The 144,179-nt window shown below is 35.3% G+C and overlaps 6 protein-coding genes and 1 long non-coding RNA gene across 10 annotated transcripts; 4 read left to right on the top strand and 3 right to left on the bottom strand.

The window, feature by feature from the left end:
* Positions 1–25,583: 25,583 nt before the first annotated feature.
* On the top strand, positions 25,584–29,087 carry LOC123559229 (uncharacterized). Its single transcript, XM_045351034.2, has 2 exons — positions 25,584–26,020; positions 28,622–29,087. Exons 1-2 carry the CDS (start codon positions 25,585–25,587, stop codon positions 29,029–29,031), a joined length of 846 nt encoding a protein of 281 aa, XP_045206969.2. The 5' UTR covers position 25,584; the 3' UTR covers positions 29,032–29,087.
* A 2,772-nt stretch (positions 29,088–31,859) lies between these two features.
* LOC123559228 (uncharacterized) lies at positions 31,860–55,555 on the bottom strand. 2 transcript variants are annotated; one of them, XM_053544290.1, is made up of 7 exons: positions 55,489–55,555; positions 55,136–55,188; positions 41,582–42,244; positions 41,149–41,304; positions 40,465–40,767; positions 36,815–36,884; positions 31,860–36,346 (listed from the first exon to the last, which is right to left on the bottom strand). In XM_053544290.1, the coding sequence occupies exons 3-7, from the start codon at positions 42,023–42,025 to the stop codon at positions 33,162–33,164; spliced, it is 4,158 nt and encodes a 1,385-aa protein (XP_053400265.1). In that variant the 5' UTR covers positions 42,026–42,244; positions 55,136–55,188; positions 55,489–55,555; the 3' UTR covers positions 31,860–33,161. The 2 variants fall into 2 exon arrangements, with proteins under 2 accessions (XP_053400265.1, XP_045206968.2); XM_045351033.2 differs by lacking the exons at positions 55,136–55,188; positions 55,489–55,555 and adding an exon at positions 54,693–55,006.
* Positions 44,780–47,909, top strand: LOC123557999 (inter-alpha-trypsin inhibitor heavy chain H4-like). Its single transcript, XM_045349854.2, has one exon. The coding sequence runs from the start codon at positions 44,951–44,953 to the stop codon at positions 46,949–46,951; it is 2,001 nt and encodes a 666-aa protein (XP_045205789.2). The 5' UTR covers positions 44,780–44,950; the 3' UTR covers positions 46,952–47,909.
* Positions 55,556–58,609: 3,054 nt separating the features above from the next.
* Positions 58,610–67,574, top strand: LOC123557925 (pirin-like). Of its 3 annotated transcripts, none has more exons than XM_045349720.2 (8): positions 58,610–58,740; positions 59,363–59,657; positions 60,008–60,088; positions 61,303–61,509; positions 62,036–62,165; positions 62,683–62,765; positions 63,013–63,079; positions 66,968–67,574. In XM_045349720.2, exons 1-8 carry the CDS (start codon positions 58,733–58,735, stop codon positions 67,087–67,089), a joined length of 993 nt encoding a protein of 330 aa, XP_045205655.2. In that variant the 5' UTR covers positions 58,610–58,732; the 3' UTR covers positions 67,090–67,574. The 3 variants fall into 3 exon arrangements, with proteins under 3 accessions (XP_045205655.2, XP_053400263.1, XP_053400264.1); XM_053544288.1 differs by having other exon boundaries at positions 58,613–58,740; positions 66,163–67,574; XM_053544289.1 differs by lacking the exon at positions 58,610–58,740 and adding an exon at positions 58,748–58,938.
* A 3,683-nt stretch (positions 67,575–71,257) lies between these two features.
* Positions 71,258–128,230, top strand: LOC123557924 (uncharacterized). The gene is made up of 7 exons (XM_045349719.2): positions 71,258–71,565; positions 119,179–119,731; positions 119,890–120,048; positions 120,226–120,496; positions 120,809–120,886; positions 121,685–124,288; positions 125,402–128,230. The coding sequence occupies exons 2-7, from the start codon at positions 119,183–119,185 to the stop codon at positions 125,533–125,535; spliced, it is 3,795 nt and encodes a 1,264-aa protein (XP_045205654.2). The 5' UTR covers positions 71,258–71,565; positions 119,179–119,182; the 3' UTR covers positions 125,536–128,230.
* Positions 85,088–91,157, bottom strand: LOC128557408 (calponin homology domain-containing protein DDB_G0272472-like). The gene is made up of 3 exons (XM_053544768.1): positions 91,017–91,157; positions 86,378–90,221; positions 85,088–85,093 (listed from the first exon to the last, which is right to left on the bottom strand). The coding sequence occupies exons 2-3, from the start codon at positions 88,787–88,789 to the stop codon at positions 85,088–85,090; spliced, it is 2,418 nt and encodes an 805-aa protein (XP_053400743.1). The 5' UTR covers positions 88,790–90,221; positions 91,017–91,157.
* LOC128557213 (uncharacterized) lies at positions 113,110–116,203 on the bottom strand. Its single transcript, XR_008371130.1, has 2 exons — positions 116,061–116,203; positions 113,110–115,569 (listed from the first exon to the last, which is right to left on the bottom strand). It is a non-coding gene; the product is annotated as an uncharacterized LOC128557213 (long non-coding RNA).
* Positions 128,231–144,179: the final 15,949 nt, after the last annotated feature.

The following is a 144,179-nucleotide window of genomic DNA, read 5'->3' as shown; positions in this document are numbered from 1 at the left end:
CTCTTATATGTAGAAGTCAGTGTGTAGTTGATAATTTTAATATGTGCATCAGCTTTCTAACATAAATAGAAATATATAATATTAAAATATAATATTATATGCCACCAGGCTCCTGTTTCTATGGTAACACAGTTTCTCTCCTTTTTTTAAGCAACAGACAATAATGAATTTAAAATGGCTTCAGTGTCTATAAATGAAATACTGGAGCTGACTTATGGGCAGAATACCAGTGTACCCTGTTACAAGTAACCATGGCAACTGAAATGTTTAAATTAAACTTTCCTGTTTTATGTAGCTTCATAACATTTTATTATTAAAGTAAGAAATTATATATTTATTTAAACAAATATCAAAGCTATAAATACAGCAGTACTCCTTGTCTGACTTACATAATTATGGAAAAATCATGACTTAGTAACTTGCAATTATTTGGAAAATGGGTAATAAGCCAAATGTGTAATCCACAGTAAATAAAGTCTTTACTTACTTATTTCCTTACTAGTTATTCTCAAGTACAAATCTGAAGTACAGTTACAAAGCTAGAACTGTGTTCCTAAATAATAAACAGACCAGTTTCATAGCCTCTGAATGTTGAAAATTAGATATACAGGTGACATTGTTCGTTTCCATGGTAACATTAATTCAGTTTACAGTATGGCAATTTCCTACTGAAATATGGACAACTTGGCATAGCTATTAATATGTAAGTAACAAATTATTGATGGAAAAGGAAAAATAGGTATTACTAATCAAATTTGTGAATGCATCTTGAAACCACCTACCTTCTAAAAAGTATCAGAAATCAACAACCATTTTCAACATTCCATATCACATTTCAACGTAAGTACCTTAAAAAGCAGCAAAATACTGATCATTATTCCAATGGGAGATTCACTGGAATCAACACTCCCAGTGTCTGTCCTCAAGGCTGGAATCTCCAGTCGGGTGGCTCCTTTAGGGGAATCAGTATCCCACTGTTTGAACACAGTGGTCCAGTGGTAACACATTCTGACTAAAAACAAGAGCTGTCTCCGTAGGATGACACATGCCCCCGATGGCACTTTGAATGAATAGTTATGGCCGATGTTAGAGTTTAGGACCTTTGACCTACGGAGCTGGGTCTTGCGCTCGACACATCATCTTACTGTGTCACACATTCATGCATAGTTATTTTAAAATCCATGCATGAATGACAAAGATATGGACCGGACATGCCCATCAATGCACTATCATGAAAAATGATCTTTAACGTCTAAGTGTGACCTTGACCTTTGAGCTACGGACCTGGGTCTTGCGTGTGACACGTCATCTTACTGTGGTACACATTCATGTCAAGTTATTTGAAAATCCATCCATCGATGACAAAGATATGGACCGGACACGCCCATCAATGCACTATCCTTTAACATCTAAGTGTGACCTTGACCTTTGAGCTACGAACCTGGGTCTTGCGCACGACATGTCGTCTTACTCTGGTACACATTTATGCCAAGTTATTTGAAAATCCATCCATCGATGACAAAGATATGGACCGGACACGCCCATCAATGCACTATCCTTTAACGTCTAAGTGTGACCTTGACCTTTGAGCTACGGACCTGGGTCTTGCGCACTGCACGTCGTCTTACTGTGGTACACATTCATGCCAAGTTATTTGAAAATCCATCCATCGATGACAAAGATATGGACCGGACACGAAAATTGCAGACAGACCGACAGACTGACAGACCGACAGATGGTTCAAAAACTATATGCCTCCCTTCGAGGGCATAAAAACAGGGGTCACAAGTTCGAGCCCTGGGCTCTCCATCTAAAAATTATTAATATTGGGATGAGTCATGTGTAGGCGTGCTTTACACTTGGCATACTAAAAAACCAGGGAAGCTTGTGGAATTGGAGCGTCTTGTGTATCTTGCACTATCCTCCCACTAACACTACTAACAGTCATCTGGAGGAGTTACCCATATTGGTTACTGGTGGCAACTACAACTAAGCTCACAAACAAAAACAAACAATGTCGGGAATTGTTTACTCTCGGACTTTACACTCAGTATTCAAGCTTGTTATTCTCAGAATTTTAAGATTGTCAAATGATAACTTTTTTGTATTCCTATAAATACCTTGAACATTTTGTCTTAGTATGGCACATTGGCAGTTATTCACTTTCTATCATTTAGTAAAGTGGAACTAGATGTAAGCATATTCTGAAAGTAAATAGTACAAATTTTGTATATAATAAGATGTGAATGGTACAATGCAGCAATAAAAAGTCAAGCACAAGGGCCATGAAGGTACTCAGTCATTCACCTGACCTAACACATTTAAGATCTATCAAGTGGTACATGAGAAAGGTTTTTTCTCTCTCCATTTTAAGTTCTGACAGCCCCAAATAGAGGCTAAGCAAAACCAACTGAACATACTTGAGAGATGTCCATACACAGACGCTACAGAACAAGTTTCTGGAAGATCGGTCCAGTGGTTAATGCAATGAAGTTGTTTAAATGTTTGTTTTTCTTTTCTTACCTCTGGCTGCACATAAAAAGGACAAAATAGAACCAATGGAACAAATTTGAGAGAGGTCTAAAGACAAGAGCTGTCGGAGGACAGCAAAGCTCGACTATTCAACAGCCTTGTCAATTGAATGAATACAAAAGTCGAAAAATGGAAGAAAGGGTTATGGAACCTTCACAGTGCTTATCAGCTCATAAAGTGAACAAGTGCATGAAGTTTCAATCCTTTCCCATAAGTGGATACTGAAATACCAGCTTACATACAAAAACTTAACCAAAAACTGCTAAGTCGAAAAAGGGGCATTATTTTGAAAAAAATTCAAAGTAGAGTTATGGGACCTACACAGTGCATGTCAGATCATGACAGTGAACAAGTGTGTAAAGTTTCAATCCATACCCATTAGTGGGTACTGAGATACCAGCTTACATACAAAACCTTAACCAAGAATTTCTAAGTTGAAAAAGGGGCATAATTTTGGCAAAAAGCAAAATAGAGTTATGGAACCTGTGCAATGTAGATCAGTTTATCACAGTGAACAAGTGTGTGAAGTTTCAATCCATTCCCACAAGTGGTTACTGAGATACCAGCTAACATACAAAACCTTAACCAAGAATTTCTAAGTCGAAAAAGGGGCATAATTTTGTAAAAAAGCAAAATAGAGTTATGGAACCTGTGCAATTAGGTCAGTTTATCATAGTGAATAAGTGTGTGAAGTTTCAATCCATTCCCACAAGTGGTTACTGAGATACCAGCTTACATACAAAACCTTAACCAAGAATTTCTAAGTCGAAAAAGGGGCATAATTTTGTAAAAAAGCAAAATAGAGTTATGGTACCTGTGTAATGTAGGTCAGTTTATCACAGTGAATAAGTGTGTGAAGTTTCAATCCATTCCCACAAGTGGTTACTGAGATACCAGCTTACATACAAAACCTTAACCAAATCGGGACGCGGACGCCGACGCATGGGCGAGTCCAATAGCTCTACTATTCTTTGAATAGTCGAGCTAAAAATGCTACAGACCAATCTAATGAAGATTCATCAAGTAGTTCATGGGAAGGAAGTTGTTTAAAATGCTTTTGTCCCACTTTCATGTCTTGTGGCCCCTAAAAGAGGCCAAGCAGAACCATTTGCAAGAATTGAGAGCAATCCATACAAGGTACTAGGATGCTACAGACCAAGTTTGGTGATGATCCATTAACTTCTTCATGAATTATCAAGTTTCTTTCTTTTATTAGTTCTAATGACTCCTATTAGGAACCATGCTAAACCATTTGAACAAACAAGAATGCCACAGACCAAGTTTGCTGAAAATCCATCAATGGTTCATGAGGAGAAGTTATTTAAAACTTTTTTCTACCATTAAATCTGGCAACTCTTAAAATATTTCAAACAGAATTACTTGCAAACTTAAGAATGGTCAATCCCAGGATGCTGTAATTTTGATAAGAAGAAATGTTCTAAAGTCAGCACTTAAGAGCTACTTATAGGAGATGCAGAAGATGCATGCCCAAGTGTCTAGTTCATAAAAATGAATGAAAAACACTCTATAAGCAAATGAATGTATGCCATATATGTAAGTTCAAGAGAAACTGTTAAAATACCTTAACATCACCTACTTGAAAAGTCTGGGCTATTCAACAAGAAGATGCAAAGCAACGTCAAAACAAGCTGAAGAGTTCTCACAGCTATTTCTTTACAGACATGACTGAAATGTATAAAATGTCATGCATTATTAAATGTGTGTTACACATATACACTCCTGTAAAATTCTCTTTTAAACTTCTTCATCTGCTCATTATTCATATCATTTTATCTGTAATAATTATATAATAACGATTTTCAAGTTTCATTTTATGAAGTTGAGGAATTTTCAAGCCACAATATCAATGGTAAAGACCCCAAAGAACCATAAGCATTTTCTTAGAACTGTTTCATAATGGAAATCATCAACTTCTTAAGTTTTAATTCATCTTGTCACAAACCAAGAAACACAGTCTGGTAAAACCAACAGCAGCTATATCACAGATATACTCTTGGAAAAAATGAATTTTAACCACTCTAAAAAATAAGCAAGTCAGTACCTGACCATACCAACCTGAACCATCTGAACTCTCCCCAATGGAGATTCAAAAGCACCATAAAGGAGGCTGAAGAGTTCCCTTGACAGTCTTCATCAAATTTCAACTGAAGCATGACTGAAATGAATAAAACAGCATGCCAGATGAACTGGATAATACATATATCAAGGAATTTGACAGCTTGCATAGAGACTTTTATCACTGTCAATAGAGGAACTTTCAAAACAATGGCAACTTGATATCCCACTTCATTCATTATTATACAAAACATTTCTATGACAATAATTATCAGTTGCAGAGTAAAGATGATTTAAAGTCTTAAATGGGAATAACATTTGACCCCTTTAATTGAAAAAGGGAGATACATTTCATAGAAATGGCACTAATTATCGTCATTGCTTTAGATGGAGTTTTGAATAATTTAGTTTGTAACTTGGGCGTCATTGATTAATGTATTTTTTTGCTTTTCACATGTCTAAATAATTTGTGAACATATTTTCATATTACTGTTTATATTTATTAATTATATTTTGCATTATTCTTCCAGACTGATTTTCAAATATTTTTAGTAAGATTGTAAATAATTTTTAATAATGAATACTTACCGTATATTCAGTTCTAGTAAAAAATTACCTATGTGTATTTTTTGCTTACTTCAAGTATGATGGCAGGAATTCAAAAATATAAAATAAATAGAAATACAAATATTACCTTTAAAATGAAATCATAAATCATGACAATGTTGTCTTTTTGTGGGGAGGCGGGGTTTGTTTTTATAGATAAAACTGGATAAATATCATATTCCCCCGATAGTTTCTTTTTGTTCCTAATAGAATACTATTTGATTCATGGAACTTTACTCTATGAAAACAATGCAGATTATAAAAACAAAACTGAAACTTGACACTTTTGTTTACCTTTAAAATGTCATGACATCTTTGTCCAAAGACGTAAATTTTCCAGGTATTGTTAAAATACCATGCAGACTGTAAGAAAATAGTGCTATAAACGTAGTGATTGTATGATTATATTTTTACTATTATTTTTCATATGGGATTCAATAAATTGCTGCAGGTGTGGATCTCACGTAATTGTTTATACATTTCCATTTACAAAAAATCTCAACAAAACGCAGTAATTTTGATAATTTATACCTGAAAAGAAGCACACAAAAAAAAATCGTGTTTTTAAACATTTTTTTTTTTTGCTATTTTTTGGCCAAAACTGCCATACTAGGGGTTATTTGAGAATATTTTTGGGGACATCTAAAGGCTTTATAATTTTGACTATAGGCACAAGTAATTTAATAACCTGTAAACATGTTTTTTTCTCCTTTTTTCAAATTTAAATGGAACCAATTTAGGATAGAGTTACATATACCCCTTTAAATGAACGCTTAAGCGTAAACCATCATCCGTGAATTCCGCAAAAATCTAAATCTTTATAATCATCAACTCAAACAACTTTACATTATTCAAGTTTGTCTAATACCCACTGCTACCAGACTAATAAGGAAGGCTATCTTCAAAATGCTGAAATAAAAATTAATTGATGGGTATCGTCATGACATGGCTAATTAATGTTTCATGTAGATTCTAGCAAATCGCATTACCTTAAATTGCGAAATCCTTATTTGTTCTTTTTGATCATGTTGAAACTCATTTATCATTGGGAACAGTTACTTGGCTACAAGTATCCTCAATTTGAAGTAAATTTGCATTTTGCATGAGCAAACATATCTATCTGCGACAAGAAATTAGACATTAAAACAGCGAATAGGTGATACCGCCATAGATAAATAATTTGATGGTCGACTGCAGAAAACATGGAATCAATGTAAGATGGGATCAAATGGCTGTGCATCCACTAATTACTTGGTTCAGTCTGTACTGATGTTTTGTGTCATGCGAAAATAACAGCATATCTACTTAGTAAATCACTCCTCACAAGGGTTTTACACAAGGGCAATGTAACCAGACAGAACAGGTTATGGATAAATGGCTGTACTGGTCTAAGGTCACAATGACATTGACCTTTGACCTTGAAATATAAGTCATTGACATTCATGTTTTTAGCTTGGTTTAAAGTCACATCAACATAATTAATATAGATCATATGGTGACTTTCAAACTTTGATGGTGGAGGAAGACCCAAGATGCCCTTCTTGGTATTATTATAGCTACTGGGGGCCATCTTAGCAGAACCCCCTACCTTCCATAATAAGCCTGCTCGATGGCTTCCTCACAAGAATTAACAACTCCAAGAAAGGTTTTGAGTCTAAAGCAATGAGGGGCAAGCAATTCAAAGTTAGACAAAGAGCTGCGTTCAATAAACGCTTGATGCCCCCGGTGGCATCCTTGTCAATAGATTTTGCAACCCAAGTCCAAAACGAGGTCAAGGTCAAACTGAGGTCAGGTTATGTTTGAAGATGAGGAATGGTCACAGTTTACATCTGTATTAGTATCAATGTATTCTTGAAGGGGTATTGATGCTAGACGAAACGGTCCCTTTTGGTTAACTAAGAGATGGCCCTATAAAGCAACCTAGGTCTAAAATGAGGTCAAAGTCAAACTGAGGTCAGGTGATGTGTGAAGATGAGGAATGGTCACAGGTTACATCTGCATTAGTATCAAGTCATTCTAGTAAAGGGTACTGATGCTAGACGAAACTGTCCCATTTGGTTAACCAAGAGATGGCCCTATAAAGCAACCTAAGTCCAAAATGAGGTCAAGGTCAAACTGAGGTCAGGTGATGTGTGAAGATGAGGAATGGTCACAGGTTACATCTGCATTAGAATCAAGTCATACTAGTAAAGGGTATTGATGCTAGACGAAACTGTCCCATTTGGTTAACCAAGAGATGGCCCTATAAAGCAACCTAAGTCCAAAATGAGGTCAAGGTCAAACTGAGGTCAGGTGATGTGTGAAGATGAGGAATGGTCACAGGTTATATCTGCATTAGTATCAAGTCATTCTAGTAAAGGGTATTGATGCTAGACGAAACTGTCCCATTTGGTTAACCAAGAGATGGCCCTATAAAGCAACCTAAGTCCAAAATGAGGTCAAGGTCAAACTGAGGTCAGGTGATGTGTGAAGATGAGGAATGGTCACAGGTTACATCTGCATTAGAATCAAGTCATTCTAGTAAGGGGAATTGATGCTAGACGAAACAGTCCCATTTGGTTATCCTCGTACAGACGGACAGGACAATCACTATATGCCTCCCGCATCAGTAGATGCCAGGGTCATAAAAATATTAATCATCTAGCTACTGAGGCCTCTTACTGACATTCAGATCTTCATGATTTTGACTTTTAACCTACTTTAACTACTAAATGATATTCAATTTTTCCATTAAAAGATACAGAGATGGTTCCTAAAAGTTCAAACTTATCTGAAATAGCTTGATACCTCAATTTTATAAAGACTTAGTTTTCATACTTCATTTTTCATGCTGTCTGAAACATTGAATCATTTGGTCCTACTTGGAAATTTTTAATAAAGGCAGGGGAAGATAACTCTTCTAGTGCTATTTAGTTAGTGCTATTTAGTTATCTGGACAAGTGTACATTGATCAAAATATAGTCCACAATCATTCAAACAAAAAAGATAACGTTTTTACTTTATTAATTCAAAGAGAGAAGTGGTATTTATTTCTGCTAATGGTTTACAGGTATTGTATGACATTAGGAAAGAAACATCATTCAAAAGAAAGATACATACAACTGAATGAATTTTGCAACATCAAATCCCTCAAAATTTTTATTCATTTTACAAGAATAGTCAAGGGCTCCAAATGACAAAAAAAGTCAGAGTGATAGAAAAAAAAGTACTAGTAGTTAACCAAAACCATACCAAAAACTGCGCGGAAAGAAATTTTTCCACTTTTTTTGTTTACAAATGTATCCAATCTGCATATCAACTGTTACAGAAACTTCTGTTAAGAAATGCAAACATTTTCTAGTACAAATAAAATGTAAATGTTAGTTAACTAAAAAAAAAGAAAAAATTCTAATATTTGTAAACTGAAGTAATTTGACAGTCATACATTAATGACCCCTATTATCATTTTTGTATTCATGCATATATCTCAGCACTGAGTCAATGCCAAGACCGATATTTTTTTTTGTTTTTAAAAGAAATATTAAGAGTGATCAGTATTTATTTTCTTAGATATGATATTTTGATTCAAAATTTGAGAAAAAGTTGTTTTCAAAATTGTAGATACTGACAGAAAAATCATCAAAAATAAAAAATCAGTGCCGAGACATATTTACTTGGAATAATAAGGATTAAACTATTTTTTTTATAAACTCTGTCTTTAATGCACACACTTAACATAAAGCCCTTTGAGGCTTTATTCAATGTGTACCTTATTCTGCCGAGTTTACACATGCATGAACATCAGAAAAAATAATTAAATCCTGTAATAACATCACCTTTCATTAACAAATTGGCAAAAACATCAAAGTTAGTGCTGTTGTTAGAAATTCCCATGTTTACAGCATGGTGCCACATAAAGATATACCGGATATGCAGATACATAAAAGGGGGGAAAAAACCAACTAGTCAGTTTCTTCCCCCTTCACTGTGTATTACTTACACATGCAGATACATAAAAGGGGGAAAAGAACCAACTAGTCAGTTCCTTCCCCCATCACTGTATATAATATTCAGACATGCAGATACATACATACAAGGGCGGAAAAAACCAACTAGTCAGTTTCTTCCCCCTTCACCTTGTATTATTCAGTCATTCAGATACATACATACAAGGGAGGGAAAAACCAACAAGTCAATTTCTCCCCCCTTCGCCGTGTATTATTAAGACATGCAAATATACACATACCGGGGGGGGGGGGGGGGGGGGGGGGGAACTATCTAGTCAGTTTTTCCCCCTTCACCGTGTATTATTAAGACATGCAAATATAAACATACCAGGAGGCAAACCCAACTAGTCAGTTTCTTTCCCCTTCACTGTGTATTACTCAGACATGCAGATGCATAAAAGGGGGTAAAGAACCAACTAGTCAGTTTCTTTCCCATCACTGTATATTATTCAGACATGCAGATACATACATACAAGGGGGGAAAAAACCAACTAGTCAGTTTCTTCCCCATTCACCGTGTATTATTCAGACATGCAGATATGCACATACCAGGGGGGAAAGAACCAACTAGTCAATTTCTTCCCTCTTCAAGACATGCAGATATACACATACCAGGGGGGGGGGGGGGGGGGAAAACCAACTAGTCAGTTTCTTCCCCCTTCACCATGTGTTATTAACACATGCAGATATACACATACCAGGGGGAGTGGTGGGGGGGGGGGAAGCCAACTAGTCAGTTTCTTCCCCCTTCACCATGTATTAATAACACATGCAGATATACACATACCAGGGTGGGGGGGAGCCAACTAGTCAGTTTCTTCCCCCTTCACCATGTATATTATTCAGACATGCATATACATACATACAAGGGGGGAAAAACCAACTAGTAAATTTCTTCCCCCTTCACCGTGTATTATTAAGACATGCAAATATACACATAGCAGGGGGCAAAAATCCAACTAGTCAGTTTCTTCCCCTTTCACTGTGTATTATTCAGACATGCAGATATACACATACCGTGGGGGAAAACCCAACTAGTCAGTTTCTTTCCCATTCACTGTGTATAACTCAGACATGCAGATGTATAAAAGGGGTGAAAAAACCAACTAGTAAATTTCTTCCCCCTTCACCGTGTATTATTAAGACATGCAAATATACACATACCAGGGGGGAAAAACCAACTAGTCAGTTTCTTCCCCCTTCACCGTGTATTATTCAGTCATTCAGATACATATACCGGTATACAAGGGAGGGAAAAACCAACAAGTCAATTTCTTCCCCCTTCACCGTGTATTATTAAGACATGCAATTATACACATACCAGGGGGCAAAAATCCAACTAGTCAGTTTCTTCCCCTTTCACCGTGTATTATTCAGACATGCAGATATACCACATACCGGGGGTGGGGGTAGGGGGAACAAACTAGTCAATTTCTTTCCCCCTTCACCTTGTATTATTCAGACATCCAGATATACATATACCAGGGGGGAAAACCCAACTAGTCAGTTTCTTTCCCCTTCACTGTGTATTACTCAGACATGCAGATGCATAAAAGGGGGGAAAGAACCAACTAGTCAGTTTCTTTTCCATCATTGTATATTATTCAGACATGCAGATACATACATACAAGGGGGGAAAAACCAACTAGTCAATTTCTTCCCCCTTCACCGTGTATTATTCAGACATGCAGAGATACATATACCAGGGAGGAAAACCCAACTGGTCAGTTTCTTTCCCCTTCACTGTGTATTACTCAAACATGCAGATGCATAAAAGGAGGGGAAACCAACTAGTCAGTTTCTTTCCCCATCACTGTATATTATTCAGACATGCAGATACATACATACAAGGGGGGAAAAACCAACTAGTCAGTTTCTTCCCCATTCACCGTGTATTATTCAGACATGCAGATATACATATACCAGGGGGGAAAGAACCAACTAGTCAGTTTCTTCCCTCTTCACCGTGTATTATTAAGACATGCAGATATACACATATCAGGGGGGAGAAAACCAACTAGTCAGTTTCTTCCCCCTTCACCATGTGTTATTAACACATGCAGATATACACATACCAGGGGGGAAAAACGAACTGGTCAATGTCTTCCCCCTTTGCCATGTATCATTCAGACATGCAATGTAGATATACACATACTGGGGGTAAATAACCAACTAGTCAGTTTTTTCCTCCTTCACTGTGTATTACTCAGACATGCAGATATACACATTAAAGGGGGGAAAAACCAACTAGTCAGTTTCTTCCCCCTTCACCGTGTGTTATTAACACATGCAGATATACACATACCAGGGGGGAAAAACGAACTGGTCAATTTTTTCCCCTTTCACCGTGTATTATTCAGACATGCAGATATACACATACCAGGGGGGAAAGAACCAACTAGTCAGTGTCTTCCCCCTTCACCATGTATTATTCAGACATGCAGATATACACATTAAAGGGGGGAAAGAACCAACTAGTCAGTTTCTTCTCCCTTCAATGTGTATGAAACCAACCAGGGGGGGGGAAAAAAACAACCGGTTGTTTTTTTCTCCCTTGTTAGTGCACAAAAACTGGGGAAGAGAAAAGCAACCAAGGGGGAGAAAAAATCAACCGATTGTTTTTTCTCCCTCGTTTATGCACAAAAACTAGGGTAAAAAAAAAACAACCAGTGGGGAGAATAAAAACAACCAGTTGGTTTTTTCTCCCTTGTTAGTGCACAAAAACTTAGTTATTGGGGGGGGGGGGGGGGGAAAGCAAACCAAGGGGGAGAAAAAATCAACTGGTTGTTTTTTTCTCCCTTGTTTATGCACAAAAACTTGGGTAAAAAAAAGCAACCAGGGGGGAGAATAAAAGCAACCAGTTGGTTTTTTCTGCTTTGTTAATGCACACAAACTTAGTTATTAGGGGGAAAAAAGCAACCAGGGTGAAGAATAAAACAACTGGTTGTTTTTTCTCCCTTGTTAATGCACAAAAACTAGGGGGGAAAAAACAACCAGGAGGGGAGAAAATATCAACTGGTTGTTTTTTTTCTCCCTTGCTTATGCACAAAAACTTAGTTATTAGGAGGGAAAAAAGCAACCAGGGGGGAGAAAAAACAAACAACTGGTTGTTTTTTTCTCCCTTGTTAATGCACAAAAACTAGGGGGGGAAAGACAACCAGGAGGGGAGAAAAAATCAACCGGTTGTTGTTTTTCTCCCTTGTTCATGCACAAAAACTTAGTTATTAGGGGGGAAAAAAGCAACCAGGGGAAGAAAAACAGAAAACAACTGGTTGTTTCTCTCTCTCTTGTTTATGCACAGAAACTAAGGGGGGAAAACCAAATAGGGGGGAAAAACCAACCAGCTGATTTTTTCCCCGGGGAATCAACCGTTGGGGAAAAAACTGACGAGGGAAAAATCTGACCGTTACACCAGTAAGTGAAGTGAGCTTCAGTTTCGCACTTGATTTGTCGATGTTGTCGTTGTAAGTACCATTTCTACAAGACACTGCTGTTTTGATGTATGAAAGAGAGATAATGCTATTTTACCAAAAGCTTAGACGAGGCTTGATTTGCCTCCCTTAGTTTGTTGTTTGATTTGGGTTTCACACCACTGATTTAAAGTGTTTTTTATTTTTTATTTATACTTATTCACTTTTTAAATTAATTATGAAACAATTTCTGCAACTTCTGTTAATCATACCTGACACTTCATTCCTTGCAGTATCCATTACTTCAAGGTATAAGTAGGTTTTTTATAAGCAAAATTCTATGGAAAAATCTCCTAAAGTCAAAATCAATTATTAAACCCTACTAAAAACTGCAATGACTGGGTTTGAATTTAACTGGACTTTTCTACTTGCATTTTTTTACAAGTTTACCCTTTTTCGAATTTAACTGGACTTTTCTACTTGCATTTTTTTACAAGTTCTTCCCTTTTTTCAAACAAAGTGCATACACGGTCCTCAAGGTATGATTTGAAAAGAAATGAAAGAAAAATTGAAAAACGAATTTTTAACTAAATTTGCAAGCATTATCAATTTAATGTGTATGTATTTTAAGTTTATGTTACTTTGTAGTACTGATGTATGATAATGAAACTTCCAGAAAAAGCTATCACACTGCTCTTAAAACGTTGGGCCTCATGAGGGCTTTTCAATATGTCTGGAAAAGGGCCTTAAATCTTTCTTTATGAAATTTGAACATTTGGTAGTTTTCAACTGAGAGCAAACATTTCCTTCTATACATTATATAACAGTTTCTTCTATTTGTTAGTGATACGTGAAGAAATCTGAGAACATCTCTTGGTATTTATTGAAAACCCCTTGTATAAATGATCATGTCCAGGAGTTGGAAATGCAAGTAATCTACAGGAAAACCAATTTATGAGTTTAAAGGTGGCCAATCACATTTGAACAACATTTCATTGTACTTCTGAGTTTTCATATATTCTGTTAGAGATTTATTTAAGGAACAAAGCCATTACACAGAGTAAGATCCCTATTGGAAATACATATTTTATTATTTTATGAACTCTCGTAATTACCTCCCTTCAATATAAAATATTAAAAAATGGAATTTTTCTTTTTATTTCAAAATAATTTCTAGTATTACATTTGCATTTGTTACTGCTCAGGTTATTTCAACTACTTGAAACAAAAGGCAAGCATTAAAAACAGCTTATAGCTTCAGAATTCATCTATTTCCAATCTATCTTGGTTGCACAACCAAGACAGACAAAGGGAGGTAATAATAGTTTAAAAAACTTAAATTTCTTATCTATTTTGGCAAAATATGTACTTGTCAGTACAAATCTTTGATAATACAGTAGATCTAGTGTTTGAATTCATATTATTCCTTGGGAAAAATATGTTCATTTAATTTATACTTATTCTAAAATAATGTTATCTTGGTTGGGCAACCAGGATAAGAAAATATGATGTGTATTAAGAAATAGGTGTCCACAAATAAGTGACGCTGATCAGTAAGTTTTGAACATTAGTTTCGATGACCTTAAGAAGTCTAACATGTATTTCACTAGTAATATTGATGAATTATACAAAATTAATAAATAGTATTGTTATAAACTATAGCATGTCTCCCTTTACTTTTAAAGTTTATTCCTGTTTTGTGGATTTTATGGGCTAAAACATGCTGACTGTCATGACCATCGAGGCATCCATATTTGTTGAGGCTCATGAGAAATGACGCCTTTTGATTGGCTTGCTTTCTTAACCAAAACTTCACTTTTTTTGTGAATGCAGTCGAGACCTGAAACTTTAAAGGACAATCAGAACAAATTAAGATTAATCTTTTTCGGTGACCGTTTTACTATTTCTTTGTAAAATGTCATTTTTTTATTCACTTTACATATTTTTAATGGCAGTCATTCATTATCAAAACAGTGAGGACACAAAAATATAGAATCTATAACCCTTTCTCACAGCTCTAACTTTGGTACTTTCAGGGAAAACCTATTAGAAACATGACCTTCTTTATTTACAACAAGGTTTAACAAAGACCAGAAAAAGCATAATTAACCTTTTCAAATGATACAAGGTGTATAACCTACAGCAGAGTGAAATATCTAGTTTATTATCACATGACTGTCTTGTGACTTTGAAAAATAGCTGAGGGAAGAGACACTAAACCAAGATCTGAATTCTTGAAGAGTTGCTTCTGTAAGAATTAGGTTTTTAAAGAATTGGAGATTTTTGCATTATCAAAAAGACATAAAAATACACCAAACTGAGAAAAAATAATATAATCTTACTGTAAATCTGATTGCCCAGTCGAAATTGATGGTTTATTACCATGGTAATTCATGGTTTATCATGGTAGTTCACGGTTGTGGGGCAATGGTTTACCATGGTTGACCATGGCTGTGGTACATGTAATTGGCACCACAGTCATAAAACATGGTATCAGGCCACAGTCAAAAACCACGGTCAACCATGGTTGTGGACCACAGACATCCATGGTCGACCAAAGTCCATAAAAAAGGTCGACCTTGGTGATTAATGACTATAAAAAACTGTATAAATATGAATTTGAAAGGGTCCTTAAAAATACATGACAATTGCAGTCTGTATCTATTTTTGCAAGTCATTCATTTATTTGACATAAAATTGCTAAGATGACAACAAATTATAGTAAGACTAAGAAACTTTACCTTTGAATCTGTCTATAAATGCAGGAAAACTATTCTATAACTAGGAAAACCTTTGTAGCCAAAATGCAGTCAGGCGTCTTTGGTGCATTGTAAAACTTGATAAGTGTGAAAATTACTAACATGACCATGGTAGTCCATGGTCAACAATGGTTGAAAAAAGCATAGCTGTCAAGGTTCCACAAAGGCCACGAGTGTGATCGAGGTTCGAAGGGTAGGTTGTCCCTCGTGGGGGTTTGGAGGGCGATGATTCCTAAAAGCCGGAAACTCCCTCACATGGAAAATGTAGATTTTTAACACAAAATAGATCTGGTTTTGAATAGTCTCCCTCCATACATGTTGACTTTTTGTGATGTTTATTCATGCGGTAGAAATAACACGTTGCACCTGTGAATGTAAAAGTTGTATTATACGGTATGAAAACACGGTGTCAACGTCGCCTCGCATGTTTGATTCAATAATTTTCTACAAAAAAACAATTGATTGCTTTATTTCTTTAAAATGCGTGTGACCATGAATAGTAGGCGGGTGAGCGTGATCTAGGGCCGAAATGCGTGTGACACACGCGCAATGCGTGTGTCTTGACAGGTATGAAAAAGTTGACCATGGTAGACCATGGTCAAACTGGTGATTATCTTTTTCTGACCATGGTCAACCATGGCCAATATTATCTCACCATGGTTGACCGTGGTCCTGACCATGTTTTCACCATGGTATTTGATGGTTGACCATGGTCAACCACACCATAAAAAACCGTGGTGACCATGGTCATCATTTTGTCTGGGTAATGCAAAGTATTTGAGCAAAGTTTAATACTGTCTGCTTTGCAAACTAGTGTAATATGTCATCATAAAAGGTCACTTATAAGTTATAACTACTTGACAGCAAAATAAAAATGGGCGTCAAAACTTAATAGCATCTAAACAGATATCGAACGATAGATCTATTAGATGACAAAAATCTGATATACCATCTTTAAAATTGGTATCCTATCTTTTGTCCTTAAATAGTGACTGTTTTACAGCAGCTTTTATTACAAGACAGGCTGAAATAACTTTCTGCTATTGTTCCTTAGAGTCTATCAACACTTAAGGAGGTAGGTTACCTTCATATTTGTACGTGCACATGTCCAACCGGAAGCTAACGTGACGATTTACGACGACGTTTACGACAAACTAAATGTGTTTGTATATTCATTCTTCTGAAAACAAATCATGAACTTGACTTCGATCTGATGCTTTATGGTTTAATAATGCAGAAATAATGAATAAATTGCAGCAGAAACGCTTCAAAACAATGTTGCCTTAAAATGACGTCATTGATGTCATGACGTTACGTGTCAGTTACCGCGCAAAATTAGTAGCTTTTATCTTGAAAGTACGTAATTCTGTACATTTTCTTTATTTTAACTATTTTCAGATAACCATTATTTGCTGAAATATTTTTTATGAGTCTTTTGCTCTGAATAATAATCAATATTTTGCTTCTTTTATGTAGTTATATTGAAACGTTATGCGGAATGTAAGAAAATGGATGATGGCAACCAATGTTATTTGGAATATAGATGGGTGAAAGGTTACTTGTTACGGCCATTTTCAAATAAAAAGTCTAGCAGTTTGATTTGTAATACTTATTTTTCAGGTTCCATTGATAATTTGTTACTTACATACTAAAACTAAGATCTAAAATTGTTCAAATTTCTGTAGAAAATTGTGGTGTCTTAAACTGAATTGATGTTACCATGGAAACGAAGTCCTTGACCTATGTATCTAAATGTAAAATTCAAAAGCGTTGACACTGGTCTATTTAAGAAACATAACTTCGGCTTTTTATTTTTATTTCAACAATATCCATGAGAATAATAGCAGCACGCTTAACGAATTTTCCATGAAAAATGGCAGACGAGGGGTACTGCTGTACGTATTCTAAGCTGTGAAATTTGTTTCAATCAATGCAAATAATATGAAAATGTAACCTACGTTAGAAGTAATATGTTTTAATGCTACATATAAACTAGAAAGATAATCTTATTCAATATTTTTTTAAAAGAAATTACGACAAACAGCAAGATATAAGCTATTTTAAACATCTCTGTTGCCATGGTTACTTTAAAATTTAAGAAAAATTATGGTACCATGTAAAGTGCCTGGTATTTTGCTAATAACATTACCCAAATATTTCATGTTGGTCATTAACAGAATGGCACTGAAGCCGTCGAAAACTCCTATTTTTATACACAGCTGTTTAAAAATGAGAGAAAATGCGTAACCATGGAAACACGAGCCCCGCGACATATACATTTTAATCTTATATTAGAAAGATAACGTGCATACCAGTAAAATTATTAATTATGCAGACATCTACGGATATCAGTGAAACTAAAATACACTGAAAAGTGTTAAATATCCGTAGAGCAGGTTCGGGGTTATTCGGCCGTTTAATGGATTCAATACCATATGGGGAACATTCTAGTTTCGATTTCGTATTCTAGTGAGTCTAAATATAGATCAGACTGTCCCGCACATTTTCAGGGGTTAATTGCGGTAAAACATTGTAAGAATTGATAACCAGTCAATGCAAGAACTGTCTAGTATCGTCAGCCCATGTCGGCCGTTTTTGATGCTGGTCGGCGACACAGTCGGGTTTCAACGGCCGTGACAAAGTTTTTTTTTAAAAAGACAATGCTGTTTTGATAGAAAATGTAATAATTGTTTATGAATAAAATCAAGCACTCAAAATTCATTTGTAACATATCTACGACATAAATTCGCAGGAACATGTCACATGCTGTAAATCCTTTAAAAATCAGTGCCGAATCAATTTCAGAATTTAAGAATGTAGACAAAGTAACAGAAGTAGCATGGTCAGTATCCTTTATCATTTAAGATAGTGACCATGCTCTATGTGAAACTTCTGTTACTTTGTCTACATTCCTAACATCTGAAAAACCTAATCAACAACAGACACACACAAATGATGTTACGTGTTCGTCATTCAATTTCAACACAATTTCACACAAATGCAACACATGCCCAGTAAACTCTGGAACACCGGATTGTTGGGTTAAACGTACGTCACACTGACACAATGGAGACTTGCCTGCTTTTGATAGTGGAAAAAGGCCCCCGGGCAACTGGGTGAAGGGCAAGTGGTTCTGTGTCAGCGACCTCAACCACTCAGCCACAGAGGCCCACGGCCGGCCCTTTGCACACTGGTTACTACCTAAATGCCGACTCGTATATAAAAGACAGAAAAATAATGAAATATTTTATTTTTAGAATTAGAGTTGTCCCAAAGATTAATGCGATTGCCCACAAACGTATTATTAGGATAAATCTAGGCAACTCATTTGTGTACATTTACAGATCAAAACACACAAAGTAGAAGTTATAATAATATTATGTTCTTTTCATATCTGGACAAATATGTAGATCTATATTAGTCATCAGAAAAAAAAATGCAGCAGTTTGGGGTTCGCAACGAGATCGCCAAAATAACAAACAACACTGCTCTTGAAACAACACTGCTCTTGAAAAGCATGTGAATCCAGTCTGAAAATTTCTAGCTTTTTTTCAATCTGACTAAAGTACTTGATCTTCTAAACGAAGATCTGAGAACGACCCATTCACATTCGTCTTCTGTATATTTTGGATTTCCAAGATTGCTATTTTTATTTTCGCAAATCTATTTTTGTTTGAACCAATCAGACAACTTGTTCGAATGTCAAAGAGTAAGAAAAAATTGCAGATAATCCAGGGCTCGAACCCGTGACCTCTCGCTTACAGAGCAAGTGCGCTACCGCCTGAGCTAACCGGCTATCTGACATCTTTCGACATAAAAATTGTTGATATCAAATACCAAGGCTTTTTAAAGCTTGCAGAATGTTGTAAGTTAACTTTTGATTGGCTAGCGGAAGGGTTGTCAGAACGAGGCCATCAATAGTTCGTTGTCAGATCCTATGCGTAGCGTAATAGGAGATGTACTTTAGTCAGATTGAGCTTTTTTTCTACCTGTAAACTGACAAATTGATAATCGACGAATGAATTATAAACTCGATGGATGCTAATTAACACTAATTAAAGCAAATTAAGTGGGATCTTTATATTAATGCACGATTTCTTCTTATTAAACAATTATTTATACATGTATATCAGTATATAACATTTTATTACAGATATCATAATAATATTTGAAGTACTTTTTTCTCTTAAATGATTTTTTGTTCAAGTGTCCGAGTTGACAAGAATTGTAAAAATTTCGTTGGCCGAGGAAATAAAAATAGATTTGAAACATCTTCAACCTCCATCAAGCATTTACGAAAATAAATTATACGATATTGATTGATAATATTGTAAACTCAATTCGGCGAAACTACATTTTGTTTGACCTTGAAATTTTAATAAATTATACATGTCAAATGTTAAATATAAGTAAGTTACTGCTGCTAAAATTAAATCTGTCGCTAAAATACTGAAAACGTACTGAATATCATTGATTTTCAAATTTTAAAAAATGGCGGAATGAAAACTTCCGTATTTACGCAAATTGACTCAACAACGGCATAAATAAAGAGTGTTTCTGCCCAGTGGCCGGTTACTGCCGACGGCCGGCCAGACCCGAACCCGCTCTATTTTCCTTCTTCTTTCAATATGAAATACCTTTGGAGGGTCATGTTCTTCAAACCTGGATAAAAATTGAACTTGAAAGGACAGAGACAAACGAAATTGAGATTGTAGCAGTTAAAACTTCATATTACACGAAATACAAAAACATGCTGCGATTCAACTAATTTGAATTTACCCTTGTAACAAGGTAACCTACCTCCTTAAAACTTTGCATTGGCGTCTGTTGATAAATGGCGTGTTTTTAATAAGGGGACATAACTGTGTAATCTTGCTATCGGCATAATTTGTAGGTAAGTATCTCTTTCTTTAATAAATGCTCATGTTTAAGACAATACTTTGTCTGGTAGCACTTGTGCAAATGATATTATTAAGAAAGTTAATTCAAGACTTAAGTTCTTATACAGGCAAAATAATGGCCCAGTTGTTCAAAACTTTCGTTAAATTTAACGAAGGTTTTGAACAACTGGGCCAATGTCTTAGACTTTAACATGAGAAAGACTCTGTGTAATTAATGCTCTTATACAATGCTTGTTTGACTATGCCTGTTCTGCATGGTATAATGGTTTGTGTGAAACCCTTAAAATTTAAGCGTCAGGTTACGCAGAATAAAGACGTCAGATTTATACTGAATGTGCCTGCTAGGACTTCGCTCACAAATTTAGATTTTCAGAAGCTTGGTATTCTAAGAATTGAAGATCGGGTCAAACAATTGAGCCTTAATCATGTGCATAAGATATACTTTTGTAAATGTCCGAAATATTTAAGTGAACATTTCACTAAGAAATCAGACATGCATACATACAGTACAAGGAAAAACAGTTTTAATTTTTATGTGCCATACGTAAATTCGGTTACAGCCGATACTTTTTATTATAACAGTATTTTAGTATGGAATTCACTTCCTGAGAGAGTGCAATCTATTAGAGGACAGCACAGGTTTAAAAGGGAAGTAAAAAGATACTTGCTTAGTAAATACTGATATAAACATGGTTAAAACAATATGAAATGTTTATGGTTTTAAGTAAAACTTGTGTTTTAAGTTGGTACTTTAACCATTTCAGTCTAATATAACTGGATTTTCTACCGAAATTATGGTGCAGTTTCCTGTTTAATTTGTTAGTCCCCTACTGGTTGAAAACCAGTTTCGGGGACTATAGGAATGCACTTTTCCGTCATTCCGTCCGTCCGTCTGTCCGTCCGTCCGTCCGTCCGTCCGCAATTTCGTGTCCGGTCCATAACTCTGTCATCCATGAAGGGATTTTAATATTACTTGGCACAAATGTTCCCCATGATGAGACGACGTGTCATGCGCAAAACCCGGACCCCTAGCTCAAAGGTCAAGGTCACAATTGGAGGTCAAAGGTCAACAGGGCTTTTTTCCTGTCCGGTCCACAACTCTCCCATCCTTGAAGGGATTTTAGTATTACTTGGCACAAATGTTCCCCATGATGAGATGATGTGTCATGCGCAAATCCCGGACCCCTAGCTCAAAGGTCAAGGTCACAATTGGAGGTCAAAGGTCAACAGGGCTTTTTTCCTGTCCGGTCCATAACTCTCCCATCCATGAAGAGATTTTAATATTACTTGGCACAAATGTTTCCCATGAGGAGACGACGTGTCATGCGCAAAACCTGGACCCCTAGCTTAAAGGTCAAGGTCACAATTGGAGGTCAAAGGTCAACAAGGCTTTTTTCCTGTCCGGTCCATAACTCTCCCATCTATGAAGGGATTTTAATATTACTTGGCAGAAATGTACCTCATAATAAGACGATGTGTCATGCACAACTTTCAGACCCCTAGCTCAAAGGTCAAGGTCACACTAAACAGTCAAATGTTAACATAGCATGAACAGGGTCTGTTTCGTGTCCGGTCCATAACTCTGACATTCATTAAGGGATTTTAATATCACTTAGCACAAGTGTTCCCCATGATGAGACGACGTGTCATGCGCAAATCCCGGACCCCTAGCTCAAAGGTCAAGGTCACAATTGGGGGTCAAAGGTCAACAGAGTTTTTTTCCTGACCCGTCCATAACTGTGCCATCCATGAAGGGATTTTAATATTACTTGGCACAAATGTTTCCCATGATGAGACGACGTGTCATGCGCAACACCCAGTACCCTAGCTTAAAGGTCAAGGTCACACTTTGAGATCAAAGGTCAAGAGGATTTTTTTTCCTGTCCGGTCTATAACTTTGTCATGCAAAGCAGGATTTAGATATCAGTTGGCACAAATATTCCCCTGGATGAGACAACATGTCATGCGCAAGAACCAGGTCCCTAGGTCTAAGGTCAAGGTCATATTTAGAGGTCAAAGGTCAAATTCAAGAATGACTTTGTACGGAACATTTCTTCTTCATGCATGGAGGGATTTTGATGTAACTTGGAACAAATGTTCACCACCATGAGGCACCCTTGTTTTTAGAATTACGTCCCTTTGTTGTTACTATAAATAGATTTTATTGTAACTTTTTTATTACTGGCGGTAGAGAAAAATCGAGACCACTTTTCTGTGGTACAGCATGCATGTTACATCCAATTTTTAGGTGTATTTTGACCTATCTCTACCTGGTAAAGGGTTTCTTGTGGACTTATATTATATAGATTTTTTTTTTTTTTTTTTAAAGGTTAATTTCCCTTTGTTGTTACTATAAATAACTTACATGATAACATTTTTATAATCAGCCAAAAAAATTCAATATGAAAACAACTGTGGGTTTTTATATATGCACATTTTAATCCAAGTGTGTTGTTATAGCATATTGTATATGTAGTACAATATTGTTTATACATCATTGACAGATATCAGTTCATTATGTTATACTGCAGTAGAGAAAATTAGGTGCCTTCCAGTAGGGGACTTTGTATTGCATGGCAATACTTCATTCACTTGTTTTATTAGCCTTGAATTTCAATTATGCTGCCGTCTTGACCTTGTCCTTCACCTATTTGTTCTCTGTTGTCTGTTTGTATGTGTAAATGTATATGTTTGATAGACCCAGACATGGACCCCATTGGAAATGTCTTTTTTGACTTTCATGGGCTTTCCAAGCAAAATGTCTAGTTACTACTTACAGTCTACAGAATTAGTTTAAATTTAAAAATAAGAAATTAACTAAAATTAGACTGGTATGGTAAAAGGTACATATTATAGTCTTAACTTCTTGGTGATACTTATTTATTTTAGACTAGGGGTATTGCGATATTTCTGTGATATGTGCTATGTATGTTGTTTTTTTATCTGTATATGTAATGTTGTATGATGGATTTTTTTGCTAAAATAAATCTATCTAAAATAAATATATCTAAATCTATTGTACTCCAATCATTCCTCTACTCCAAATATCCGGGTTTGTTCGGTGAAATTGTCAGATGGCTTTAAAACGCACCGTTTTGTCTTGTAGAAATTCCAGTTTTGTCCACCAAACTTTTATTTGTATTCCAATTATTCAGGAGAGTAATGTACGTATATTTCAACCTTGTTGACTCTGCTTTTGTATGAAATGACTTAAATTGCACCATTTTGTCTTGTATATTTTCAGTATATTACTTTAGGGAAGGACCCACGACCCCCGCCTCTTCTTGTACTTCATTTATTTAGGCGAGTAGTGTGTACATTTCAACCTGATATATATTTAGGGGGACAAAATTACCAAAAACGAGTTGACCAAAATGGGGACGAGTTGACCAAATTTTATCATGAGGGGGACGAAATGACCAATTTTAGGGGCCGAAATGACCAAATCGGGGACGAGTTGATTAGTGGACGTGTTGACTTGATACCAAGACCCGTACGTGAACCAAACTACTGTCTGTAACAATTATTCGAGGGAGTTTCGTGTATATTTCAACCTGATTTGTTCTGACATTTTTCTGAAGTAACTTAAAATGCATCCGATTTTGTCTTGTAGATTTTCAAAACATAATGTCTCGGGAAGGACCATTAATAAAGCCATAGCCCTACCTGTGCTACAATGACCATTCGTTAATACAGTTTATTTGATTGGATATTTATATCCTATTTATTGAAAACCGCGAAATTTAGCGTCACTTAGTTCTTGTTTCTTTGTTGTGTCACGTCGTACTTCAAAATTAAAGTAGAAGTGAAGGAACTAATAAAAATATGGATATTTTAGTAGTGGAAATTTTAGACAAAAAAACTATCATAGTGTTATACTAACAGTTTCATAAAGACAATAGGCCCTTTTGGAGGTCTATAAGAACAAGTTAAAACAGTGTCTAATGTGACTTTTCAGCGTAATATTATGCTGTGTTGAAAAATAACTATTTTCATATTGTGTTACAAACAGTGTAGAATACTTCAGTAAATAAACTGTCTCTTAGAGAGATTACTAGAAGGCCAATAGCAACTGGACTAAGAAAGTAAAAAAAAAAAATCATAAAATGATGAACGAGCAGGGATTGGAGCAGGTATTGATTCAGACAGAAGGTTCGGGTGAAAAAGACAGCGGTAAAGGAGTCGAAAACATACGTCGTTAACTTCGAATGCATGGTAAATATGTGAAAACAAATCCTATTGCGACCCTCTAATTGTGCACGCATCGAATGGTACACATGGATTCATTTTAAATTCGTTTAAATATTTAATTCAAGCGCACCTACTTTAGCCCTATAAATGCGGCAAGCCTCGTTAACCTCGTTACCGCCCACTGCGCAGGTGCCATCGGGACAGATATTTCTATTCGATTCGTAAACACATGATTGATATTATTAATATACTGTTTTAGATTAAGGGCATATTAGAATCAAAATAATGTATAGCAAAATCGTATTTTACCTAAATTAATACACTTAAAATCGGTTGTACGTCGCAAGAATAATCCACTTGGGCTACGCCTTCGTGAAATTATTCCGCGGACGTATAACCTCTTTACGTGTGTTAATAACGTTTTTCTACACATTATTTCTTAAATATACACTTTTATTTTATGCTAACTGATGAAATACTGTGTTCTATCAGTGCGATATAATCCATATCATTCACTGCATATCACTCACTGTCTGCTTATACACTGTGTATAAATTTTAAATTATTTGCTTAAAACATTGTTACAAGACGAAAATTGTAGTCGCACTTGGTCCTTTATAGTATATTTCTCGATTCAAATTATTTTACTTAATGAGAATTTCATAACGTTATGCAGCAAAATATAAAATAAAATGGAACTTTATGTCGTGTGCGTCTTTCTAATGTCACAGCACGTCTGACGTCATGTCCGTTTACGCGCGTCTGTTTCCCGCGCTGAGATTGAAATTTGTTGCAAAATGCACATCTCGACGTAATTAAGCATAAAATAAAAAGAAAATTTGTTTGTTTATCGTGAATATGGAATATGTCTCACCTCGAGAAAATTTTCACATTTTAACTCGCGCTACGCGCTCATGAAAATATTTGATATTTTCTCACTTCTCAGTGAGATAGATTCTATATTCCATATTCACTGAAAACAAACAAATATCCTCAATCAACTTGTGTCATAAAATTTTATTAATAGACCTATGTCATTAATGTGAACTATTTCGATTCAACGCAAGATAAGAAACCTAAAGTTTATCTAGATAAAATCACGAAATTACTTCATACAGCAAACATGGACTGGATAAGAATGGTGTTTGCTCTTGGTTTTGTATTTCTTGTTATTCCGACGAATGCGGAATTTACCTCAAATGAATTAAAAATGTTTGAAGATCTTGCAACATATGTTAAATCGCTGGAGCTGAAGCTGACTCAAGTTGAAAAGAAACTGGAAAATGTAGAAATTGAACTAGAAGGACAAAAAGAAATAAATCGAAAACAAACAAATGAACTGAATGCTCAAAGGATCATTATAGATTCGTTACGGGCAAACAATAACAAACTCAAACAGGATGTTGATAAAATAGGACAGCAAAATGAAATTACAGACCATGTCTTGAAGCAGATCGTGCAATCTAGGGACGACATTGAGGTGAACGAAAACATGACTAAGAGTAGAGCTGGCCGGAATGTTGAACGAGACGTTAGTGATCAGAATACAATACGAGTTGGTAAGTATGTTATGACTGTGGATACCGGTAATGCCAGTAGTTAATCGGCAACACTATTTTAACAAAATTATAAATAAAACTAATTATAGGTTACATTCTACCAATTCAATTCCTTATTTATTTCATATTAATAACAAAATATTCAGACCTCATTTTCAGCACTTTAGAGCATTTCAATGATATGAAAACCATATATGGTCATTTAGTATAACATTTCTTCTTATCAAAAATAGAAAAATATTGACATGTTATGTTGAATATAAGAAAAATAATCTGTTCTGAGAAACATCATCGTCTAAAAATGCCCCCATGAAAACAGCCGTTTAGCAGTTACGCGTAGGTAGACATTTTTCGCAAAGAATAAAACTTATTCCAAGAAATTTACAATGAAAATGGTCTAGATCTATTCTCAATACTATAAGCAATAAACATAAGCCAAAAATTTAACTGTCACCTCCTCATATCACTCATTATACCAGATTTCATCCATAGCATGGAACTACATTTTGGACTACTTCACATGTAACACTGAGTAGTCACTTCCAGTTTGGTGTAATCCGTCCTAATAGGAATAACCCCTGGAAGTATAAAACGCAACGGAGGAAATAATAGCGGATTCGGTCTAATTGAGTCTGTTCATTATATACTCGCCTTCAAATCACTTGCCCCTCATCGATTTGGGTTCGAGCCTCACTCGGGGCGTTGAATTCTTCATGTGAGGAAGCCATCCAGCTGGCTTACGGAAGGTCGGTGGTTTTACCCAGGTGCCCGCTCGTGATGAAATAATGCACGGAGGGGCACCCGGGGTCTTCCTCCACCATTAAAAAGCTGGAAAGTCGCCATATGACCTATCATGTGTCGGTGCGACGTTAAATCCAAAAAAAAAGTTATAAGAAAGTACACGCTCTGAAAATTCAGTTATTTTTGTCCGAGCAATCGAGTTTGAAATTTAACTGGTATAAACTGGTTTTACGGTTAACATTGGATGATATTAAGGCTTAATATACGGAATATAACGGTCGCTTGGCTTGCTCGTGGTGCACGTGCAAAATGGGACTTTTTACGAATAACTGTAGCATAAGAGTTCATTACACAGTTTTTTGTATGTTATCAATTAGTGTAAGGATACAGATTTTGTTTATTACAACACTGAAATGGCACGTTTGAATGACATTCAACGTAACCAAGCCGTTGGCATGATCGAGGGTGGTATGTCATATAGGCAGGTGGCACGTCGAATGAATTGCAAACATCGTACAATCAAAAAACTTGTCGAACAGCACAATGCAACCGGGTCTGTAAGTGACAGAGAACGTTCTGGACGTCCGAGAATCACGGCACGTCAACAGGACCGGCATATTATGCTTTCGCAATTGCGTAACAGGTTTTGCACTGCAGTGCAGTTTGCTCGAGAGACTGTAAGTGTTTATGGGCAACTTTTTTGTGAGTCAACTATACGTCGCCGCCATGAAACTTGGTTACGTAGCTATGATGCATATCGAGGTAATATGTTAACACCAGAACGTCGGAGAAATCGGGTCATTTGGTGTCGTCATCTTCTGCAATGGACGCAGCGTCAATGGCAATGTGTCTTTTTCAGGTTTCAGCTTGAATATGCCGGATAAACGTTTTAAAGTATTGCGTCGACGCGGTGAGGGTTACGCCGACTGTTGTGTTCGCCAGGCACCACGGTGGAAAGGAGGGAGTGTTATGGTATGTGGCGAGATCTCATGGAACTATAGGACACCACTCATCGTTGTCGACGGAAGTCTTACGGCACGGCGTTACGTCGGTGATGTGCTGCAACCTTAAGTACTGCCATTTCTTGCTAATCACACCGACGTCACTTTATTCCAGCAAGACACAAGACCACAATACCAGACTGACCTCAGACAGCTAACAACGTTAATGTGTTACAATGGCTTGCGTAGTCCAATTGAGCACTTGTGGGACCAGCTTGGTCGCAGCGTCTACAATAGCGGTAATCCCAACAAAAACCACCAGCAGCTGATTCATGTGCTCGTAAATGAATGGAATGCCATCTCACAGTATCGAATACAACGTCTGATACGCAGTATGCGCCGAAGATGCCAAGAATGTATTGATGTTAGTGGTGGACACACTTGCTATATCTGTGACTTTTTGTTTTCACCTTGTGCACATTTCAACACAGAGAGAACTTTAGTATCGAGTCAGATTACTTTTTTTGGTCTAGAATATTTGATCTATTACTAAAATGAAATTTATCTGTTACTTGTCCTTTATTTTATACCAGCATTACTAAGTGGGTACTTTCTTATGATGGCTAGTATATATGTGATGAAATGCGCATATCCATTCACGTATTCTAGTACCGGTTTAAGCGAAAAATTGAATGGACTACGTGATCCAAAAGACCAGAAAACAACAGCACTCAGTACTTGGTGTCTTTTTTAGCAGCCGCTTAGACTGTCTTAGATTGGATCCAGGAATCGAACTTGAAACCCTAATTCCAACGAAATATATCACCCCGTCCTCATGTTCAGGGAATGAAATATCAATGTCTAAAATCTATGATAACACTATAGATCTAATTGAGTAACCATGTTCTTTATATTTCAGTTCGTCAGGAACGGGAAAATATAGCATTCTCTGCTTACCTAAATCGAGACTTGTCAAATCTAGGGCCTGGACACACAATACAATACGGAGCTGCTGTTCTAAACGAGGGAAACGCATTCAACGTCAACACTGGCATCTTCACCGTACCTTTAAGCGGCGTCTACTTATTTTCTTTCGCTTGCGAGGACTTCCACAACCACCGAATATTTGCCGATATTCTTGTGGATGGTACACGCAAATCATTAGTTCTAGAAAGTCCCGCCGGAGATAGCCATGCAATGGGAACGAACGTGGTTATCCTACGACTGACCAAAGGTCAAGCTGTCTGGGTCGCCATTGATGCTAGTGGTCACGATGACTTCCTTCAAAACACTGCAACCACATTTTCCGGCGTGTTTTTGTACTACTAGTTTGTTGTACTGAAATGGATGTCTAACATATATCATAAAAAGAATAGAAACACTTATTTGTACTTTTTATAGAATATTTGTATCCAACTCGTGACGTTATTCTGATACTCTGATATGGATATACCAGGGAAGTAACTATAGTTACAGATTAAGACTTCTTTATTTGTAGATAACTGGTCAGGCAATCTGTGCTAAACAGAGTGTTTTTGAGTGAATATGGAAAAGTTTCTGCGTGAAGGTGGAAGTATGCAATTCTACACAAGAGGACTGAGTGTACAGAAACATCTTTTTTTTAAAATGAAAATATTTTTTAAAAGTCCCAGACGGATTCGAAATATGGGCCCACGTATCTTGTACATTTTATCTGTTTTACTTGCATTCCTACCGTCTTTCAACCAATTTAAGCGATTACATTTATATTATATACGTCATTATGTGTATTGAAATTACTAATCGACAAACAGCAATAGTCTATATTTTGAAATGCAGTCACGATTCAATACACAATGACCAAGGCGACAGCAAGGACTTCTCATTCAAGTAAGGCTGTTAAAGACGCGCAACAGAATAGTAGCACACTTTCTATTACCACAGGAGACGTCATCAGGTAATCAAGGTTTTCCTAACATCCGCCTTGTTGGTGATTGAGTTAATTTACTAACTGTTTTGCACCTGTCCACTGCCACCATTTCATATATTTTTAAGTAACACACGTGAGATAGCTTTGTAAGAGTTGGGATTATCTTTCCGTTTTTTATGTTTCGTTAGTATTGAGTTTATGCTTCAAAAGGATCGTCTTATATCAGAACGGCAGTCTTAAATATGAAAGATTATGTTCTTAAAACTTAAAGCGACATGATGTGTGGTTTCCCTATACTTAGGCTAAGTGTTGTTATATTTCTGATCCTTTTGAATTATTGGGTCGTATGTTACTTTGTGCGCAACATCTTACAATTTCCGCATGTATCTGTACAGTGGAACATACCTGCTTTGTGAATTTCACTACTGCTAGATTCTGATCATTTCTGACCGATAGGCTGTAGACAATCATTACTATGGCAACTTAAAGCCAACTGGGACTTCGCCGCTCTGATATATGTCTTCGTCAGACCATTCCTGGTATTTCTCTTGTCCTTTTTACTACTAGGCCGGTGACGTTGTACATGCATATATGGTTCTTTAGGTTTTATTTTTATTAGGGATGGGAACGAATATTCGAATATTCGAATATTCGGAAATCGGTCGAATATTCGAATATGAAAATCAAATTCGAATATTCGTAAATTATTGTATATTTATTTTTAAAAATAAGTATCAGTGATTTTGGGCAATATGAGCATGCTTATTCTACAGAATAAAACCATGTCATGTATGTTTATCGCATATCAAAAGATGTCCAATTAACAAGAAAATAGCAATGCATAATTGGCAGGGGCCACCCTTACGGATTAACAGTTTGCAACAGGCGTCAATGTGTCAGATGCATGTCAAAAGGTCCAATTAACAAGAAAATTGCAATGCATAGGTCATCGCTACGGATTAACAGTTTGTATTAGGCGTAAATGTGATATCTTTTTATCTTTTTTTCATTTTTATTGGCGCCTGTTTTATGTAACAAGTTGTAGAATTTTTTTTTTCGAAAACAATACCAAACTTGTAGATATTGTCGATCTTTTACAATATTTGGTACGACGTTTCAGACCATCCGCGGAATAGGTTTTCATCCGCAATCGGCCGTATTCGAATTAAATTTTGAAGTACTTTATAATAAAATCAAGAAATAGCATATGATTGATGCATACGTTCATGTAGAAGGAGGTTTAAGTCTGCCTTACTTGCTTTTTACACGACGATTTTTACACGCCGATTGAAAATTTTCAAAAAGGCGGCGGTAATACAACAGCGCGTCACGTGTTTAAATGGGACGACCTGCTATTTTTAGATAAAATTGCGACGGTCTAAATTGTAATCGTTTTGATTTTTGTATCATTTTGAAGTTAAAACACTGAGTTAGTTAAATGATGTTCATGATTATACTGACAGAATAGTGAAATAAAACGCTAGGATCGGTGGGTTTTGCTAGGTAGGATCGGGTTAACGGAAACAAACATTTTTTGGTCTTAATACGTACGATGATCCACGCTTTAAACAAATGAATAAGTTGGGTATATGCCAATCATTTAATAAGAATTTAAAGCTTCCATTAAAACAAACCGAATATTCGAATATATTCGAATATGGCAAACCGAATATTCGAATATTGATTTCAGTATTCGTTCCCATCCCTAATTTTTATATATTTTCAGATGTCAAGCATTTTTGTGTTTTACATACCTTACCATTGCATTTGTAATGGATTCACCTGGCCGAGATCAGTTGTGCTTACACTATCCTGTAACTTTGGAACACTGAATGAATTAAAAGTGAGTTTGCGCACTATGAACGGGTTTTATTTCCCCACTGTTGTTTTGCCAGTGACAGTTCCAAGGCGGTGTCTTGTGTTTCTTTTTCTGTTTGTTTTGTCATTGATGTCTTATTTGCTATACTTTGTATTTTTGTGTAAGTTTCAATTGTTTACAAGTCCATGCATACATTGTTGTTTGGTTTTGTTTCTGGAAGGCTGTGTTCTTTGATCGTGGCTTTTCACATTGCACATTGCCCTTGTTCTAAATACCTGCACTCGCGAGAGTCTTTAAGTGTTAACATTAATATTAATTCTTTTGCTTTCACTCACTTCCTCATTTGAATTTGTTTTTACCTTTTACAGACGCAAAACCCACAATGGGTGATGCGGTATATTTGGACGAACTACATAGAAACAGTACATCTTTGCTTAAATTCCATATTTACTAGTAATAAGACGAGAAATCAAGATAACGTTCAAATGTAATGTTTCACAAAACTACGCATGGTAGCAAAAAATGACATTTGTGTAATGCGTTACAAATACATATAAGTTATGAAGATAACATTCTAGTTAAATGCATTGAGCTCCAGATCTTGCAACGGTAAAATAGGAGAACATCTTTAGATATAAGGGAAATAATGTTATATTTCTTAAGAAAGCTTTGAAACTTAATTACTGACAGACTATATGTTATTAAAACACATGAAACTTATTTTTTTACTAATTTTTACATTCGCAATTGAAAAGATACTCGAGGTAAACTACTGTTTACATTTAACAATTGTGGTGTATTGGTAAAAACGCAAGACAATTAATTGCAGTGCCGGCCCGAGTTCGGTTCCCGACTCGGGCATTTGTTTTCTTGATTTGGCATTTTTAAGATAGTTCAGAAACAAAAATTCATTTTCTAGTGTTAATAAAATAATCAAACTTTAATTTAGAAGAAAGATCATTTTGAGCCAAAATATGGAGGTCAGTGCCATTAAATTGATGTGTTTCAAACGTGATTAATATAACATTCCAACTGGCATTTGCTACAGGTATCAAGATAAAATTCTAACGTCAAGTGTTACAAATACTCTTTACATATAAGATATCAAGATAGCATCTTGACCTATATGCTATAAATGAACAAAAGCTATAAAAATCCAAAACTCTGTCCAAGTGGTCTACTTTAGGTTTCTACATGTGTATTCCCTTTCCTCGTATTCTCAGGGTTTCTCATATTCTTGTTTTTCCCCTTAAAGTTGTCAAATTATATAATGCTTGTTGTTGACATGTATAGGACAAAAAAGACACAACGAAAATTTCAAGTGATTTGAACGCAAATTGATGAGAATATTTGCACTTTACTGATCTTTTTTTTTTTAAATTTTAGTGGGGTGAGCAATATTGCCATAACGTATTCACAATGCTACTAATTGTCACATTTCTTGCTGCATTTGTTTGTGCTGAAAAGTCAAATCTAAACAGGAATACGAGAATCTCTTGGTCCATTCTTGAAGTTGGGCATGCTATTAAATGCTATACCAAAATAATTCTGTAATATCTCATGGCTCCATCTGAAAGACAAGTGCATTTTCTACAAAATTACAACAAAATACTGCTTACGAAGTGTCAATATGTTACTGGGAATAAAACAAACACTTAGCTCCCCATCTCCTGAGAATACGAGTAAACAGCAAATTCATTTTGTATAATACATTTCCTGCTTTAGACTACTTCAAATAGTGGAAGTGCTGGTCTCCACTAATTTCTTTTCAAATTCGAACGTATCGTCATTGTCATGCAACACGCAGAATCCATTTTCTTTCACATACTGCCTTGCTTCGTCTGTGACTTCCTTACCAGAAGCATCCGCAAATGACAACGGCGATTGAAATTGTCTCACTCTTAAATTGTATGTGTCTATATGAACACTTTTGTCTTTCCCTAATTCTGACAAACCATCTATAAATCTGTTCCAAGCTTCTTGGCTTATTGTCAGTCTCTTGATTTCTATGTCAGACAGAGCCATTGAACGAAGCTTTGTGATGAAAGAGAGCCAGGACACCTGGTTCATTTCAACCTTTTCGAACCTAATTTCTTTTAGGAAAGCTAAATATGGAAATAAGATATCATCTCTTCCAAAACGAACCATTCCTAGATGAAATACTGTTATTTCAGACAAATTTATGGAGAACATAATATTCCGAACTATTGTCTGATCAAGACAATCAAGCTTGCACACTTGAAGTTTCTTACTACAGATAGCATTAGCTAGAAAATCACAAGATGTGAAAGTAATTTTTTTTAAATGTTTGTGTTGAACAAAATTGCATTCATGGTCATCTTGACATACCATTGAAGCGCACTTGATTTGTGCCAGAGTGATCTGTTCAAGGCCTAAATTACGTTCAAGAAGTCTTGCCAGCCTGATCATATCTTCGTGTGGAAGACTTTCACAAAGGCGTAGATCAAGTGATGTTAACAAAGTGGCTTTCGACATTATGAGAGTACTGACAATAGGCGAATCACTGCAGGGAAACATTTGTTTCTGTTGTATCGCTACGCATTTCAATGTTTGAGAACAATTACCAATCATTTTACGAATTGCCATTACATCGCCATCTGATAAACTGCATTTAACAATGCATACTTTATCAGGTTGGCATTTATGGGCATTTTTGGCCAAAAAATTTAAATAATGTTTTTCACTCTCGCCAAAATCAACATTAGGAGTTTGTGTTTCTTCATTTCCGCCGATGTCGTTGCCATTTCCATGATCGAGAGATTCGATATTCATGCTCGTTTCTCCACTGCTATCTGTTTCTGAGAGTCCATCATCATAGCTATATATTTGCCTGCTCTCGTTATTTGCATCAGAACTGTACCGTTCCCTCCGTCCTATAAAACCACTGTCGCGTTCGCCTTCTCCATTATCCAAGTCGTAATTTCCATCGACACTAATACTACTCTCAGTGCTGTTGTCTGGGCTTTCATCCTTTCCTTCGTTTTCGATACAAGACATATCATCAGTGCTTTCATTATCATCTACTAGCCAGTCACTTTGACTTCCACTACCAGAGCTTTCACTGCTGATTTCATACGGTTCGTTGTCACTTTCTCGTGTGTGATGGGATAAATCACTGTCACTATTGTCAGCATCGTCTATTGGATATTCACTTAGACTTTTGCACTCAAAAAACTCTTCATTGAGTTTATCACACTCTAATACATATATTGACCTGACTTTTCTCGGATTTATGTTTTCATAAAGAGCCACATCAGTGGAACTGTCAATGACTAGATCGCCTAATGAAATTGAATTACACGGTTCATTTGAAAAGCTTTCGGAGGTACAGCTGAAAATGATGTCTTGTATCTTGTACATCATTTCATAATCATAATTTTCAGTTGTTTTCCTATACTTTTGAACTTGTTTGTCTGCATTAACAATTCTGAAAACAAACTCAGAAATAGATGTAGTAAGTGTTGAGTCCAAAGTGCAAATCATTTCTAATAAATTGGCGTGTTTACATACATCATCAATAGTCTTACAATATTTTAAATGTTCATCAATTACCTTGAAATTATCAACAGAATAATCTGTTGGTGATGTTGTTTGACATTGTGTAGTTATATATAACGCTGCCAAATATTCCTGTAGAATTGTATGAACAAATGAGTATGCTTGTTCAGTTGGAAATACGTTAATATCTCGATCTAGCGTAAACAGCCCTAGCTCTAGGAAGATATTTTCGATTTGTTCATCAATGCCTAATGACCGCAAATCATTTTGAGTCGTCGTAACTGAATACGTTTCATTCGAAAATAACATACTGTAAAACACCTTCGCTGCTTTCAGTATGAGGAATTTAGATTCCTTACACAGCTTTAGATTCTGTACACTTTTGATTGCATCAAAGCGTACATCACTGCAAAAGTCCTCGTTGTCTCGAACTACTTTCAGAATGTTTTCTTTTCTGTCTGACTGAGCGCTCCAAGCAAACATAGAACCCAACAAACTACAAGATATATCGCAGCGGGAAGAGGCTATGTGCTTGCTGACTACCCAAACACGTATAAGCTGGAGAAGCATAAAAGGAATAGTAGCAAGGTCAAATACAGACGACTTTTTTATATCCGCAGTGAAGGCCTCGGCGTCACATGATTCATCAACATATTTCGTGGCCTTATTAACGAAGCTTTCTACAGAATATTTTCGGATGCCACGAAGTTCTATTAATTGAACCATCTCAGATTCATCAAGGTTTAAAGCACGTGGCTTCCATGGTCTCGATGTTGTTATAATTGTGTAATCTTTAGTCAGACTTTTAAGTGGTATCCCTTGAGGCTGAAACTGCGAAGATGAAGGCTGTAAACTAGGCGTCCATTCATCCAGGCCGTCCATCAGGATCAAACAAGTGCCAGATTCATTTTCTAGTATTTCTAAAGCCGTCTGTCCAAACTGGTTTTCTATCATTTTATGAATGTTGTTCCCCTCAACAGCTTTGTTATAACGAAGCGACAAGAAGAAAAGAAAATCAAATTCCTTCATTTTTTCTGCAAACATTTTTAATTCTTCAATATGTCCCTCTTCAGCATGTGATTCAATTTGTCCGTCTTCAGCGTGTGTCAAACACCACTCATAAACTACATATTTGGTTAACATAGTTTTCCCATATCCTGCTTCCCCAAGGATGTATATATTCTGTACCGGTTCTCCGTCCTTGTAAAAGATTTCTGTCAGAGACGTAACATCTATTCCGTCTTTCATTTGTCGATTTCTTGCTCCTTCATTTGCTACAACCATCCATGGTAAAACGTAGACATCCCCTATGCATACACTTCGTCCATATCTCAAAGGTAGTACAGAGTTTTTTATGACCATTCTTTTATAGATATCAATGAGTTTTCTTTTCAAATCTGAAAATATATGTTGACCATAAACTAACACAAAACAGAGGTGTGCATTATCCTAAACCAGAAAAATGATAAATTATGAATGGTACACTGCATTTTAAACTTCTTTACATTCTTATGAAAAATCATTTAACTGTTTGTAGTTAGAATACACTTTGTATCTATCAACTGCTGCATCTAAAAGTCTCGTGCACATGGGGCCTCCAATGGCCAAGTGGTTACGGTCGCTGACTTCAAATCGCTTGCCCCTCACCGATGTGAGTTTGAGCCCCACACGGGGCATTTGTTGAAATTTTCATGTGAGGAAGCCATCCAGGTAGATGGTTCTACCCAGATGCCCGCCCTTGATGAAATAATTCACGGAGGGGCACCTTGGGTCTTCCTCCACCATCAAAGCTTGGAAGTTTACATGATATGACCTATAATTGTGTGGGTGCGATATTAAACAAAAACAAACGAACATATAATTACCGTGTTTTCGTCTTACATACTCCAGCTGTGCTTTGTGGTGTGCCTGACTGCTCTGAATATCTTCTAAAGTATGAAATACAATTAACTGAAATACAACTGATAATGAAGAAATCATTTTCCAGTTCTCTTCCGAGATCCGAGTCAGCACAATTTCAATATTAAAGCAGCTGACCCGTTATGACACTCGGTCAAAAGTTATGCAATACGTCTTCTTGTAAACCAATATGGCATTCTTAAGGTAGTTCTGCACGTTTGGATCGAAATGTTTTCTACAATGTAGAATTTGATTAAACTCTGATTTTTCAAAACTTCAGAATATACCTAGAAAATTAAGCAAGTAAAAAAGATAGGGTCGTGTGCTTGATATTTTGCTAGACTGATCTGAAAGAATTGAACCTCACGCAATTTTTCATAATGGAAGTCTATGGGAAAAACACAACTTTTTCGCGAATAGAATTTTTTCTACAATGTAGAATTTAATGAAACATCCCACAGTTGTAAATAAACATATGGCCTATAATGTGGTGAAATAAAATGTATAGGTCCGTGTGCTTAATTTTGAGATATTTGACCATGATTAAAGTGAACCACACTTTTCACACTAATTTTAAGACATTATTTTGAAATTTTAACGTGTCAGATGTTTTAATATCATATTCTGACTTTAGAAAGACAGTAACACTGCCATTGTAATAAATTTACTCATAGGTTACTATTAATTCATAAAATGATTTTCATTTCCGTATGCCGAATCCAGGCTTTGTTCCACGTTTTCCGGATAAGTGACGTTACGCCATCACTTCCGGTTTATCAAACGTGCAGAACTACCTTAAGTCTACGTGTAGGTCAACGCCGGAAAACCCCCCCGAAGAATGCCGAAATAGCATACGGAGATTACGTGAACTGCGATTGGTATTACGGGTAAACGAAGTAATTATAGTATTTCTGTTGAAGTTAATTGACCAAAATTTCAAAATGACACAGGGGAAAATGTGGCAATATCTTATATGTATACAGGTAAATCAATTATTTTGAGTGTACATGCATAACTTACATTGTGACTTTACTTATTGAAGGCGAAAACAAAAATCTTTGATGTACACATGCTAACGTTCTCATCCTTTTAGTATACTTAGGAATTTGCATGTCATACTTTGAGACATGTGTTACAACCGACCATCACCTTAGTATAAATACATGATATATGCTTGATGTCGGAGAACGAATGGACCATGCCACAGATTGCACGAAATTCGTTATTTTAAACTGGATGTCGCAATTGGCAATATTATTTCCTAAACATATACTGTATTGATTTATAAGCCAGCAAAAACATTTCAAAAACACAATTCTTCTTCAAAAGCAAGTGTATGAAGGTTATGAAGATCCAAGCCGAAATGTAACAAAGACAGGTTGATATATAACTAATGAAATGGTTAAACCAATTCAAGACTTAATATTAACATGATCCACAATCTTAATAACAGTGTTTGATATTTCTTTGAATATTATAAAAAAAAATTCATTTAAAACCGCTCTTCTTAACTTTTAAAGTGAGCCATGTCCAACAAAACGAATATGTGATTTAAAGCATATTTAACTGTATAAAATTTATATTTGATATGATTAAGGTTGGAAATGATATACAAGTATAAAGCAGTAATATAATCCAGTTACTGAAGAATTTTGAGTTTTTACATTTATATGTGGGAATAGGTCATTTTATAATAGAATCTAGTGAACAAAATATTAATAAAATTGGAGATGTGGACTACAACATTAATCCAAATATACTGTCACTTTTAATTATGCGTGATATCTAAACAAAGCTTCTACAGCCTTTTTGTAATAGACCAAGAGTACGACTAAGGTATTCGACATTGGAACTTTGACCTTCGTTTTCCTAAACTGGCTAAAATGCAGATAGAGGATTATTACAGTAAAACCACGACCTGTCAAAAGATGCATTTTAGTTCCATACTAGCAGACAAACGTGATTGAGTTCCAATGAACGTTTCCATACAAGGAGTGATTTGAAGTATAGTGACTTAACACACATCAGGGACACGCCTGTATCTCCCAGAGGATGTTTAAGCCATTATTAGTTACATTTTGAATTACGACTACACTAGTGTGAAACAATACAAATTGACTGGACTTGCTTCAACTGGCTCTAGAAAAGAAGCCGTTTGAAACCAAATAATTATTTCATATTAAATTAAGGGACAGGTCTGTTTTCTCCCTGTGTTCGACTCTCCAGTTCTAGTATTGTTAATGAGTTCTGAGATAGAAATCTTTAAAATCAAAATGTTTTTACACCATGCGGGGGTCCATCCATTGCATCCAAGGATGTTAGAAACTACATTTTTATTATAATTTTAATCTATACTACTAGCGGATGATTCAAGTCAAGTTAGGCTGAAATCCATTCTTAAGTTCTGTTGCAAAATCGTTTTCACCATTATGGACTGATCCCGTTTTGTTGCCGGAATGGGGTTGGGGGTGGGGGGGGGGGGGGAACGGGAGGAGTTGTGGGTGGGGGTGGGGGTTGGGGGGGGGAGGGAGGGTAAGGACCTATGAATCCCTACGGCATAAAGACCCTCCCAGGAAAAATCTGTTCAGGAGATGAAGTCATATTTAATATTTAGCAATAACATTTTCACACCCCCTTGCCCTAAAAATAAGGGCAATCATTTTTAAAGGAGAGGAAATTACCAAAAGAAAATATTATAGTGCGGCTGTATGTACATTCATTATAATTTGTTGTAGAATGTGTGAAAAGAAATATATCGTATTCATTCCATGAAGTCTTAATTCTATTATTACTTAGGTAGTTATTATTTCTTTGGCCCCATAGTAAACAACGTACTGTAGATACAATACAAGTGTCTGGGTGGATGCCAGATGATCACATGAGCTTACTTTTGTCCATGGGGCAGAGGAATGCTAAAATTATTTTATTTTTGGCGACGGGTTTACCCATTACCACAGTAAAACGTATACTTCTTAAAATCATATGATGGGCACACAACGTTCCTGTGCTGCAGAAAATAGCTCCACTCATGAATATCGCAGATGAATTATCAATGATAAAGCAGTTTAGCCCGTCTGCATTTAAGCTGGCCATTAAGGCAATGTAAGTTCTATCAATGATAAGAAGTCCAGCCCACCATTACCATTCCCATTACGTGAGTTCCTAATTCGTGTGAGGTAGCATAAAGTTCAATTTACATTTGAGGAACAAATTTGTACTTACTTCCCATTCATAAGTAGACTTCCGTAATATTTGGCATTTGATTTTCTTACAAATAGATTGTTACAAATAGATCGGCAATATTAATAGCGTAAATTATTGAGTGCGATATTTATAAAGGTGATGTGCTAAACGTTAATATTTCAGTTTTGCTTTGATATCTAGTTGTTGGTTTTTGTTCAAATAAAATATGTCCTCTGATATGTTTTAATAAGTTGTATTTTGTACAAAAAAAAGTAACCTAGTTATTTTAACAGACAAAATGTAAACTCTGGTTTTCTGTACTTCACCCCAGCTGTCATTGTCATATTAAACATAATCTGCCGAAAATACGCCCACCAGCTGAAATGAAAGTTGTAGTCTTATAAAGATTATGCAATAAATAGCAAAGAAGTATCTTTTTTGATGAAGCCGTTTCCTTGTCTTTCGATTCCAGACTAGAAATTCTGTCCGACAATGAACTCATAGATTTGTCCAAATTTTCTTTATCTTCCATTCTCTTTTTCTTCAACATTTTTAGATCTTCATTTGTCTTTCTCTTCACTCTTCCTAAGTCCATGTTTTTTCTTTGAAATTTATCTTCAAGGTCGTTCACTCTTTGGTGGAGATATTTCATTCTGTCTTCTTCGATTATATATGCAGCTGCTTTCAAAACTTCTTCCTCTGTCTCTTGTGTTATAATCAGTTTATTTTTCTTCAGCTGAAAATAGTACAAATTGCCAATAAAGAAATAAATCAGCAAAATAATTGGCAAAGCTCCATGAAGCACTGCGACAGGAGACCCTCAACCCTACTCCCTCTATCTCTAATATGATCTTAAATATTTATTCGCACAGCCATTATCCTTGTCATTGTCTACAACTTTAAATGCTCAGATATGCAAATCTTATCTAACTTCATGAAAAAGTACCTATATTGTTCAGTAGTAAATTGAATTTCAGGGTCAACATAATTAACGTCACACCGTCACAATGATCATATGGCGACCTTGCATAAGCCTATTCAATAAACAGTGTTGACTAACTTTATCATCTTGGTCTGGTAAACATAGACCATCTAAGACATACATCTATATACCTACCTCCTTCAATTTCTGTGCTGCAGTTATACATTTTTGTCTCATAAGAAGTTCTTTGGGGTCTTCTAAAACAGCAATCATCATATCAATATACTCGTCTGCTTTCGTATCATCCAGTTCCATAGACGAATGGAACAGTTCATTCCTTATCACACGCGCCTGAAATCAACAATAACACACATTCATTTCTGGTATAATTTCTTCCTAATTTGGACAAAGCTCGGAACTTGTACAATTTGTGTTCATTTACAGATGCAAATCTTAGAAACATCGCTTAGCTGTTATTCAAAACAATATTTAAACTGTTAAAAGCGAATCCAGCAATCGAATAAAATTATATTTATATTATGAAGACAATAAAATGATTCATTGTGAAATATAAAATGAAGATAGAAGAATTCACATTATGCTTTTTATTCCAAAATAAGCAACGTACCTGTGAGAAGACGTCCGAACCAGTGATACAGCTTTGAATGTGACTGTGGAATTCTATGTTATTTATAATAACATGAAGTAGACCAGAACAGTCAATTTCCGATGCTTTGGTTTTCGAAACATATCCCGGTGCGTTGATGAAACACTTTCCAAATTCCCAGTGGTTTGTACACCAGAACATACTGTTTACATTATCCCAATATGGCTTTGGCGGACTGGAGGCGTGAGAACGGATGATTTTATCATAGAAATCGCCACAAATGTTGTTGGGACATGCCATTTTGCCATTTGGATATTGACAATTACATTTTGCGTGTCCAAGCGGACATTGTTTATTTCTGTCGCGGACGTGGTTTGGTTTAAGTTTTTTTAAATTACACTGGTTGCAATTGCTGACTGGTACGGAACGGAAAATTTGAGCGAGGATGTTTTGGTGATGTCGCATTAGAATTTCATCAACGAAAGGTTCTAAGCCTTCTTTAAGCCAGAGCTAGCTCTGACCCAGTTCTTGTATTTTGGGTCTTTAAAGAGAGACTTGTGAGCCATCGCCATGTTAAAACATAAGCAAGATGTTTGAGGACATCTTCAAGTCAAGGTCTTCGTCTTCATCTTCAATTCAAAGAAAGATCAGGATACACCTCTGTGTTCACTGGTAGCTCGAATTCTGCAAGTAAATAAGTATATTTGAAAGTTTAGTGTTTTGACTATCCTATTACAAGTTTATCTTGTATGTTTATATTTGAAACTAACAAATACAAACGACTACAGTCTTTGCAAACAGTAACATTCGATTATTCAAAAGTCTTGTGACAGAAAAAGTTAATTTCATAAATACAATGACATAATTATTACAAACGGTGCTACACTGTTTGTAACATGTAAATAAAAGGCATATTATTTTCCCTTTTTTATATGTAAGTAAAAGGCATATAACTTTTCCCTCTTTTATGCGAAATGGGATACCAGCTTACATATAAAAATCAATGCCAAGTCGTGGAACAAGATTAACTTTGTGGAAAAGTGAAACAGAGTAACGGAACTTGGCATATCACCATGATTAACAAATGTTTGAATTTTCAGTCAATTATCACTAGTGGTTACTGAGATACCAACTTCTATATATAAATGTTACCAATGTTAGGGGCAAACAAACAAATACTCAAAAATCACATTTTTGGTGTTACGCTGGAAATTCATTCACCTAATCTGATCGACTTGTGACATAATAATGAACGGGAATTGATAAATGTGTTTCACGCACTTTTTATAAGGTAACCCAGAATTATGTGAATGAATGAGCAGCTGATAAGCTCAAGTCTAGAAAATAAACGATATATTCTGTTCTGTTATATATATTTTGTAACTGCGATAATATTACACCTAGTTGTTCTGTTATGTCTGAATGAAAATATTGAGAGAAAAAGTATGGTTAAGAACAATTTATTCCTTCGGCTAAAACAATCAAAACATTTTAAAAGAAACGCGATTTTTTTTATATTTAAAGAGGAATATATTTTTTTCTATAGCAAATACTAGTACAAACATTTCAGTGAAGAACGTATTTTTAAATATATCTAAAGCGGAAGAGCTTCAGCTGCTCATCTTTATAAATACAATTCATATGAATATAAAGGTCAACTTATACATTACAACAGAGAGTGTGAATAAAGCGTGTTGAATTATGCTGTTAAGTAAATCATTTTTTCATAACATATATAATATATATGTTTGCACTTGAAACAAAACTGGCGGACAATAACTAGTGTTATTAAAGTAATACTGAATTTTAAAGGCCGACTTTGGTTGTCCAGGGAAACTTTTGGATGATTGGCACATATCTTTAACACCTTGTGGGTTCAGGCCATAAAGTTAACAAATTTTCTTGGTATGAATAACAGGGATTGATAACATTGGTAGAAAATTCGGTGGTTATCTCAGCACATTTATGCACTCTGGATTCGGTAAGGAAAGAATCAAAATAAAGGGGCCATATATCAATACTGTACATTACAAAATGTTTAATGTCTGACACAATTCCTACAAACATACATCAAATACATTCAATTCAATTTCTTCAGATATTTAGATATATGATTGCATATTAAACATTGTAATACAATTCTCAAATAAAAATATAAATATTGATCTTATTTAACAAAAAGTCAGTATTACTAAATCATGGTCTTCATTTTGCAGATGTATGCAAGTGACAAACTCCAATAAGAAACTCAGTGAATAACATTTTAGTAAAATGCTAACTTAAAATCATAATCATCATCGTTAAATATTTTACGTTTATAAATGTACTGATTTAGTATGTTTCATTTAGTTTTAGTACTGACTTTTTCGATTGGCTTATTCATCTACTAAATTAACATTTAAGGATTCATTAACTTCTGTAACTGCACCGATACCATGAATGTATTGTATATCCTTTTTGTGCCCCCACCACCATTTTTTTGTGTGTGTGTGTGTGGGGGGGGGGGGGGGGGGGGAAGGGGGGAGGCAGGTCAGGGGCGTTAAGAGTTGTCCTTATCCATCCATCCGAAACCCTCTGAATACAATCCGCTGGTTTAGAAAAGTATTTATAAACGACTTCAGACAGTTATAGTTTATTTAGGAGGATGAAATTAACTACGTTACCAGAAAAAAATATTGTGTACTGTAAACGTGAAGGAATGCCTGAATGTATGTTGGTCAGAGATTGTTATTACAATCCGGCTTTGGATTGATTGAAAAAAAGTGTAGGGAAACCCGTAAGATTCAATGAGACGTAAGCTGATTGGATAAAAATGTTATGTTTACAATCATAAAATTTGTGCCAAAATCAAGCAATATAACGTTGTCTATGAAATTTGGAATATTTTACTAGTGCCTGGCTGAATGGTTGATTTTACAATTCTGTATTTAGAATAGTAGGTGTCAGCGGGCTTTTTGCCTCTAAATGCCATGAAGAAAGGGGGTAGGTTTTTCTGATGAAAAATTATAAGAAAACGGATTGGTTACGCCTATATAAAATTGCTATTTTTATGTGTCTGAAGTGCTGTCTTACTGAAAGAATCACATTTTCATGGTCATTTCTCAATTTTGGGGCATGTGACAGGGCCATTTCTTATAATGGAAGTCTATGGAAAAAGTAATAGGAGTGTTTGACCTCAAATGTTATCATTCACAGCCCTGATTGATATATATGAGAACAGTTTTCTACTGCACACCGTTTTAGATACCTAGATACGAGTTAAGTAGGGTGAATCAATACTCGATAAAAGACGCCATTTGATTAAAACAATGGATTATTAAACTGTTTGTAAACAAATGTGAATTTAAACAGGCAACATGATAATCTGTCGGTAATAACAAAACAAACAAGATGAAATGCGTTTTGTTTACAAGTTGTGTACTAGTTTTCTATATACACACTGTGCAGAATACGATACTCAGTAGAAGCTTACATGACGTAGATGTGCGAGAGCTTGAAATCACGTCGGATGTCGCCCTTAGATACGCGAAAGTCTTAGTAAAGAGTGTAATGATCAATCGGAAGTCAGCTGACCAGGAAGTGACGTTTCAAGTTAAGCTCCCGAAAGAAGCGTATATTACAAGTTTTGTTATAGCCACAGACAATAGGACAATCGAAGCGGTTATTAAAGAAAAAAAGAAAGCACAAGAAGCCTACGATAAAGCTAAGGAAGACAATGTAACCGCGGGTCTTGTTAGCCATCAAGGCGTCAGAGATGATTTAGATTTGGACATCTTTGAAATCGAGGTAAACGTAGCTGGGGACACTGAAGTAGAATTCCGTCTAGAATATGAAGAATTTTTGCAACGTCGTGCTGAGAAATATTCTCAAAAGTTATTTATAGACTTAGAGCAGGTGATACCTAGTCTGGAAGTAAAATGCAGTTTTAAAGAGAAACAGAAGTTTAAATATTTCTCGTACAAGACACCGTACCTTAAACAACGCGTAATTTATGAAGAGGGCGTTGTGTCAAAAGATGGTTACTATGTAAATACCATAGACTGGAAGCCAAGTACTACGGAACAAGAAGTAGCAAGTGTTGGACTAGAAGCGCCATTTGTAGTAGAGTATGAGTTAGAACTGGAAGACAACGGGGGTATGGTTTTCATGAATAACGATGGTAACTTTGTTCACCTGTTTTCAGTCCCCTGTGACGAGAGTAACGTCATGAGGAAACAAATTGTGTTTGTAATAGATATAAGCGGTTCAATGTCTGGAAATCCAATACATCAAGTTCGAGAAGCCATGACCATTATACTTTCCCAGCTTCGGTCAACGGATTATTTCAATATTATCATATTTGATGACATTTCTGCCAAGTGGGAAACGAGTTTTCAGCAAGCTAATCCAGATAATACAAACGCGGCAAAATTGTTTATTCAAAAGTACGTTAAAGCAAGTGGCTCTACAAACATAAACGATGCGCTTCTGAGTGCTATTGACTTATTTAGTCGTTCTAATTCTGTTGAACGCTACGGACAAATAATCGTTTTTCTAACTGATGGGGAACCAACACACGGTATAACGGATACGTCGGCAATACGACAGAATGTCCGAGATAGGAATTATGTACGTGAAGAGTGCTGCAAATCCACAATAAACACCATTGCATTTGGGCGGAATGCTGATATAAACTTTCTACAACTGATTGCATATGAAAACGCTGGTACTTTGACAATTATCAAAGAGATCGAAAGCAATGTAGCAGACGGTGAACTGATTTCGATGTACAATGAAATTGCGAATCCGTACTACAAAAACCTAGTATTCTCATTCGAAGTGGACGGTGCAGTTTTACCGGAAACCAATATCACGCAAGCGCATTTTCGGCAATATGATTGCAAAGGTGAACTTGTTATAAGCGGCCAGACACGTCCGGGAGAGAAAGTATTGCCTACAGTAAAAGTAGTGGGCGCACGTGATGATTTTACCTTTAACAATGTCCCTACAATTCTAATATTAGACGACGAATCTGAGATGCTGACACGGCTTGCTGTCTATCAAAGGGTGAAATATTTCTTAAAAGAAGCCGAAATAGCGCTCGATGCAAATGAAAGGGAGAAAGCGAACAAGGTAGCGTTAGAATTGTCACTGCAGTATGGATTTGTCACACCGTTAACTTCACTTATTGTTACCGACTATGCACCAACACAAACTGCTGGAAATGTTGACTATGGATTTGAAAGCCAGAGTTACGACTTGCAATACGATAAAAGACTTCCTTCGGGACATGGGAAAGCAGATGGGGCTCATGCATCTGTACGTGCAAATAACAGTGACAAACTGTGTCTGCCATTCAACGTTTTAGTCACTTTATTAGTTATTTCAAAATGTTTTGTCACGATTCTGTGAGCTGAATATAATGTGGTAAGAGAGTAAATGAATTCTGGCTACTGGTAAGCGAACAGTTACAGTATAAAATGCTACATGCATCTAGCAGGACGACATAATTCGACATGCTTTAACAACTGTTAACATTTACGTTCTTTAACTTCCTTAATTATTATTATCAATTGTGTAATTGTTTTTTAACTTTTGATATTTGTGTACATGTACATATTTTGTTATTCCCTGCTGTATAGTTGATGTAAACACGTCATGAACGAACATATTTTCTGGTTCCCTATTCAGCGCATATTCCAATGTTTTCAACGAGAATAAATCTAGAATTATTGCTCAGCATAATACTATTCCGCAACTAATGACACCGTACTCTCATTAGGCATACGAAGATGGAGAAAATTAACCCTTATCCTGCTAAATTTATTTAATGAACTTGTCCATTTTTCAATCTGCCTAGCACCAATCAAAAAGGGGTGTTAACCAAAAAGAATGAATAGCGAACAGTGCAGATCTTGATCAGACTGTACGGACGTGCAGTCTGATCATGATCTACACTGATCGCAAAGGCAGAACCCATCGTGTTCAGCATAATAAGGGTTAAAACAAATATATTGAGGAAACATATTTTAATGTATTTATGAATATCTATGGTTTCTTTCTAAAATGATGAAATAAAATATTTAATTTACAAAAGACGACAGTTAATACTAGTAGATCATTAATAATTAACAGTACATTAATTAGACTGCTCATATTATTCATACGAAGAATCATTTTTAAGCCATTTATGAATTATGCTTTTGTCAGGATTTAAAACGGAGAAAGAAATATGTATTTATACATGTGTACTTGTTTTAGCTTTAAGGTTTAAAAGATAACCTTTTTTCCGAGATACGAAATCATTTTATCTTGTAACCTTTGTCATTTTGCGTGTTGTTAGTTACATAATAAAATAAATTGAATTGAATTGAATTGTTATTTACATAGTTAACGCTGAAGTAAATACAATTGAATTTATGACGCACAAAAATAAGCGATGATTTTGTTGTATTTTACGTTTTGTTTTGTTTTGTTTTCATGGACTTAATAATATTAGGAACTGGTGCAGGTGTCTGGCGCCGCCATCTCCCAATTTTACGATAGATATCAGTGTTGTTTGTTTTCCGACAATTTATTTTTTTTATTTTGTTGGGTTTAACGTCGCAACGACACAAATATAGGTCATTTGGCGGCTTTCCAGCTTTGATGGCGGAGGAAGACTCCAGGTGACCCTCCGTGCATTATTTCATCACGAGCGGGCACCTGGATAGAACCGACTTTCCGTAAGCCAGCTGGATGGTTTCCTCACATGATGTTTTCCGACAATACCCTAAAAGGTTTCCAAGAAAATTCGAAACAAGTGTGAAAGAATTCCAGACAATTGTAACAACACTGAAACAACAGATTTTAGAAGTTTTAAACAGAACTTTGAAACCTAAAACAAGAAATAATGGAGTTAGAAAAGTTCAAAGAAGAGAATTGCACAGTTTGCACAGTTTGAAAAAGAGTAATCACAATTGCGAAAATCGAAACAAATAGAACGGCAAAACTTGAAACAAGAGTTACCAGACTTGCGAAGCTTAAAACAAGTTATAACAATTGCAAATCTCTGGACAAGAGTTATCAGAATTGCAAAACTTGGAAAAGGAGTTGAAAGAAATGGAACAAAACTTTATTGATTTAAACTAAAGGCAAATATATAAGAACGATAGGTTATGGTGCCCAAAATCAAGATACATTTCGTCGACATTTTAAAACCAATAAGAGCGAGCAAGTGAAGAAGCTGTCGCTAAAAATAATGAGTTCACCAAGAAGACATGGTAAAAGAAAAGTATGCTCAGGCCGGTCAGTAACTATTAACGTGGATACAGTCGCGTTTTCAATTTACCTTGGCCACGAAATGTCAAACGTTCAGCCTAACACTGCAATAATTTTCAATCAAGTCTTCATAAATGACGGAAATGGCTATAAGAAATCTGGTATATATACAGCTCATGTTCCAGGCGTGTACATGTTCACATATAATATGGAATCTAAAGTAGACTACATTGATATGAAGCTTGTTTACGATGGAGTAAATGCGGTAGATACAATTTCAAACACAGACATATCTGGTAGTAACACGGTTATACTGCGGCTAGACCCGGGCAAATTCGTTTGGGTGGAATCACATTTTACCGACAATGCAGAAATGATATCAACAGCTTGTTTTCCATTTAGTCACATTTTCCGGATTCTTGCTTTATTGGTGAACATGTTCACAGGTTTTAAGACATTTAGAAGAAAGATATTATATGAGAAAAACTTTTACACAAAGAAAGTTTTAACATCTGAAAGACAAACTGACAGAAAAGAGCGCGCCATAATTGACTTAAGTTACTGTTAAGTTAAGTTACTGATCTTGAATATATGTATGACACACGAAATCATGAATGGTAACAATTTTGTTAAGTATAAAAACACAAAACAGGTCAAGTGTCCCCGTTTGGACGATAGACGGGACCTTACAAGGATACTACTGGCCAAATTTGATGAAGATCCGCCTTTTGGCGGTTCATGGAAAAAAGTCATACAAAGATATTTCTAATTTTAGCACTAGTCTTGGTCCCTCTTCAAGAAATTTAAGAGAGGATTTTATAAGAATGCTTCATACCCAGATTCTTCTGAGTAATTTCTATTTTAGCTCCAATGGTCGGAAAAAGGAGACAAGTGCCGCCATTTGTATAGAATTATGAGAGGACTTTACAAGGATGTTACAGATTTAGGTTATTTGAAATCCGTAAAGCAGTTCATGAGAAAAAAGTAATTAAAAGGTAACTCTATTTCCCTCAAGTGTCCCCGTTTGAACAAATTGAGAAAATGACCTTATAATGACGCTACAAACCAAGTTAAGATCCATTACGCGATTCATAAGAAGTTGTTTCAATGCATTTTTATTTCAACTCTGTCTAGCGTCCCCTAAATATACCATGTGCAACCATTTGAACAAACTTGGAAGAGGACCTTATAAATGATGCTTAAGATCAAGTTTGATAAAGATCCATCCAGCAGTTCATGAGAAGTTCTTAAATTGTATTTCTATTTCTCTAAAAGGGGCCAAGTGCCTCCATTTCAACAAAACTGAGTGGACCTTACCAGGATGCAATGAACGATGTCGACGTCAGGGGTTAATAGGATATCTCTCACTATTCTTCTAATTGTGGAGATTAATATGTACTCACAAGAAGTGTTAACTTGAAATACGAAATAGACAAATAGGAAAGAGATGAACACGACAATCCTGAACTTAATTCAACCATTTTTCCAGTAATTTGTATTTTTGATATATTGGTGTATACATATACAAATACCTTATTCAATGTTTTAGCTAAAATGTTTGAGGTACAGTGGGGATTAAGGTATATTTAGAAACAATATAGGATACATTTCTGAGATATGTTAGTGTGCGAAATGTCAAATATGATGGCGCTCAATAATAAACATGATTATATCCATCAATTCTGAACCAGTGCTATCTTGTTCCCTACACCAAAAGGGATCTAGAAGAGCAAAGTGTTTTTGTAAAAGTAATCTTCACCTTGTGATTTCTAACACTTAACCCTTATGCTGGACACGAGTGATTCCGCCTTTGCGACCAGGGTGCACTGTTCGAAATTCAGTCAGTACCTTTTAACAGTTAATAGAACTTTCCAAAGTTACAGATGAACAGGTTTATTACAGAAATTTAGCAGGACAAGGGTTAAGAAAGCACTTCTTTTTAAGCTGGTCATTAAACCTCTATGCAAAGCTTTTGAAAGAAATGAACGACAGGCAATTGCTGGATACCATACAATGTTATTAGCACCATAAGACTTGATACAAATAAGTAATTCTAAAGAGTGTATATAACAAATTAAAGCATAGCAAAAGTTCCTTCTAGGGCACATCTTTATAAATACATAATGATCATCTTGTAAAATTTTGGTTGCAATGTCTGTTTTAGATATTGGTCATCAGTGTGTGGAACCCCAGGATCGGACACAAGGACAAGATCATTGTACCTTATTGACATTCCGTATCCCAGCGTTTAACCAGGGAGTCAGTGGCGCAGTGGATAGCTGGCTGTACTACAACGCCAACGATCCAGGTTCGATTCCCGGTTGTGGCAGATATCCCGACTACTGTTCAGTGCGGGGTGATTTACTTTTATTGGTACTTTTTTCAGCAGTATAGGTCAAGACTGGGTACTGGAATGGTAAATATGACGCTTGCCGTAGGCTCAGCTGGCTGGAAATAAGGAGTTCCATCCATTCCAGGTGGGGACTTCCGTCGACTACTCATGTTAAACAATAAACTTTATCTTTATTTTTAACCGCCCCTTGGGGCGTTACATTTTGCATTTTGTTTATTTCTCTACCAAAATACAAAAAAAACCCCTGAAATTTTGAAAAAAAGAACTATGTTCTTTTCTACTGTCTAAACAATGTCAAGTAAGTATAAAAAGTTTAATGCTAACGTAATTTGTAACAAAGTAAATCCGTTACCACTTTCAGTTGAGTAAATACGGAATTAAAAAAAGCTGGCAGGTCAGTCCATTTCCACATGTAGCGTACCATTCGATGCGTGAATTTGTTGCGCAGAGAATCGCCTCTATTAGGAAAGAATAATTTTAACGTAAGAGGTTATTGGTTATTTCTACGGTCATGGAGTTTGATTGGCGAGCTTGTAAGGACAAACAGCTTTCGAGGTCTGTTGCTCAGTCAAGTATGACTTACCAACGCTAAATCTTCCTGCTTAAGAGAGGGAAAAACAACACAGTAATGAGTAATCTGTATCAAGTTATCTTAAACACAACTATTCTACAAGTAAAAAGACTCAGATCTTAAATTAATTAAAACTAAATTAAATAAAAGTACATACACTAAAATAATATTTAATATGTCATTAACTACAAAGAATTTGGGTGGTTTTCAAAATAATGAAGCAAAAATGTGACATAAAGGTTGAAAATTAAAACCTATTTCTTATTGTGGTCATCTATTTCATTTGATAATTCAAGGAAATAGCTTTGGGCAAGTGTTGAGAAATACCAATCACACAATATTTCAACCTTTAAGTTCAGTGAATTTCCGGTAAGATGGTTGATAAAAGCTGTAGTGTTTAATGGCAAGGGATTTTTTTTAGTTTTATTATACGCCCGAAGGGACGCATTATGTTATGGTCCCGGTGTCCGTCCGTCCATCCGTTAGCAATTTCGTGTCCGTTCTGGAACTCTTGAACCCCTTGAAGGATTTCAAAGAAACTTGATACAAATGTTCACCACACCGAGACGACGTGCAGAGCACATGTTTTGGATATCTCATTTCAAGGTCAAGGTCACACTTAGGGGTCAAAGGTCATATGAGTGTGTTTTGTGTCCGCTCTGTAACTCTTGAACTGCTTGAAGGATTTCAAGAAACTTGGCACAAATGTTCACCACACTGAGACGACGTGTAGAGCGCTTGTTTTGGATGACTAGCTTCAAGGTCAAGGCCACACTTGGGATTGAAAGGTCATATATGACTTTGCTGTATCCGCTCTGTAACTCTTGAACTGCTTGAAGGATTTCAAAGAAACCTCGCACAATTGTTTACCACACTGAGGCGACGTGCAGAGCGCATGTTTTGGATTACTGGCTTCAAGGTCAAGGTCACACTTAGGGGTCAAAGGTCATAAATGACTTTGCTTTGTGTATATTGCTATGCATTGCAGTGCTCTTGTTTTTATTTGGCAGATCCCTTTTTGTTCTCTTACAATATTTTTTTAATTACTTCCCTTTTTGTTACTATAAATAGCTTATTTTGAAACTTTTTTATTATTGGCAGTAGGGAAAACCCGAGACCACTTTTCTGTGGTAAAACATGGATGGTACATCCAATTTTTAGATGTTTTTTGACATAACTTTACCTGGTAAATGTTTTTGTGGACTTTTTTTTAAATTTCTTTTTTTGTTCCTGTCCTTTGGGCTTCAACAGTCAAGTTCTTTAAATTTTGCTCCCATCCTCTGATGTAACCCTTCGGGCGTATATTGCCCCGCTTGGCGCTCTTGTTATTATGTATGACAGAATTTTTTAACATATATGATAAGTGATAGGTATATGTGTATGGTTTGAAACCTAATTTATCAAATATTTGTGGACTTTGGTTTTTGAAATCACTCTTACATCACAAATCTGACATGAAAATAAAATTTTACCTAGAAAATGTGTTGCTGAATGAAATATAATTAACATATTATTATAAAACCTACTTTTTTCCTGCATTTTGCATGTCTATAAACCAGTAATTTTAATTTCTAAAATTGTCAACTGAAAATTGAGTTATTTAAAACTTATTTTACAGGTTCACAGGGGACACATATTGAAAATCAGTGTTACATTCATTATTGGTTTTCTGTTCATAAAAAAGGCTATTTGTGATCAATTTAAGACAACTCCTATCGAACAATTAGTGTATTCGACAAAATAACTACAAAACTGAAAATACATGCTATATATTGTTACTGAGAAGCTGCACAGGGGACAAATTGCAGCAAAAATATTTTTATAGAATATGTACATAGTAAGTGCAATTCTTTTAAATTCACAATATTCACTAGTGAGCATTATCATATGTAGGTAAACTTAAGTGCTTAAGAAGCAATAAAATTGATGTTTCCACGTTTTAACTTGAAAATTGGCAACTCCAGAAAAAATGCAAACAATGAATTTTGAATTGTCCAGGGTTTCTTATATAATGCTAAATCATCAAGTATATTGTAATATTGCCTAAATTTTGTGTACACATTGCTAAAAATATAGAACTGCCATCACATATTATAGTAATGCTAAGGTAATTGACGAATGTCAAAAAAAGGTGCACAGGGTACATCATAAATGATGCTTTGAGAATGTTAACATTTATATGTGAAGTTAAAAACTGCTTTTGTATCCATTGTAACCCCCTTTCAGCGAAAAAAGTAACAAAAATCATTCTATTTAAAGAATAAAAGAAATCAGACATTTAACTACCGAAAAGGTGCACAGGGGACATTTTTGGGTGTTTAGACATTCATCAAGATTCTGAGAAAGTTGATTTATTAAACAAAAATCATATTATGTTTTCAAAGCTGAAAGATTTAAGATCTTAGAAAAACATTAGGACTTAAGAAAAGTATAAGAGAATACACAGACATATTACATTGTATATCAATACATGCAAGAACTTCACTTTGGGTGGTTGAAACACATTTTCTTTAAATAAGACACATTACAAAAAGGGAATCCAACTAGAAATGCTGACATTCTCATTTTTAACATAATGGTCCCAGTTTTGGTTTACCAAAAGAATTTGAATAAGTCAGGACATTTCTTTTTTAAAGACAGAGCATTGACTGATTTTTAATATTCGATTTTTCTTAAATCTAGATCTAATACCTACATTATCAAGGTCATATGCATATTTTTCTATTTCAGTGATGGGAGAAGAATCTCAAATGCCCTCAAGGAGCAGCTCCCATACATGTTGATCCAAGCAGGGAACAAGCCCACAGTGGTGAGGGCAAGTGATCTTCTCCTTTTGATTAATTTATAATAATACACATTAAATTAATTTTAAGGGCCAAACAAATGTGTACCCCCACCCCCATTCATCAGACAACATAAAAAATGGGCCTTAAGCACGATTTGACGAGGTTCGAAAATACTCCATATACCTTTGATCCGTTACGGACCCCTGTGTGATTTGTGTCCACTTGCATACTACTGGACAGGATGACCTCTGTGTGTGAGACTAACACAAGTGCGACCTTCGTTTTTACTTTCATTTTCAGTACTTCCGGGAAAAGCTAAAGGTCGTTTGACGACATTTTCCTTGTTTTTAAAAATACACGTTTGCCTTGCGAGAGTGTATAAAAATGTGACAGGTGACTTAAGATTATAAAACACAGCAACCTCTATAGAAAGCATCGTTGGTTCATAATATATATTGAGAAGCAATATTTTTGAAGTAAATCTAGCCATAAAAGTCTCACGGATGTGTTTTTTTTTGCATCCCCCTGGAGTGAAATATGCATTTTGGAAATTTATACCTAACCGTTCCTGAATAGTATAAAGGAAGCATGCAACTGTACTGGATAAAACAAAAAAGTAGATCTACCTTTGTCCTGCAATGTTGTTGACCTACTTTCAGAATCCGATCCTTTTATGTATCTGAAAACGTAAAAATTGACCTTGATAATATTCAGTGTTATGTTAGTTTTAAATTGTCACATATTAATATACATAAACAACAGATAAACTGTTAAGTTATATAGATATAATTTCCATACTGCGAGTGCAGGACACTTTCGGTTTCAACAGTTTGCAAAATTCTACATATTTACAATTACGTAAACAGCTCACAATTCGATATCAGTTACCAAAGAATTAAAACATGCTTAAATGTCATTTTACTGTAATTTTGTCCCAAAAATGCCATAACAAGACAATCAACAAGTAAAAAACACAGACCTGATCCGTCAATATAGCAACGCTTGAAAAAAGGCGGGAGAGGGAAACTGGTAAGATCCGGTTTGTTTGGAAGTTTATTGTGCGATAACGAATAGTAAGATTTGGATACTCCGACGTAGTCTATTTCAGACCCAATAGTAGCTTCTATTTAAAATCTGCTGAGACCTTCTAGCATTTCATGTGCGATGTTTTTTCCACATCCGCTACAGTGTATAACCATAGAAAAAAAGACAAAAGGTCTTGTATACATATGAATGATTTCAAAAACGACCACAAAGTCACCGGTTTGGAGCTCCAGCTGTAATATGGTGGGTACTTACACTCACAGTAAAAAGGAGAGGGGGAGGAGGGGCGTATAAGTGGGGTGCGAGGAGGGGGATTTGGGTTAAGAAAAGTTACACCTTCAACATACAATATAACATACATAATATAACATATAATATGAAAAATTAAGGCTAAAAGCAAGTTGAAAATAGGTGCACGCTACCGCCTCGGAACGGCAAGTCACCTGTATAAAGGAAACTGGGGGCTGGAAGGCGTTTCGGGCATGCCAACTTAACTTTGCAAGCAAGAAAGTTTGATTCTGGGTAGTCTGTAGCTGTACAAGATGACAGCCATTTATCCAGTGTAGTGTAGTAGTAAAAGGACAGGTAACACGAACTACACGAGATTACAGGAACAACAACGATGAATGGCTGTTAAGAGTTATCTCTGAGAATAAAATATTTTTGAAAGTTTTTACACATGAAGATTATTGCAGATATCTGCCAATTGGTGAGCGATTTATTTCTCCGTAACAGAACGTTTAATACGTTACCTTTTTATATTTGTTAACACAACTGTTATCAATGCATTCATGTAAACACAATATTGTATGACAAATTAAGTTAAAATACCATCGATGGAGAAGTCAGTTACCATCACACTATTTGTTCCATTGTATCAATCTGTTTCGAGAAAATAAATATAAGAAACAGATAACTATCAAGCCATTATGTACTGTGATAATGAAATGTAATTACATAATTGTCAAGCAGTGTGTTTTCCCATAACAGCTCTTTTAAATACACTACCATTATATTTGGAAAACAATGTGTATGAAGAAATTGGAATCCTTACTAATATATCTATGATGGTTTGACTAAAGTATTGATTGAAGAAAAATATTATTCTGAAGAAAACGTTTTGAAACATGCATTATACAACTCATATTACTATTTCATTTCAAATTAATGTAACTATCACTTTAGTTCAAGTACAGATTGCACACAATACGTCTTGTAATAACAAAAAAAAATGCAATAATTCATGCGAGTCATGTAGCTTTTTATATATTACTTTTGAACTTTTGGAATAGATACAATACAGGAAGATATTTAAGTCATTATAAATACATGTTATATTTTCGTTGGAATTAGAGTCACAACGATGTACGTGTACTGGAATATTTCTAGATATCCTTAACATTATGATGCAAACTGAAATATTATTTCTTAAAACATACTTATTAAATGAATATTAGTATTACCAAATGTATTCTTAATCATTCTAAAATGAATACACACCATACACAAACGGGGTTGTGTGCTTGTTTTCTTTACAGATACATTGAGTCTGTCATATGAATGTTTGTAGTTAGCATTAGCTTTCAAAAGGAGCTGCTCAGATACTAGAGTTAAAATAATAGATCTTTTGTACTGTCAACTTACAAATCAATGTTATTGACATGGACATGCCAACGTTCCTGCTCTGAAACCACCATTAACCATACTGAAACATTCCTGAATTCTCAAACACACCGAACACACCAAGAAATAGCTTTTATGCTAAATGCTATATATATTTGAATACAAAATACAAAATTTGGAGTACAGTGAAAACAATCAGAACCTACTGATACATACTTAATACAGTCTGATACATGATGGAACATAATCATCATGTTGCATATCTGATCTATTGAAAAGTACTGAAGTATTCTTAATCATATGAAATGCATATTTAAATTAAGATTTATTTATATACTGAAGGCAAGGGCAATTTGTTTATGAGATATGCAGTACAAATTTTAGAAGTATTTAAGCACAAAGACTTTACATATGTTGTCTCAGTCAGATCGTCTCTAAGGTTTTGGATGTAATCACGTTTGACGACAAGGAGGGAAGATGTTCATACGCTGAGAAGTCGGTATGTATTTGGAGACACTTTGTCGTTGCTTGGGTCTGATTCACATATCTTCTTATACTTCAGCCCGGGCATTGCGAAGTCAATTCAGTTGCAATAATTAACTATAAAAGGATCATTTGAAAGCCAAATGCGCAATAAATAATAAAAATTAAAATACAAAAAATGTATTAGGTTTGATTGAGCTTTTTCAAGAGAGTAATAGATACTTTTTTCGTAATACTAATACTATACATATGAAAATATTACGATCTGTTTCTTGGAATATTAGTGCTCAAGTATTTCATCCTGAAACTACTTGTAGTAGTTTTGACTGATGTGTCTTTAATTTGATATAACTTTTATTTGCACAGTCAAACAATCAAAAGAAAAACAAAGTTTAACAACTAAATTAACGGATCTATGGTGCAGTCATAGTGATCGCAGTATATAGACTCTTCCATGCGTTAAATATTACATATTATCTGTATTCGCTAAGACAGATCAGTGTAACAGACTACGCAGTATAATGGTCAGAGATTGTTATTACAAGCCAGCTTTGGATTGGTTGAAAAAAGTGTAGGGAACCCGTAAGATTCAATGAGACGTAAGCTGATTGGATAAAAATGTTATATTACAATCATAAAATTTGTGTCAAAATCAAGCAATATAATGTTTTCTGTGAAATTTGGAATATTTTACTAGTGCCTGGCTGAATGGTTCACTTTACAATTCTGTATTTAGGATATTAGGTGTCAGTGGGCATTTTGCCTCTAAATGCCATGAAGAAAGGGGTTAGGTTTTTCTGATGAAAAATTGTAAGAAAACGGATTGGTTACGCCTATATAAAATTGCTATTTTTATGTGTCTGAAATGCTGAATTACTGCAAGAATCACATTTTCATGGTCATTTCTCAATTTTGGGGCATGTGACATGGCCATTTCTTATAATGGAAGTCTATGGAAAAAGTAATAGGAGTGTCTGACCTGATGCAGGTGATTTCGCGCCGCATAAGTTTTGCTTTCCGTACAGTAGAAATTCGTTACGGATTTTCCAAAGTCTATTTTTAGCCACACGGATATGACACGGTATGTATGCAGATTGTAAACAAATGCCTGGTTATCGAGTTGATTGAAGTAGATCTAGGTCTACACGAGTTTGATTATGAGAATGAAAGATAAGACGAGCCAAGACTCCAGTTCCAGAATATTCGCTGGTTCTGTAGTTAATAATCTGTGTCAGGTGTTTGTACTGACACTGTGAATACTGTCACTACTGAAAGAAAGGTAGTAAATGTTGGTTTTCAGTGTTCATTTCATATTTATACATACAAGTTTTACAGTATAAGATATAAAACTTAACGCTAGTTTCATATTTTTTGACATACCATTGTGTTTAAATTCGCGGGATACAACACAGGTAAAGAATAATAATTGAAATTGTTCATGCATGACGTTGCCGGTTGACCTGTCAGAAGTTGTGTTTTGTTTTAGTTACATTAATGTTAATTTGTTAATTTGCTATGAAAGGCCTATAGGAGGAAACAACGGTATACATATAAATAGTTTATATGCTGTAAATAACGGAACGGAAAATCTAGTACACCGATTATCAATCGATTGCTTTTGTAGGACTCGGTGTATGATATAGAACATGATCTAAATATAGTTCATTTTTTGTATATTATATAAAGAATCTTGGTCATTGTAGATCTGTCTTGCTCATTTTGTTAAAACTCGTATTAAAGACGACTGACAGTGAGGGGAATCAAGAATATTGTACGAAAGACAATTGTGAAGCTGACACTGGAAATACAGTGATAATGTCGCGAGTGATAGAAAGCATAGTAGAAAGCCGGGAACAGGATGAGGGTATGGGGGCAAGGGTACGGAGAAGTATTGGGAATATGCAACTTAGAAACCTGGATCCATTTCTTTTGTTGGATGAATTTAAAGTGAAGAAACCAGCAGGATTTCCAGATCACCCTCATAGGGGATTTGAAACAGTGAGTATAATCTGAAGCAAATTAAATCAAAGTTGTCACAATGATAGAAGTAAATATATTGATGACAGTCTGACATGAATAATGTTTTGGATTAACGCTGGTGTTAGGTCATCAAACATAAATCAGTCTAACTGTTCTATAATGCGCAGAAAACTGAACAGAATTCCTAGAACTTCACGTTACTGGTTTTGTCGTTTTGCTAAAGAAAGACGTATTAAACCCGAGATACTAGAATTGTTGGAGTAACTCGCTAACCTTTTTCTGTATATGTATGTTAGTTACAACTTTCGTGTAAAATATTTATCAAAGATTAGTTTAAACGAACATTTGTATTTCATTTCTCGTTTTAGGTTACTTATATGATTGAAGGATCTTTTAGACATGAAGACTTTTGTGGACATAAAGGTGTCATAAATCCAGGGGACTTACAGGTAACGTTTTAACGTTTCAACAATTCATTATGTCCTTAGAATTATTTCATATACCGTGTGTATGAACTATGTGTATGAACTATGACGTTGGTTGTTTACATGAACTTAAGCAACTGCCGTTTTGCATTATAAATTGAGACAAATTGTAAATTGAGACAGATTCGATTCCCAAAAAATGATTGCCTTCCTTGTGCTAATTTCGCTAATATTTTGCTTTTATTTGTACACCATCACTGATTACTTTCGCGTCTTTCAGACGCTTTTTTATCCGCTGTACATGTTTATGGGCAATAACATTCCAGTATAAGTGTTGTATTGTTCAGATATAGAAGAATGATTTCTTTTTCATTAGAATGAAGTTTTTATGTCGAAGGTCTGGGAGGCATATAGTGTTTGAAATGTTCGTCCGTCCATCCATCCGTACGTCACATTTTTTGTGTATTCAACTCGTACAGTTTTCAGTCTATTCAAACGCAATGTAAATCAGCATGAAATGAACATGTGCGTATTGACGTTAATTTACTGTTCGATTATCAAATTTTGAGTTATGCCCCTGTCTTTGCTTTCATTTACAACTCCTGCAGTTTCCATCCAATTCAAATGAAACTTGGTGTAAATCATCAGCATGGGATGGACAGCCACATCTTGTCGGCACTTCCTTGTCTCATTATTATTTTTTGAACTTAGCGATATTAGAATTACTACTGTACCTTGTGTACTCGACGTATCAAGTTCAAATGAAATGTATACAAGACCAACATGAAATGGACACGAGCATATTGTCTGGACTTTCATGTGTGATTATCTTTTTGAGTTATGCCTCTCGTTAGACTTAAACTTATTACAGCTACATTAGTACCATGTGTGTTCTATCCATTTTAAATGAAATTTGATATCTGGCATCAACACAATATATACGAAATATTTCATAAAGCACAGTACTGATGGGACTTTCATGTCATATATTAAGTCTTAAGTATAGGTCATTAACATGAAGACAAGTGCATATCCTCACGTTCTTTATACTTTAATTTCACATGTTTTGAGTTTGTCCCTTTTTTAATATTTATTTTATTTTATCGGTGATTTTCACGAGACATGTGTCATACAATGTTGACATTATTATTGTTGTTTTAAAAAATAAATACTATGCATACTATTGTTGGTGAAACATGTAAATGTTGATAAATGTATGTTTTTATAACCACATGAAGTGGATGACAGCTGGGCGTGGTATATTGCACTGTGAGATGCCAGAGGGTGATGGTCTTGCACATGGGCTCCAGCTCTGGGTTAACCTTTCCAAGGAAAACAAAATGACTAAACCAGCATATCAAGAATTGCTTGATAAAGACATACCCAGAACAACACAGAACGGTGTTACAGTAAAGGTCATTGCTGGTGAATCCTTGGGAATCAAGGTATTTACTAATTATACATTTTTTTTAATTTAACACTTCATGAATTGTTTGTCGGTCAATAGTAAAAACATATTGCCGAAGGTCCGAGTATCGAGGGTCAATAGTTTTGACTATTGTACGGCAAGTCATTCAACATGTGTCTATTAATGTGATATCAGAAATATTTTCAGCTTGTGATTTTTTTTAAAGTTTTGACTCTAAGCACGGCAAAATATAGCGTTGAACTTTAGACCGGTGTTATAGCACAAACTGTGGACCGGCGATTTATAGAAGGTGACATGTGATAGATAATCACAATAACTAACAGTAATTATGCTAGGTCTTATTCTATCAGTATGTATAACGTGCATGAAAGATGATCTGTTCCGATTCTATTTGCAGAAGAAGAATAATTCAGAAAAGATAAATTCTGCAAAGTTATTTTTAGGATCGAAATTTAAAGTCGTTGCTCATTTTATAAAGTTTGGTAGCCTTTGCTTTCTTGTTTTTACTTGATATACAGCAGTTCATATTTCCATTTTTTAAGTCCCCGGTAAAAACAAGAACGCCTACAATGTACTTGGATTTCAAGCTTGATAAAGGAGCGAGTCTCAACCAAGCAGTTCCCGAGGGTTGGAAAGGATTTGTATATGTACTCTCCGGATCTGCACTTTTCGGTAATTTTGTACCTTTTGCATCATTAGTTGAAATCAGTGCATAGCAAGTCCATTTAGCGGTGTCATTATGAGTTCGCTTTCGACTTTCCGGAGTTTATGAAGGGACTCGGTCAAACCTGGTCTGCTATTATTTTGCTTTGCTACTTTCTTCTGAAAGATTTGATTCAGTAACTTGCTCCGGCTAAAATGTTCTATTTTAGTAAATGTGTTTCGAATAATGTCTGTAGAATAACGTGAAATGTCAAAAAGTGAACTGTTTTCCTATAATCTAAGTAGTTCTTGTCCACATAGTTCCTGCATGTGTGTGTATGCATTGAAATAAACGAAAAATGAGATTTGCTTGATTAGTATCTGCCCTATTTCTAAAGCCGAAAATAACGTAGATATTAATTTTCATGCCAAACAAAATGCAATTAAAGATTATTCTAGTTGTTTTAAGAGTTCCGAGTTGTTGATACTAATTATGTCAAAGTTAGAAATGCTGTAATAATACATTTTTTATCTTTTACCCCCCAAGGACCCAGTGATAAAGCTAAAAAGGGACCTGCTCACCACACTCTTGTTTTAGGGCCAGGAAGCTTCCTTGAAGTGTTGAATAATGTAAGTGTGATTGCTTTTGTCCATCAAAATAGATTTTTCATTGTACAGTAGTTTATTTTTTTATCTTCTTGTTGTCAGAGTAATTGAAATCAGAAATATCAAGATTGAACATTCCTATATAAAGTTTGCTTCTGACGTGTACTTACTTTCTATATTTGAAACACGGTGTGCTTTTGTACCATGTTGTTTTTGATTTGTTTTCTGCAAATTTCATTATATGTTCATTTATTTTCTGTATCTTTTAAAGGGCGAAGAGACTTGCCACTTTGTGTTGATAGCTGGTCAACCTCTGAATGAACCGATTGTGCAATATGGTAAGTATGCAAATGCTAGTTGTATGATGCAAGTACTGGGTCCTTACGTTATTAAGACTTCGAAACACTTGGTTTTCACAAAAACCACGCTAAGAGTGTGGCTAAAATGTTATTTGACAGAAGACGTTGGGTCTTTGCTAGAAAGTGGCTACATGACCTGAATGGTAGACAAAAAAAACAACCTCATATGCAGGCGTTTATGATTTTTATATCAGTTTATTTTGCGTGAAATTAGCATCAAATGTGCGATTCGCTTTAATCATGGTCAGATATATGAAAAATAAGCACGCGGACCTGTCCATTTTATTTCACCACATTATAGATCAGATGTATATATACAACTGTGAGAAGTTTCATTAAAACCTTCATTGCAGAAATATTTCTATTCGAAAGTTGTTTGTTTGTTTTGGGTTTAACGCCGTTTTTCAACAGTATTTCAGTCATGTAACGGCGGGCAGTTAACCTAACCAGTGTTCCTGGATTCTGTACCAGTACAAACCTGTTCTCCGCAAGTAACTGCCAACTTCCCCACATGAATCAGAGATGGGGGACTAATGATTTTAGACTTAACGTCGTTTATCAAATACTCATGGAGAACATACGCCCCGCCCGAGGATCGAACTCACGACCTCGAGATCCGTAGACCTACGGTCTTACCTACTGAGCTAAGCGGAAAGTTGTGATTTCCTGTAGAGACCCATTATGAAAAATTGCACGAGGTCCACATTTTTCAAATCAGCAAGCACACGACCTTATATTTTTATTTGCTGAACTTTATAAGAATTTTCTGAAGTTTTGAAAAATCTTAGTTTAAGCATACTCTACATTGTAGAAAAAAAAAATCATTCCGAACGTGCAGAATCACCTTAATAAAACACTCTCTTCCTTCTTGTCCGATCAAATACAGTATTTGTGTTCCGGTGTTGAAGGCCCGGGAGGAATGTAGTGTTAGGTCTGTCAGTCCATCCGTTCGTCAGACTGTCTTCCACGCCTTTTAATGTACTCAACTGCATCTAGAGCTTTCACCCAATTTTGTACATCATCATCATCATCATAATTAAGTAGAGTGACGCAAATTGCCGGGATTGTCTTGTACAGATATCATTTTAGTTATGCACCTTTTTGGACTAAACAGTGTTACAACTACATCTGTTTCATGTTTACTCAGCTCATCCTGGGAATACTTTATCAATAGGAAGCGTTCATGCGCATATTAACGGTACTTTCTTGTAAGAGTATAACATTTCTGAGTTATGCCCTTTTTGTAGACGTAACACCATACTTTAACTACGTCTGCACCATATACAAGCACTCAGCCCTTCTTAAATTTTCACCCTGTATATCATGAAGTGGGTATATGCATATGTTCTAGACGTCCATGTTAAATTAGGTTGAAAGTATATAGGGCTTGTTGGTCCATCCGTTCGTCCGTCGTGTCCTAACTGCAGAGAAGGCATTCATAAAACTTATACAAGTTATTAACCTCATCAACACGACGTGTAGAGCCACAGTCGAGGTCATTCAGCCTGAGGACAAATGTCAGATAGCTTATCTTCCTGTCCGCTCCTTATAATCTAAAACTAGCATAAAATATTTACCTCATCGGACGTAGGCCACTAGGTTCAGGTTCAAGGTCACACTTGGAGGTCAAGGGTCAGGCAACTTAAATTTGTGTCCGCTCCAAATCTTGTAAACCACTGGATTGATTTTCATATATTTAGCATTATTTGTTTATCTCAGAAAGAAGACGTGAGACAGCACAACCCAGGATATTACATCCACGGTAAAGGTCACACTTAGAGGTCAAAGTTCAAATAGTCTAATTTTGTGTCTCGATACTTTCATAAGGTAGTTCTAAGCGTTTGAAACAAGTACCGTTCTAAGATGAAGAAATGTATGAAACCATACTTGTTCAAAACAACATTTTATCTGTAGGCAGTTAAGCCAATAAAAAAATGGAAGTGTCGTGTATTTGATTTTGTCTTACAACAATTTGAAAACATTAATTCTCCAATTTTTACAAAGGGCATCTACGAGAAAACTGCACTATTAGTGACAATTTTCATAAATAAAGTTCTACAACGTAGATTTAAATGAAACTTTTCATAGTTGTAATAAAATGTCGGTATATTATTATTATTATTATACCAGATTTATATAGCGCCCTTTTCATGATCAATTTCACGTTCAGCATAATTCATCATCTACTAGTACAGACACAGAGCGATCTGACCAGAGGGACAGAGTGAGACAAAGCCCCCACAGAGAGATCAGAAATCAGATACAGGCTTGTCCGGCTCGTTGCGAATTGACAGCCTGGTTCTTTAACGTGCCCAGTGTATAGCACTGATACACGCAAGGATTGCCTGGGTTCCCGACCTGTACACCTCTAGTTGGGGGGTGTGTTTGTGTGTGTGGGGGGGGGGGGGGGGGGGGGGGGGGGGGGGGGGGGGGGGGGCACTGAAAAGCGTTTCTGAAAATTCCCGAGTAGCTGCCGGGGATAGAACCCCCGACCTCAGGATTGGAAGGCCAGTGTGCAAACCACTGAGCTATCCGTCCACCTATATAGGTCCATGTGCTTAATATTTCACAGTTCGCTAAATATTATCTGGAGTCCTTCCATTGTTGCTTTATTTTGAAATGAATTACGTCAAAACCTATCTTAAAATTTACTTTTAGAAAGGTATAGCGCCACTGTTTACACTTAATACATTTGATATGATAGTTTACCGGAAAACTTTATGCAACCCGACAGGTAGCCCATTATTTAATATTTTTGATATCTTTTCGGACAAATGGCGTTACGCCGTCACTTCCGGTAAATCAGAAGTGCAATAATATATTTAGCCTTGTTCGTTCATGTCCTGTGGGCAAATATTGTGCATTTCCTGTGTCTGTGATATATTTGGGGAGCATTCAGTGAAATTGATGCGACTTTAAAGGTACCAATCGATTTTAATCTTACTAGAATTTCATCGTGTTCCGAAGACTAACAGATGTAATCCTCTTTGCATTTTAAGATTTATTTCGACCAAATCCATAGTTTTCTTACAGCAAGTGATGAAATATTTGATATGTTTCAGGACCGTTTGTAATGAATGAACAAAGTGAGATTCAAGAAGCTATAAATGACTATCGGTCAGGGAGGAATGGATTTGAAAACGCTCGAAATTGGCAATCTAGTGCAGTGAAAGGATAGCTTTTTAGAAACATTTTACAATGAAACTTGCTGCGACTTTTATGGAAAAGAAAGATCTGATATTTTATTTGAGCCAGTTTCTCCATGAAGAACCTTTATTAAAATTATATATTTATTTTGACATATCATGTATGTTGAGTTGAAAGAATGTTGCACACTATCAATGACAGGTTGTTAATATAACCATGCTACATTAAGATCGGCTTTTATACATGTAACATATCCGTGAAGTTATAATGGAGCCTGAAACGTCAATGTTTTCCACATTGACGTTTAAATTCCATATTGGGTATGTGGCGTCATTTATTACGCCAGTTAAGTGTTGTCGCGTTAAATCTTTTTCTAACCACGACATTTTAGTCATTGACCAAAGTTAGTACCTTTAATAAAAATATTATTAGGTTATGCATTTTTATCAAGAGATATGCACTCTTTTTTGCAGAATGATATAGTATTTCCGCTGCAGAGTTCATGCACATTTCTCGATACTAATCTAGATCTAATAACCTATAATCATGCACCATTATTAGTCATATGACTGTTGCAAGTCATTTTGAATGTTGTGTGGTGTAAAGAGAAGATAATTCAAATTGGGGAGCAGTCTTGGAACATTATTTTATAACCAGTCTAATGATTACTCGCCAAACTTTGGTCAGTTATTTTGGAACGAGGACTCGTTTTATTTTAAGGTACCTGGGTAATGAACACAGAAGATGAAATACGTGAAGCAGATATGGACTACTACAAGGAGAGAAATGGGTTCGAGGGGGCTCGTTCTTGGAACTCGTGGGTTGCACTTGACTACGACTAAATGCAGTTCTGCTCTTCAGTAAAGTGAAACCAGTGTTTCTTTATGTCATTGACTGATAGAATGGACTGCTGATCATCCAAGAGACAGACCTTTATCCTACAGTCCCAAATACAAAGTGTGACCTGTTCCATATTGTAAATCATCAGGAAATGAATATTATTTGTGAAAACATTAGTATTTGGTGCTGTAGGTGTGTTGAAAGAAAAAACCTGGCCAATGTGTAAAAATTAGCTGTTCTGCGGACAATATATATCAGGCTCTTGTGATATATGTTATTTTCTACCACTTGTGCTGAACTTTGATATCAGCAGTCATGGAAACTGTATGTGCATCTTAGATGTGTGGTTCCAATGTCAAAATAATTTTCTTGCCTGCTCGATTCAGAAGAACTTTGATAGATAGCGTTCCAGTATTTTGTTAATAAAAATTACAAATTGTTGATATTGTTAACAAGCTTTTGTTAAATTAAAATGCAGGCAACAAAATCATAATGGTTTCTAAGTTATTATCGTAACATGTTAGTTCCTTAAAATGATAAAACCTGATAATATATCGAAGCATCGAGCAATTAGGGCCGTGCTAAATTGATTAGTAGTTTTTCGGAACGATCCATAAACATCTTCAAGAAAACATTCACCCTCCCGGATGTACAGATTAAATTCTTCGATTTTACGGCTGATCAATAACCACAAACTTTAATACTGAGTAAAAGAGTTAAACACTATTTCAACACACCCTGTAACAAATCTGGCCACTAATAAGGTTGGGGCGCTTTTATTCTCTCAAACGTAAATATGAAACAGCTTTTGCAGCAGTGCACTTAAAATCAGGTCTCATGTTCACAAAATATTTCTAGTCTCAGCTGTGTTTGATAATGAAATTTTATTTGTCATTTTTATTTAAAGTGCTTGCTTAAAGTAATTATTATGTAAATAATTTTATCAAAATGTCTATTCAGTATTGATGTTCAGTCTCGTTTGGAATTCAATTTCAGTGGATTCTTGTGAAATTTGCTATCAAAATTTCAATCTCAAACGGCTGAGGCTGAAAACTTTTTTGTTAACATGATACAGCCTAATTCAGACGTTTCTCTATTTATGGACAGATTGTCCTGTGGAACTAGTAGTAAGTTCTTTTCATACTTTTACAGAAATGAACACTTCATATAGATGAACTTGTCACTTAACAGGTATAGAATACATACAGTCTGGGAAAAGGGCGATGCGAATGTCAAGACCTTGTGGCCAATTGTTTGAGAAGTTGACTTTGAATCACTTGATTTGAAACAACAACAACAACAAAAAACCCTTTCACATTTTGTCATTCTGTTGACATAACTGAAGCTGTGTTTAGTTGTTTCTTGAAAACTATATATCGGCACAAAAGAAACCTAAACACGTAATGAAAAAAAATGTAAGGAACGAATAAGTGCACTTGAATATTCAATATACTATTCTACCGGACTAAGTAATAGCAAAGTTATTAACTTTAACTTTCTTAAAATGCACTGTTGATTGTATCGGAGACAGACACCGTCGGATTTGACGTTGAATTCAATCGGTAAGAACAGATTCACAACTCTTGCATTTGCTTGTTTAACGTAGAGACAGCGCTGACAGGGGAAATAACTCCACTATTCTTCTTGCAGGTAATAGAAAGAGTGATCCTAAATGTTTTACTGAATAATATTTTGAACTAGACAGAACTAAAAAAAAAAAAAACAAATCTCGCTCAGTTCATGCAGATTGTACCACCCTTTTCAAAAAGTCGAAATTGAGTAAAAAATGAAACATTTTCTTTGCTCGCTCCTCCCTGTTTTGAACATTTTTCGAGGAATTATCAATCGGTTTGGTTTGGCATAAACCAGGTCGGGGTCAGACATGGCAAATCCAGCCACTCATGAACAGATGCTTAGATGATCAGCATGATATATTTTAAAAGTATACGATGTTAAACTGAAACCATTATTAATGTTAAAGCTTAGGGTAGGTGACACCAAGAACATTCAAAACGATAGACATAGCATAAATTCTATCATAAAACTGTTTCTTCTATTTAAGGGGATGTTTCAACAGGGGATTTTTAGTTTTGTTTGGATTGACAGGGACGGTCATATCTCTTTGCCTTAACCTTTTTGTATAATAAAAGATGCAATCTAATCCATAGTATGTTTTGCTGTATCAGTTACAAACCCCAATCGCCCTGCCTTCAGCAATGTTTTTACTCGCTTATCCCTCTCTTCAATCCTAGCGTCGGTTCATTTTTTTGCCGATAACCGTGAATGTATTGAATCTTGTGTGGTTGTTATAGAAATCATATAAATGATTTTGGGAAGTAACAGTAGGTATGTTTTTATCTAATTTCTCGAAGAATTAATATAAATCTTGAAAGCTTGTCACCACGTTCATACTCATCCGTACTTGAAATGTGTTCGTACTCAAAATATTTCGAAAGTAAAGTTATTGTTCTAGGAATTGTGTTCCTGTTTACCAACTTTTTAAGTAATATGAAAAGTTATGAGTAATGTCATGTTTATAATAACGAGAAATAAGAATCGTTTAAAAATCTTCAGTATACGCTTTTGGTAGTGTTGTTAAGTGGGCCCCGGTTATGGATATTTAAAACAATGTTAGAATGGTAGACGTTAATATACGCCCTATAATAGTGTATGATAATTTAAAAGAAAATGACATAAACGTTGTCAAACAACGCTGACGTTCCCTCATATTTCATGAACAATTAAATGACGTTGATGGACAATATATTGATTCAGAAATAAGCATTTTCAGTAAATTTGTTAATTCTTAAACAAAATATATCATTTTACATATGCAAGTCAAAGATTTGAGATTGCAACATCTTTCCATGCTTCAAATTCATCAACCATATTTTTTTAAAGATTTTTCTTGTTTATGTCTTAAAATTAATGGAATATTCTTTGCATGGGCAGTGACAGAGGTTATAACCCCTGAACCATACAACAAGATCATGAAATTGAAACATCATTTCAAAATGCGGAACATTAACTTAGGTATACAAGTTTGAAAATGTGAAAAATTACTTAATAATATCAATGTAAACATGAAGTGAACACTTAAGTCATCGCTTTATATAAAAATGCAATCTAGAAATGAATTGCGTTTTAATGTTGGTCATTTCTGCCATGTCGTGCTGTAGTGTTGGCACTCCGCCAGAATGACAACACGACAGCATGACAAATCGTTTTTGTAGTAAACGCGTCACTGCCATTAATACGTCAGCACGAAAACGCGATAACAGTTGGGCGACGTCACGACATTTTTTCCGAATTTGGAGGTTGGACTGGGCAGGGCGCCTTGCCACAACACGAGAACCTGACAAAATAGCATCTTGGCGGGGGCGTCACGTGACAACAGGACAAGACAATAATTTTGTATTGTTGGTATGCGCAGATAGATTGCACATAGAACTTTTCAGTTTCCAAAATGGAAGTAAATACACGTCTCTTAGTACCCCACTGAGCCAAGATCGTATTCTTTATTTAATTCCATCCTGGAGACAAAGTTATTTTATATTGTTATCAGCGTGACATTTATGCAGCCATACAAGCCTTCTTCGCATGTCAATCGGAATAAGTAATTTGTCCTGTCCTTGTTTTGTCAGATGGCGTCACCTCCAGCACGAGGACACGACAGATAAGGGCGCCAACATAACATAAAAAAGTGCTTTGTGTCCCGACCTTTGCCGTGTCCTCGTGCTGGCGGGGACGCCGTCACGACATCGCCAGAAGGATTTTATTTAGTAGGTACATATAAATAGTATGCTCGGTACTATATATATATACGTTTCGTCCAGTGAAATTATTATGTAAAGAACAATGTTCAGTGTTTAATTTCAAGACTATGATTGGAGCTAAATCTAGATTCAAAACAGTTTCTGACCAATAACTGGAGATCTTCTATGTATATAGTCGCCAATCTCCGCAGGATGATTGTATGTGGGCAGCAGACGACCCTAAAACGATAAAAGGTCAAAGTCAGAGTAACCCCGAGCTTGAAAAATGGTTTTAGGATGTTTATATCCCTAACGATTAAAATTTATAGGATGATTGTCAGTGTTTACTGTTAAGCAGACGACTTCTATTGTCTTATTCTGAGCGGCGTACAGGTACGACATTTTATGAAACGAAAACTGTATACAGGTATTTTAAATTATTTTAATTAAGAACATTACTGTTACAGTCATAATTGTACACGACTCAGTTTTACAATGGTTGCCTACATAGGGCTTCGCTTGGAGGTACTCCATACTGTATGACCTACATATTATGTAATACGGGAACCGTTGGGTATATTTCCGATTAAAATCATTCATTGGTTATACAATACTCGCTACCACGTGAAAGAAGTATGATCATATTCAGTAAATGGCTGCACACATTGCAAGGACGTATCGATTAATAGCGTTGTAGTTTAAGCCGTGGATTGCATATTTCAGGTAAATATTTCATTTTTCATTTTGATATTTTGTTTTGGTTCTATAGACCCATTTACTTTGGAAACTAAATATAAATTATTATTAATGAATTACTGTCAATTAACCTTTAGCCTGCTGGGGGCAAGTGATTCTGCTTTTGCGACCAGTGCAGACCAAGATCGGCAGGCTGATCATGGTCTGCACCGTTCGCTATCCAGTCAGTAATTTTTCAGAGAACACCTCTGCTAATAATAAAATGGTATTGCCCAAACTGAATAATAGACCAGTCCATTTTAGAAATTCAGCAGGCTAAAGGTTAATATGGGTTCAAGGCCCTGTTGTCATATATTTCTTTGGTGTTTTGTTCTCAATAATTTATAAAGGTATCTTTTGAATATGTCCTATTACAGTATCTATGCCTTTTAATGGACTATGCCGTACAACAATAGGTTTATTAACAATATATGCATAAATACATCTATGATAATTAACCATTTATACAATCTTTGTTATTCGGGTGCCCAAATTAATAAATATCGGGTGAATTACCAGAAGAGTGTGTTATTGGTAACAACTTTCTAGAACAAAAATAGCTAACTTCCTGTAATGCCGCGGTGCTTACCGTTTTCACTATCGAGGTTTTGTAAAGTGAGTCTAAATTTTGTCAAAGAAATCTGTACTTGTTTGTTTTTATGACAATTAGATATTGTTCTTGCCTAAACTCGTTTTTAGCTCGACGTTTTGAAGAAAAAGTAGAGCTATTGAACTTGCCTTAGCGCCGGCGTCGCCGTTGATTATAGTTTTTGATAAAGTCAAATATCTCTGTTACTATCAAAGCTATTGACTATTAAAATAGTTATTTACTATCAAAATCTACACCAGGAGAAACAATCCCCATAACTCTGGTTTGAATTTTGACAGAGTTATGCCCCTTTTTAACTTAGAATTGTTTGGTTAAAGTTTTTACTGGCAAAGCTCTAATTCATATTTCATCAAGCACTGAGAAAAGTCGAGCGTGCTGTCTTATGGACAGCTCTTGTTATAAATAGTGTAGCAAGATAATCTGCCCGAGTTGTTGGTACTTGGAAACTTGTTTAAAGACTTACAGGGTTCTGGCTTTTATAGCGATGAAATTATTTTTATTTGCATTACGAGTATATAAGTCTATTTTTACCTTTGTATGTATTTTCACCATCATTATTATGAAAAGTATACATTTTTTGTAAACTGTTTTCATCAAGATTAATTATTTTGAATCAATATTTAAGGAGTATGATTTTTGCTGTACTTTCTTCGGATGTACCAAGCTCTCCATATAAACCGTCCTAGATTTGTAGATTTTCTAACAGTGATTACTAACTTAAAAAGATGCAATTCAATATTTTTTCTTCGTCTTATCCAATATATGCTGCGCCATAGTTTTAACATGTCAAATAATCTTTGTTCAAGTAAGAAACAGCTTTCTCCAAACCTGTTACTTTACACCCGAGGCCTGATACTTTTGCCTGCATATCTTTGGAGAGAACCTCTTTAATTGATTAATGTGATTGCCCAGCTCGGCGACATGCAGAGTTTGACGTTTGCGAACTCTGGTGATTGTGGAATCTAAGAACCTTGCATCATAACTGGGTGCAATTCATTATAATTCATTGGCGGTGTATTGTTTAAAATTGCTTGTACATATTCTTGATTATTTTGAAAGAAATAAGACAAATCACCATTCTCGCCGCTCAACGCTCAAATTTGGGTGATCGGTCCTCCGGTGATAATTGTCCATCTTTACATTTCAAGTTGAACTATATACTGGCTTAACATTTTATGCAATTGTTCTGTCAATTTTCCTTTTTGTTTTATTTTTTTTGTACTAATTAGCTAATTAGTAAGTAGAATGTACCTATTGTTCATTCAGTTATTTATAACGGGTATTTTATTTTTGATTGTTGTCATTTCGGTATGTTTTTTTTTTCCAGTTTTCTACGACTTTTATGTCACTGGAATTATTATCAGCAATCATCAATCAAAAGTCGTAGAAAATTGAAAATGATATACCGAAATGACAACAATCAAAAATAAAATACCCGTTATAAATTACTGAATGAAAAGTTATGTATTGTATACTCTTGGTTCATGTCACATTAAAATTATACACAACTTTTGTGACATTATCATACAGCTCCTGCTTCAGGCGACAGGCACTGAATGCATTATTGAACAGTAATTTGATGTATGCTTTACGTGGCATGCAATTCTTGCACAATTAATTGGTACATTATCATACAGTTATTTGATATTTGCTATAGGAGAGATCGCCGTGACGTCACGCGTTAACATCTGTTTATCTGGTGATTGGCAAAACAAATGATTTTAACACCGTTTGCGTATTGAATCAGAATTTTTAATTTGTAATAACTTTTTTGCTCATTTATGGATTTTCAAAATTCAAAAAGATTTGAAATACTAACAATCTTCATATTTTTGTATCCAAATATCTTTTTTCAATGAATAACCGTTTTAAATGACATATAATTTTAAAAGCGGCGTAGTGATTTTCACAACCTTTAGAAAAACAGTGTAAGTTAAGCGTTCATAATCAATCCATTTTATTTCGAAATAACAATTAAAAGTAATCAATAAATTGCTTGTTTTATAACCTTTCCATTGATCAAAAAATTATTTATGTAATTTGTGTTTTAAGAAAGTTTAGACCGTTAGAAAAACATCACTGTTTACAAAAAACATGGACGGTCGGCTTCTGCCCACCCGATCACTGTCTTATCAGTTCTAAAAATAGAATTTGTATACAAACACGATCTCTCCTATTGTTTGTCTCGTAAGTCATACATGGATTTTTTATGACATTATTATATAGCTCTTGCTTCATGTGACAGGCACTTAATGCATTATTGCACAGTAATTTTGATATAAGTTTTATATGGCATGCAATAATTATTTGTGTATAATTAATGGTAAATTATCATATAGTTATTTGATATTGCTTGCCACGTGCGTGTTTTCAACTTGTTTAAGTTGCGATTTTACAAATACCTGTATCGTCTAAATTTTCACACCTTCCATAACGGCGCGAAAACGCTTTAGAGTGGAAAGTCTCACTATCATTCAGCTGGGCGTAAACAGTAATTAAAGTGTGAAAATTTAGTAAATAAATTCGAAACACATACTCTGTACACTAAGACAAAAGTAAGCGGTTAATTGTTTCTCTTATAACTATCAGATCGGATGGCACACCAGTCGCACTTGCTTCGATATCATCTCAAACAATCACTGCATAAGGAAAATAAAAAAAAAATATTTAAGTCCTGATCGTCTGTTTATTGTCGTTTTATTATTCCAAACAATTCAGTAAAGGGTAGCTGAGTGTATGGGAATATGCAATTGCGATGAAAAAAACCGTTTTACATTCCAGATACCATCTGAGTTCAGATTCAAATAAGATTTGTAGTAAACCTAGATGTACATATAAAATTGGTATACATGTACTCCTATACGAAATTCACGTTTAAATATCACGGGTTACGACGTGTAGATATTAAGGTGTTGTATAGCGAAATTTCCTATGCTACGCTCGAACGAAAATGCGATGTTACGAAAAAAACGACCGGTCCCTTGGCTTTTCGTAGGATCGCGATTGTACTGTACCTTCCTAATAAGTTGGAAATACGTTACGCGTACGCTACACAATCGCCCAGCTGGTTGCCGACGTATTTCGACGTATGACACTTGCATTTTACCTGTGTGAACTTGTGCATAACTTATCTTTCGCATACCTCTAACTTTGCCTTAATTACAAGCAATATGTCGGCAAACGCTGAAAATTTTGTGCATGTACAAAATTTTTGGCCGGCATCGGAGCACGCCAACTTATGCCATCGTATTTCAGCATGCTCGTAATTTGTTTAAAACTGATCCTTACACCAGCGTGTTTGCCAAATTTCTCATACGTCGGCATTCGTGGCTGTGGTCACGTGATACGGTGTGAAATGGTTGTGTTTTTAACGCGGGATAACAAAATAGTAAATTTTGGATAAATACGGCAATAAATTGGATTCTATTTGTTTGTGAATAAAACTAGAATGCTTCTTTGAGTGTTACTTATGGGAAAAAGTAAAAGAAAATGTCGTAGTAGTAGTGATAGTGACACAAACATTCATAATTGTAAACAAACCAAACAAAGAGGCCCGTCCGCGGACGATGACACTACACTTAGTGATTTGCTAAACAAAGCTAGTGCTGTGCTTTATGGAGCTGATGATCATTATATCAGTGTGTTTACGGACGATTCTTTAAAGTATTCGGGTGATATGGCGGAATCTGGAGGTGAGTCTGGAGGTGAGCCTACCACCAGAGACATTATGAACTGCTTAATTGGGATTAAAAGTAGGCTAGATAACGTTGACAGAAGGCTCTTTTCTATTGATAAACTTGAGGAGAGAATCTCTGTCTTTGAGAAAGATATTAAAGACATTAAAGCTATGTGTTTAGCATTTGATACACGGGTCAAGCAGGTTGAAGAGCGCGTCGAGCGACTGCAACACGTTGTACAGGGGTCGGACATCGCTGTCGCACAGGTGACGAGCAGGGTGGAGCATTTGGAGAAGGAGCGCGACAACTTCAGGGACGATATGGCATATTTGAAATCTCAATCAATGAGGAATAACCTTGTTTTTACTGGCGTACCGGAAGTTACAGGCGAGACACCGGAAGTCACGGAAAGTAAGCTCCGGGTGCACCTTCATGAGGCAATGAAGATCGCGAAGGAGGTTGCGGACAATATGCAGTTTGAACGGGTACATCGCTCGCCGGGTCAACCTACCCCAGGCAAAACCCGATCTATCATAGCGAAGTTCGCCTTCTTCAAGGATCGCGAGACTGTGCGACGGCAATGGAAGAATTTAAACGGTACGAACTTTAATGTTTTTGAACAGTTCCCACAGGAAGTTGTTGCCAGGCGTCGTAAGCTGATACCAAAGATGAAAGACGCAAGGGGGCAAGGAAAGAGAGCTTGGATTGCCTACGACACTCTCTACATTGACGGCCGTCCAGTCAAGGAATAGGGGCACGATGGGGGAGAACTCACGATCTTGTCGTGGAATGTAAATGGACTTACTAAGTGCAAGAACGATGACCCTTTATTTGTTAACATTTTGTCAAAATATGATATATGTTTTTTATTTGAATCCTGGACTAATTCTTCAAGTAACATTAACTTAAATGGATACATTTCTCATAACTTTTATAGGAAATTCCAGAATAGAAATGCGCGTAGATGTAGCGGTGGAGTAGCATTATTTTATAAAGAATGTTTAAAAGATGGAATTGAAATCATACAAAATCATCATGATTCAATTATTTGGGTGAAACTTAATAGAAATTTTTTTGGTGTTATGGAAGATATTTATCTTTGCGGTTGTTATGTTTGGTGCGAGGATTCGCCTGCATATAATATTCTAAGTGTTGATTTCTTTGAACTATTAGAAAATGACATTGCCATTTATGATAAACGTGGTCAGGTTTTACTTTGTGGTGATTTTAATAGTAGAATAGGGTGTAAATCAGACTTTGTAATTCATGATATTGTAAACAAATCTACTGATGATATAGATTATGACCCGGATATTTTCTGTGCCAGGGCCTCAGTTGATAGATCACACAATAGCCACGGAATTAAACTGCTTGATTTGTGTAAATCATGCAATTATCGTATTTTGAATGGTAGAGTAGGAAATACGAGTCAGTTTACTTATTTTTCTCGTAACGGTTTATCAACAATTGATTATTTGCTTTGTCATGAACGAAATTTTACACTTATTAAAGATTTTACTGTACATGATTTTAACGAGTTCAGTGACCACGCACCTTTAACATTTTCTGTACACTGTAACAATAAAACAGTTGAGCCGTTGTCATATACCGAGACTAAGTTTAAATGGGACGAATCGTTGCGTAATCAGTTTAGATCAGGCATAATTTCTAGCCTACCTTTATTTAACAGAATTATTGATAATATAGATTGTTCTAGTAATGATTCTGTAAATACTGCGTTAAATATGTTCACTGATGTTAATCGCAATGTTGCAGATCCTTTGTTCTCAAAGGAACACTTTATTTCAAACAAACCGAAATTTGAAGAATGCAGTAGTGTTAAGCATGCAGATTGGTTTGATGATGAATGTAAAACAGTACATGCCCATTATACATCCTTGTTAAATATTTTCAATTGTGATAAGTCGGAAAATAATAGAATTCAATTGTTACAATATAAAAAAGAATATAAAAAATTGATAAATCGGAAAAAAAGGCCTTTTTAAAAATTAAAGTAAATGAAATTGAAGGATTGAAAAATCGCAGACCCAAAGATTTTTGGAAATATTTTAAGACGAATACTAAAACGAGGAGCAAAAATATTGCCTTAGAAGACTTTAGAAATTTTTTCTCAAATATAAGTAGCGGCATGTTTGAGTGTGTAAATGATGAGGCCGAAACTTTTTGTTCAATACATGATTTTGATTTACCAAATACACGTTTCCCAGAATAAGATCAGTCTTTTACTGTTAATGAGATTAAAGCATCAATTAAATTGTTAAAACGTAATAAAGCGCATGGAAGCGATTGTATTTTGAATGAATATTTAATTGAATGCGTTGATATTTTGGCACTACATATATGTGATTTATTTAATGCAATATTGAACTCTGGCCATTACCCTGAGAAATGGACAGAAGGTATTATAATCCCATTACATAAGAAAGGCGGTACTTCAGTTGTTAACAATTATAGAGGAATTACACTTCTCAGTTGTTTATCTAAACTTTTTACAACAGTTGTTAATAACAGAATTGAAACATTTTGTAATAACTTTAACATCATTTCGGACGCCCAATTCGGATTCAGGAAAGGGCACTCAACAGTTGACGCAATATACATCCTTATGTCATTAGTCCAAAAATATATTAACGAGAATAAAAGATTGTATGTTATTTATGTTGATATGATGAAATGTTTCGACACTATATATAGAAATGCACTATGGCTAAAAATGTTCAAATGTGGTATAGAAGGCAAATTATTAAGAATTATAAAAAATATGTACCAAAATGTTAAGTCATGTGTTAAGCATTGTTCATCATACTCAGATTATTTTTCCTACGCTGTAGGCTTACGTCAAGGTGAGGTTATGTCCCCTTTGTTATTTTCCCTATTTGTAGAGGATTTAGAATTGTTTTTGCAGGATGAAGCTACTTCCGGTTTAAATATTGACGATATTATATTGATATTGTTACTATTTGCTGACGATATGGCCATTATAGGTAAATCTCCTGAAGAAGTTCAAAAACATTTAGATCTTTTATTTGATTATTGCAATAATTGGGGACTAAAAGTAAACACAAATAAAACTAAAATAATGGTATTTCGCAAACGTGGTAGATTATTACCATCTGAAAAGTGGACATATGATGGTCAACAAATAGAAGTAGTGAACGACTTTAATTATTTGGGAACTGTCTTTAATTATACAGGAAATTTTAATTTAAATCACGAACATTTATGTGGCAAAGCATTAAAAGCAATGAATATTTTATTTAATAAATGTAAAGAGTTTGATCTTCAGCCCAAAATACAATGTCAACTGTTCGATGCCTTTGTTGGTTCTATTTTGAATTACGCATGTGAGGTATGGGGTAATACTAAGTCAAAAGAATTGGAAAGGGTACATTTAAAGTTTTGTAAACGTTTGTTGAATGTTAAACAAAATGTTTGTAATGCTGTAGTTTATGGCGAGCTAGGCAGATACCCTCTTTTTATTAATCGATATATAAGAATAATTAAATATTGGTTTAAAATCCTCCAAACTGAAAATATTATCTTAAAATCTGTATACATGCAAGCCTTACAGGATTGCTACAATGGACGTACAAACTGGGTTTCGAATGTAAAAAGACTGTTAGACACACATGGGTTTTCGTATGTGTTTGATAATCCATGCTCCGTCGATGTTAATACATTTATAGCTTACTTTAAAAACGTTGTAATTGACACATATAAACAAGAGTGGTCTCGATGTGTTGCTAATAGTTCTGTATTAGATATGTATCGTGTATTTAAGCCTGTTTTTAAATACGAGCATTATTTAGATTTAGTACCAAAAACACTAAAACAGTATGTCACCAAGCTTAGAACTTCAGCCTTACCGATTCGAATCCAAACTGGAAGATATGCTGGTCAGAATATCCCAAGAAATGAACGTTATTGTCTTTGTTGCAATGAATTAGATATTGAAGATGAATATCACTTTGTTTGTAAATGTTCTACCTACGCTATATTAGACGAAAGTATTTAAAGCAATGCTATTACAACCGACCTTCTGTTTACAAATTCCACCAATTGTTAAATACAACTGATAAATCAGAACTTGTCAAATTAGCAAACTTTGTTAAAGAAGCATTAGTTTTAAGAAACAATTGTCTTAATATTATTACATAACTATAAGTAGTTATCCTCCAGAATATTGGTTTGTAAAATTGTTTATCTTAACATTTCATTGAAATCTAGGCACACAACTGTGTTAATATGATACCTGTTATTATTATACATTCATTATTTTGTGACCAAATATGTTTAAAATTTTCATGTGTTTAGACGATGTACACTGTGCAAGTCTTAATAAATTTGTCTTGTCTTGTCTTGTCTTGTTAATGCTATACGTCATTGTGTGACAGCCGATTATGTGTTTTGTTCTGAAGGTTGTGCAATTAAGAGCATTACTGTGTTATTTCAAAATTCAAGTTTCAAGTTTATTCAAGCAAATGTTAAGTCCCACTTATGTGGGCAGCATTAACAGCATATAATATATACAAATACATACATTTAACAAACATTGACACATTGGAAAACGGCCATTGTTATTGTCTTCCATAATTTTTTAACTCTAATTCGATAATACATGTATAATGAGTAATAAATGAAAATTTTAAACTACATGTATAACAGTTACTGGAGAACAATAGCAATGAAAATTACTGTTCAGTATGATTAAAGGAAATATATTGCTGGAGAACAGTAGCAATGAACATTACTGTTATGAGTATGATTAAAGGAAGCATGTTGCTGGAGAACAGTAGCAATGAAAAGTACTGTTCAGTATGATTAAAGGAAACATGTTACTGGAGAACAGTAGCAATGAAAATTACTGTAATAAGTATGATTAAAGAAAACATGTTGCAAGAGAACAGTATCAGTGAAAATTACTTTAATAAATATGATTAAAGGAAACATCAGATGAGTTTTTATAACAGTTTGTGTTTTTCACAATACTGATTAATGGTTAGAAACTGTAGAGTTTTAAATATGGAATATATTGTGAACTTTTAATGGAGAGAGATATCATTTATTTAACACCTTAATGAAAAGGCAAGCCTAATACCGAAAGCGAAAATGAAATTAGACCTGCAAAAGGCGTCAAATTTAAGTTTGCTCTATATACAAAATTTAGAGATTTATATGGTTATGTACAAAAACAATATACTACACATTACAAATACATGTATATATGAATATACATGTCAAAAGTTTTAAACAAACACAGATAACAAACAAACACAGAAAAAAAGACAAACAAACATACAAACAAACAAAACAAGATAAACTATCAATAATAGAAATTGAGGCGTATCAATTTTTTCAAATATATCAAATGATCTGTATTTGCATTTGGACACTTAAAGAGTTTACTTTCATCAGTCTTTTGTAACTATACATGTACACTTTCAAGCTGTAGTAATTGGGACATATATAACTTGACGTATTTTAAATGACATGAATACTTAGATTGGCACTTGGTGAAATAAGTGGACCTAAATAGAGTCAGTAGTATAAAGTAACTACTGTTAAATTGGTTGCATACATTGATTAGCTAATTAGCCTTTATGAAATGCTTTATAATAATGTTGCAAAATAAACTAGTTTTTTTTAAGTTTTATGGAGTTATGCGACGTAAGTAGTTCTATAAATTTTATCATGTTAGGTCTAGTATAAATATTTCTATCTATTAACTGTTTTCTTTCTGTTTTAAATAATGGACATACAAGGAAAAAATGATATTCATCACCTAAATCATTGCAAACTGTACATTTTCTATCATTTGAGGGTATATTACTCCAACGACCTGTTTCAATTGGTAAATTGTGGTTTCGAGTCATAAATGCCATTATTCGTTGACCTAAATGTGTGGGAAGCTTGTTAATATATAATTCTGTTTTTAAGTATTTATAAATATTAGATGCAGAAGTATTATTTATATCTGACATCCATTTTTGTATAAACGTGTCTCTTAACTTTTGATATCAATCTACTGGCTGCATGCATAGGGCCTTGCTTGTAGATATTGCATTTATGGGTCTTTCTGCCTTATTGTATGACCCATTATTAGGTTATTAGAGATCTTTTAGGTATTGTTCAGGATTAACGCATGTTTTAAAACCATTCTTTTTTTGTTGTAAAATACTCCCTGCCACGCAAAAGATATCATATTCAATAAATGTCTGCGCATTGCTGAGATATATCGATTAACTACATTGTGGTTTAAGCTAACGGTTCATTATTTTTTTGCCGGGACGCTGTGACAGGAAAGGCCGTACCGGCGACAGTAACCATCAGAACAAATCAACACCCTTTACAATATTTACAAATTTATTTACAAAAGATGATTATTAACAATGAATAGATATGAAAAGAAAAAAAAAACTGATTATCAGAAAGAAAAAAAAAAAATTTCAGTATCTCTAGATACAAAAGTTCTTATAGTCCATTCTAATCTGACGTGACACAGGTCTTTAATGTAATTGTGAACTTTAAGTAGCACAAACAAAACATAGCTTCTAAATTCAAAATACAGTCCCTTTTAAACCGTGAATACGTTGATTCCGTATTGGCTCCCTATGGTGGTAGGTGATTGCATCCCTGAGCTGACTTCAGAGGATAACAAAAATCATCGTCTTTGCGGTTTAAGGCACAACCATGGGACGAAAGCTCTGCGCTGGGAATATCACATCCAGGCGAGTGAAGACAAGTGAACCTCGGGCATTGTACTTCCGGGTTATGACATCACCAGGAAAAATCGTCTGGCGGAAGAAGCTAAAATATATAACATATGGTAAGCACCATAGCAAAACAAATAAGTCAGGGCATAAAACTGCTCCTTTGGGTACACCATACCTCCGTAGGCTCCCATAAATAATACGTGCTACTTATACAAAATATATGTGCTACTAAGTTCAGACGTCACATGATTAAAATACGTCACTTATTACTTCCATTATTACAAAGATTACTTACTTAAAAGACTAAAGTTAAAGTATGAAAAAGATATGAAAAGTATAGATGAAACATTATAGACACGGACATGATAAACTGCAGCCATTATTTACAACTACAAATTAACAAAATTCAATGTAAATCAAACGTTATATGAGAGTTGGCATCCATATAATATCTAATGCCATACACTACAACGGACATTAATTAGATGTGCTATAGACTGGCACACAATTACAAATTACAATAATATATTACAAACATGGCACTAGACTTGCCAGATAGATTTTAACATAACAATACAATGCAGTAATGGCGTTCCATAATAACGAAATGTTTGACATAAGTTTTTGAAACAAAGTACTTTATAAATATCATGTTACAAATTTCAGTCCAAATTTTACATCTTATATAAATGAAACATTTTAGATTCCTCTTTCGAAATAATTTACAAAAGTCTGAAAAATTTAATAAATCATCCTGACATACCGAAACTAGCCAAAATCATATGCCGAAAAGTAAATGTTACAGAATTCTGTAGAATGAACAAAAATTTACCAAATAAAAATCGTAATGCAAAATCATACAAAAATCTAACAAATAAATTTCTTACCTCGATCGAGCATAAATTTCTAGCAAGAAAATAATTCAGACATAGATTCGTCTATAATGTCGTAAGGTGGTGTGCGCAAGGCATATCTAGTCCAGTCTATTTAAAGGATAATGTCCCGCCAAATACTAAATTTTCATGGGATTCACGGCTAAGCCGTGAGCTATGACTATTGTCATTTTCACGGGATTCACGATATAGCCGGGAAATCTAACTAATTTGGCGCGAATTGAAATTGACAATTTGAGGCCCATTATAGTGGTTTTGGGGATAAAAACATAAATTACTGAAGTTTATAAAATATCAACTTTCTTATTACTGAACAGAATTTAATGGAATTTACATGGAAATTTAAGTTATGAAATACAGAAAAACATGAGAGGTATTTCATGCGTGAAATCTGACATTTACCTCAATAACTCAAAAATTTACAAAAAGATGATGCAATACCTGCATTTACAATACATCTAAAATAAGGCCCGTATGTCAATTTGTGACACACGTCCCCCCTTAAAAAGAAAATTTATAATTTTCTTAATTGAAAGCAAAATGACATACTGAAAATAGCAAACACAAAAAGAAAACACACACTGTCACTATCTGTACACCATATAATATAGCCACCTGTCTACACTCTACTCAAATAATCTGCGCCTACATTTTCTCTACCAGGAATTGCTCTAATACTGATCCTATATGGCTGCAATGCCAATGCCCATCTCATCAGCCTGGAATTGCTAAGTTTCGCTTTATTCAAATAAGTGAGCGGCTGATGATCTGTCTCTAAGACAAAGTCTTTACCGAACAAATACCGGTGAAACTTAGCTACTGCCCATACTATCGCTAAACACTCCTTCTCTATCACTGAGTACTTTTGCTCCCTAGGTAGCAATTTTCTACTAGCATACGCTACAGGTAATTTCTCTCCATCACTTTCTTGAAGCAATACTGAGCCTAAACCTACATCTGAAGCATCTACTCTCAATATAAAAGTCTGATCTAAATCTGGCAACTTCAAAATAGGCGGACCCATTAAGCTAGCCTTCAAAGTCTGGAAAGCCTTTTCTTGACTTTCACCCCACTCTATAAAATTTGGCTGACCCTTTTTCGTCAAATCTGTGAGTGGAACTGCAATGGCGGCAAAATTTGGGATAAACTTTCTGTAAAATCCAACTACACCTAAGAATGAACGTATTGCCTTCTTGGTTTTCGGTCTTTCGGCATCCTGTATAGCCTGTACCTTATTTGGAACTGGTTCAAGGGTCTGAACATCTCCTATCATGTGCCCTAAACATTCTAACTTCTGAAAACCTATAAAACACTTAGTCGGTTTTGCTGTTAACTTAGCCTCTCTTAGTCTGGTTAACAACTCAGTAAGGGCTACTACATGTTCTGGCCATGTGATTGTATACACCAGGATATCATCAATGAAGCTATCTGAGTGCCCTAGGTCCTTCAAAACCTTCCGCATCAGTCTACAAAACGTTGCTGGTGCGTTAACTAATCCAAAGGGCATCTTACGGAACTGGAACAAACCTTTCGGGGTTTCAAAAGCAGTCATGGGTTTTGCCTTTTCAGACAAAGGAACCTGCCAGTAACCTTTGCTCAAGTCTAGTTTGGAAAAATATCTGTACTTAGATAGTTTTGAAAACATCTCCTCCATGTTTGGCATAGGTTCCGCGTCGAAAACCGTCAGTTTGTTGACCTGGCGAAAATCTATACAGAACCTTATACTGTTATCTTTTTTCCTTATGAGGACAATAGGGGAGGAAAATGGAGCATTTGATGGTTCGATTACTCCCAACTCCAACATTTTATCTACTTCCTCTTTTACTACTGGCTGTGAATGAAAAGGAATAGGATAACCCTTTACTCTTATCGGATCTGTAGTTGACAACTGAATATCATGTTCAACTAAGTTAGTATTTCCAGGAATATCTGTCAGTACATCTGAGAAATTTTCTAACAAGTCTACTACTTCCTGCTTACATTCTACTGGTAACTCCGGATTTATCTCTACATCTTTGTACGTTTCTGTACCCTGCTTTATAGGACACAAAACTATATCCTTTTCTACTCTACTCGAAAACTCATCACTACTTTCATTCGGATCTAATCTATCATAATCTCTCTGATCCTCCTCTACAATAGCTGCTCCAACCTTACTTAAAATACCCTTATCTGGTATAGACTTACTATCGTCCTTCCTTTCACAGTACTGTTTCAGCATGTTTGCATGAAACGTTTTCAACTTTCCGTCTACATCTATCCTGTAATCTAGTCTATTTACTACCTCTACTACTACGTAAGGACCCTTCCAATGTAACAACAACTTATTATGTTTCGTAGGTAACAATACAAGTACCTTACTACCTGCCTTAAATCTCCTATCTCTAGCCTTCCTATTGTAATACTTCTTGTATCTAGCACTACTTTTTGCTAACTGTTGCTGAGCTATCTTACACGTATCCTCCAACTTTTCTTGCAAATCCATAACATACTGGTAAGTGGTTTTAACCTCATCATTCTCCGTCTTACCAGCCCATAACTCTCTTAGCACAGTTATCGGTCCACGGATTGTTCTACCGTAAAGTAACTCAAAGGGAGAAAATCCCAAACTTTCTTGCGGAACTTCACGGTAAGCAAACAACATAGCATTCAAATACCTATCCCAATCTCTAGGTCTCTCACTACACATACGCTTCAACATTTGCTTCAAACTACCGTTAAACTTCTCTACTAAACCGTTACACATAGGGTGATACGGTGTTGTAGTTAACTGCCTTAATGACAATAACCTACTAACTTCTGCCATAAGGTCTGACGTAAACTGCGATCCACAATCGGTAAGCATTTCCTCTGGCACTCCTAATCTACTGTACATATCTACTCTGCTACTCTCTCAGTTTCAATACTAGGTAGTGCTATAGCTTCTGGATATCTAGTAGCATAATCTACCATAGTCAAAATGTACCTGTTTTTCCTATCAGTCATAGGTTCGATCGGACCAACGATGTCGACAGCAACTCTCTTAAACGGAGTATCAATCAAAGGCATTTTTCCTAACGGAACTTTACTTACTCTACCCTTAGCTATAGTACGTTGACAAATACTACATGACTGACAGTACCTCCTAACCTCTGCCATTACTCCTGGCCAGTAAAATTCGCCTAATACCCTATCACTAGTTTTCCTTATACCTAAATGGCCTGACAGTAACGAATCATGTGCAACTTTCATCACAGTTTCTCTAAGACATTTAGGTACAATCAGCTGTCTACTTTTGTCTAAATTCTGGGCGGTATACTCTCTATATAACAATCTATTCCTTATCTCAAACCTAACTGAACCTTTACCTCTACACTGCTTAATCGTACCTTCCTCAGCCTTCTTTCTACACAAATCTAAAGTGCTATCTTTCTGTTGCTTTTCTAAGAATTCCTCTCTAGATACATCTAAAATCTGAGACGGAACTTTAAGCTTTACTTGCTTCTTAACTTTGGCTTGCGCCCTAGTTTCTACTGCTGACGCTAAGCTACTAAACTGAGGTTCTACAGCTCCCTCTACATTACCAATTATAACATCATTGGTAGGATTATCTACAACCAACGCCTCTACTGTACCCTTGAAATACGGACAATCAATATCTATTCTAGCTACATCTAGCCTATGTTCACTCCCATCTATGTACTTACATCTACGGGTTTTCTCTAAAAACTGACTTGCTTCTACTAAGTTCCGTTTCACCATCACACATGTACAGCCTGTATCTCGCATAGCGATTACATCCCTACCATTACAAGTACCGGGTTTTGTAGGACATGTACTTACACTAAGCATACCTAACTCCTCAACATCACTTAGTTCTATAATGCTATTTCCACTCTCTGACCTACTTGACTTACTCCTATCTCTATCTCTATTTCTTCCTCTACCTCTACTCCTAGATCGGTCACGGCCTCTACCTCTATTTCTACTTTCCTTACTATTTCTATTCTCCCCTTTACTACTTTCCTGTTCCTGCTCTACTTCTAACTCTGCTGCTGCATTAGCACTATTACCGCCGTACTTTCCACTCCTACAGTAATATGAACTATGCCCTATTCGACCACACTTATAACACTTCAGTACACCAAAGGGTTGATAACCTCTACCTCTATTAGCAACATTGCTACTACCTCTATTACTAGTGCCTACATTACGACTAATAGGATACTGTCTCTGAGGTGTTTCATATGGTTTATAGCTCCGGTCCTTATTGGTTCGATTGACGACATACTTGGGACCTCCACGAGTCTTTGCAAACAAATCTGCATCTTCTGCTACATCCTTAGCTTTAACTAACCTCTTACTACTCAAATTCTGGTATAGTTCTCTATTACATACATCTAAAAATTGGTCCCTAAGAATAAAATCTAACAATCCTTCGTACGTTTTCTCTACCTTACTCAATCTAAGCCAACCATCTAAATATCTACTTATTCTGGCTAGAAACATCACAAAGGTCTCATTATCCCGAGGCCTCTCAGTTCTAAACTTTTTCTTATAGCCATCGTCAGTGAGTTCGAACTGACGTAGCAAAGCGGCTTTCAGTTTATCATAATCCTTCCTATCTTCCAACGGAAGCCTATCAAAAACCTCTCTTGCCGTACCCTTTAGAAGGAACGGTAAGTTAAGTGACCATATCTCTTTATCCCAGTCCTGCGCAACAGCGTACGTTTCGTACACATTCAAGTACGCATCCATGGAATCAATTTTCTCATCAAAGGGAGACATCTTAACCTTTACCTTTTTCTTACTCATCTTTTCTAAGTCTGTCTTAAACTTATGCTCTGTTTCTAATTTCCTACTTTCTGCTTCCTCCTTCTCTGTTTCTAACTTCCTAGCTAACATTAACTTCTCCTTTTCCATTTCTAACTTATCTAATTCTAACTTACGTTCTAACTCTAACTTTTCCTTCTCAGCCTCTAAGCTACTACGTCGTTCATATTCTATCTTTTCCTTCTGCAACCTAACTTCTAACTCTAATCTTTCCCTATCTGCTTCTAATCTATTCTTTTCTGCTTCTACTCTTAATCTCTCTGCTTCTAAACTACTTTGTTTTTCATATTCTATCTTTTCTTTCTGCAATCTAGCTTCTAACTCTAACCTTTCCTTCTCTGCTTCTACTCTATCTTTCTCTGCCTCTAATCTACTATGTCTTTCCTCACGTTCCCTGGCCTGCTCTTCCTTAACAAAGTTACGTAACTCCTCTCCTTCATAACCTAACTCCTTTCCTACCTTCGTTAACTCTACTACACTAGTCATGATTACACTACGTTAACACTATATAACACTACAGTACAACAGCTACTATAACAACCTGAGACACTAAATAAACAATCGTGAGGGAATACTAGACTACACTAGTTTACACTAAGGCTCTACAGTTACCACTGAAGCCAAAACAAAATACTATACTCTACGTATATACTACACAAAACGTCCTCACTAAAATAATACACTAAGTTGCGCAACAGTACTATGTGTCAATCAAGGTTGCATAGGCAACAATCAACAAAGTACAGTGACAGTAGGCTGTAACAATACCTTAGCCTTATCAAATATCAATCAACTGTACCTGGTGTTAACACTTTAGTGTAACAAATAAACAAAAATAAATCAACGTGCTTTATCCTAAGATAAAGTATAAGTATAACACAACTGTGTAGCACTAAAACATAAGAGTAGGTTAAAAGTATATGCAAGTAAACAAGCTTGCTAAAACACACAAATTAAAATACTGTATCTAGTATGTATACAGTACACTAATACAAAATAGGATCACTGGGAGAAGTAGGGCGACGCACAATTAAGAGTGAGTAGGATAACTCTCCTTGTCAAGGGCGGTCACTCTCAGCACAGATATATGGTGGCTTAATCATAGAGTGACACAAAATAAACCCAAAAGAAAAATAAAAGGAACGAACTCACCCCAGAATCCAAGGGTCGTTTGCAACTGTCTATCAGTCTGTGACCACTAAAGCTGGTTAGCTGAAGCTATGGATCTGTCTTGTCTTGTCTGAGGTAAGACGTCACTCTGAAAAATGAATAAAACTATTATATGTGTACCAATAGAACAAAACAAGAGGAATCTTTACAAATTATTGCTGCAGTTAAATGGGTGTTAATAATGTTCGAATAGCTACTGTGTCTGGTCGACCAATCCCACTTCTGACACCATTGTGACAGGAAAGGCCGTACCGGCGACAGTAACCATCAGAACAAATCAACACCCTTTGCAATATTTACAAATTTATTTACAAAAGATGATTATTAACAATGAATAGATATGAAAAGAAAAAAAAACTGATTATCAGAAAGAAAAAAAAAAAAATTTCAGTATCTCTAGATACAAAAGTTCTTATAGTCCATTCTAATCTGACGTGACACAGGTCTTTAATGTAATTGTGAACTTTAAGTAGCACAAACAAAACATAGCTTCTAAATTCAAAATACAGTCCCTTTTAAACCGTGAATACGTTGATTCCGTATTGGCTCCCTATGGTGGTAGGTGATTGCATCCCTGAGCTGACTTCAGAGGATAACAAAAATCATCGTCTTTGCGGTTTAAGGCACAACCATGGGACGAAAGCTCTGCGCTGGGAATATCACATCCAGGCGAGTGAAGACAAGTGAACCTCGGGCATTGTACTTCCGGGTTATGACATCACCAGGAAAAATCGTCTGGCGGAAGAAGCTAAAATATATAACATATGGTAAGCACCATAGCAAAACAAATAAGTCAGGGCATAAAACTGCTCCTTTGGGTACACCATACCTCCGTAGGCTCCCATAAATAATACGTGCTACTTATACAAAATATATGTGCTACTAAGTTCAGACGTCACATGATTAAAATACGTCACTTATTACTTCCATTATTACAAAGATTACTTACTTAAAAGACTAAAGTTAAAGTATGAAAAAGATATGAAAAGTATATGATGAAACATTATAGACACGGACATGATAAACTGCAGCCATTATTTACAACTACAAATTAACAAAATTCAATGTAAATCAAACGTTATATGAGAGTTGGCATCCATATAATATCTAATGCCATACACTACAACGGACATTAATTAGATGTGCTATAGACTGGCACACAATTACAAATTACAATAATATATTACAAACATGGCACTAGACTTGCCAGATAGATTTATACATAACAATACAATGCAGTAATGGCGTTCCATAATAACGAAATGTTTGACATAAGTTTTTGAAACAAAGTACTTTATAAATATCATGTTACAAATTTCAGTCCAAATTTTACATCTTATATAAATGAAACATTTTAGATTCCTCTTTCGAAATAATTTACAAAAGTCTGAAAAATTTAATAAATCATCCTGACATACCGAAACTAGCCAAAATCATATGCCGAAAAGTAAATGTTACAGAATTCTGTAGAATGAACAAAAATTTACCAAATAAAAATCGTAATGCAAAAATCATACAAAAATCTAACAAATAAATTTCTTACCTCGATCGAGCATAAATTTCTAGCAAGAAAATAATTCAGACATAGATTCGTCTATAATGTCGTAAGGTGGTGTGCGCAAGGCATATCTAGTCCAGTCTATTTAAAGGATAATGTCCCGCCAAATACTAAATTTCATGGGATTCACGGCTAAGCCGTGAGCTATGACTATTGTCTTTTTCACGGGATTCACGATATAGCCGGGAAATCTAACTAATTTGGCGCGAATTGAAATTGACAATTTGAGGCCCATTATAGTGGTTTTGGGGATAAAAACATAAATTACTGAAGTTTATAAAATATCAACTTTCTTATTACTGAACAGAATTTAATGGAATTTACATGGAAATTTAAGTTATGAAATACAGAAAAACATGAGAGGTATTTCATGCGTGAAATCTGACATTTACCTCAATAACTCAAAAATTTACAAAAAGATGATGCAATACCTGCATTTACAATACATCTAAAATAAGGCCCGTATGTCAATTTGTGACAGACGCGGATTGCAATTTGTCAGGTAAATGTTCCATTCTTTATTCGATTCTATTGATATATTTTTCTATGTAAAATCAAGTAAGCACTATTATTGAAGAATTACGATGCATTATTATGAGTTAGAGAAACAGTAAAAAAGAATATTTTCTAATATTCATTTTGACCTGCACAAATAGGCCCTGCTGTGAAAGCACAGATTTCATATACTTCAGTGGAGTTACAGTTCTCAGTATAACATTTGTTTATGTAGGATTAGTTTGAATATGTCATATTACAATCTTTGTGCTCTCATAATGAATTATGTCGTTGAACAAAAGGCTCATAAACCAAACTGAAAATAAATACAGATTCGGACCAAAAGTCTATGGCGAAGTTTAATCCTGTGGATTGTACTGTTTTACCTGGAAAAGTTATATTTTAAAGATGTGCCATCTATTAAGAACTTATTTGTTTTGTTTTTTTTTACCATCAGGACGGCGGCCATCATGAATTTCAAAATGGCTGCCATTTTTCAATAAGTATACCATTATATATTTAATATGGCCTTCAGATAAAACAGGATTTCTTACTAAGATTCATGCACACTGATATATATTTCGAAATGGTAAATGCTTGTACTTATAATGTCTGTATGAAGTTTTAGTCAAGTGTTGATTTTTTATACACTGAATACATAATTTTAAAATGCAAATTTAGGTATGAAATCGTTTTTCTTTATATATCCAATTGACCTCTATATTAAAAAAAAAAACAACAACAAAACATTTTTGATCAATTACCGGACAACTTATGTGTATACGATGAAATCTGCTCAACTCAGGGCTGGAGGGCGTGGACGGTAGCATGCATTTCCACTACCATCCGTGAACTGGCTCGATCAAACCGAACTTGCAACGTTTTCATTTATTTTTGTGCTGAGCGACCTGTAGAGTTTTCAGTGCATATGGTCACAAGTCTCTTCAGGATGATTGTATGTGGGCAGCAAATAACCCAAAAACCGATTTAGGTATGGATAAGAGTAACCTCAAGCTTGAAAAATGTTTTTTGATCAACTATTAGAGAACTGTTGGATCCATGACTAGTACATTTCATAGGCTGATTGCCAGTGTTTACTGTTAAACAGATAACCTCTATTGTTTTTGGGTCAGTAGGTCAAAAGTTGAAAATCATCTAAAGTTTAGAGGACTATAGCATACAACCGTAAAAACTCATAAAATTAGGAAATGCGCCCATTAAATAACACGTATGATTTTATGGAAGTGAAGTCAAGGAGACAATGATTTTGACATATAACAGACTGAGAGTGGCGATTGGAGGTACAATCGCTGAAGTTCATTAGATAATTATGAAAGGCTACTGAGAATTAATTCAGTGTACCAAGTACCTACAAATAGATCGCCATGAATGACATGTGCTTTATATGCTGCTCTTAATAATAATAATAATAATAATAATAATAATAATAATCATTATCATCATCATAATAATCATAATTATCCTTTAAACAATAATGAAAGTTCTAATAGTCCGAATGTTATTATATATTTAAAATTGTGCAGTTAGCCTACATGCATTCTTATTGCTTTAATCAAGTCAAGTCAAATAGTTTATTTGGGTGTATTGCTGTGTGAAAGACAGTTTATTACTATGCCATCTAAAACCTTTTCAATTCTGAAATTGGTCTTGCTCAAAGGTCGCATAATCTTTTTCTTTCTTTTTCGGCGACGCCGTCTAAATTCGTTTTCGTTACCTATGCCACGTGACTTCAGTTTGCAAATCAAACTACTTAATAACGCATTATAGATAATTTATCAAAATGGAAGATTTATGCAACACTCTTCCTGATTGGACGAGAGTGTCAATTTCTTTCACTCTGTTGATTGTGCCACGCTGAGTGAAATGTAGACAAAGCGTTTATCCTAAACGACGCTGTTCACAGTTTTAAAGCTAACTTTGGCTCAGTATATTTAGCAAGAATATTGATATATCTCAAAATGATAAGTAAGTTTAATAAATATGATAAAAACCTGTTCAAATACCAACATATATCACATTAAAGAAAGAGCTGAATACGGTCTGCGTATCAAATGAATAAGGGTGTGATAAGAGTCTTTTATGTAGAGAAGTGCTTTTTAAAAGATTTTCCTTGTTACAATTGTCGTCTGTATATGAAAAGGTTTCTTGCTTTTGTGACTTATTCAGATTGCATATTAAAATGAGTACTTGTTTGCTTTGATATATTTGTTATAAATTATTTAACTGATTTATTATATATGAATATTTTTCTTTAGTATGGTATGCAACTATTGAACTCAGTTGAAATCTGTTTCATTATATATATGCTATATAATGACTGAATCTCATTACACTGAAATGAAGGTACGCTGCATACAGTTTATCTATGTGATACACGTATATGACTACGGTCAAACTTTGTTTATGAAACAGAAATATTGAAATAATTACAATTGTATGTTTTGCTTGACCTTCATATTTGTTATAGGTGTGACGTCATTGTCCAAAGATTCATGAATAGCGAATATGCATTTGTTAAAGCGGGATCAGTTGGCCTATTTTAGAAATAAATAATAATAATAAATAAAAAAATCCTTTAATTGAGTTTTTCTCATGTATTCTAATCAAACTTGATTTGTAGCATCTTTATTTGGCTCGCAACCAACTTTGTTCAGCTGGGACATTTGACCCCTTTTAGGGGCTGCTAGAGCTAAAACTAGAAATGCCTTTATACGGCGTCTCATGAACAGCTTGGTGGATCTTTGTCATACTTGGTCTGGAGCATCATTATAAAGTCCTCTTCCAAATTTTATTTAGGAACTTGGGCCCTATTAGGGACCACTATAGCTAAAAGTAGATATGCCTTTCTTCGCATTAACCACTAAAATGTAATGGACTTTTATCAAACTCGATGTGTAACAATATCGTAAGGTCTCCTGCTATTTTGTTACAAATGGGGATAGGGACCAATTTAGCTAAAAATATAAACACGTTTAATGACCTCTTCTCATGAACCGCTTCATGAATCTTCATCAAACTACTGCTGTTATTATTTGTCTTAGGATAAACGAAACAAAATTGCAATCCTACGAAACCTTTAAAAGAGAACTATTTAAATTGTTAATGTGCGGTGTTTAGTTTCGCAATTTGAAAAATGTTAGATGAAAGATGAATGTTAGATGAAAAATTCATAAACTTCTTTCCTTATTACAATTCGCCGACCATCATTTTTAAAGATATTTCTTGTTTGTAATATGCTTTATTGTCCATGAACAGTGCATGGTTTGAAATGAATACATTGTTCAATTCGCAAAATATATTATACTCGTTATTATATGAAAGAAGTAGGAGTTATGATATCTTAATCCATAAATGGTTTCGTATTTCAAGGACAAACGATTAAATGCGTTGTAGTTATTTTCTTTATCCAGGATCTGGATTGCATGTTTCAGGTAACATTTTTCGTTTTTAACTATTAGTGGATTTATTATGGAAATAAATTTAAAAGTATGATAGTTAAGAAAATTCCAACGTCGAATTCATATGCATTAACATGTGTTCCAACGAAAAGCAATTGTCATACAAGTAATCTCCTTTGATGAGACATTCTAATATGCTTGTCTCTGTTAAAACACGCTTACGCTAGAATGATGTCACGTTAACGTGCGGTGACGTCAAAATTTTTGTTGCGGCCAAAAAAGAGCACTACAATATTTCATCTACTGTTTTAGATTAAAGGCATATTAGAATTGAAATAATTTATAGAAAAACCGTGTTTTAACACTATTTATACACTCGGGCGGTAATACGTCGTACAAATAATATAATAATCGCCTTTGATGAGACATTTACATTTGCACAACTGGGTCTTGTTGTAAACACATGTATTATACATGTATATTTCAGTTGTGTTTCACATGTCAATATAATAATAATTTTAGTGATTTTTTAAATCAATCATATAACAATAATATTGTCTTTAAAAATTTATGAATCGATGATAACTAGACATAGTGCAACACCTATCTTCTTTGCTGCAATGTCACATTAACAGGTCAAAGATTTTACTACAGGTTTCTTGTCTGGTCTATAGCTATTGTCTATAGCTATAGCTATGTCATCGAAGAATATTCAAATCACCTTGCAAACACATTCACCATAACAAGGAACTATTTCACTTGAAAGATCAAGACGCTTAGCTCCAAGTTCAAGGTCACATTTAGAGGTCCATATGTTTCCAATAAGTACTCCTATAAATGATAGAAAATGTTCATCATGTAATGTTTTAGAAGACGAGTTTCATTTTATTCTTGAATGTTCATTGTATAGAGATATTAGAAAGAAGTACATACATAAAAAGTATTGGAGATATCCTAGTATGATTAAATTGGTGCAGTTATTTGAATGCAAAAGCGTAAGTCAGATTAGAAATCTTGGAAAATATACATACTATGCTTTTGCTTTAAGAAATGAAATAGTTTATGGTACAAATAACATTTAATTATCTAGATGGATATATTTAATGAAGGATTTCCCATTTCTTTATAAATTTACATTATTATCAGGTCTCTTATACAAAGCTTAATATAATGTTTTCTAGTTGTAGAATGTGAATTATATTTAACACCAGAGACCGTGATCAATCTTACAATTCGTTTTCCGGTAAGGTTGATATCCATCGGTTGAAAATCGTTGAAATCAACTGAATTATATTTGCTTTTCCATTTTGTCCATCAATCTTACTTTTCGTTTCGGTAAGATTATGGTAGTAATAAAATTTAGATATGTTCATGAAATGTGGTAAATAATTATAATTATATTTGAGTTGTAAATAATTATGTATATGGAATTCATTAAATTGATAGATCTAACTGATCAATGTGGGATATCAAACATAATACGGCCAGTGTTTTATGCATTTCTCTATATGATGTCATAGATTTGTTTTTTGGTATACAACTTTCTGTTTTGTAACGTTTTTATATATTTGTGAAAAATTATGTTTGTCTTACTTTCCCCATATATATTGTATATCACCACTGTTCGTTTATATTATGTACATGTGTGCCACCGTGGGCTTATAGCCCAGTGGAATATATTTGAATAAACTTCTAAACTTCTGTTTCATTCATTTTGTTTTATATACACTGAAGTAATTAACTCATTTGATGCCTGGTGTATTAATTGGTATATTTTGCACCAATTGGTGTATTCTATTCTTGTGGTGGTTGAAATTATCCTTCTTTTACTGATGCACAAATTGATGTATCATTTGGTTTTTCAAAAAGAAGTTAAATGAATTTTCAAATATTGTACGAGTTTGATGAGGTTAGTAAAAAAAGTTAACAGTCAGACGTGTAAATGTTTAGCTGCTTAAATTTAAATTAACAATTTGGGAAGCTTTGAAATTTAGAAATTCCAAAGCTGAATATGATGGCCGTTATTAATTTGACTTGGGTCAATCGAAATAAATAATAAAATATTTTTAAAGTAGAACGCGATGAATCAAGTGTTGAAAATGGATTTGTTTTTGTTTTGCACATAAGGATTCTTTTTTCAGTAGTTTAGTTTGTGCAAACGTTTATGTTGGTTAGTAAATATTTTAAGCTATTTTCAATCTTCCAAAAACAATTGTATGAAAATGCACTATTTATTTCCAAAGGTTCTTCAACCATAGTCACAAACACAGTTGAAATACTATTTTAATGGAACATTCTTATGGCTTTACTCTAATAAAAAGTTTCCTCGTATCACATTTTTTTTTGCAGTGAACTTAATCTATAAATATGTAATACTGTATAAGATGAATCTGACATTTGTTTATTATGAAAGCCAGCCATTTACGTGGTCTTTTTATATCTATAAAATATATATTCTTATAAGGTTCATGTAAGGTATTTTGTTATTTTCCATTTTGAAATTTGTAAATAAATCATGGATGTATTTCATGAAACATGCCAGGATATCCCTTTAAATGAGCCGCACCATGAGAAAACAACATAGTGCATTTGCAACCAGCATGGACCCAGACACCTGGGCATCCGCGCAGTCTGGTCAGGATCCATACTGTTCGCTAACAGTTTCTCTAATTGTCTAATTGCAATAGGCTCTGAAAGCGAACAGCATGGATCCTGACCAGACTGCGCGGATGCTATGTACTAGGCTTAATATACAACACTTCATTCATCAAGTGGGTATGCGCTCTGTGAAATTAGATGCAAAGCTTCCAGGGTTCATCTGTGTCTCATGAAAAGTTAACATTTAAAGAGTAAACGGTGATCGTTGAGTGTGCACTGGAAAAGTATAAGACTAACTGTGTAAAATGCACTTAACAAATTGAAGTTTATTTACTTTTATGTAAAATCGATATATATCACAAATACTATTTTAAAGGTGTATGTCCATTTTACAAACTCTTGAAAGTATCATTTGTGTAACTGTAATGTAGAAAAGTTATTTTTACGCTTGTCAATTAGTAAAACTTTGATATGAAATAGAAACGATTAATTGCGCCTCCCAGGCCGATTGGTTAAAGTTGCTACTTTCGAATTATTTGCCTCTTACCGATGTGGGTTCATAACCTCACTTGGGGTGTAGAATTCTTCTTATGAGGAAGCCATCCAGCAAGCTTACGAAGGGTCGGTGGTTCTACCCAGGTGCACTTCAATGCCTGAAACAATGCCTCTATGGACACCTAGAATCTTCCTCCACCAACTAAAGCTGGAAAGGTTGCTATATGACCTAAATTGTGTCGGTGTGACTCTAAATTGAACAGAATAAAAATATATAGTAGCAGTTTAAACTCTACAATACTATTGTTGCCTTTTCACTGAGGTTTCAGACATTTGCAACGGTTGTTATTTTATGATTTTAAATTGTATATGGCGTTTTTTTAATTATATATTTTGATGTACGTTTGACATGTCCTTCTTAAGGAATAAATCAGAGCCCGCCCACTTACATCGATACGAAGAGCGTAGATCTACGCATCGTGGGATTGTGAGTTCGATCCCCAGGCGAGGCGTTTGGTTTCCACGAAGATTTAATAAATGCAATTGTGTCTGAATTCATTTCGTCTTCGATTTCTGAATAATTTGGAAGAATTGGCCTTTAGTTGCGGAGGACAGGTTAGTACTGGTACAGTATCAAGGAACACTGGTTATGTTTACTGCCCGTCGTTACATAACTGATATACTATTTGACAAAAAGCGCTAAACCTAAATTAAAGAAACAAAAGAATGATACAAGGATGAATACACCGAAATGATACCGATATTCAAACTTTAAAACGAAATTCGTTCTACTGCAACATTTGACCCTACATTTGTACGGCTTTATTCATGCGTTTTAATCTTCTGACAAGTGTTCAAGTACGAAGAAATTAAAGCCGTATACAATGATTTACAACAGAAAAAATCTTATGCTAGTACTCAGATTTTTTTTTTTTATCTTTCTTTCATGATTTCGTCGTTTTTTGATAAAATTGACTGCAGAAAATGTCACAATGTCCCAAGGTTATTCATTGATTTCGATCTTAACATTTGCTACAATCAGAGGCTCCATTGTACAACTATGCATGCACTTTATATCTAATTTTCGGCTTAAATAACTTTTTTTCAAAAGTTAATTCTGAACATTATTCTAGAATGTGAAGTTTTATTCAGTTAACTGCGCATATATCATAAATATGTTGTGCTTAATTGATTTTTGCGTTTTAGTTACAGTTGCTAAGACTGGTATATTAGAAGTACAGCCATTTGTAACAAAAAATACCTTTGAAAGAGAAAATTGATACATTTTACGTAATAGGTCATGCACAGTTAAAGTGTATGTATTTAAAGGCCAAATTTACACTTCTAAACACAATAGTTTGATTTACATTATGACGCTGGAAAGGGCTCTACTATGTTTGAAACTTAACAAAAATTTCATTTAATTAAGGGACGGTAATTAAACAAAATACATGAATTTGTACGTATATTCGTGCTGCAAATCACTAATGCAGTTTATCAAAATAATGCCATAATAACATTAAAGTCCTTTTGGAAACATTTTACTTTCGTATCTAAAATTGAATATTCTTATTTGGGTACCTTATTCAATTTAGCCAAGAGTCCAATTATGCACCAACCAGTTCTTGGTTCTGTACGTATTTGCATGATCACTGTAGGAACAATGTTTAATTTTTACAGATCAGAGGTATGTTGTTTAAAAAGTTTTAAATGCATGCACATGTACATATAGTATTCAAAAAATAAATATATTTATAACATTTAAACCAAATGTGCAATGTTATGAGTGTTTAATATTTATATATGAAAGATAATTTTGCAATCAAATAAATGCAACTCTTCTCAGACATATACATCAGAAAGATCAAAGGAACAAAATACACCGAATATTTTATTTTTTTTTATATTTTTTTGGTTTGGATGTATTTCATTTTATATTCAATACTGATCTTGATTGCTTAATATAGTACAATATATTGTTCGGTACAATTATAGATCAGTAACAGTCCAACAACATATCTAAGTGGTATTCTCGTGGTCCAAGTTGTTTTCCGGGAGTTACGGGGTAGTACGGAATATAGTTGTATAACAAATCCGTTTCAGTATATAAGGGGGCAAGAGACAGTAAATTTGAAAATTCCACAAATCTGCGCTGATACCAGTGCGAAAAAAATCATAAAAAATCCAATTTTGATAAATTCAAGGCAAGTATTAAGCGAATGTATTGCATAGACTTGGCACTTCATTATATGACATTTTCAGCCTGCGATTCTGATGCTACTGTGATAAAAACGCAGGTTTCAGGACACTAAATTTTGAGACAAAAATGGCCCAAAATGCACTCCTTGCGAGACCTGTACCGTATTATCTGCAAACGACTGACCTAAAACACGTGCATATTTTTAAAGCATGTGGCCAGACGAAAATAATGGTGGGAAGAAAAGTGTCTCATAACCGTTTACTTTTTCCGCAATTTTGAGTTGAAGCTGGATGGATGGATGATCGTTTCCATTTCGTCTGACTTCCGTTACCTCATGTAAGGTTTTAAACCCGGCCGTCTACACGGAGCTAGGAAAATCGATTCAAGCACATATTTATTTTACACAATAATCGCCCGTATTGTGATGCTTAGTTCTATAAACATCATCATGAATTACCAGTTGAATATATATGCCTGTAAAGTACATCTGTCTATTTTATTTAAACAAGACAAGAGGGCCATGAAGACCCTGTATCGCTCAAGTGACCTATTGACCTAAAGATCATCAAAATTAACATTCTGACCAAGTTTCATTAAGATATTGTCATAAATGTTGTCTCTAAAGTGTTAACTAGCTTTTCCTCTGATTTGACCCGGTGACCTAGTTTTTGACCCCACATGATCCAGATTGGAACTTGACCTAAAGATCATCAAGATTAACATTCTGACTAAGTTTCATAAAGATAAAGTTATAAATGTGGCCTCTAGAGTGTTAACAATCTTTTCCTTTGATTTGACCTAGTAACCAAGTTTTTAACCTCACCTGACCCAGATTAAAACTTGACCTATAGATCATCAAGATTAACATTCTGACCAAGTTTAATTAAGATATGGTCATAAATGTGGCCTCTATAGTTTTAACTAGCTTTTCCTTTGATTTGAGCTGGTGACCTAGTTTTTGATTCTACCTGACCCAAATTCAAACTGGATTTTAAGACCATCAAGATAAACATTCTGACCAAGATTCATAAAGATACAATTATAAATGTGGCCTCTACAGTGTTAAGAGGCTTTTCCTTTGATTTGACCTGGTGACCTAGTTTTTGACCCCAGATGACCCAATATCAAACTCGTTCACGATTTTATTGAGGGTAATATTCTGACCAAGTTTCATAAAGATTGGGCCAAAATTGTGCCCTCTAGAGTGTTAACAAGCTTTTCCTTTGATTTGACCTGGTGTCCTAGTTTTTAACCCCAGATAAACTAAAATCAAACTCTTAAGATTTAACATTTTGACCAAGTTTCAATAAGATTGGCCCAAAATTGTGACTTCTAGAGTGTTAACAAGCTTTTCCATTGATTTGACCTGGTGACCTAGTTTTTGACCCCAGATGACCCAATATCAAATTCAACCAAAATTTAATTGAGTGTAACATTTTGATCAAGTTTCAATAAGATTGGATCAAAATTGTGACCTCTAGAGTGTTAACAAGCTTTTCTTTTGAGTTGACCTGGTGACCTAGTTTTTGACTCCAGATGACCCAATATCAAACTCATCCAAGCTTTTATTGAGAGTAACATTCTGACCAAGTTTCAATAAGATTGGGCCAAAACTGTGACCTCTAGAGTGTTAACAATCAAATTGTTGACGACGACGGACGGACGGACGACTGACGGACGACGACGGACGATGGACACAGGGCGATCACAAAAGCTCACCTTTGAGCCCTTTGTGCTCAGATGAGCTAAAAACGTACCCGGGCCAAATGCGAAACTGGCCCCTGCCACTTAAAAGTAGTTTAATGTCCGGAGAAGCTATTTTAGTTATTACATACAAAATCTACTAAAATTTATACATATTACTTAAAATCAACAACTCATATTTATACATATAAATTCCTTATTCATTAAACATATCACTTGAAACGAAATAAATGCATTGGGGAATTGTGCGAGAGGTACATATTAACCGCGGATGCTGATTCTGTTAAGATTATTATCGCTGAGTTCCTGAATAAAATTATGTATAATTATAAGTAACAGACAAAGCGTTTATCTTAAGAATGATCAATGGATAAGAAATGCATTTCGAAATATTTCCGTATTCAAGTCCTAAACTATTATTTGAAAACATCAACTTTTAAAGAAGAATAAAATATAGTAAATACACTTGACTGTATAACAAATCCGTTTCAGTATATAAAAGTAGTTTAATGTCCGAAGCGGCTATGTGGCCTTCCAGAATTAAGCCTTCTTTTATACACCTCTGGTACCCAGTAATAACAAAAAAAATGTGACAAACATTAACGGATTTGTCATACAGGAGAACTTAGAGCAACTGATGTAATCTATTTACAACTGAAGCCGTTTTTGAAGTAATGCTAGTCCTATTTCGAGAAGATTTTCGCTGAATGAGTTTACTTTATTTTAGAGAAATATGTTCTGATCATATATCTATGATGTTTGAAAACTAAATCTTGATTACGGTCTAAACTTTGGCTTTGGATTTGTCATAATTATGATCATTGCCTAGCAACTCTTGACAACTACTACGTAGATCATTTGGCATATATGTTCAAGAAATTTACGCGGCATTTACATACTAGAAAAAACAACAAAAGAGTCAGTAAAAAATTGCATGCTGAAATGATTTTGGAAATAAAATGTAAAACAGTTAACTTTACATGATAAACTTTTAAATATTTTGGTCAGAAAATAGCCTTATGACACTGACCGGATCTCAAACCAAGGACCTCACACTCCTAACGCGTACACAATATCACATCGCTGTAAGACCAGTTTCTGTAGCAGTGTAAGTATACCCTTATACCCTACCTGACTGGAATAATTTTGTTACTATGACATGTTTAGAGTACTCCGGGCCATTGGTGTATTGACGTTGTTACCTAACGCAGTGTCCTTGTTAACATAGAATATAGTGTATTTTTCCAACATTTGTAATCGACCAAAGCTTCACAAATTACTTTGATGTGTTTTTAGACGATACAATTTTTTAACTGGAAGTATCAGTGAACTATGAATTATAACTAATACAAAATCTTTTATATTGTCCCTTTTTAGTAGCAGGCGACCTTCGAAAAAAGAGAGCCTGTCCTAATGTCAACAATAATTTTACGAGCTTTGATAGAATTTTAATCATTAGGAAAGGTATACTAGTCCCAAATTTTAGGTTTTGAAAACATGGACAAATGCTACATATAGTTGTATAAACAAAGAATGAACAATTTTGAAAACAGTATAAATGAGTACTACCCCTAAATGTTCTCAATAATAACTGAAGTAATTAACTCATTCGATGTATTGCTATATTTTTCACCAATTGGTGTATTTGTTGTATTATATTCTAGTGGTTAAAGTGAAAAATATCTCTTGAGGCAAGGTTAAAATTAACATATTTTTACTGATGCACAAATTGATGGATCATCTGGTTTTTGAAAACAAAAGAAGTTAAATGAATTTTCAAATATTGTTTAAGTTTGATAATGTTAGTAAAAAACAGTTAACAATCAGACGTGTAAATGCTTAGCTGCATAAATTTAAATTAACAATTCGGGAAGCTTTGAAATTTAGAAATGATAAAATTATTTTAAAAGTAGAATGTTATGAGTAAAATGTTGAAAATTGATATTTTGTTTTGCACCTTAAGATTCTTATCATCAGTATTTTAGTTATAAAGTAAAATGTGTACATGTTCTTATTCTGAACGCTATCGAGTATAGGCATGAGGAAAATTATTCAGTAAGTTTCATTTTCTTAAGAGAAAGACGATAGAACAAAACATGTCCTTCGGGAATTGGAGTAGTGGTTAATGCGAATAATGGCTGTTTTATGTAATATTCAAAATGTGCTTTATTAAAAATGCTGAGGTCAATTGAAGAGTCAAAATACAATTATAATTTTTAATTATTTTCTTTTTTTTTTCGTTTTTGGTCAGTTCAGAAAGAAAACTGACCCCAGTACATTTTGAGTTAAATTGCCAATTAAAAGACAAAAATTCATTTACAACAAAGTATCTAGATCTACTCGTATTAATGGCAGCTAAGAAGAGTTATGTCTGCCACAATGTTTTCTGCAAACGTTTATGTTGGTTAGTAAATATTGTAACTTATTTTCAATCTTTAAAAAAAACAACAGATTTATGAAAATGCACAATTATTTCCGAAAGCTCTTCTTATACATATTATCGATCATAGTCACAGATACTATTGAAATGTTGTTTTAAGGAGGTAGGTTACCGTAATATTTGTATGTGCGCATGTCCAACCGGAAGCTAACGTGACGATTTACGACGACGTTTACGACAAACTAAATGTGTTTGTATATACATTCTTCTGAAAACAAATCATGAACCTGTCTCCGATCTTATGCTTTAATAATGCAGAAATAATGAATAAATTGCCGCAGAAACGCTTCAAAACATTTTTGCCTTAAAATGACGTCATTGACGTCATGACGTTACGTGTCAGTTACCGCGCAAAATTAATAGCTTTTATTTTAAAAGTACGTAATTCTGTGCATTTTCTTTATTTGAATTATTTTCAAACAGCCATTATTTGCTGAAATATTTTTATGAGTCTTTTGCTCTGAATAACAATCAATATTTTGCTTCTTTTATGTAGTCATATTGAAATGTTATGCGGAATGTAAGCAAATGGATGATGGTAACCGATGTTATTTGGAATATTAGGTTACTTGTTACGGCCATTTTCAAATAAAAAACTTGCAGTTTGATTTGTAATACCTATTTTTCAGTTGCATTGATAATATGATACCTATATACTAAAACTAAGCTCTAAAATTGTTCAAATTTCAGTAGAAAATTGTGATTTTTTGAATTGAATTGATGTTACCATGGAAACGAAGCCCGTGACCTATATATCTAAATGTAAAATTCAAAAGCGTTGACACTGGTCTATTTAAGGAACACAGCTTCGGCTTTTTATTTTCATTTCAATAATATCCATGAGAATAATAGCAGCATGCTGAACGATTTTTCCATGAAAAATGCAAGACGAAGGGTACTGCTGTAAGTATTTTAAGCTGTGAAATTTGTTTGAATAAATACAAATAACACGAAAATATAAATTACGTTAGAAATAATATGTTTTGAAGCTACATTAACAAGAAAGATAATTTTTTTCAATATTTTTCATAAGAGATTGCGAGAAAAGCAAGATATAAGCTATTTTAAACATCTCTGTTGTCATGGTTACTTTAAACTTTAAGAAAAACAGGGTACCATGTAAAGTGCTGGGTATTTTGCTAATAATATTACCCAAGTATTCCATGTTGGTCATTAACAGAATGGCACTGAAGCCGTCGAAAACCCCATTTTTATACATAGTTGTTTAAAAATGAGCGAAAATGCGTTACCATGGAAACACGAGCCCCGCAACATATACATTTTAAGCTTATATTAGAAAGCTAACACGCATACTAGTAAAATTATCAATTATGCAGACTTCTACGGATATCAGTAAAACTAAAATACACTGAAAAGTGTTAAATATCCGTACTTTCCCTCTTCTTTCAATATGAAATACCTTTGGAGGGTCATGTTCTTTAAACCTGGATGAAAACTGAACTTGAAGGGCCAGAGAAAAACGAAATTGAGTCGTAGCTGTTAAAACATCATATTACACAAAATACAAAAAAATTCTGCGGTTCAACTAATTCAAAAATGAATTTACCCTGGTAACAAGGTAACCTACCTCCTTAATGGAGCATTCTTATGGCCTAACTCTATTAAAAGTTTCCCCCTATCATATTTTTGCAGTGAAACTAATCTTTAAAACATATAACACTATACAAGGATTTGAAAGTAAGATGAATCTGACATTGTTTATTATGAAACCCAGACATTGACGTGGTATTTATTATGCCCGCCTTTGAAGAAGGTGGGGTATATAGACCAATCGGTTTCCAGATGATAACTCAAGAACGCTTAAATCTAGGATCATGAAAGTTAATATGTAGGTTATTCATGACCAACAGATGACTCTTATTTATTTTGAGATGAGTAGGTCAAAGGTCAAGGTCACAGTGATCCGGAACATTTAAACGGTTTCCGGACGATTACTTGGGAACTCTTGGGACTAATATAACGAAACTTGATAAAGAGGTTGACAATGACCAGCAAGTGAACCCTATTGATTTTGAGATCAGTAGATCAAAGGTCAATGTCACAGTGACCCGGAACAGTTAAACAGTTTCCTGACGATAACTTGAGGACGCTTAAGCCTAGGATAAAAAAAACTTAAAACAGAGGTTGATCATGAGCAGCAGATGACCTCTATTGACTTTTAGATCAAATCAATAGATCAAAGGTCAAGGTCTAATATAACTTGACAGAGGGGTTGATCATGACAAGCAGATGACAATTGTTGATTTTGAGATTAGTAGGTCAAAGGTCAAGGTCAAGGTCAAGGTCACAGTGACCTTGAACATTTAAATCGTTTCCGCGCGATTACTTGAGAATGCTTGAACCTTGTTCACAGGGTGAATGGTCTTCTTAAATAGAAGATCACTATTGATTTTAAGGTCACTTGGTCAAAGGTCAAGGTCAAAATTTCCTAATTGATTAAATCCATTTCTGATTATTATGTTAAGAACTATTTGACATTGAGTCTTCATAATTTATAGGATGTTTAGTCTCCTGATAATTTTCGGGTCATGACGTCAAAGGTCAAGTTCAGTTAAGGTCAAATCCATTTTAAAGCAATCTCTTAAGATCTATTTGGTCTTCATACTTCAAATTTCATTGGTTGGTTGGTCTCCTTTAGTAGATGACCTTTATCAGTTTCAGATCATTTGGTCAAAGGTCAAGGTCACTTAGCATTAGATCGTATATAGATCAGTATAAGCAAAATTGATTTACCAAGTCCCCCTTAGAAGATGACACTTAATAATTTCCGGTTCCTGGAGTCAAAAGTCAAGGTCACTTAGGGTAAAATCAATTTTTTAGGTAAGGTAATTTAATATCTAAGGCTATTACGGGTCATATGGGTTTTTTCAAACAGCTCTTGTTATATCTATAAATAGATATTTCGATATGTTTTAAGGTTCGTGTGAGTTGTTTTGTTCATTTCCATATAAACCATGAATCTATTTAATAAAAAATGCCAGGATATCCCTTTAAACATTGATTTCAGTAAATTAAATATGCAGTAACGGCCACGTCAATGAGATAAGCACCGGAAAGTAAACAAGTTCATAGTTTCAGTTTGAGAAAAAAAAAGTCAGAGTAAATGATATGGATTGATTTAACGTTTACAAAATAATATGATATTTTGTGACAAAGGTTTTAACCAAGGTAACTTTAAATACAATGCTACATCCCGAAAATATGTCAAATTGTTCATTACCAGTATTAAGAGTAGAGATTTGAAGTCAGTTATTAGTAAGAATAAAAGGACTCAGAAAATTAAGTATTTGACAAAATGTATTAATTGTAGTGTTTTCAAAACCCCCTTTGATCATCAAGTGGGTATGTACCCTGTGAAAACATTGAGGGTTCACCTGCGTCTCTAGAAAATGTTAATATTCAAAGAGTAAACAGTGATCGTTACGCCTATATTGAATTGAGGGACTTGAATAGTGAAAAATGCACTTAGAAATTTGAAGTTGTACAATAAAACTCATTGATTTACTTTTATGTTAAATCAATACATATCACAAATACTGTATTAAAGCTGTGTGTCCATATTCTAAAAAATATTGGAAGTATCATATGCTTGTATGTAGCAAAACTTTGACGTGAAATAAAAGCAATTACTTGCTTGGGGTGTAGAGTTTTTCATAAGATGAAGCCATGCAGCTGTTTTACGAATGGTCGGTGATTATACCCAGGTGCACATACATGCGCCACCAATTAAAGCTGGAAAAGTCGCCATATGACCGAAATTGTGTCGTTTTTACTCTGAATCATTTAAAATAAAAGTAAAGAAGCAGTTAAACTCCAAAATGCAATTATTACCTTTTCAGTATGAGGATTCAAATTCAAACATTTGCAACGGTTGTTAGTTTAAAGTCTTAAAGTAAATATGGCGTTTTTTTTTTATTTTGATGTACATTTGACATGTTTTTCTTAAGGAATAAATCTTACATCGATATAGAGAGAGCGTAGATCTACACAATGCGGGATTGTGAGTTCGATCCCCTGGTGAAGCGTATGATTTCTACGAAGATTTAATAAAAGGCATTGTGTCTAAATTCATTTCCGCGTCGATGAGATATTGGCAGTTACTTGCGGAGGACAGGTTAGGTACTTGTACTGTATCTAGGAACGCTGGTTGTGTTTACTGCCCACCGTTATATAACTGATATATTGACAAAAAAGCTCTAGACTTAAATTAAAGAAACAAAAGAATGATACAAGGATGAATACACCGAAATGATAAATAATACTGACATTCAAACTTTGTAACTAAATCCGTTCTACTGCAACATTTGACCCTGTATTTGCACGGTTTTATTCATGCGTTTTTATCTTCTGACATGTGTTTAAGTACAAAGCAATAAAAGCCATATATAAAAGCCATATACACAATGATTGGCAATAACAAAAAATATCTTATGCTAGTATTCAAAATTTTACGATTTCGTCGTTTTTTGATGAAATTCACTGCAGAAAATGTAACAATATCCCAAGACTATTAATCGATCTTAACAGTTGTTTCAATCAGAGACTCTGTTGTACAACTGTGCATGCACTTAATATCTAATTTTCGGCTTAAATACGTTTTCAAAAGTTAATTTTGTTTGAACATTATACTGCGCATATATCATAAATATGTTGTTTATTACATGTATTTACAGTCGTTAAGACTAGTTTATCAGAAGTACAGCCATTTATAAAAATTCCAACTCTTTATGAAAGAGACATTTGATACATTTTACGAAATATGTCATGCAGTTGCGGCCACGTCATAGAGATATGTACCGGGAAGAAGTTTAAACAAATTTAATGGTTTCAGTTGGACTTAAAAGATATAATAACTTAAACAGATTGATTGATGTCTGCAAAATTATAAAAGGTTTTAACCAAAGTAAATCTAAATATGTCAGATTGTTCATTCATAGTATTAAGAGTAGATATTTAAAAGTCTAAATAGTAAGAAAAAAGGGATTCAACAAAATAATGTAATAAATAAACTCAGAAATTCTTTCATCAAGTGGGCATTCGCTCTGTGAAAATTAGTTGCAAAACTTCAAAGATTCCCCTGCGTCTCAAGAAAAGATAACATTTAGAGAGTAAAATTTAATAGTGGTCATTACGGCTCTATTAAATAAATGTTATAGTGTACACTGGAATCTGATAAATCTGATTGTGCAAAATACAGTTAATAATTTAGGTCGTACAAAGCCCATTTGTTTACTTTTATGTAAAATCGATACATATCACAAAAACTGTTTTAAAGGTGTATGTCCATTTTTACAAAATCTTGGAAGTATCATTTGTGTAGCTGTAATGTAGAAAAATTACTTTATATGCTAGTCAGTTGGTAAAACTTTGATGTGAAACAGAAACAACTAATTGCGCATCCATGGCGAAAAGAGCTAGGCTAAGTTAGCCGGACACGTTTGTATCTGAAAAGTTCTCTCTGTCTGTTCTGGGGCTTTATCTCACTCTGTCCCTCTGGTCAGATCGCTCTGTGTCTGTACTAGTAGAGGGGTGATTTCGCGCCCAGTGTGGCTGCGGTTGCTGTAAAGCGCCTTTGAACGAGATTAGCATGAAAAGGGCGCTATATAAATCTGGTATAATAATAATAATAATAATAATAATACTTGCCCCTTACCGATGTTGGTTCAAAACCTCACATAGGGTGTAGAATTCTTCATGTGAGGAAGCCATCCAGCTGGCTTACGAAGGGTCAGTGGTTCTACCCAGGTGCACTTTTATGCCTGAAACAGTGCCTAGAAGCAATCCTAGAATCTTTTTCCATCAACAAAAGCTAAAAATATTGCTGTAACATGTAAATTTTGAATGCAATTGCATTAAAGAGAATTTGATGTTAATTGAATTTTAAAATTTACTTTCAATTTACTTTGCGTTTAACTCTTCATGAAATTTAAGATGCTCTTAAATATTATGAACTTTCTGATTTAATTGTAATTTTAGGGAAATAAATCTGATGACTTATTTAAATTTAGTGAATCTTCATGCAAGTAAATTTTGAATGCTACTGGGTGAATTTCACACAATGTCTATATAAACAGAAATTTAATTTACCAAAGCTTCATACAATCCCAGATTTAATGAAATTTTAGGACAATAAATCTGACAATTTATATGAAGTTAGTGGAACTTCATGCAAGTAAATTTTGAATACAATTTAACCAAATGTCTGACATCATGCCAGTTGTTTCCTAAAGTGGTTTCTGATTGGTCAGTTTTGTACTTGTTTATAAATTCCTTCACACTTTCGTTACGAACTATTTCCCTACAAAATATCTTCACAGTTGTCGACACGTAGAAGTCGGTTATTGACTTTGCCACTCCCACCCACCCATTTGCTTTATTTGCATTCATTTTATTTGCTTCATTTTCATTTATTTTCTTCATTTTGTTACATTGCAATTTTAGTTGCTTCATTATTTCATTCTTTTCTCATGTTTATTCATTTTTTTCCTCAGTTTTTCATTGTACATGTACATGGTATATGGTTTCAGTTTTCCGTCTGTCCGTACGTCTGGTCGTCTGTCGGTAGACACAATCTTGTGTGCACCAACTCTCCTCATCCCCGTGACACAATTTAATAAAACTTCACACAAGTACCAACCCTAGTTGTGCATGGGGCTTGTCGGTTCTTTCAGAAAAAAAGTTGTACAGTTATGGGACTTTGTTTTTTGTTACTATACTATATACATAGGGTCTGTATATGCAATCTTGTGTGCGCCTAATCTCCTGAACCCATGCACACAATTGAATGAAACTTCACACAAGTGATCAGTAGTAACCCTAGTTGCGCATTGTGCATGTTAGGTACTTTCAGAAAAAAAATTCTGCAGAGTTATGGGACTTTGCTTTTTATTAATGTACTATATACATAGAATCTGCATATGGAAACTTGTGCGCAACAACTCTTCTCTTCCTCTTGACACAGTTTAATGAAACTTCATAGAAGTGATCAGTACAAACCCTAGTTGTGCATGATGCATGTTAGGTTTTTTCAGAAAAAAAAATTGTAGAGTCGTGGGTTTTTGATTTTGGTTACTGTACTATATACATAGAGTCTGCATATGCAATTTTGTGCGCGCCTTATCTCCTGAACCCATGCACACATTTGAGTGAAACTTAACACAAGTAATCAGTAGTAACCCTAGTTGTGCATTTTCTTTCAGAAAATAGTTCTGCACAGTTATGGTACTTTGTTTTTTATTAGCAATCTTGTGCGCACCTAACTTCCCGAACCCTTACACACAATTTAATGAAACTTCGCACAAGTGATCAGTACCAACCTTAGTTGTGCATTATGCATGTTACGTTGTTTTAGATAAATATTCTGCCGAGTTATTGGACTTTGTTTTTTTTTGTTATGTAGGCTATATACATAGAGTCTGCATTTGTGATCTTGTGCGCGCCTAATCTCCGGAACCATTGTACACAATTTAAAAAAACCGCACAAGTGATCAGTACCAACCTTACTTGTGCAATGTGCATGATAGGTTCTTTCAGAAAAATATTCTGCAGAGTTATGGGACTTTGGTTTTGTTACTATATTATATACATTAAGCCTATATACATACAGTCCACATAATTATGCAATCTTGTGTGCGTCAAATTGCAATGTACTGTGTCAGTGCATAGGGGTGGCGTGGGGGTACATTCATCAGCTTCAGTGATAGCTCTAGTTTGTTCAGTTTTTTTCATTTTTATTTATTCTTTGTTACTAAATGTGTTATATAGTGCTGTAATAAAGTGACGTTATGTATTTACTCAGAACTTTCAGTGTGGCGTTTTAGATGCATTTGGTGCATCAAATATGAATTGAAATTTGAATGAGCTGTTTGTTGCTCTTACAGCTGTTTGTGTATTTTAATTACTGCACTATATGCTTGATAGTGGCACATAATGTTTAATGTTTGAATTGTATTTTGCTACAATATAAATCGTGTCTTACATGATAATACATTAAATCATAATTACATATTTGAACCCGTCTTCTGTTTTCGGCTTAATGAGAATAATTTACACATTCGTCTATACGCGTGTTGTTAAATGACGATTGACATAATTTTAACATCAGCCATCAGAATAATTTTGAAATCTAGACCGGAACTTCATCCAAGTTTTTTTCTGTAACGGTGATGAAACCATAAACTACGGGTGTTTCGCTGAGAAAAGAATTTTTAAAGCAATGTGAACATTGCACAATGGAAGATAAAACACTTGTTTATTATGCATTGAACCCGCTTACCGAACTGCACGTTTTATGTGAGAAATGCGCGATTTAAGTAGGTTAGTATATTTTCTCGTTCACGACCATAGTTCTTATAGTATACCTAGGGGTAGGGTATAACATGTACAGAGCCATTTTCTTGCTGTTCTAGTGACAGTGCAGTATACATGAACATGGGTAATATTAACTGCTCGCTGTTACGTAACTGAAATACTGTTAACAAAAGGCGCTAAACCTAAAACAAACAAACAAACAAAAGAATAATATGTGACCATGACTGAGAAAATAGGTCCAGATGAGGAATTTTGACATTTTCAGGTTTTGCATATTTAGAAAGTATATTCATTCAGAAATAAATCCTTAAAATTTCAGATGAAAATCTTTAAAATTGTCAATTTTATGACAGATTTTGTAATATAGATATTAAAAATAAAAACAGTACATTTCAGTTATCCTTTCTTTCTAGTTTATTTCTCACATACTGGTAATGGCTAACAATTCTGAAATAAATTTATCTTTTGTTACATTTGCATGATATAAGTAAGATTCCTTCTTAATACACAAAATGATAATCAATTAAAATCTATAACAATTTCTATAAAAATATTTCTAAAATTGTGTTACCATGGCAACAAATATATTAAAATCCCTTTTCTATGATAAAACTTAAAAAAAAACATGTTAGCTTGAACTAAGGATTTTAAAAGTAAAATATCTTAAGGCATATGTATTTACAAAAATAAACTGAAAATTTCCCATGAAAATATTGAGAATGTTTAGTTTTTGTAACATGGGTAATAACCATAAGAATAAAATAGATTTGTCATTGTTTCTTAATAACTTGTCTTTTACATGCTGATAATAAATGACTACTTTGGGGAAAAGGAACCTTCTATTACTATGAAATTTTTTTTTTTGTGATGCTTACTTAAAACAGAAAAATACAGCTAATTCAAATCTTTCATATTTTCTATGAAAGCATTATTCAAATTGCGTTACCATGGCAACATATGCAATAAATTGTTTTTTCTACAACAGTACTTATAAATAAAAGCTTAATTTAAAATAATGTTTTTTGTAAGTTGAATATAGTGAAGTATATGTATTCGAAAGTAAAATTTAAAAATTATATGTGAAAAGATATAAAATGTTTGGTTTTATGACAGATTTCGTAACACGGGTAATAACCACAAGAATAAACTATTTCAGTCGTTCTTTCTTCAGTTTGTGTTTTCACTTATTGGTAATCACTGGCTATTTTTAAATAAATGAATCTTCTTTTACAAAGAATATTTTGATATTCACCTAAAGTGCAAAGATCTAGCTGGCTAAAGTCCTTTACATTTTCTATAAAAACATTATTAAATTATGTTACAATGGCAACATATGCATTTGATTCTGTTTTCTACAATAGTACTTTAAAAAAGAGCTAAATTTGGAAAAGTGTTTCAGATAACTTGAATATTATAAAGTGGTATGTATTCAAAAATATTATCTCAAAATTTCATGTTAAAAAATTAAAATGTTTTGTTTTATGACAGTTTGTAACATGAGTAATAACTATAAGAATAAGACATTTCTGTCATTGTTTCTTCATAACTTTACCTGCTGGTAATAAATAACTTTTTTGAAATAAATGAAACATATATTACTATTGATTTTTTTATTGTTTATGCTTATTTTAAAGTAGAATACTAGAAAGTATAGCTAATTAAAATGTTTCCATATTTTCTAGGAAAATTGTGTTACCATGGCGACATATGTTTTAAATTCCCTTTTCCTACAATAATACTTAAAAACAAGAGCTTATTTTAAAAAAGTATTTCTAATAAGTTAAATATTTGGAAGTATAAGCATTCAGGAAAGAAATCTGAAAATTTCACATAAAAACTTTAAAACAGCCATGTTCTGTAACAAAAGTAGTTATTTAAGAATAAACATTTCAGTCATCCCTTTCCTTATAATCTGTTTTTTCACTGGCTAGTTATAACTGACAATACAAGAAAGTGAACATTCTTTTACCATTACAATATATACTGTAGATCCCTTATTGAAATACAAATCCATAATTTCAATGAAATATAATTTGAATTATGTTACCATGGCAACATACATACTAAATTCCTTTTTCTAAAAATACTTTAATAATTAACACAAGAGCTTAACTTTTGATGAAGTTTACACTGCTACAAGCTCTGGTGAAAAGTAAATATTTATTTCCAGCCAATACTTTAATGTAGGTAACTGAAACTACAACCTTTACTTGATGTTTAACCTTAACAGCTAAACACATCTATATGAACAGCAAAACAGGCTAAAGTGTTGTGTATTAAAACGTTTGAATTCAACAATAATTTCTATCTGTTACATTCACTTCCTTTTTTCAGTTCTCTGAAAAATCCTCGCCAATCACAATTTCAGTTTTCAGTTGAAGTGGTTTGGGACAAACAGAATCCTTTGACTTTTCAGACAAATACTATTCTTTTATGAGTTCATACAGGTACCATTGTCAGGCTTGTGTCATTCCATGTCAATAATATTCGTTTGGCAAGGGGGAGTAGATTTTAGTAAGTTAACTGGACTGTCACTTTTAACACTAACAATCCAGGTGTTTCTGCAGACATGATAAAGTGGTAATACTTGGTTATCTTATTCAAAAGTTTAAAATATTGTGATAAGATATTTCTCCACTGGTAGAATGTGACAGGATTTAAATCACTGTTGACCAACTGTGCAGTGTTATGACCTTTCTTTGATGACTGACACACTGTGTCAGCAATATCATGTATTATTAAAGGTCTCAGCATTCACCCTCCTCCACAGATTCTTCTAAATTCAAAAGTGCAAGTCAGATTCAAACTTTGCATGGTCTGTGATCATTGTTGAATATTCAATCGATCTGTGATATACTGTAACAAATAAGTAAAACATATTATTTTAAATAATTAACCTAGGAGTCTCTTTATTTAATAAAAGCAGAGTATCACTATTTGATAATAGATGATTCTTTAATTTCTTACAACCAATGCTCTAAAATATTGACAAACAGACTGACATTAGTGTGCTGTCAGTATATAAAATGTACTTTGTTTATAGATTTTGATTACTGCAAATAGGATGTTCTAAAAAAAAACAATATTTTTTTTTGCATTTATTGGGTTAACCCTTAACCTGCTAAATTTGTAAAATTGACTACTCCATCTTTAAATAGAGTACCATTTATAGCTTATAGGGGGTTTTCATAGAAATAAGTATCAAACACTGCAGATCATGATCAGACTACACAGATGTGCAGGTTGATCTTGATCTGCACCGGTTGCAAAGACAGACATAGCTGCCTCATGCAGCCTAAGGGTTAAAAGTATACACTGTTTTAACAGCTATCAAGAATGGTTGTTACCTAGTAAAAGTCTCCACAGACCGTACCACAGCAAGATGCTATTTCTATTCTAGCTAGCAGCATTGTCAAAATGGAATACCAGTATAGGTAGTGATGTACCATGCTCACAAGTTGTCTGCCCCTTAACCAACTGAGTTGCTTCATAAAAAAGAGGAAACACTTGCCTTCCTGAAAAAAGATTTATAAGTCTTTGGTAAAAGTATGTTATCTTCATGTATCTCAGGAACTGTTACAGTCTTCATTCTAATCTATATTCTTGGTGCAATAAAACTGGTAAAAAAATTCAATCACATCACAATGTCTAAGTCAAGAATGAGTTAATTAAATTTGAAAATAATCACATTACAGTTAAACTAAATTACAATTAATTGATTTACTTCAAATACTTAATTAAAATTCCTATTATTTAGAACTATATTCTACAAGTTAATGAGATATTAACTTATACACATGTACATGTTGTGTTGTTAAGCATTCAAATTATCCATGTACTTATTGAGTGCCACAGACTTTTCTCAGGCTAATAGCCAATGTAATGAAGACTTTACATCAACTGATCCTCGTTGAAATTAAATTTCAATAACGCCAGTTTTGTCAGTTTAAGCCATTTTATAGTCATAGTACATATACATACATTGTACAAATCATTAGTGTAGAAGTAGACTTATTTTGAATTGGCTCCAACAAAACCTAGACAGAGGTATAAATAAATAAATAATATATTGCATTAAAATTTTAATAAGAGCCATTAGCTGCATGTTACTTACCTGATTCCTCAAAGCACAACCAAAATATGCTACATTTTCTAGGGATCTTAAAGTAAACAGATCAATTTCCTGGCTGTTGTAGGACATATGAACCAGCTGTATAGTGGAATGAACCATCAAAGGAACAAGGAATATTATCTGAAAGAAGATACATTACATGTACTGTAAACATCACTAAAAATCAGAAACTTCATTATATGGCATAAATTCCCACTATCCAAAAAAAAAAGTCATCCTGTTACAAAACATTCTGAATCAGCAATAATGGAAAGAGAGTAGTCACCAGACAGAAATAACATGACTTATGAGACCCACAGCAAAAGCAGTTACCATTTTATAAATGGAAGTGTCAAGACATCCGGTAACCAGAAACCTAGCCGGTGGTCTAGCCAACCGGTAACAGGACGCCTAGCCTATCCAAATTTCTATCCTATAGGGGTTTTCTAGGTGTCCGGTAATCAATTTTAAATTATTGTATACGCCTTACAGGTGAATATGCAAAAAAATGATACAATAAATTTATTTCCTTACAGTATTCATATATAAAAAGATCGCCGAACAGCTAGAAAAACATTCGTGGAGAGGCTAGTCGTATTGTTGCCGGACAGCTAGAATGCAGGGTAGGCGTCCGGTTACCAGACATCTGCATATTTCCTTTTAAAATACCTTGGCTACTACTTGAAAGGGGACTTTTCGAGAAATGATGTGACACAGGCAGGCAGGCATCTATAAGTCTGCATCAAATTTATTAATTATCATTGCTACATGTATATTGTATTTTTCCATAGGCAGTGGCTAGAGAACCGGAATCGGTTCCCTAGACTGCGAACTTATTCGTCCGGAACCGGTTCTCTAAGCAAAATACCGTGCATAGTCTAGGGAACCGGAATTTTATTTCTATGCATAATGCTGCCGAAATCCACTTTGTTTTTTGGTAAGTGTCAGAAATCCACTTTTGTTTCTTGGTAAGTGTAACGCATATTATTATCTTAATTAATTTTTAAGTGTTATTAAATTTTGCTTTAAACTTGTACTATATTTAAATTATTTAAATATAAAATAATATTGGTTTGTATTTGCGTCATTACATGTTTATAGATGAACAAATTAATTTAATTGCCCTTAAAACTTCATACAGATTCTTTGATCACTTTAAATACTGGTTTGTAACACCTCGGCATTTCACGTTCAAAGATATGTAATCAATACTAATTAACAGAACTTACTTAATTTGTTTTAATCGTTTCTTTTATTGTCTTACACCTTTTAAGTTTAAATTTCAAGTTTATTTCGGCTCCACTGTCGACGATTTCTCATTCATTCGTACTAGTTTATTTTATCATTCCAATATGGTGGACAGTTTGCGGCGAGTACACTTCTGGAGACACAGTAAACATAAATAAATAAAAGGGCATAGCTTGCTGAAATAGTAAAATTAATTAACTTATTAAGATAAGAACATGCACATGATACTTACCAAAAGAAACAAAGTGAATTTCGCCAGTTATATGCATAGATATAAATTTCCGGTTCCCTAGCCTATGCACGGTACTTTGGCTAGAGAACCGGTTCCGGACGAATAAGTTCGCTGTCTAGGGAACCGATTCCGGTTCTCTAGCCACTGCGTTTTCCATAGTAATGCTTACTATGGACAATGAACTAATTTGATGAATCCTGGTCACCTCGAGTAAGAAGCTGCCTGCCTTCAATAATCTTTGTTTTTATCTTAAGAGTACTCTATTATACAACTATGCATGCACTTTCAATGTTTAGAGGTAACAAAATCATGTTTGTATGAGATTATAACTGCCTAATTATATCTAGTCCTCTAACTAAGTATATTTTAATGTTTCAATGGAGAAATGTTTTCGCAAAAACAATTGGCTAAGATATCTAATTTTCATCTTTAGTATATTTTATCAAAATGTTATTTAGAGCATTAATTTAGGTTGTGAAACTTTATTCAGTTTTTTTTTTGGATTTAACGTCGCACAGACACATGATAGGTCATATGGCGACTTTCCAGCTTTAATGGTGGTGGAAGACCCCAGGTGCCCCTCCGTGCATTATTTCATCACCAGGTGGCACCTGTGTAGAACCACCGACCTTCCGTAAGCCGGCTGGATGGCTTCCTCACATGATGAATTCAACGCCCCGAGTGAGGCTCGAACCCACATCGATGAGGGGCATGTGATTTGAAGTCAGCGATCTTAACCACTCGGCCACGGAGGCCCCCTTTTATTTCAGTTAATTGCACATATATCATAAATATATTTTGTTTTAATGAGTATTTTGGTTAGTTAGTTTGTAATGACCAACACGAACATGTCTTTTATGTTTAAAAATTTCAGCATTATGACGACTATAGAACAAACAGTACGAGATACAGAATTTCAAAACTGGCTAAAAGGTGGTGTTGCTATGCTTATTACCAAACAAGGATTAGAAAAGTTTGTGGAAGAGGAATTAATAACGTTTCAGACAGACATATTACAATCAATATACTCAAAACATTCGATAGCTGCAGGTACCGTGTGCACGTCGTGTACAACAGAAAATGTTTTGCATTGCCCAACGAAAAACTTCTGTGTTAAAAAACACCGATGTAATGTCCACGATTCAAGCTTTCAGGAGAAGGTACCTGGAAGATCTTGTCCGAAAAATATATGTCATCATATACCAAACGCAATCCGCCGTGAACACAGGTATAGCGGGCCGTCGTGGAAGAACACCAACGCTAAAGGTTGGTGCACCCACCCCGTCGAAATAGCGAAATGCTACCTGCCACCGGAAGGATATGCAACTGTGGAGTCTTTGTCACATGCAGACTTCAATGCCACACTGTCTGTTGTCATCAACAAAAAAAGTTTCGAAAAAAAGATACAAAATAGTGTATGCTCAGAGGTACAATAATACGTTTATGTTAATTTGTAATTAGAATTTTTGTTGTAAGAAACACTTCTTAACACTGTTTTTAAAACAAAACTCATTTGAAACTTTATGAAGCTGTGTTTAAACGCGTAGTTGTTGTAATGTCTGTGTCTATTTTAAATACATTTCAGGCACGTGAAATAGGCAATAAAATACGACATTCAAGTAATCTGCGGTTATCGAATACGGATGTTGGAAGATATATTACCGTTTTCATGGATCTTCTGTCAGATGCTAAACATTTGGCTGCTGATAAAAATGCAAAGGAGGCCGTCACTAAACTAAAACAGGTTCAGTACTCAGTTGTAAACATATAATTCTAACTTAACTATTAAGTTTGTTCTTTTGATAAGCGGAAACTATAGTTGGCCAAGACAGTTCAGCTAATAATATTATGTTGAACGATTTGTGATAAAATTAAAACTGTTCTGTTATAGTCACTAGCAATAGCAATTTTATCGTTTCAGCTGAAAGCAAATACGCTTACAGTCACAACGACAGATATCACAGCTATTCTGGATGATTCTACGAAGGCTATAAATACAGAACAGCATGATGAAAATAAAGCTGAGACAGAAATAAAGGAAAAACTCTCTGCTGATATTAAAACTAAACTAGCCAACATGCAGACAGTATCATTTTCAGACTTGGGTGCAATCCTTGCAGCAAAAACGACGGCTATTGAACAAATCAGGAAGGAAACGGAGCATGCAATTAAGACGATAGAACAGGAAAGAGGTAAAGCTATCTAAACCCGTTACCTAGTGCATGTACTCATTTAGCTTTTGTGCTCTATGAAGCAGTGCAGTGCATTTAAAAAGCTGAAACTTATTTGAAACATTTAAAATACTTCTACTCCCAGCTTAAAGTTTCAATTCTCAGCTTTTGACTCGTTCATTCTATCGCACGACTTTTTTTCTGGACGAATCGAAGAACTTTGTTGTATAATATTAGAGTCATGTTACAAAAACAGTTAGAATATATCAAATAGAGAAAACTTACTGTGTACACCGGACGTAATACAAATTTGTTATTATTTCAATGTTACAGAAAATCAACAAAGTGCGAAAAAATCTGATGCAGGATTTGGAATTCTGCACTGGTGTAACGAAAAACGTCTTTGGAAACGTAAGTAATGTCTTAACTGTTGTATATTTCAAAATAAGCTGACAGTTTTAAAGATTGATCCGTGTTTCCTAGCTCAGTTACATTGTCAAATAACCCATTTGACCTCGATTGATGTTTTTGCATTATGAGTTGTCTCGTCCTAAGTATTGAAATCATAGAAACTCGCCAAAGACTCAAGAAATAATGTAATCACATATGAAATTAACAATTTTCATACAAAAGGCTGTATTTTTGTGGGGATTTGTCAAAGTTAAATTAACATTTTATTAGATTATACCTATCAGAAAGTAAAATATGTAAGAATATTAGAGATCATTTTTTCCCTTCTCGACATTGGAAAGGTTCAAATTAATTTAATGTGATTGAAACAATAAACATCCTTACGTGAGCTCAGTTCAGGACGGCATACAATTATCTACGGATAATAAATAGAATGGTGTATAGTAACAGAATGTAAGTCAACATCACTTCTTTGTTCCACTGGAGGAGATATCAGAGACTCAGTTGTAGACATGGTAGAATTTGATCATAGGTCATCTTTAACTGTCAAACTTTATTTGCCACACTATGTTCTTCCTAAACATTCATGAGTTGGAAGGACAACATCCCATGTTAGCTTTATAGCTGTGTAAGGATATTGCTTTATTCAGCTAACCCAGCGTAAGAATGTCCGTGTGTTAGTTCATTGTTTGCTGACAAGGTTTACACATTTTACAAATTTTTGTTTTACATGTTACTTTAGTCACTCCCTGTAACAAGTGTGAGTCCTTAAATGTTATTTCTTACCAATTTTTACAGGTCTATGTGAGGATCTAATAACATATTACAGACGTTGCCATAGCACAATCCCCGTCTCTCCTCTGATAAAAGAGCATGATGCACCACTTGTCGATTTTTACGTTCAACCAACACTTGAATCTGTAGAAATCAGTGGTTCTAATTATGGTGCTGCAAAACGCCAGTTTCGTTCCTACAATGATCTGTTTCTATGTGACAAGGAGCCATATAAAGAGATTTATGTCACAGCGAAAGCAGGTATCGGGAAAACATCATTTTCAAAGAAAGTATGCATGACTTGGAGTCAGGCCCATTCTGCTGTTAAACAGCTAGAGAAACTGTTTCATACCGAAGATACAAGTACATTGAAGAAATTCGACTTCTTGTTCATGATTTCACTGAAGGAAGCAGAAAAAGAAAAATGTACCATCGATGATATGATATCTTTGCTCGTTAAACCTTGGTCAAATGACTATACAAAAGCTTTTATAGAGAAAACACTGCGTGAAAAAAGAGTTTTGATAATTTTAGATGGATTAGATGAATGGGCGCATCCCGAAAACTGCACACGAAACGAAGTGATTCCGCACAGACGGCCTTATTCTCAATGCACTGTCATGACGACTACGCGTCCATGGAAACTTGCTTCAGCTAGACTTAGTAACAATCAGATAGATATGCAAGCTGAGCTGCTTCAGTTTGACGAGGCCAGTTCAAATGATTTAGTAGTTTCCGCTGTGAGGCTATTGAACAGAACCTTTGGGAAGTCAAAGTCTGCTGTGGAATTTCAAAATGTAGTATCATCGGTTAGGCTAGGGGCATTAAAACGTATACCGTATATCCTCCTGCAAATTTTATGTTTATGGTTTGATGGCCTAACAATTGGAAAGTCACAGTGTGAAATTTACAGCAATACGCTTGAACTTACTCTTTCGCGCAAAGACCATGATACAACTCACGAAATCACCGAGTCAATTCAAAACGGTGCCCCACCTGCATGTATGTCTAAAAATATCAAGTCTTTGTCTCACTACAATATGTTATTAAAACTTGGAAGACTGGCATTTGAAACACTTACCAGCTATAGAAATGAATCAACGCTTATATTTGATGATGACATTGTTTACGAATATTTGTCAGATGACGACTTGAATATATTTTTGAATGTAGGATTGCTGTCGCAAAATAAAGATTATGAACATGTTACCACCAGACGAAGTAAATTTTCATTCCAACATAAATCTATACAAGAATATTTCGCTGCCCTCTATATTCAGTCAGATCAAGACAACACGGAGATATCAAGTCGACTTCTCCGAAGATATAATGCATTAGAGTCTATCCTGGAAATGACGAATATTTTAATATTTCTGGGTGGATTTAGCCCAGATGCTTGTGAAAAAGTATTTCAGAAACTGAAGCCCATACTCTTGTCAGACAAGACAGTGTGTCGTTATAGAAGCTACTTATCTGGACAAACATCCCTCCCAGAAGCTCGAAAATGTTGGGAATTGATAAAATCCTTTCAGTTTCTCGAGACAGACATTTTGCAAGAAATTACGAGAAACGGACACACAAAATTTCCAGAACTTCCCTTGTACGATATCGTGTTAGACAGTACACTCAATAATGAAATGTTCACTGCACTCAAGCTGATCGTTGAGAAAAATAAAGAAAGCATTAGGTCACTGAGCATAGAGAAATACGGATCAACGGTGGAGTTAACAGAGGTACTAGAGAAGCTCGAACTTCAAAATGCACATTCTCTGCTTAAGCTTGAGATTGCTGCTGTTCCAACAGAAAATGATTTCCGTCGTCTGCTTGCCAATTCTGTGGACACGTTAATTTGTTTGGACATATGTTTCGCAATTTTTAAGAACAACAAATATCGTGCTCAAAACACAAGACTTTCATCCGAAACTATTGCAGTAGTTTTTCGTATGAACCATTTGCAATCGGCGCGTCTAAATGGCATTCGTTTACCACATACCGACATTCAAGCTTTACTTCAATTTTTCAGTGACAGAACATCAATGAAAGAGATAGGGTTGTGTCGCATTAGGTGTGTGGATCATGTCGAAGAATGTAGCGTTTTAGACCTTTCTCAGCACAAACATCTTGAGACGCTCAGGATTGGAACTTTTCCTGTTTCTGTCCTGAACATCAACCCGTCCTCTTTAAACTTCTGTTACACTGGAAGTCTTACGACAACTGTTCATACCGCATTGGTCAAACGACTGCCCGATGCAGTAAATCTTAGTACGCTTAGATTAAAAAATTTAGAAACTGAGCAATTCCCACTCTACAGATCAGAAACACTGACACAGTTACCTCATTTGAGGAGTTTTGCCATTGAGTATACTGATATCGGTGAAAGAGATCTCACTTTGCCGCCTGAAATGAAAAATATAGAACGGGTTTACTTCTACGAGGTAACAATGACATCTTTGGCTCTTGAAGGATTTATACGGAGTGTTGATGCGCTGCCCCAACCTGTCCTAGTTATCATAGAAGGGTGCAGTATAACACCAGAGAGCAAGTTTCGCAAAATCAAAGACATGGTCAGATCAACAAGAAAGTATCGGTTTAGGTTTGACACCAAAAAGAGGTTCACATTTGAAACACGTAAGAAATTATAAACATAATAGAATGTTACAGTATAGCGGTATTTTGACAGAAACCAACAGCCAAAGATATTTTACATTCCCGCAAATCATTTAATATGACACGTTTATCATTGTTCTATCACAATATTAAAAACGAGAGCACCGCCTTGCGGGTGCAGACGCTCATCTGAATTTTTTGTTTTTATTTAACAGAAATATTGTCCCACCTATGATTTTCTAAGTCCAAAAAAGGCCATATTTCCTGCAAATAGCATTGTAGAGTTACGGTACTTGCTGTGCAAAGTCAGTTTTTGATGGTGAATAACTGCTCCAAGTTTTAAAGCAATAGTTGAAAAGTTGACATAAACACAAAACTTAACCAAGAAATCTGATATTTTCTAAGTTTAAAAAAGGGCCATAATTCTTGCAAAACACAGGATAGAGTTATGTTTCTTGCTGTCCAAAGTTAATTTTTAATGCTAAACAAGAGTTGCAAGTTTCAAAGCAATAATTTTAATAGTTTAGGAGAACATTTAACTTAACGAAGAAATCCTACATTTCAAAAGGGGCCATAATTCTTGAAAAAAGCAGGATGGAGTTAAGTGTCTTGCTGTACTGAATCAGTTATTGATGATAAACAAGTGTTGCGAGTTTTAAAGCAATAGCTTTGATAGTTTAGGAGAATAGCTGACCTAAACATAAAACTTAACCACGCAACGCCGACGCCGACACAGACGCCGACGCCGATCAAGTGAGGATAAAAAATTCAGATGAGCTAATAACATATTTAATTCGTCTTCATATATCGCCTTTATGAATATTCAAATTAGGATATTTGACTATCTACATGACACGCAAATAGCAAAGCTGACCAGTAGAAGTCATTGTAAGAAAATGAAAAAAAGTTGAAAAAGAATATAACCCCTAAATAATAGGAAAAAACCAACCATCAGACAAACACATGTATCATTAAATCTGACGAGTAAGAACTTTAACAAAAATATTTTATGTTAAATGTAAATGTTTGGTGGAAAACCCTGCTAAAAGGTCTAGTTAATGATAAAACGTATAAAATTCAACTGTTTGTTTGAATTATTTAACAGTTCTACTGAACAGGTATATTTTCTTTCAGGTAAAACAGAAGACATTTCAGTTGACATCCAGGGCAAGAAAAGTTCAATAACTATGATTACCGGAGTAATTTTAGGTACTATTGTCGGATTGTTAGCCGTAGTTTTTATGTTTTATCTTAATTTTTGTTATTAAAACTTGCAAGGGAATGAAAACGGTAATGGAACCGACAAAAGCTGAAATGTGTGTCATTTTAAATTCATAACATTAACATTAATTGCATACACCTGTGAACCCCATTCTTATCCATCAGAGGTTCGACGAAATTACGAGACGAATATTCAACTAGGGAACCATGGTAGGCCTCTGGTATGCGAGATTGTTTTACACCGGCGGCCTCCATGGGTGATTGACAAGCTAGCAGTAGTTCTCGGAGCTCATTTGTCGATACGCCGATTTCCAAGGGCGGTTTAGGTCACTCAGAGGGAAACCGGAAGTTTCACTGAATATTCGCCGGCATGAACATTCTGACCAATGACGTTACAGCTATGATGTTTATATGGTTACGCAGCATCTGCATCGATATTACATTTAACTTAAATGTGCGTCGATGTATTATTGAAGATTCTATACATTAGTATTGTAAACGTAAAGGAGGAAATACTCTATACTAGCACAGGAACCTGATCCTATTAATAATTTAACCAACACAAGTCTATTTAAAAAAGACATCCCTTTCTGTATAAAATTACCAGGAATGCAACGCGTCCACAACCAAACTATTACATGAAAACAAGAAAATTTCAAAAAGCCAGAAGCGCGAGTGTGATTCGGCGGTGTTGCTATCTAAAGGCAACAAAAATATACCAAAAACTATGCTTATTTGTCGCTGTCGTTAATTGACTAACACAAAATCAATAGTTTTAACAACATTTCATTTGTCGCCGAAGCCATTGCGTGACGTCACATGTTTTTCCTCGGAGATAATAAACTTTTTTAAAAGTCAGATAAAAAGCATCTATATCATTTTTTTATTAATATTTCTTTTAAATAATATCACAGCTATGAATTTATTTACCAATTAAATAAAAAAAATATTTAGACAAATCATGTTGGAAAACCCCAGATATTGGAACAAACTCGTGCATTCCCAAAAGCAGGGAAGTAACTCGACCACTGACGCAAGCAGTGAGTAACTGATGTTTCAAGTTATTTTATAATGGCCAGTCAGCTATGTCTAGAGTTACGGTATGAGTTTTGTGATATTATATAAATATTGCATTCCTGAGAGGGTGATATGAAAAATGTTCACCGCGAGATATATGAATATCGACCGAGGCGCCAGCCGAGGTCTATATTCATATTTCGAGGGGTGAACATTTTTCATATCACCCTCTCAGGAATGCAATATTTATTTTATTATACCGAAAGATCAACATAATTATTTATTTAACATTAAAAAGTAATTACTAACCAAATAATGAAGACAGAATGAAATCTAGTCTTTATTTGTTAGCACTCATAATTTGTGGCGACTTAGCTGTGTAATAAGACTTTTTGATAGATTTAGTCGAGACGTTTAGATATCGCTGACCCCTATACTTATTCTAATATTTTAACGTTGCGTCAATCATTAGCATTCGAAAAACGGCGATAACTTTCTTTTTTTCTAAACGAAACATATAAGTGTGAGCACTCATTTTCTTAGTTAGATCATTTCCAATCTCATGGTGGTAATTTGGATTAAATATTTAATGAAAAGTTGTTTTCGAAATATTTTGCACGTAGCATTCGGCCGGGTTCGCACATGCAAGAGCACCAGAAAAGCGTAATTTAATCCTAAAATATAATTATATAAGCGCCTCGTCTGAAAATTATCGACTCAGTTTTTTAATCAATGCGAAAGTATCAATCTCTAAACGGGTAATATGAAAAAATATCACATGCGCAGAAAAGCAAAATAACGCTGTTGCGCATGTGATATGCAATTATGGATCATATCACCTGCGCAGAAATTGAAAATAACGATTTTGCGCATAAGTTATAAAATTACTGGGGAATATGATATATTATTCAAGTTAAACTAATGGAAAATTTGCATTGGAAATTTATATGAGGTATAATAATAAATGTTATTTGTGTTGTAAATGACAATCCTGCTATGACAAAATGCATGATTACGCGTTCATGATATTGTACTTTATATCGTATGTGTTCCTTACCGTATTACCGGATACAGGCATTTACACAAGAAATTTATTAACTCCACGGCAGAAATATACATTAACCTATGACGTCACACAATTGCATCGACGACAAACGAAATAGTTTTAAAACTATTGATTTTATGTTAGTCAATACGGTGACAGCGACAAGTAAGCACAGGTCCGGATATATTTTTGTTGCCTTTAGATAATGAAACCACCCTTTCACACTCGCACCTCTATTTTTGTTAAAAATCTTTTTGTTTTCATGTAGTGGAAGGGGTGTGAATGCTTTGAATTTCTGGTGTTTTTTATATAGAGTGGGTATTTTATATAGACTTGTTCTGGCTTAATTATTGATAGAATTTCAGATCCCTGTGATATTGGTTTACAGTCATATTACATTTGATTTATCTATCAATAAAGACACGGAAAGGGTCGTCGGACATTAAAAAAAAAAAAAAAATTGTACGATATGCGTAACGTCGGAAATAAAATTGCAGCTTAACCGAAACACTTTCATTTAATAAAGTCTTTTGATCAATGGATCAATGAAGTAATCCTCAGTTATAGAAAAAAAAGCATATAATAACTTAGATATATATGTTAGAAGATCCGTTGGAATAATCAAATGTAATCAAGTAAAATAAAATCAGAATAAATTTGGTTGAGTTTGTTCATATCTGGAACGCACTGAAAGGCAATTAAACACACGTGTAAGATTGTTATGCTGCCATTCTGTATTAGGTGAGTTTCTGTCTCACCACTTCAATATTGTAAAGACTAAGCAATATTTAAAAAGAATGAACATGTATACAAGACAATGTGAACAGTTCAGACCGTTTTCCGACATTTTTTACAATTACGAGATGCGTTCATATATTTAAAAGAAGTGTACAGCAACAAAGCGCCTACAGTTTGATCTACATCAGCCGTGAAAGGATATTTTTCACGAAGTGTGGATCTATTTCGCTTGATCCAGATAAAATAATACATCATTCTGAAAACAAACCTCCAATGTTACTAGTAGGTTTAAGATAACCATGATAACATCGGTTCTATAACCAAAAATGTATATTCCGTACGTTGAAAAAGGACAAAACAACTATTTTGACAAATTTTATACGTAGAAATATTGAGTTTACGCTAACTAAGGCATCTTGAAAGTTATATATTTTATATATTTTAGAACATATATAAACAAAATCAAAATTGCTTTTTTTGGGGTCAGAATAATTAAAATTGTCATTTTTATACGCCCGAAGGGACGTATTATGTTATGGTCTCGGTGTCCGTCTGTGCGTCCGTCCGTTAGCAATTTCGTGTCTGCTCTGTAACTCTTGAAGGATTTCAAAGAAACTTGACACAAATGTTCACCACACTGAGATGACGTGCAGAGCGCATGTTTTGGATGTCTCTTTTCAAGGTCAAGGTCACACTTAGGGGTCAAAGGTCATATGTGTGTGTTTCGTGTTCGCTCTGTAACTCTTGAACTGCTTGAAGGATTTCAAAGAATCTTGGCACAAATGTTCACCACACTGAGTCGACGTGCCGAGCGCTTGTTTCGGATGACTAGCTTCAAGGTCAAGGTCGCACTTAGGAGTGAAAGGTCATATATGACTTTGCTGTGTCCGCTCTGTAACTCTTGAACTGCTTGAAGGATTTCAAAGAAACTTAGTACAAATGTTCACCACACTGAGGTGACGTGCAAAGCGCATGTTTTGGATGACTCGCTTCAAGGTCAAGGTCACACTTAGGGGTCAAAGGTCATATATGACTTTGCTTTGTGTATATTGCTATGCATTGCAGTGCTCTTATTTTTATTTGGCAGATCCCTTTTTGTTCTCTTACATTTTTTTTTAATTACTTCCCTTTTTTGTTACTATAAATAGCTTATTTTAAAACTTTTTTATTATTGGCAGTAGGGAAAAACTGAGACCAATTTTCTGTGGTACAACATATTTTGACATAACTTTACCTAGTAAGAATTTTTGTTTGGACTTAGAATTTTTCTTTTTGGATTTTTTTCTTTTTGTTGTTCCTGTCCTTTGGGCTTCAACAGTCAAGTTCTTGAAATTTTACTCCCATCCTCTGATGTAACCCTTCGGGCGTATATTGCCCCGCTTGGCGGCGCTCTTGTTGGAAAATACATTCAAAGCAAACTCATATTTTGAAAAATTAAAAGTTCCTATCAATCCACTCAAAGTTCTTCAGATATCATATCAATGGAATTGTCTTAAATTTAAAGTGGAATAAAGAAAAAAGCATGTTACGGTAACATGATGAAATTGATTGCTTCTCTGAATTTCTCGACGGTCTCTTCAATACATCTCCAACAATATAACTAGAGGTTATATTGAAGTGCCCCGGATTTTGATCAACTTTTTACATGAACTGTTGTTACCATTATGAACCGGTTGTTCAGACGGTTATAAAATAATACTTGAACACTAATTTGTTATGCTGAAACACTACTTTACACTTGAACACTAGTCAAAACTTGGACAAAGTGAACATTTACCTTTATTTTTCATAGTGTTTTAGGTATTCAAGATCTCCATACTCGTGCGAAGCATGTGGCAATTCACCAGACATAAAATATGTATTCTGACCAGAAATATTTATCGGGCAGTCTACACATTAAACAAACAGTGATTGCCTTTTATCTTTCCTGTCTTTTTCATAGTGTATCTGTTGAAATATTCCAGATTTTCCTTCCTGACATTAGGTCGGAGCCACATGATTCCGCAATATCCTAATCTTTCCAAGTGTTTATGCTTATTTCATTGTTATTCCATAAAGTCTGTTAAATATGTCGATTCCTTCGTAAACTATGGTATTGAAGCTGTGTTTAAGCCAAGTGTCAGTGTTTAAATCCACGTTTAAATCATTTTTAAAACGTAAAAACATGTTATTGATTTTTACAAATCCTACTGTATACGCCATTTTATCTCTTGCATTGTGGGAAAGTTACGGCCGATTGACCGCTTAGTCATCGATATATTGAGAATATAACCTCTCTATTTTACCTATACAGTAATTTGATAAAGGTTGTTACCGTAGTTATTACAATATTCAATGTAAAACTTAGTCAGTTGCATTTTTCATTAGACTTTAGCGGCCATTTTCTTGTCAGAATTAATACAGTTTTCTCTACCAATTTTGGGTCACTACCCGTTTTGGATAGCGGACATTCTACCAATTTTCGGTCAGCACTACCAAATCCGGCTAGAAGCTACCAACTTTGGGTCAGTCTACCACTGCTTATTATATAAGCTGCCCAATTTTTGGTCATCAGTCAGTCTAGCTTTCGAACCTCTTGAGCATACATCCTACGCTGTTATTCCCTGTTTTATCACGAATAATTTAGATGTAAGCAAAATAAATTCACGAAGTAAAGAGCCGTCGAAGTAAATTGCTTAGACCTGGGATCATTGTTATTTTAACTTATTTCTACAGACTTTTACAACATTTTGATATATTTTTAAAGAAACAGTGCTTCAAATTGTTATTTGTGTATAGCAAACTCTGGTATTATTGTCACAACAGTTATTATACTGTTATAGAAACTACGCGTTTTGTGAAATGCTGTTATTCAACTACACGGAGATCTTGAAATACGCTCATTATATTTATTATGTCTAGTCAATGTATTCTTATCAACATTATACAATTCATAGAAAGTCGTATTTTATGAATTAATAGACTAATCTGAAGTTAACAGAATCCAGTTATTGTTCTCTATAGATTTACCTAATCTATAGAATAAAAGTTAATTGAACTGTTACATCAGTGTTGTTGAATATTTATGCAGATATTAATCAAGGCTATGGAAAGCCAACATTGTCCTCTGTTGTTTCCTGTGCTTAGAAGAAATAACTTAACAGGTCGGCAAAATTAATATACCTTATTACTACTGTGTTCACCAGTACCAACTGCCGCATTTACCCTGATACATGCACTTTACTTGTACTAACCAGGTGTTGAGGGTGGTTTCACCTGCCATGGTAACTAGGTTAGACTCAGCCAACTACCGTATATGCCCAAGTTAGATTCAGTCTACTACCGTACTTACTCTTACTTAGATCAAGCCAGCTACCGTAATTAACTAAATTGGATTCAACTGACTACCGCATTTACTCTAAGCTATATTCAGCCCACTACCGTGCGAACTGTAACTCGGATTTAGTCAAGCTACCGTACTACCCCTATGAAAAGTACACCTGCATAATTTACAAAGATCGTTTGACAGATAGCCTGTTTGTTCATAGCCAGTATTAGGAGACCTCTACCCCCTGGATCGTAACACATTTCTTGGTGGCAGCGATGGGATCTGTCAATTTCAAAGACAGATCCTGTGATACGAAACTTTTTGATCCAGAGAGGTACCGAAAGAGTACTGCACAACGAAATAGCGTATTAAGTGTCGGTATTTGAGACACCAGTAACTTGAAGCATGAGCAGTCCGAATCCGGTTGACAGTTCTGGTGAGATTAGCTTTAGGCCTAGAAGGGAACATTTGCAGTCTGACGATTGTTCAGAAACATTAGATTCTGTATCTGAATGTGGAACTATCGACATGGTTGATAATGCTGTAAACACCTCTAACAATATGATCGAAGTAGAACTCCAAGAGCAGATGACCAGTATGGCCGGCATTCTTAGAGATGTTGTTGAACAGCTGCAGAGCATCAAAAGTAATAGTCAGCAAAATCCTACATCAGAGCACGCTAACATGAATAATTTAAATTCTAATAATAACAGAGCTAATGTGCAACTTGCTTCTTTAACTGACAGCAGCAGAGGAGACCAGCCCGTTAGAATTTCATCCAGTGAACAGTGTAGGACAGACCACCAGGGTATCCAGGTAGAAAATCACAGACCTATAGAAATAGACCACCAGCGTCTTGGTACAAGGGGCCATCGCATACAAGCACGTACTAGTTGTCCTGAGCAATGCGTTAGACAAAGTCATAGTCCTTTTGAAGGGGGTTTTCAAAATGGGGGTGAGGGTCATTTTAGGAATCAAAATGCTCCAGAAATACATTTAAGGGAATACAGTGAGTTTGAGCCAGATTACAGACAGGCAAGGGGTGATACACCTGAGTTACTTGCACCTTATGGTAGGCAGTTTTACGGACCTCAAAGAATTCCACAGCAGTCAGCACGGTTTTCAAGACAACCTTCAGTTAAGTTACCATGTTTCAGTGGGAAAGAAGAATGGGCGACTTGGATAGCACAATTTCAGGCTATAGCCAGAAGGTGTCAATGGTCAGATGATGAAAGGTTAGATAATCTACTGCCAAGACTCGAAGGCACAGCTGCTCAGTTTGTTTTCACTCAGTTGTCTCCCTTGATACTGAATTACTACTCTGATCTTATCTCTGAGATGAATAGCCGGTTCAGGATGATTGAAACCGCACGATCTTTTGCAGACAAATTTAGCCACAGGACGCAAAGGCCTGATGAAACAACTGAAGAATACGCTGCCGATCTTAAGCGATTATATGATAAGGCACATGGTTACCGTGACCGCAGAACAAGAGATAAAGACGTTGTGAGGCGTTTCTTGGATGGTCTTCATGATGAAGAGGTTCGCTTTGAAGTTGAGTTTAACAAGGAACCACAGAACATAGATGAAGCAGTGTGTTATGCAGTCAACCTTATGCAAATTAGAGGAATTGGAAGGGGTGACAGGCGTAGTCGGTTTCAGACCCGGCGTGCTTATGATTATCCAGGCCCAGACAAGTCCTTTGATAGAAGTGAAAAGGAAAGAAATGTGAGAAGCAGATTCAGCAATGAAAAAGTAGATACTAATGCAGGGGTTAGGAGTCATGACATGACGCAGCCAGTAACAAACTGATTCAAGACCTATTGGCAAAGATGGAAAAACTTGAAGGCAGACTTGAAAAGGCAGAACAAGACAATGTTAGAAAGGGTCAAAACAGAAAAGATATTGAGCGCTATAACTGCCACAGTATGGGGTATTATGCCAGAAATTGCCCTGATAAAGGAAAGAAGCCTCCAGGTCGGCTAAACACCAAAGATGGGAATAGAGAAACCCATATGAAGGAACCTTTAAACTACAAGGGACCTACTCTGAAGGCCGACGAGCGGTCCAAATTAAATTTTGCAGGCCAAATACAAACTTCAACATCTGACAAGGGAACAAAGGAGCCTCAGTCTACGAGAGAGGTTAAGGCAGAGAGAAAGAAAAGTCTGGCAGATGGTGTTTACGTGCGAGGCACTGTAAACGGAGTCCCAGTTACGTTTACCGCAGACACTGGTGTTTCAAGAACCGTCATTTCTACGAGGGTATATAATAGGTTACGAGGCAGTAAACGTCCTGAACTTGATCACTCGTCCTGTATTGTTGGTGCAGGAGGTACTCCAATCAAGGAATCTGGGAAGGTAGTATTCGATCTGACGTTGGGGCCACTGGACTTGCGTTGTGATGTCTTGGTTGCTGAGATAGAGGATGAGGCTCTCTTAGGGTGTGACATATTGATGGGTAGTAAGAAAGGGCCAGCAGTTATTTTATTGACGCATAACAAGATTGTCTTAAATGGTGACAGTATACCAATTTTTCAGGTTGGTAGTACAAAGAGGGCAAGGCGAGTGGTAGTAGCAGATGATGTTAAACTGCCTGGTCAGGCTGAAGCAGTTGTGAGTGTGTATGTGGAACGTTTTGAAGAAGATAAGAATCATGAGGCTGATTATATTGTGGAGCCTTCAGACCATTTCAAAGGTAGTTACCCACTACAAATGGCATGTACACTGGTCAATATAAATCAATATCCAACCTGCAAAGTTCGAATTTTAAATCCCTTCCCATATGATGTGACACTCAAACAAGATGCAGAAATTGGCAAAGCAGAACGGATAGATAGAGTCCTTAGCACTATAACCAAAACAGAACACGCCGAGGAGACACAAAACTTTGAGAGCATACGCAGAGTCCAGTCAAGTAGAGCCGAAGATGAATTTGTAGAACAGTCGTTTTTTGAAACGGCAGACGCAGATAATGTGCCAGAACATCTGGAGAACTTATACCAGAAGGCAACCGAGGGCAGACCATATCGAGAGAAACAGATTATAGCTGGATTGTTATTGAAACACAAAGACACCTTCTCCAAGTCAGATTGGGACATTGGGCTTTCTGATTTAGCAGAGCACCCCATAAACACAGGAGATGCCCTACCAATAAAACAACGTCCGAGAAGGGTTCCACTAGCTTATGCGGAAGAAGAAAAGAAGGCAATTGAAGACCTATTACAAAAGGGTGTCATTCGTAAGAGTACGTCTCCTTGGGCATCACCAATTGTATTAGTGAAAAAGAAGTCAGGGGCGATTAGGCCCTGTGTCGATTACCGTAAGGTCAACATGCTTGTCAAACCAGATGGTTTCCCCCTCCCACGCATTCAAGATTGTTTAGATGCTGTCGCTGGTGCTTCATTGTTTAGTAGTTTTGACCTGACTAGTGGCTACTTTCAGATTCCACTTAAGCCTGATGATATTCCAAAAAGCGCATTCTGTTGCAAATATGGCCACTTTGAAATGACCCGTATGCCCTTCGGTCTGAATAATGCCGCAAGCACATTTCAGCGAACCATGGAAATCGCACTTCAGGGTTTACAATGGGAAACCTGTTTAGTGTATATTGATGATATAATCGTCTATGACTCCAACTTTGAGCAGCACATGCAGCGCGTAGAACAGGTTCTAGATCGTATCAAGACCACTGGGTTGAAACTTAGGCCAGACAAATGTCACCTATTGCAGACGAAAGTAGTATTTTTAGGTCATGTTGTTTCAAAAGAAGGTGTCCTACCAGACCCCGCTAATGTCCTGAAAATTGCTGAATGGCCACGCCCACAAAACCTAAAACAAGTAAAACAATTTGTCGCCACCGGGTCATATCGCCGTTTTGTTAGAAATTACGCTAGAATAGCCCGTCCCTTGATTGACCTCACAAAGAAAGAAGCTACCTTCCACTGGACGGAAGCTTGTGAAGTGGCATTTAACCTCATTAAAAAAGCTCTAATGGGTCCTGAGATATTGGGCTATCCATTGAATAAGGCCGGAAGTTTCTATCTTGACATGGATGCGCCCGGAACTGGAATAGGCGCGGTACTTTCGCATGTACAGTCCGACAGAGAGCGCGTGATCGCTTATGCTAGTCGGGATATGAATAAGGCTGGGAAAAACTATTGCATTACCGAGCAAGAACTCCTTGCAGTAGTTTATTTTATTCAGTACTTCCGCCAGTACCTTCTTGGTCGTCATTTTGTAGTTCGCAGCGACCATCAAGCTCTGGTGTGGCTTTTCAGATTGAAGGAGCCCAGTGGCAAAATAGCTAGGTGGATTGAGATACTAGCACCTTTCGACTTCGAAATAGAATATCGCCCTGGCAGCAGAATGGCCCATTGTGATACCCTGTCAAGATGCCCAACACCAAAAGACTGTACATGCAGCAACGTTGATATGAGTGAGCAATTGAAGTGTGGACCCTGTGCCAAATGTACAAGGCGAGCCCAGACGATAGAGCTTCAGCAACATGTACCTAGCGAAGAAGTCATTGAGGCCGCTGAGGATAGTGACATGTGAGCAGTTGATAAAACAGTACCGGTTAGAGCTATGACAGACTACGCGTCTGAAGAGCCTAAGCGAGTACATCCAAGTCAGACAGCAGAAATACAGTAAAACAATGGTGTTTGTCCGTATCTCCTCAAGACTTTGCGGCGAAGCAGTTGCTGGATCCTGACATAGCACCCATCTTATCGGCTAAGTTGGATGGAAGTAGACCTGGTCGTGAAGAAATGGAGTCCAAGAGCCCAGCCTGTAGACATTATTGGATAATATGGGATGATTTATTTGTGAAGGACGGTATCCTCAGCAAATCTTTCAGGAAAAGGAACGGAACTGGTGATTTTACTCAGATGGTGGTCCCGCAACATATACGCTCGGAAGTACTAAACCAGATGCATAGCAGTCTTCTCTCCGGACACCTTGGGGTGCGTAAAACCAAAGACAAGATTTCGCAGCGTTACTACTGGTACAACTTGAAGCAAGACATCAAGTGGTTCATTAGAAAGTGCGACGTTTGTGCCTCTGACAAGCACCCACATCGAATTCCTAGAGCTCCTATGGGACATATCAAAAGTGGCGCACCTTGGGATACGCTTGGACTATTTAGGGCCTCTCCCATTCACTCCACGTGGTAACAGATACATACTAGTAATGACAGATGCATTCACGAAATACCGGTATGTTGAAGTCGCGGCAGTTCCAAACCAGAAAGCAGAGGACTGTGCAAGACGGATATGTAACGATTTTGTGGCTAGATGGGGAACTCCACTGAGGATCCACAGCGACCAGGGAGCGACTTTTGAGAGTAGGGTCTTTCAGGAACTATGTCGGCTATTGTCTGTGAAGAAGACTCGTACCAGTCCCAGAAACGCTGGCTGCAATGGCCAAACAGAGAGATATAACAGATCGCTCTTAAAGATGATACGAGCTTACTTGACTGGAGAACAAGAGGACTGGGACTTGTACCTGGAGCATACAGGTCGACACCAAATGAGTCCACCAACCTAAGTCCAAATCTGCTCAGCTTAGGCAGGGAGATACGGTTGCCGGTCGACATTGTCTACGGCCACAAAGAGAACACCAGCCCCAGGGACGTGCCACCCTTTTGTGATTACGTAGAAACGCTCAGGGACCGCATGTTACATGCCCACGAGGTAGCTCGCAAATATCTACACTTTAGCGCTAAACGTAGCAAGGAAGTGTATGACACCAGGGTATCTCTGAATAACTACCAGCAAGGAGACCTAGTTTGGTGTCTTCACGAGACTAAAAAAGTTGGAGTGTGTCCAAAGCTTGAAAAGCGTTATGCAGGTCCATTCGTGATAAAACAGAAAATATCGGCGTTAAACTATGAAATCCAGCTGGACAGAGATGGTTACTCTAAGATTATCCACCATAACAAATTAAAACGATACGATGGAGACACACCTCCAAAATGGACTATCCCCGTGTCCAAGCGGCTAAAGAGGCAGCAGTAAACCAGTTTTGTTCGATTTTATAGTTTCATTGCTAAAACCGGACGGCAAGTCTATGTTACCTATTGATGTTGTAAAACTTGTAATGTGTCTTCATACTGAACTTTGTTCTTTAGTATAATTCATACAGTGAATAGTATAATGCATACTGCAATTAGTGTAATTCATACTGGTCGTACTGACAGTATTTGTTTGTAAACAAAACTTTGATTTTTTCTAGTAGTACTTGACCCTGTGTTTAAAACTGCTTTGAAAGCATAAACTGTGCTGTTAATGAACTGTTTCGCTGTTTTAGTGAAACGCTTGCACTGGTACTGCATACCGTAATAAGCTCAAACTGTGATATAGTGTGTCGTTGCGTAAAACAAAAATCAAAAAAAAAAAAAAAATCAATAAACAGTCATATAAAAGTAATAAAATAATCTAACTAATGTACAAGTGTAAAAGTGTATAAGTTATATAAAAGTATATAATAACAGGTACGCCTGCGTACATTGTATAGTGATTATATAGTACAATTTAAAATATTAGTGCGATAAAAAAAAGTTTTTCGCTTCGCTCGAAACGGCAATATGATGAATTATCGAGTTCGTTCATATGTGTATAACCGTTGTAATAGCAGACAGTTGTGACTGGGTAGGCATTGGCACATTGCCGCCGATCTTTATAGTGAAGCCATGAATCCGAATATATCGCGTTTGGTGATTCATCGCTACTCATACCAAGTGACAATGGTACCAGACCACTTGCATTAAATGTTCCCTTATTTATAACCATGGTTCTTGTTACAGAAGGAAACCATCGAAGGAGACAAAGCACCGACGGTATGCATGCAGGGTATGTGGCAAGGAGGACAGGAAGGGACGATTACTAGGCCACGTGTTGAAATATCATGTACCTATGGATCGTGTTCCATATAGCTGCAGTTTGTGTAACTTTCGGTGCACGGACCGAACGACTCTGGTTCATCACATCAACAACTACCAACGACACAAGGAGGAAGCATTGAGGTCTGGGGCACCTAACTTGGCGACCGTTCTCAATAGGTCGGAAAATCCAATCGATGTGAATACGCTCATCTATGCGGTCGTCGATGAATGCAGTATGGCTGACTTAGAATCTGTAGAATTTGACTCGAGCATCTATGACGCACAAGACACAGATGAACCAGCCTTGCCGGACTGGTTGGCAGACTTTGAGGTACCGCCACCGGTGGTAACGCCAAAGCCCAAGGCTACAAAGCCACAAGTACAAGTACAGGTTCCCTTAAACCAGGTCTATGGGGTCTTCCCACACAGTGGCATGCAGCAAACATCAATGCCTGAGACCACATTTAATGCACCTTCAAGCCACTATACTGTTCAAGCACCACCATTAATGTTACCTACAGCAAACTTTCAAAGACCTAGTTTACAAGCTGCGCTATCAGTCACACCAGTAGTTTCTCCGTTCGTACCAGCATCTCTGCCTAAACTTCTAACAGAGACGTTACAAGGGCCTTCAGCCATGACTGCGGTGTCAGGTACACATAACCCAGTATTAACTTTCGGTAGTCAGCTCGACATGCCTTCACTGAGCTGCCTCCCTGATTTCTCAAAATCAAACCAGCAGGTGGTCACTACCACACCAGCTAAGGCGAAAATTTCAGGGTCAAAGTCCAAGGGAACCCCACTACAAGATGAGGCGGTCTACTTGTTGGACGATATCCTTGACGGAGTATATACATCAGACCCGTTATACCAGGAGGGCCAGAAGGTCCAGACAGAGAAGTCTTATGAGTGTGGAAGCACCCAACCGGGAGGGACAGAAGGTCCAGACTGAGTCCATGACTGAAGAAGCACCCAAGACGGCACCCAGTACAAAGCAAACCAGTACTAGGAGTTCCAGTAAACCGGAAGACACGCGGTTTATCGAGATCCTGCAGGCCATTGAGTCCAATGGTAGGGAGCTGCACACCGTAAACCGGAATCTGCGGTCAGCAATCACGGAAATGCAGAACCACCACCGCGCAGTCATGTCTCTTGAAAGAACTTGCGCACGCAGAACCTTTCCAGTGCATCCACCAGCTCCCCGGGGAAGATCTAGGACACCCCTATTTCAAGTAAACAACAGGAAACGTAACTCTCCTCCTGGAAAGGAAAACACAAGTTTGAAAAGCACCGTGAAAAAGGTTAAGAAAAATTAGGACTCAGTCCGAGCCCCAGCATGTTTACAGTTCTTGTTTTGGGTTTATCGCCTGCTTTGCAGGTCCTCTCGTTGCAAGTAACGCCAGGTAGCAATGAGGGGGTAAAACGCCTGTCATGAGGGCAATGGCAGGCCCACTCAGTGCCCGTCAATGGCGGGAGGGCTCTGAGGGGGTATGGAAGGACCAGCTTAATCACACTAAGATGTTCGTTCGGATATAATTATCTATTTGACAGAACAAAAACATTGACTTTAAAGCTTATTCAGAGTGATCGAAGCGACATTTTAGGAGAACTTTACTTATTATAATTATTAACTAACTTAAGTGCTTTAAATTACATACGTCCATTTTGAGAGACATTTAAAAGACTCAGTTTGTTATGTGTAACTTTGTGAGTAACTGTGACTTAGTGTGGCAACAGGAGTTTAGCCATAAGGCAGAGGGGGTGGTGAAGTGCCCCGGATTTTGATCAACTTTTTACATGACCTGTTGTTACCTTTATGAACCGGTTGTTCAGACGGTTATAAAATAATACTTAAACACTAATTTATTATGCTGAAACACTACTTTACACTTGAACACTAGTCAAAATTTGAACAAAGTGAACATTTACCTTTATTTTTCATAGTGTTTTAGGTATTCAAAATCTCCATACTCGTGCGAAGCATGTGGCAATTCACCATACATAAAATATGTATTCTGACCAGAAATATTTATCGGGCAGTCTACACATTAAACAAACAGTGATTGCCTTTTATCTTTCCTGTCTTTTTCATAGTGTATCTGTTGAAAAATTCCAGATTTTCCTACCTGACATTAGGTCGAAGCCACATGATTCCGCAATATCCTAATCTTTCCAAGTGTTTATGCTTATTTCATTGTTATTCCATAAAGTCTGTTAAATATGTCGATTCCTTCGTAAACTATGGTATTGAAGCTGTGTTTTAGCCAAGTGTCAGTGTTTAAATCCACGTTTAAATCATTTTTAAAACGTAAAAACATGTTATTGATTTTTACAAATCCTACTGTATACGCCATTTTATCTCTTGCATTGTGGGATAGTTACGGCCGAGTAAACGCTTAGTCATCGATATATTGAGAATATAACCTCTCTATTTTACCTATACAGTAGTTTGATAAAGGTTGTTACCGTAGTTATTACAATATTCAATGTTAAACTTAGTCAGTTGCATTTTTCATTAGATTTTAGTGGCCATTTTCTTGTCAGAATTAATACAGTTTTCTCTACCAATTTTGGGTCACTACCCGTTTTGGGTAGCGGACATTCTACCAATCTTCGGTCAGCACTACCAAATCCGGCTAGAAGCTACCAACTTTGGGTCAGTCTACCACTGCTTAGTATATAAGCTGCCCAATTTTTGGTCACCAGTCAGTCTAGCTTTCGAACCTCTTGAGCATACATCCTACGCTGTTATTCCCTGTTTTATCACGAATAATTTAGATGTAAGCAAAATAAATTCACGAAGTAAAGAGCCGTCGAAGTAAATTGCTTAGACCTGGGATCATTGTTATTCTAACTTATTTCTACAGACTTTTACAACATTTTGATATATTTTTAAAGAAACAGTGCTTCAAATTGTTATTTGTGTATAGCAAACTCTGGTATTATTGTCACAACAGTTATTATACTGTTATAGAAACTACGCGTTTTGTGAAATGCTGTTATACAACTACACGGAGATCTTGAAATACGCTCATTATATTTATTATGTCTAGTCAATGTATTCTTATCAACATTATACAATTCATAGAAAGTCGTATTTTATGAATTAATAGACTAATCTGAAGTTAACAGAATCCAGTTATTGTTCTCTAAAGATTTACCTAATCTAGATCTATAAAATAAAAGTTAATTGAACTGTTACATCAGTGTTGTTGAATATTTATGCAGATATTAATCAAGGTTATGGAAAGCCAGCATTGTCCTCTGTTGTTTCCTGTGCTTAGAAGAAATAACTTAACAGGTCGGCAAAATTAATATACCTTATTACTACTGTGTTTACCAGTACCAACTGCCGTATTTACCCTGATACATGCACTTACTTGTACTACCCAGGTGTTGAGGGTGGTTTCACCTGCCATGGTAACTAGGTTAGACTCAGCCAACTACCGTATATGCCCAAGTTAGATTCAGTCTACTACCGTACTTACTCTTACTTAGATCAAGCCATCTACCGTAATTAACTAAATTGGATTCAACTGACTACCGTATTTACTCTAAGCTATATTCAGCCCACTACCGTGCGAACTGTAACTCGGATTTAGTCAAGCTACCGTACTACCCCTATGAAAAGTACACCTGCATAATTTACAAAGATCGTTTGACAGATAGCCTGTTTGTTCATAGCCGGTACTAGGAGACCTCTGCCCCCTGGATCGTAACAATATTAATAAGGTTATTATAATAGTAGCGCAATCTGGGATGCTGTGTTCGGCTTGAGTGGATTTTACCAGATCGGATCTCACGAGACTTTGATCCGTCCTTGCAAAATCATACAGAAATGAGTGAAGTTTTAGTGTGTGATATTAAATGAAAGTAGTCCGGCAACAAACAATACGGGGTTTTCTGACTGTTCATATTTATTTGTGAAATACAAGTCGTATTTTGAGAGAATTTATGTAGGTATACGAGCGGGCATTTCAAAAGGAATGCAACTTGGGTAATAAAAAGCGGGCGTCTGATAGATTTTGATTTATTTACGCGTCATATCATCAAAGTAATCACACTTGCTATGTACACAAAGTTTCAAACGTTAACTCCAATTTTAATGGCATTTTCATACTCATGTTTAGGTATACACAGCATACACCGATTAACAGAGGATCCGAGAGCATGTCGGAACCTATGATGTCTACCAGCTAAATGTATTTTTCATTCTAGGGAACAAGAAATAGTCAAACGGGGCTAGGTCTAGGAAATATGGTGCATGTGGAAGAACTCGAACTATTTCTTTATTCAAAAACGAGGTCACAACAACTTATGCGAAGGAGCGTTGTCGTGCAGCAGGGATAGGTGCTTAAACCCTGTATGTGGGCTTCGTTTAAAACTTTGTTGCTTAAGAAATAATAATCTGTTCCTATATTTTATCAGTTAATAAACATGGACAGGAGTTTGTATGCGTAATAATTAAATCACGAGTGCGTAATTTAATTATTCGCATCCAAACGACTGCCCATGTTTTATTAACTGATAAAATTACTGGAAAATATATATTATTTCGATTCTAACAACGCAAATAATTAGTATTTTACAGTACTACATTTTCAGCGTAATACGTCATTCGGGTCATATGCTATTACAATTTACCCTCTATGTTTAGAAAGTGTTGCATAGCCAATGGAACGTATAGATATTTTTTTCTTTTTTTATCAGAATTTTGAAAAGTATTATAAATAAGTAAATAATCTAACAGCTCGCAAACTAATTATGAATACAATCATCAAATTAGGCGATTTGACCCTGTGTTACGAGTGACGAACTTAACTTTTATATGACGTCACATCATTATGACGTTATACTTTATGTCATACATTTATGACGTCACCGCTGAATCATAATTGAGCTAATTGAATTCGTTCGTAGAGATCAGAACGTGTTTTGCGGTCCTACACATAAGTCAGTATGACTTTTTATCATATTTATGTTTTTGAAATGCTGTTTTCAACCGTTTGGCCCTGAAATAATTCGTATGTAATGGAACTGAAGTAGAATCTCTAATGTCACAATCACAGGAGGTGAAATGTAACAGCCAGCCATATTTTATCGTAGATTCATGTATAGGCGATTTTGCTATATGTTTATATAGCAATTGCTGTGGATCGTGTTAGAATTAAGTTTCCTCAACACTTTCTCTTAATAAAATAATCCAGTCACATATTCTATTTGGTACAACCAAGTGCATAATCGGACCACGGATATGGAGGAAAATAACAAACATTGCTTTTTTAGCACTCATCAATCTTTTGGCAATTGAGAGGCGGCGGCAGTTTTTGATAGCCCGTATTTTGTTGTTAATTTTCCTAGCAGACTCAAAAAAGTGTACTAATATTTCATCTCCAGTAATACTGTCGAAAAACTGCTTTCTATGGTATTTTGGAAACATTTTAAGCACATTTCTGACTGTTTCAAATTAAAGACGTTTTTGCTTGTCCAACAATAAATGAGGGGTCCATCTAGCTGTAATGCGTCTCATTTTCAAATGCGGAATACACAGAAGACTGAGATACCACCTATACTAGTTATCTGTAGAACAGTTAGTCTTGCGTCACACTTAACCACATTGCATACTTTTTCGACCATATTGTTAGAAGTGGCACTACAAGGACGTCCAGACTTTGGTGCATCATTAATTGAGTCAAAGCCGC

This window comes from Mercenaria mercenaria, chromosome 5, assembly GCF_021730395.1.
Source record: "Mercenaria mercenaria strain notata chromosome 5, MADL_Memer_1, whole genome shotgun sequence".
Classification (NCBI taxonomy): domain Eukaryota; kingdom Metazoa; phylum Mollusca; class Bivalvia; order Venerida; family Veneridae; genus Mercenaria; species Mercenaria mercenaria.
The sequence above is the reverse complement of the archived record's forward strand: the minus strand, read 5'-3'. Positions and strand labels throughout refer to the sequence as shown.

Bases quoted from the DNA above. Each gene is read 5' to 3' on its own strand.
- LOC123559229 (XM_045351034.2), top strand. From the start codon at position 25,585: ATGGACTGGATAAGAATGGTGTTTGCTCTTGGTTTTGTATTTCTTGTT. The intron at 26,021-28,621 runs GTAAGTATGTTA...TTTATATTTCAG, and splicing joins TCAGAATACAATACGAGTTG to TTCGTCAGGAACGGGAAAAT.
- LOC123559228 (XM_053544290.1), bottom strand. From the start codon at position 42,025: ATGCGACATCACCAAAACATCCTCGCTCAAATTTTCCGTTCCGTACCA. The intron at 40,768-41,148 runs GTAGGTATATAG...TACTATTTTCAG, and splicing joins CAGCACAGAAATTGAAGGAG to CTGAAGAAAAATAAACTGAT. The intron at 36,885-40,464 runs ATACTTCTTTGC...ATTGTATTTCAT, and splicing joins AAACGGCTTCATCAAAAAAG to ACTTTAGAAGATATTCAGAG.
- LOC123557999 (XM_045349854.2), top strand. From the start codon at position 44,951: ATGAAATGCGTTTTGTTTACAAGTTGTGTACTAGTTTTCTATATACAC.
- LOC123557925 (XM_045349720.2), top strand. The intron at 60,089-61,302 runs GTAACGTTTTAA...AACCACATGAAG, and splicing joins TAAATCCAGGGGACTTACAG to TGGATGACAGCTGGGCGTGG. The intron at 61,510-62,035 runs GTATTTACTAAT...CCATTTTTTAAG, and splicing joins GTGAATCCTTGGGAATCAAG to TCCCCGGTAAAAACAAGAAC.
- LOC128557408 (XM_053544768.1), bottom strand. From the start codon at position 88,789: ATGACTAGTGTAGTAGAGTTAACGAAGGTAGGAAAGGAGTTAGGTTAT.
- LOC123557924 (XM_045349719.2), top strand. From the start codon at position 119,183: ATGACGACTATAGAACAAACAGTACGAGATACAGAATTTCAAAACTGG. The intron at 120,049-120,225 runs GTTCAGTACTCA...TTATCGTTTCAG, and splicing joins CCGTCACTAAACTAAAACAG to CTGAAAGCAAATACGCTTAC. The intron at 124,289-125,401 runs GTAAGAAATTAT...ATTTTCTTTCAG, and splicing joins GAGGTTCACATTTGAAACAC to GTAAAACAGAAGACATTTCA.